Source organism: Sus scrofa, chromosome 13, assembly GCF_000003025.6.
Source record: "Sus scrofa isolate TJ Tabasco breed Duroc chromosome 13, Sscrofa11.1, whole genome shotgun sequence".
In the NCBI taxonomy this organism is placed as follows: domain Eukaryota; kingdom Metazoa; phylum Chordata; class Mammalia; order Artiodactyla; family Suidae; genus Sus; species Sus scrofa.
In genome coordinates this window covers 16762941-16884836 of record NC_010455.5, presented here as the reverse complement: position 1 = coordinate 16884836, position 121896 = coordinate 16762941, and the positions used below count along the sequence as shown (strand labels likewise).

Genomic DNA, 121896 nt, shown 5'->3' with positions numbered 1-121896 from the left:
TCTTGTAATGTATTATTGGATTCAGTTTGCTAGTGTTTCATTAATGATTTTTGTGTCTGTGTTCCTCAGTGATATTATCCTGTAATTTTCTTTCTTTTTTTTTTGTGGTACCTTTGTCTGATTTTGGTATTGGGGTGATGGTAGCTTCAGCGAATGAGTTTGGGAGTGTCCCTTCCTCTGCAATTTTTTGGAATAATTTCAGAAGGATAGGTGTTAAATCTTCTCTAAATGTGTGGTAGAATTTGCCTGTGAGGCCTGGAATTTTGGTTTTGCAAGTTTTTAAATCACAGTTTGCATTTCAGTACTTGTGATTGGTCCATTCATCTTTTCTATTTCTTCCTGGTTCTGTCTTTGAAGATCATACCTTTCTAAGAATTTTTCCATTTCTTCTAGTTTGTCTTTTTTTATCGGCATATGGTTGCTTATAGTAGTCTCTTATCATACTTTGGTATTTCTGTGGTGGCAATAGTAACTTTTATCATTCTTTTTTTTTTTTTTTTTTTTAATGGCCACACCAGAGGCATATTGAAGTTCCTGGGAAAGGAATCAAATTGAGCCACATATGCAGTTTATGCTGCAGCTGTGCCAGTGCCAAATCCTTTAACTCACTGCACCAGGCCAGGGTTTGAACACATACATCTGCAGAAACCTGAGTCTGTGGTCAGATTCTTAACCCACTGCACCACAGAATTCCCACTTTTTTTGTTTCTAATTTTATTGATTTGAACCCTCTCCCATTTTTTTCTTGATGAGTCTAGCTAAGGGTTTATCATTTTATCTATTGAGCTCAACTTTTCTAAGTACTAGCTTTAGTTTAATTTATCTTTTTTATTGTTTTCTTTGTCTCTATTTTATTTATTTCTGCTCTGATTTTTATGATTTCATTTCTTCTCCTAACTTTGGATTTTGTTTGTTCTTTTTCTAGTTGCTTTACATGTAAGGTTAGGTTGTTTATTTGATATTTTTCTTATGTCCTGAGGTAAGATTTTCTTGCTGTAAACTTACACCATATAACTGCTTTTGCTCTGTCTCATAGGTTTTAGAGCATCATGTTTTCATTTTCAAGGTATTTTTTGATTTACTCTTTGATTTCTTCAGTGATCCATGGTTATTTAGTAGCATTTGTTTATTCTCCATATGTTTATGTTTCTTGCAGTTTTTTATTTCTTGCAGTTGATTTCTAGTCTCAGTGTTATGGTCAGAAAAGATGCTGGATATGATTTCAGTTTTCTCAAACTTACCAAGGCTTGGTTGGTGGCCCTGCATGTGATCTATCCCAGAGAATGTCTCATGAGTACTTGAGAAGAATGTGTATTCTGCTGCTTTTGGATGGAATGTGCTATAAATATCAATTAAGTCCCATCCGTCTAATGTGTCATTTAAAGCCTGTGTTTCCTTATTACTTATCTGTCTGGATAATCTGTCCATTGATGTCAGTGGGTATTATATTCTCCCAATGTTTTTGTATTACTGTTGATTTATCCTTTTATGGATTTTAGCATTTGTGTCATATATTGAAATGCTCCTGTGTTGGGTGCATGTATATTTACATTGTTATATTTTCTTCTTGAATTGATCCTTTGATCATTATGTAGTGTCCTTCTTTGTACCTTGTAATTGTCTTTATTTTAAAGTTGATTTTGTCTGATATGAGTATGCCTGCTCTAGCTTTCTTTCAATTTCCATTTGCTGGAATATCTTCTTCCATCCCCTCACTTTCAGCCTGTATGTGTCCCTAGATCTGAAGTGGGTCTCTTATGGATACCACATAGATAGGTCTTGCTTTTGTATCCATTCAACCAGCTATGTCTTTTGGTTGGAGTATTTAATCCATTTACATTTAAGGTAATTATCAATAGGTATGTTCTTATTCCCATTTGTTAATAGTTTTGGATTTGTTTTTGTAGGTCTTTTTTCTTCCCTTTCTCTTTTGCTCTCTTCTTTGGTATTTTGATCACCTTTTTTAATGCTTGGTTTGGATTGCTTTTTCTTTTTCTGTGTTTGTGTCTATTGTAGATTTTTGGTTTGCAGTTACCATGACATTTTGAGATATAGCTATATCTATATATCTATATAGATATATGGTTGTTTTGAGTTGCTGATCTGGTAATTTCAAATGCCTTTCTAGTATCCTATATTTGTACTCTTCTTTCTCATGATGACTGTTTAGATATCATAGTGTGTGTGAATGATTTCCTACCTTCACTGTATGTTTGCCTTTATGGGTGAAATTTCGTATTCATAATTATTCTTATTTCTAGTTGTGGCCTTTTCTTTTCCATTTAGATAAGTTCCTTTAGTACTTTGGTGGTACTGAACTCTTTTCGTGTTTGCTTGTCTATAAAGCTTTTGATTTCTCTGTCCAGTCTGAATAGGAGCCTTGTTGGGTAGAGTATTCTTGGTTGTAGGTTTTTCCTTTTCATCACTTTAATATATCATCTTACTTTCTTCTGGATGCAGTTTCTGCTAAAAAATCAGCTGTTAATATTATGAGATTCCCTTGTAATTTATTTGTTGTTTTTCTCTTGTTACTTTTAATATTTTCTCTTCATATTTAATTTTGGTCAATTTGATTAGTATGTTTTGGCATTTTCCTCCTTGGGTTTATCCTGTATGGGACTCACCTTACTTCCTGACTTGGGGGAGTGTTTCCTTTCCCATGTTAGGGGAGTTTTCAACTGTCTTTAGATATTTTCTCTGGCCTTTTCAGAGATGAATTTTCTTATCCTGGGACTCACAATCTCAACTTAGTGTTAAATGACTGTTGCCCTGGAGTCTGTGAATAAATTTTGGTATTTCTAATGTTGTTGGGATAGAACCATACAACTCAACTGGCATGGCTTTTAAGGAGGTTATTTTTATATTATAGGGATTTGCTGGTCTGCCAGGCAAGAGCACACACATTTCTCCTAATTGGCATGCAAATTATAAGGATATGTTTGGGCTCCTCCACTGCCTGCAAGCTCTGGATGCCTGTTACAGTGGCAGCCACATAATCCAGCCTAGGTAGAATTTTCTGCATCACTTCTCATAACGTCAACAATCAAGGGTGAAGCATAGAGCCTGGAGATTACACATAAGAAGACTATGTGGCATTTGGGCCTGTTCCATTCCTCCTGGGCCTAACTAAACCACTGGAAAAATCTTGGTTCCTAATCCTGCATATTTATGCTGTAGCTTAGCATCCCCTTGCCTGTATTGGTCTGTGTTGCAAGATCATGGAAATGTGATCTCAATTGATACAGATTTAAACCAAATGCTCTACTTCTAGCTTCCCTTCACTCTCTCTGTGTGTGTGTGTGTGTGTGTGTGTGTGTGTGTGTCTAGTTATATGGTGGGGCTGGGTTATAGGTTGAAGGTGTGTGGTTATAAGGCTGGGGTTGGCTTAACTTGGATGTTGACCAGATGTTGCCAGCAGGTGTGGGTTCTCTAAAGCCAGAAAGTGAGTTGCAGATTTTAATTGGAATGCAGTGATCCAGCAGCACCACCATGCTCTGTACCTTGGGAAAGCATGGATTAAACACTAGAAATGCCAACCCTATAATAAGATCCAGACAGCAAAGTTGGGAATAAGGCAGAGTGAACAACCAAAGCTTGATGGTCAGAGCTGTGAAGAATGATTTCTAAATGAGATCAAATAAGTACCAATGTTACTGACTTGGTAGTGTGTGAATTTCACCTTTTGAAATCAGCAGATTAAGTAAACCAGTTATTTGGTTGCTAACGACTCAGGTTCCAAGTTGATAGGCGATGAACATTTATGAGAAAATGGCAGGATCAGAGCTTAAGCAAAGGAAACGCTGGAGAATCAGAAACCCTAGGATTTAATGGAGTGTTGATCTCTGGAGCAGAGGGTCCCTGCGTAGTGCTCCCAGGCAAGGACTGTGGGTGCAGTGGGTGGTAAGCAAGTATCCCATGGGAGTAGCAGGGAAGCAAATATACGCCCCAGGCACTGAGGTTCACCCAAATCATACGAAGTGCCCTACAAGACAAGGAACCAGAGGGACAGGCAGACCTGAACAAACCCATACACAGGAAAATGGGCATCTCAGGGGCCATCAGACTTCATGGAGAACTGAGAGCCAGAACTCTCTAATTCCCATCCCATTGTTCTCACTGCACAAGACCTAGAACAACCAGAAAGCTTGAAAATTAGTAGGAAAGGTTGTCCCAAGAATAAGGGGCTGAATTTCCCACAGCTCTGTAGGATAGGGGTTCAGGATCACAAATAAATAAATCTATAGAAAAGATGTGTGACATTATTTGCACACCCAAGTTTGTAACCTGATGTTGATACCAGTACAGTTTAATTAGAATATTATGTTTTACTGCATCCATAGATGCTTCTCAAAAATAAGATTCTAGATATCCTTCTGGTTGATTTAATTCTGAAAAAAAATTCCAGAATAGTGAACTAGTGAGTTTATCACAGTTACACACACAGGCACACCAATACACATATAAACACATATAGAAAACAGCTCTAAAAACATACATAAAGAATATATATATATAAACTAATAAATGCAGGTCTAATGTTCAAGCAAAGTTCTCAGTGTACATATCCATTTCAAACAAAGAGCTAATAAATATAGCTGGCATTAATAATACTTAGTGTTTTTTCACATATGTTTTTCCTTATTATCTCCTCTGAGTTTTTCCAGCTTTCTAATGTAGGCAGGATAGGGAGAGTCCAGATAGGGCAAAAGAGCAATAATGGAAGAAGAAGTGGTAGATGGAGGAGCTTGGGTGAGACCCAAGACTCCTAGTCCCACAGGGCTCCATATGTACCACCACAGCCACACCAGGCACACTGACAACCCAGCCTCTCAAGGATAAGGGTGGTCTCTTTACAGTTACAGGGAAATAGGGCTTAGCTCCCTCAAGAGTCTGTTTTATCCAAAGATTTTGGGAATATCATGTCTTTAGTATGACAACAATACAACTTCATTTGGAAGCAGATATAATAATGCTTATATGCACTCTGTTCTAACCACTTTGAAAACAGTAGCTCTGTTTTTATACTAATTCTTACTACTCTCCCAGGGAGGGTCTACCATTACCCCATTTTACATGGTAGGAAACCAAAGGAATAAAACGGTTAAAAGGCTTACATCAAGTCAGACAGTCAATGCAGAGTTAGGATTTGAACCAAGGAGGCCTGACTCCAGAGGTCCCAATTTTAAGGATTTTGTTATGGATATTCAGACAAAACATGATTTTGAGGCATTTTATCCTTTTTGATGACCCTCTGGCCCCAAGGCTACCATTATTCTGTTGTTTATACTGCAGACACGAGATGGGGAAGATTTGAGGACAATCTCAAAGTGTTTTGCTGCACAAGCCGCACGTGGAGTGCCTTTTCAGGATCAGGGATGTGTGTGCCTGTGTGTGTGTGTGTGTAGAGACAAGAGGGAGAGAGCACACATTTCACACCATGTGCAATTTTAGCTTAATTCAAATAGGAAGACTATTAGCAAGCTATTTTTAAATGCACTGAAGATCAAGAGGTGTATTAGAGTTAAATTACACTCTGTGAGGCTGATTGGCAGGCCATGTTGTGGGAAAGTTCACAATCTTGTCTTTATCTGCATACTTTGCAAAGTAGGCCCAAAAGCCATGGCCCCAAACTCAGTGTGTGGAGCTATAATTATTCAAGTGAAAAAAAAAACTAATTAGAAATGTGATAAGTAACAATTAGGCAGCCTATTTCGGGAGGAAAATGAACAAAATTGCAAATGCCAACTGTGGTGACTTTTGTGAAAAAGGATGGGCATGCTTGCATACAGGAAAAGTTCTCTGTCACCTTGGGAAGGGATTTCCCTCAGGACTGGACTATTAGTGTGTCATTTGCATAGAGAGCTTAAAACAAAACCCACCCCTGCCAACTAGAAACTCCCAGGCACCAGGAGTGCCTGCATCCAGAGCTGCTGATGGTGCAAGGATCAAGACCCTGCCAAGTGTGCTTAGAGACTTACTGCCAACCAGGAATGCTCCTGACTTTGCAGCAGCCAGAACTGAAAGAACCCAGGCAAAACATAGCCTGCAAGAGGGGTCAGAACATCTTGGCTCCTGTTCTGGCTGGAGCACTTGGGCTGGAGCCCAGAGTTCACATGCCTTTGAGAAATGACTTTTGCTTCCTGGGCTCCCTGATGGCCACTCCTCGCCCCTCCAGTGCAAACTGCACCTTCCCCATCTGCATTTCAGGCTAAGGAATTAGACCCCCAAGTATTCCAGGGTTCCACCTTGCCCTCCAACTCTGGCCTCACCTTGTGCTCAAGGTCAGAGTGAGGCTCTGAAGTCTGACTGCTTCATTTCAAATCCTGGCCTTAAGACTGCTCACTGTGGGGCTTTTACTAATACCCAGGGAACATTTGGCTCCCTGCCTCTTTTTCCTTGCTTCTAATACAGAAGTAAGACTATATCGTAGGTTGGTAGTGATGATTAAAACAAATTTTAAAAGATGGTAAAACAGAGAAGATGGTGTTTGGTGCTTCCCGTGCTTCAGAAATTTTAGTGATTCACAAGGATTTGCTTCTTTAGGGGAAGCACACTAACCTTGTCATTCATACTCCCAGCTCCTGCGGTTGCCAGAAATAAAGACTGTTATCTACTTAATGCAGTAAAAAAAAGTCAATTTGGCTATAATTAAAATCAGCTATATTTCAAGCAAAGGCTGAATGTGTTTATTTTTTTTCTAGTACGTGTTAAAATAAAAAAAAACAAACCCACTAAAATAATGTTTTTAAAGTTTGGCACGATCCGAGATCTGAATCCATCTGAAAGACTAAGCTCATTTCACACATTAGATAACACTATTCACTCGTCTTCCAGTTGTACTCTCAGCAAAAATTTAGACAGCATTTCTTATATGCATGGGAAGTCAGCTGGGCAACAAGGCTGAGATTATGCCTCATTTGTCCGCATCAGGCAACAGCCCCATGTGGGGTGGAGGTAGAAGAGAACAATGCTGGTGCCATGTGAATGGGGTAGGACACATTCATGGTGGTGCGGTACACCCAGGTCCCTCAGGAGACAACATTAATTAGAGAAAAGAACCAAGCAATCTTCCAAATTGTTATTCCAAATTCTGGGCTCCAGGACAATATGGCTTTGCAAGCAGAGTCTACCTCTGTGAGACCCTAGGCATCTTCTGGAGTCCTCTGAGCAGTTTTTCTCATCTGTAAAATGGGCATAGTACCTACCTCATAGAGCTAGTGGAGGAGTCAGTCGAATGACACAGCGGGTCAGCAAACGGAAGTTCTCCCAGATCATTGGTCTCTCACAGGGCAGGTTCTTTCCTGTTGTCCAGGCCTGCAGTTTTTGTGTCCACTTCCTCTGCTTTGATAATGTGCTCTAGGATGTACCTCAAAATCTGCCTCCTTAGAGAGCAGCCCTGGCACACTAAACCAACCTAATATTGGCCCATATGGACTGAAGGCTTTCCAAGTTCAAGATGCAGCTCCAAAAGCTTTGCATGCATTGCCGATCACAGCAGTTTCTGATGTAGGATGAAGCCTGTAAAATTCCATTGCACGCAGAATTAAACAGGCATGGAGAGGTTAAGTAATTTGCCCAGGTCACACAGGTGGTAAATGGAGGAGCTGTTAATTGATAAAATTAGTAACCTCTAAAATTGCCGAGCTGCTAATTAAGACGAGGACTATAACTAATGTCCCCAGAATAGGACCACATCATCTAGCTAAGAGGTTCTCAACCGAGAGCGATTTGGTCTCCCAGGGAACATTTGGCAATGTGGCATTTGGTGGCATTCTTGGTTGTCACAGCTGCGGGGTACATGCACCATTGGTGGAAATGTAAATTGGTGTAGCCACTATGGAAAACAGTATGGAGGGGCCTCAAAAAATTAAACATAGAACTGCCATATTACCCAGCATTTCTACCTCTGGGTATTTAGCCAAAGAAAATGAAAATATTAACTTGAAAACATATCTGTGCCCCATGTTCACTGCATCATTATTTACAGTAGCCAAGAAAAGAGTACAACTCAAGTGTCCATTGATGGATGAATGGATAAAAAGAAGTGGCATATATATAAAAAAAATTAACAAGGGAATATTTTTCAACCATAAAAAAATCTTGCCATTTGTATTTCACATGGACAGAACTTGCAGACATTGTGTTTAGTGAAATAAGTCAGACAGAAGAAGGCAAATACCATGTGATATCACTTTTATGTGGAATTTGAAAAAAGAACAAGAAGAAAATAAGGAGTACAGAGAACAGACTGGTGGTCACCACAGGCAGGAAGTAGGGAGTGGATGAAATGGGTGAAGGGGAAGAGAATATAGAGACTTCCAATTTGTAAAATAAATAAGTCATGGTATGCAATGTACAGCATTGCAACTAGAGTTAATAATATTGTATTGCATATTTGAAAGTTGCTGAGAAGGTGAATCTTAAGATTTCTCATCACAAGAGCAAAAATTTGTAACTATCAATGGTGATGGATGTTAACTAGACTTAACTTTCGTGATGATTTCACAATATATACACATATTGAATCATTATATTATACACCTGAAACTAATGTAATGTTGTGTGTCACCTATACCTCAAAGAAAAAGCCCCAACTGGCATGCTCTGGCTGAGTGGAAGGAAGAGGGAGGACACCTGGCAGGAGGAAAATGATACCAGCCCGCTACTGTGAGAAGAGGCAGGAAGAGAAGGAGTGGGCAGCCACCTGTGCCACGCCCTGTGAGAAGCTGTGTGTAGATGCCAGAGGCTCCCAGGAGAGCAGGTGGACATGGTGGTTGGGTATGTAGAGGAACAGTGTGTGGGGACCTGGGATAAAGGGCAAGCCACCAGCAGCTTCTCCCACATCTCACAGTTTGCTTTTTAAAAACAGGGACCTGACACTCAGTTGAAGAAGACAATGTATGTGGAAAAGTTGGAGAGGATTTGTCCTGTGGCTTTTTTCTGCACAAATGCAAAATAACCAAATGAGGCTAATGGTCTTCTATGAATAGGAACAGGAGTCAGGAAGCTGACCTGAGTATTTTTGCTTTATTTATATAAAAGACAAACAATGCATAGAATGAAAATAAGTGCTTGAGACATTTGATATAAAAAGAGTATATAGGATTCACATTCCTATTTTAATACATGAGTATGAAGTGTTCATAAAAGAATAAAACTTTCCCTTTAAGTATAGTAGTGAAAAAGTCAGTATTTTTAGGAAGTACAGAATGTTATTCCTTGGTCTTTTTCTTGAATAAGGAAAAAAAAATAACATAAAGCAAGCCACAGTATCATTTGACACTAGATTCCAGTTTATGCTGATGATGACCCAGAAGTGCTAAGCTCTTCTGAATCTTGGAAGATCCCATTAACAAACTAGTATTCTGGAAATTCACCACTAGAGGTCAGTGAGCAATAGCTATTGGGATGGCATCAACAGCCCTAAAGTGCACAGCATTTCTGGGCACTTCCATGACATTGTGGTCAAGCTGTCTTAACTGTTCTCTCAGCCCACCTCTACCGAAGCAGCGTTCCAAAAAGTTCCACCTAATCCCAAGTTTCAGCATGTCTGCTAAAACCCCAATGAGATGAGACCTTCCAAAACCCAAGCAGAGCTGATCTGATCACTGCCAGTCACGCTTCAATATTCCTATTTGGCTGATAATAAGCTTTAAAACATTTCTTTAAAAGATACTGTTATTTGCAGCATTAACACTTGTTTGTGGATTAACAAGTTTCCTATGGAGTATTAAAGCTCAGTCTTTGTTCTTGTCCTTATGGACACAGAATTCCTAATTGCAAATGGGACTCCTGTGTCCCTCATTCAAATTCGGCAAAGCTTGGAAGGGCAGGTGTGCTGGAGAAACCAGTAACCATGACCAAAGCTTCTTGGAGTAAAGGGCTTGCCTCCCAAATGCAGACAGGAAGGCTGTTAATATACAAGCAAGAGAGAATTGGTTTAAAGGGAACTGCCCAAAGGAGGTCTCCACTGGTCCCCCAAAAGCCAACTTCAAATCTTAACCCCAGGAAGGGAACTGAAGTCCTTTTACATAGCCAGAGAATGACTGCACGAATGTCCACTTCTCACAGGGGACCTTGGTTAGGGGGCAGGTTTAATTCTCAGACTGGGGTGGGGGTGGGCAAACGTTCACAGGGGGAAGAGAGCAGCTTTCTAAGGGTGTCCACACCTTCATCTGTGAAGGATGTGGGCCAGAGAGAACTGGAAACCCCCTGCTATCTACTCTTACTTGGGGATCCAGATTTTGTTGTTGTTGTTGTTGCAAAATCTCCAAATATTTAAAAAGTGGCTTGGTTTTGTTAAATGCTATCTTGGCCAAGCAAAACACACATTCACAGTGCCTGAGGAAACACTCCCAACTGTGGCAGTGCTGTGCTGCTCAAATACCACTTGGCCAGAATGCATTTGAGCCCCCCAGAGCCCAGAAGGATGGAACATACTGGTGTTTGCATAGAAAACTGGAGACTGAAACCAAGGGAAGAACAACTAAAATAAAGAATCCAGAGGGCAGATCTGTTCCCTTTTAGGAAAGAGAACACTAACAGGGATAGGAAGAGTATTTTTTTTTTCTCTAAAGGAACAATTTCTCATTAGTAGATGTGGCAATTTCACAGTTGGGGGAAATGCGTCCTGATTTTCCTGCAGCTTTGAAGGTAGAAGATGGGGTTTACAAGGTTTAAGCAGTTAGATCGGGCAAAGTTATTGAGCTAATGAGGAAGGTGGTTCATAAACCAGAGGTGGGGGCAAAGCTCGAGTGAAAAGTCCAGGAGAGATGATGGCACACAGGGTCCCCAGGGTCAGGTCTCCAAACAGTGCAACTCCAATTAGCTCCGCGGCCAGAAAGGGACCCAGCGCAGGGGATTATTAATTTGCAAAAGCAAGTGCATCGTGGCCATAGCAGGCTCTGAGACATGAAGCCCCTCTCCAAAGACAAAGCCTCCCTCCCCAGTGCTCAAAGGACCAGCACACACATGATTGCCAAGTGCTGAGGCGGTCACAGAGCCCTTCCTTCTGCGTTCAGGGCTGAGCCTGCCCATCAAACCCATTTCCTGGGTATCTGTGACCTTTTTCCCCTCACCTCTTTCCAAAGTATGGCTGTATAGATAGATATAGATATATATAGATTATATATAAAACATAGCTATTCCATATTTATATACAGGCATTAATAAAGTGCAAATGTTATTGGCTATTGTAAAGATCAATCTCATTTCCTGAGGAAGTGCTAACACAGCTTATCCTATGACAATGTCAAAGGCTTAAGATGCTTCCTGTCACCCCTTCCCACCCACCCTGCTCACAGCAGGGGAACGACCCCTGGGGTTCCAGGAAGCATCCTTCAGGGGCAGCTTCCTGCTGCCTCTGTTCTTTGGCCACAGGGGCGGCCTCCATGGACTCAGCCCAGCCTGGCCGCCTGGCAGAGCTATTTGGTAGTGTTCAGGGAGCCATGTTCAGGAATCTTCTCTTCCGAGCTGCTCCTCCCCGAGAGTCTGTCCAGATGCTCCAGCTCGCTGAAGCGCTCTGCCACGCACTGCGCAGTGAGCCGGGCCTCGGGGTCATGGTCCCAGCACTCGGCCAGTGTCTCACACACTGTCTGGATGCCCTGCAGGGGAAGATGGTCCATAGGCACCTGAGAGTGAGTGGTGGTTCCAGGGGGCAAGGTAGCTTCCCCAACCCCCACCGGGTCCCCAGCACCGCCTGTCCCCACTGCAAGACACCAATGCTTGGGGCCATCTGATCATAAGACATGGGGAAACAGAGGCACACGTAAGGTCCCCAGTAGGCCTCTGGGGCACAGCAAGCATCCCCAGTCCTGAAAATTCTGTGAGGTGGCTTCTAATGTCATTTCATATCTTTCTATTTGGAGGGGAACATTTTTAGGATTTATTGTTGAAAGAAGTTTTAGGATAATATCAAAATTGAGTAGAAATTTATTAGAGTTTCCACATCTGCCCTTTCACCACTCAGACAACCTCCCCTGCCATCAACACCTTGCATCTGTCGGGTAGGTTTGCTAAAATGGGTGAACCAACACAAAAACATCACTACGTCAGCGAAAGGCCATGCTCATGGACAGGAAGTGGGTTTTGACAAATATATGTACCATTTCAGTACCCACAGAAGTTTACTGCCCTAAACATTTTCTTCCTTTTCTGCTGAGGCCCTGGCAACCCCTAATCTTTTTTTTTTAATTAAAGTTTTATTGGAATAGAGTTGACTTACAATGCTGTGTTAGTCTCGGGTGCACAGCAAAGTGAGTCAGTTGTACATATACACATATCCATTCTTTATAAGATTCTTTTCCCATATAGGTTATTGCAGAAGCTTGGGTTGATTTCTCTGGCTGTACAGGAGGTCTTCATTAGTTCTCTACTGCAAATGGTGTTACTTTGTTCTTTTATACAGCTGAACAATACTCCATGTATATATGTACCACACCTTCTTTATCCAATCACATTGTCAGTGGATATTTATGTGCCTTCCATGTCTTGGCTATTGCAAGTAGCACCGCAGTGAACACTGGGGTGCATGTATCTTTTCAAATTATGATTTTCTCCAGATAAATGCCCAGATGTGGGATTGCTGGATCATATGATACTCCCATATTTAGTTTTTTTAAGGAACCTTACTATTTTCCATAGTGGCTGTACCAATTTACATTCCTCCCAACAGTGTAGGAGCGTTCTCCTTTTTTTTTTTTTCCACACTCTCCAGCATTTATTGTTTGTAGATTTTTGATGATGGCCATTCTGACCAAAATGTGAGGTGATACCTCATTGTAGGTTTGATTTGCATTTCTCTATTAGTAATGCTGAGCATCTTTTTGTGTGGCTTTTGGTCATCCATATGTTTTCTTTGAAGAAATGTATATTTATATTTTCTGCCCATTTTTGATTGGATTGTTTTTTTGATATTGAGCTACATGAGGTGTTTGTATATTTTGAGATTAATCCCTTGTTGGTTGCTTCCTTTGCAAATATTTTCTCCATTCTCTGGGTTGTCTTTTTGTTTTGTTTATGTCTTCCTCTGCTGTGAAAAAGCTTTTAAGTTTAATTAGGTCCCATTTGTTTATTTTTGTTTTTATTTTTTTTATTTATTTTTTGTTTTTTATTTTTTTCCATTATTCATAGGTATCGATGTGACTCCACACACCACAGCAACTCCCCCCCCCCCCCCCCCCCCCCCCCGGCCATCCTCAATTGTTTATGTTTTTCACTTTTTCGTTTTATTTTCATTATTCTAGGAGATGGATCCAAAAAGAGATTACTGCAATTTATGTTCAAGAGTGTTCTGCCTTTGTTTTTCTCTAAGAGTTTTAGAGTATTTGGCCTTATGTTTAAGTCTTTAATCCATTTTGAGTGTTAGAGAATGTTTTAATTTCATTCTTTTATATGTAGCTATCTAGTTTTCCCAGCATCACTTATTGAAGAGACAATCTTTTCACCACTGTTCTTACCTCCTCTGTCATAGAATAGTTGACCAAGGGACATGGGTTTATTTCTGAGTTTTCTATCCTGTTTCACTGATCTGTATTTCTAGTTTTGTGTCATTACTATACTGTTTTGATGACTGTAGCTTTGTAGTATAATGTGAAGTCAGGGAGTCTGATTCCTCCAGCTCCATTTTTTTTTTTTTTTTCAAGAATGCTTTGGCTATTTGGGGTTTTTTGTTTTTCCATACAAATTTAAAAATATTTTGTTCTAGTTCTATAAAGAATGCCATTGGTAATTTGATAGGGGCTGAAGTGAATCTGCAGATTGCTTTAAGTAGTATAATTATCTTGACAATATTGATTCTTCCAATCCAAGAACAATTGTGTGTGTGTGTGTGTGTGTTTATTTTAGGGCCACATGTGCAGCATATGGAAGATCCCAGGCTATGGGTTGACTCGGAGCTGTAGCTGCTGGCCTACACCACAGCAACGCAGGACCCAATCTATGTCTGCAGCCTACACAAAAGCTCACTGCAGCACTGGATACTTAACCTACTGAGTGAGGCCAGGGATCAAATCCGTACACTCATGGTTACTAGTTGGGTACATTACAACTGAGCCACAATGGGAATTCCTTGTATATTTTTCCATTTGTCTGTATCATCCTTGTTTTGTTTTTTGTTTTTTTTTTTTTAACCAGCATCTTATAGTTTTCAGAGTATAGGTCTTTTGCCTCCTTAAATAGGTTTATTCCTAGGTAATTCATTTTTGATGTGACGGTAAATGGGATTGTTTCCTAATTCCTCTTTCTGAACTTTCATTGTTAGTGTATAGGAATGCAAGAGATTTCTGTCTATAAATTTTGTTCCTACATCTTTATTGAATTAATTGATGAGCTCTAATAGTTTTCTGGTAGCATATTTATGATTTTCTATTTATAATATCATGTCATCTGCAGGCAGTGACAGTTTTACTTCTTCTTTTCCAATTGGAACTCCTTTTCTTTTTTGTCTTTTTGTCTTTTTAGGGCTGCACCCACAGCATATGGAGGTTCCCAGGCTAGGGGTCTAATCGGAGCTGTAGCTGCTGGCCTACTTCATAGCCACAGCAACACTGGATTCTTAACCCACTGGGCGAGGCCAGGGATCGAACCTGCAACCTCATGGTTCCTAGTCAGATTTGTTTTCACTGTGCCACAGCAGGAACTCCTGGAACTCCTTTTATTTATTTTTCTTTGTCATGGCTAGGACTTCCAAAACCATGTTGAATACAAGTGTGAGGGTGGACATCCTTGTCTTATTCCTGATCTTACTGGAAATGCTCTTAAGATTTTCACATTGAGAATGATGTTAGCTATGGGTTTGTCACATTTGGCCTTTACTTTATTAAAGTAGGTTCCCTCTAGGTCCACTTTCTGGAAGGTTTTTTTATTAAATGGGTGTTGGATTTTGTCAAAAACTTTTTTTTTTTTGCATTTGCTGAAATGATGTTACTTGATTCTATTTCATTTATTTCTGCTCGTCTTTATGATTTCTTTTCTTCTCCTAACTTTGCATTTTTTTTGTTTTTCTCTAGTTGCTTAGGTAGATGGTTTAGATTGTTTATTTGAAAATTTTCTTATTTCCTGAGGTAAGACTATATTGCTATAAACTTCCCTCTTAGAACTGTCTTTGCTGTGTCTCATAGGTTTTATATCTTCGTATTTTTATTATCATTTTTCTCTAGGTATTTTTTTATTTCCTCTTTGATTTCTTCAGTGATTCATTGGTTGTTTAGTAACATATTGTTTAGCTTCCATTTTTTTTTTTTTTTTGTAGATTCTTTTTCTTGTGGTTGATTTCTAGTCTTATAGAGCTGTGGTTTAAAAAAAAAAAACTTGATTGCAATTTTCTCACATTGAACCAGGCCTAGATTTTTGTCCAAAGATGTGATCTATCCTGGAGAATGTTCCATGTGAACTTGAGAAGAATGTGTATTCTGTTGCTTTTTGATGGAATGTTCTATAAATATCAACTAAGTCCATCTAGTCTCATATGTCATTATAAAGCCTGTGTTTCCTTACTGCTTTTCTGTCTGGATGATATTCCATTGATCTAAGTGGAGTGATAATGTTCCCTGCTATTATTATGTTACTGTTGATTGCACTTCATATGGATATTAGCATTTGCCTTATATACTGAGATTCTCCTATGTTGGGAGCATATACACTTACAGTTCTTATATCTTTATCTTGGATTTATCCCTTGATCATCAGGTACTGTCCTTCTTTGTCTCTTATTATCACCTTTATTTTAAAGTCTATTTTTGTCGGATGTGAATATTGCTACTGCAGCTTTCTTTTGATTTTTTATTTGCATGAAATGCCTTTTTCCATCCCCTCACTTTCATTCTAGAAAATGTGTCCCTAGATTTGAAGTGGGTCTCTTGTAGATATCACAGAGACATATCTTGATTTTATATTAAATCAACCAACCTGTGTCTTTTTGTTGGAGTATTTAATCCATTTACATGTAATTATTGATATGTATGTATTTATTGCCATTTCTTAACTGTTTTGGATTTCTTTTTGTAGGGTTTTTTTCATATACAAGATTGTTTTAAGTTGCTGGTCTCTTAGTCTCAAAAGTATTTTTTATATTCTACATTTGTACTCTCCTCCTTCTCATGGTTGATGGTTTTGATACCATATTTGTGTGTGGGTGATTTCCTATTTTTACTGTATGTTTGCCTTTTCTGGTGACATTTTCCATTTTTGATTTTCTTATTTCTGGTTGTGGCCTTTTTTGTTGTTGTTGTTCCACCTAGACTAGTTCCTTTAGCATTTGGTGTAAAGCTGGTTAAGTGGTGCTGAATTCTCTTAGCTTTTGATTGTCTTTTTTATAAGGCTTTTGATTTCCCTATCAAATCTGAAAGAGGGCCATGCTGGATAAAGCATTTTTGGTTGTAGGCTTTTCCCTTTTATCACTTTAAATATATTAGGCCACATCCTTCTGGCTTACAGAGTTTCTGCTGAAAAATAAGCTAATAACCTTATGGTTTTTCCTTTATATAAATACTTATTTCTTATTTTTCCCTTGTTGCTTTTAAGATCTTCCCCTTTGTCTTTAATTATGGTCAGTTTATTATGTGTCTTGGCGTGTTCCTCCATGGGTTTATCCACTGTTGGAGTCTCTGTGCTTCCTGGACTTGAGGGATTATTTCCTTTGCCATATTAGGGAGGTTTTGGGCTAGTGCTTCTTCATATATTTTCCATGCCCTTTCTCTCTTCTTCTACAACTCCTGTATTGCAAATGTTGGTATATTTAGTGCTGTCCCAAGGGTCTCTTAGACTGTTCTCATTTCTTTCTTTTTTCTTTATTGTGTTACACAGCAGTGATTTCCAATACTCTGTCTTCCAGCTCACTTATTCATTCTTCTGTCTCAGTTATCTGCTATTGATTACTTCCAATGTATTTTTCATTCATTATTGTTCTTTTTTTTTTTTTTATTCTATTTCTTTGCTAGACATTTCTTGTATCTCTTGGTCCTTGCCTCCATTCTTTTTCTGAGATCTTGGATCATCCTTAATATCATTACTCTGAATTCTTTTTCAATTAGATTGTCTGTCTTCATTTAGTTGTTTTTATTGGTTTTTTATCTTGTTCTTTAGTCTGCAACATATTTCTCTCCTGTCTTATTTTGCTAACGTTCTTTGATTGTGGTTCCTTTTTGCTGGCTGTAGAATCGTAGTTCCTATTGCTTCTGGTGTCTGTAGCCTGGTGGGTGAGGTTGGCTTAGGGGCTTTTGCAGGGTTCTTGGTGGGAAGGACAGGTGCCTGCCCACTGGTGGCAAGCTGGGTCTTGTCCCGCTAGAGGGCAGGGCTACATCAAGAGGTTCGTTTAGAGGTGGGTGTGAACTCAGTATGACTTCAAAGTAGCCTGTCTGCTGATAGCTAGGACTCTATTCCTAGCCTTTTGATTGTTGGACCGGAGGCATTCTAGCACTGGAGCCTGCAGGCTGTTGAGTGGGGCCAAGTCTTGATGCTAAAAGAAAGCTCACATCAACCAAGTCCCTTGGGTCTCCACACCTGTGTTCTTGCCCCCCAGTGCATCACAGCTGATTCTCCCTCCCCAGGAGACTCTTTAAGACCCACAAGTAGGTCTAGCCTAGGCAATTTGTGCTGGGTCTCAGTGCACATGGAACCTTGTGTGCATCCTACAAGAATGGAGTCTATTTTCTCCAATCCTGTGGAGCTCCTGCCCCACTGGCTTTCAAACCCAAATGCGCTGGGGGTTCCTCTTCCTGATGCCAGACATTTTGACTGTCTTAGAGGGCTATATTCATGTGCCCATGTCCCTGTGTAGCCAGCACAGGTTTAATAATTTTTGGTGTGAGGGCTATTTTTTAGTATGGGTGCTTGTCACCTTTTTCCTCAGTGTATGCTGGCCATTATCCTCTTGATAGGAGGTGCTCTTGATGTTGTAGTGACCAAACCCTGTATTGGATATTGAACGGGGCCTCCTCTTTGCTCCGTGGCTGTCATTGCCATGTCAGGGGTAGAGTCTGCTTCCTTATTGTTGGAGTAGAAGCTCTCAGATATGTTTCTGAGCTGTGCTTCTGATCTGTCATGTCAAGGAGACAGAACTGGAGCACTTCCACTGGGAGAAGAGCCACTGTGTATTCTTCTGCTGGAGTTGTTCACCTATGAGTGTGTTCTGTTGTGTCACCTTTCACTCGTGTAGGCCCACAAAGTACATTGTTGTTGGCGCAGCTCTTAGGCCCATGAGTATGTCAGTAATTGGCCTTGCTGTCTCTTTTACCCAGCTGCCACTGCAGATTCATTGAAGTCAGGTCCCAGTACTGCAATAGTTTTGCACCTGGACCCTCTGTGGGAGTTACAGAGGTAGCTTGGACCCTTCCCTGGCCCAACCCCCATGTGTATGCACCCACAAAGCCCACAGCTGCTAAAGCCAGATGTATCCCAGCTTCAGGAGCATTCATTGTCTGTTCAGATAATCCACAGGTGTTGAATTTACCAAGCCAGTAACAGAAGTGTAATCCTCAATTCATGCAGCTTACTAAATTGCCTGGCCTCTGGGGCTCAGCTGTGATTTCAGCCTCACCTCTGAGCATGCACAACCCACTGGCATCTGCTGCTGAGGCAGCCAGAGCTCACAAGCCTTCCCAAGCAGGAGGGGTCTGGGCAGTGGCCGATGGTCACATTGGCCTGCCTAGGTGAGGGCCTCTCCTAAAAGCCCAAGGAGGCAGGGGCAGGCACATGGGGAAAGGGCTGCAATTGCAGTCCCACCCCTTGCATGCCACTCAACAATGGTCCTTGCTTCCATGGTGGCCCTAACATCCTCTACAAACACTCCTGGCTGCAGTGCTCCATACTCCCACCCCCTCAGGCCGTCTCTATGCAGCTAACAGTGATCCTCTCTCTGAGTCTCTTCTCTAAACCCCACATTCCAGCACCCAGTCCCTGCTCATATCAATGGGCACATGTCTCAGGCCGGCATGCAGGGCAGTGGCACAGACCCTCTGTATAGCTCTCACGCTGTCCTGCCGACCACAGATTGGCTTCTGTGCTCTCCCCCAAGCCTCCTCGAAGCTCCCTTTCTGTCCCAGCTGGTCTTCCCATGGTGGGGACCTCCCAGGGTATGAGAGCCTCCTCTCTGCTTCAGCTCTTTCCAGTGCTGCAGGTCCCATCTCTTCCTCCTTTTTTTCTTTCATCCTACCCAGTAATATAGAGGTCCCTCTTGTCCTTCTGGTGTCTGAAGTCTTCTGCCAGCATTCAGTAGGCATTCTGTGAGGGCTGTTCTACATGCAGAGGTGTTCCTGATGCATTTGTGGGAAGAGGTGAGCTTCAAGTTCTTCTAATCTGCCATCTTGATTCCAACCCCAACCACTGACCCTTTTACTGTCTTTGTGGTTTGGCCTTTTCCAGAGTCTCAGAGTCGGAATCATATATACATTCCTACTTGAACAGGGCTAACTATCCTAGTCTGAGTGAAGTCCAGGCATTGACTGGTTGCATTTTGTAAAGTCTACACATTGCGAGGTGATTTGGTCTCAGCTTCCAGCCCTCTGCTAGTCCCTCCTCTCCAGTATCAGCCTGGACCACGGAGAACAGCTGTCTTTGTAGGACCTGCTGGACTACAGTCTGTTTCAGTGGGTTCAAGCTAACTCCATAAAGGTCCCATTCCAAAGGCCTATCCAGAAAATGCTACCACAATGGTGACAAGGGACTTCTCTCACAGCCCTCATTTTCAGTTTGCATTGCAAATATTTCTGTTACTTTAAGTCATTCTTGGACATAAAGCAGGCGCAATTAAATAGATAGCCTGATGGAAACAGAGGTTGCTCCTGCCTATCAGAGGTCCAACTCTGTCACTGGTGCCTCCCACCCAGGTATCCCAGGTGGGACAGGTAAATCCCAACCCTGACCTGAGAATGGCACTTCCCTGTTTGCAGCCTAAACCAACAACCTTCCCAACACACCTCAGAACCTGTCCCTCCCCTTCCTGCCCTGTGAGTTCATGATGTTGAATTAATTGTATAATTCACCTAATTGACAGTATTGATGGATGGCCCTGTTAAGAGTGGAGTGTTACTGTTGGTACACAAGTAACATTTATTTTATTCTGACACTGTAATTACAGGCAGTAAATTAAATTAAATATTAAGCATTAACTTGAAATCAATAGGGCAACAAATCTCATTAAGAGAAAAAATGTATTATGCAAATGCTTTCCAGAATTTTATCATTATGAATAATGGCTTCATTACAAGAACTGTACAGCAGAGGAGGCCACAGTTTAAAAGAAACAACAGGAGGTCCTTCTGATTTTGGAGTTAACCTGAAACAGTCCTGCATTTTCAGAGTCAAAGAGGCTTTCCTGACATCCCTGGAGAAGCCTTGGGCCACCACCACCTGGCCCACAGAGCCTGGTCTGTGCTCTCCCCCGACTTTTATCCGGCTCTGTCCACTGAAGTGGCTCTCAGCCAGGCTTCCTGCTCCATCTTTCTTTTCCACTGCACTGGCTTTTGTTTCTTGACTGAATTTGCCTGGCCTTAGGAAAACCATGACTAGGCCCAGCCTTTCCTAGATAAGGGAATTCATCCAAAGACAGCCATAAAAGGTTTACCTCAAGAGAAAGGGCAGTTTTGTCACTGAGATAGGGGCATGAGGTCCCCCTCCATCATTCATGGCTCTTTCCTACGGTGCCAGACAGTGCCCCACTCTTACAACCTATACTTCTTTTTCTCTGACCATTGCCCTCATAAAAATGTCCCAAATCAAGGAATTTGGGTAGGTGTCCCTGTAAGTCAGAACTACTGTCCTGATATAGATGGAGAGGCTTACTTACCATATCCTTTTTTTTTTTTTTTTTTTTTCTTTTTAGGGCTGTACCTTCAGCATATGGAAGTTCCTAGGCTAGAGGGAGAATTGTAGCTGCAGCTGCAGCCTACGCCACAGTCACAGCAATGCCAGATCTTTATCCCACTGAGTGAGGCCAGGGATGGAACCTGTGTCCTCATGGATACTAGTTGGTTTCATTACCACTATGCCACAATTGGAGCTCCCCTAGCAATTCTTGAAAAGAGACCAAAAGAAGCCATTGGGAGGTTCTGGACAGATTTCCTCTGTGTTCCCTTGCCCTTTCCTCTCTTCTGCTTTCCCTTATTCGGGCCTCCTCTCTCCCAATACGTGTGCATGCAGCCTGGGTGCCCGGCAGCCCCTCACGCTCTAGCTGGCTGACAAATGCCCCCTCCTTTTCGCTTGGCTAAATATTTCCTTCCAGAGCTGAAGATTCCCAGAAGAAAATGTCTGGAACACAGAAGGGCACAAAATGTAACCTCCCTGTGGAAAGGATGAGGGGCAGAAGCTGAAAACAAAATGCTTTACCTCAGAGCCAAGAGGGTGTGGGCAGTGTGACAAGGGCCCTCCATCACCATTACGACTGAGCCCTCTCTGAAGGATGACTGGAACATTTAAGCACAAAGTCATCGCACTGTTTATAAACAGAACCTTACAGAGTCACAAGAGAAGGGGCCCCGCCCTCCTGGATGCCCAGGAGGGGAACTCTCTCCTACCTAAGAATTTCCTTGGGATGAACTTCACTTTCCTCTCGTAACAGTCACTCCTTACCTGGTGGTTGAGCCAGGAGCTAGGAATTTCTGGCCGTCCTCGGTCTCTCAACACGTTGTCCTTCATGCTTTCAACACAGGGATGCTCCCGCACCTTGGAACCAAAGGGTGGCTCATAGTCCTTCACCTCTGCGGGAGAGAGGAGGGAGACAGAGGGCCCTTGAGAAGGGTGTGCAACTCCAGGAACAGGGTATGCGGACATGTCTGCTGGGCTGCGTGGGGCACTAAGTGGCAGGATACGTGTGTGATTACGTGGGGAGTGATTTTTAATTATGGAGGATTGAAATAGAGGGGTGGGTATGGAAGGAGCTTGAGAAGTATCCAACACTGACTGCCGAGTGCCCACTCTATGCCAGGCCCTGTGCTGACAGCTGGGTACAGAATGGAGAACAAGACCAACCAGGTCACTGGCTCAGATCCTAGTGCAGGCATTTCATGGGACGATCCTGGCTCAAGGGGGCAAAACTGGTTTCCTGGGAGGTGGACAAATCTTACATGTAATAGCAGTGTGTGGCCCTACAAAGACCTAAAGAGATTTTCCATGTGGAACTAATTTCATGGTGAAATTAGCCATAAAAAGGAATGCTCTGATACATGCTACAACACAGATTATGCTGCTTGAAATAAGAAAGACATAAAAGGACTATGTCTTTTCCTGGAGTGCTTTGGTGGTGGCTCTCTTAGTGGGAGGTAGGGTTGGACTTGGAGGGGCGGCTCCAGGGTCTGGTGCCACCTAAGGCTTTGGTGGTCAGTGCCTAGATGGGGACTGGACCTGGAGCTGGAGCCCTGAGAAAGCTGGGCTCCACCTGTAGCAGTGGCAGCCTCTGCCACAACAGGGGGGCAGTACTGGAGCAGGAAGGCCGAAGCAGCAGCCCAGCGCAGGCTACGGGTGTGTCAGGATGACCTTGGCAGCCTGGCCAGAGCACTGGGCGTTTTCTCTCTGCTGCCTCAGCTCTGGGATGGGCAGCAGGCATGTCTGTGCATGCTTCCTTCAAGAGTGGAGTCTCAGTTTCTTACAGCCCTCTGGTAAGCCCCACCTGGCCCAGGGGCTCATCTTCCCAGTGCCAGACCCCAGGGCTGGGGTGCTTGATATGTGGCTCAAACCCTGAGCTTGTAACATTCCCTCCTCTTCCAGTCACGTAGTAGGGGTGTGGGTCCGGATGAGATCACTTCTTACCTCCTCCTGGCTGTTTATTACCCTGGTTGCAGAAGAGATATTCTGCTCCTCTTCAGGTCATTCTCAGAGACAGCTGCTCTGTATGTAGGTAGCTTTGGTGCATTTGTGGAGGGAGGTAAGCTCAGGGTCTTCCTACTCCACCACCTTGATACCCCCTTGGGTCCTAAGGTCAGTTTCCTTATAGAAGCTTCCTTGAATAATCCCTGAGCCATTCTTTATTAGACGTCCTGGGCAGAGCTCTAGTTTGGGGTGTATCTTTTTTTTTTTTTTTTTAATTTTGCTTTTTAGGGCCGCACATGCGGCATATGGAGGATCCCAGGCTCGGGGTCCAATCAGAGCTACAGCTGCCGGCCTACACCACAGCCACAGCAACACAGGATCAGAGCCGTGTCTGCAACTTACACCACAGCTCACAGCAATGCCAGATCCTTAACCCACTGAGCAAGGCCAGGGATCAAACCCGCAACCTCACGGTTCCTGGATGGATTCGTTTCTGCTGCGCCATGACAGGAACTCTGGGGTGTATCATTTTTAAATACTTGCTTATCTGTCTCACCCCACTAGCCTGTGAGCTTTCGCAGGCAGGTTCAGAGCTCCTTTCTCATTCCTGTTTTCCTAGCACCCAAGGCAAGGCCATCCCACCCCACAGGCTCTCAATAAATGCCTGGCTGAGTAAATGAATGAATTCATCTTAGATCTTCTCCAAAGTGGCAAATGCATAAATTCTGGGTATTAGAATAGCTATTAATTTAAGTGGGTGGGACAATACACATGCCAGTGCATCACAGGACAATTTAGAAAATAAAAACACTCCAGTACTGAAACATGTCTGAGCTGAAAGGAAAGAGTGGGCTGGCTTCAACATTTTTCTCCAAAACAAGCTGGACCTTTGGCCTTTAGCTTCAAAATAACCCTGTTTAATGAGTGAAACTTTCAATAAGTTGCCCTTCCAGGCTGAGAATTGAAGCATTTAAGGCAAAATGACATTTTGAAAAGAGATGGCTTGTTCTTGTTTATTTGATCTTCCCCCATTCCCAGAACCCTACTTGCATATTTATCTTCTTCAGCCTCACCCAACTAGAAGAGCTGGCAGGATATTTTCTTTCTGTCATAGCTGAGATGAAGTGCGCCCCACCCCCACTTTGAGACAAGCACAAGCCACCATCCTTCTGTGTGCTGCTTTTGTCTTCAAGTGCCTATGGCGCTTAATCTATACTGCTCTTGGGGTGAGATCTGAACTCATTTGCATAATAGTTACCTCTTGCTTCTTTCTTCTATTCCTTTATCTTTTCCTGGACTATAAAGGCCTAACGCCCAAGGCAGAGGCTGCGTTTTGTGTCTTTCAATTCCCTGAGGAAATTGTGCCTTATATATATAGCAGGCTTTCAGTAAATATGGGCTGGGTTGCATTCAAGCAAGAGCAGAGAACTGAGAATTAGAGCTGGTTCCCAGTAAGGGTTTAGGCTGATCTAATTCATCACTTCTATAAAATGAATATATGGGATCAAAAAATATGATAAAATGAACTTATTTGCAAAGCAGAAATAGACTTACAGACATAGAGAACAATCTTAGGGTTACCAAAGGGGAAAGGCGGGGGAGGGGTAAATTAGGAGTTTGGGATTAACATACACACACAACTAAATATAAAATAGATAAACAACAAGGACCTACAGTATAGCCCAGGGAACTCTACTCAATATCTTGTAATAACCTACAATGGAAAAGAATCTAAAAAAGATATATCTCTCTGTACATGTACAACTGAATCACTTTGCTGTTCACCTGAAACTAACACAACACTGTAAAGCAACTACAATAAAACATTTTTAAGTTTCTTTACAATAAATAAATAAAATGGGCTGAAATGAATGACCTCCATGTTCCCCTCCAGAGTTATTCTGTAATTCAATCTAAGCAAATAACGATGCTGTCTTAGTACTAAGCTCTGAGATATGTGTTTGTATAATACAATGTAATAGAATGGAATGACATGATTTGCATATGACATAAACTGCTCCTTAGACAATGCATCAGCACACTGACTCTCCAACTGTTTTGGCTGCCCTGGCAGGTGTGGTTGGTAGCCTGCCTAGACCCCCTTTACCAAGCCAAGAGTGCCAGCCCTCAGCTGCCGCAGTTGTTGTCACATAAGGACTCACTTTCTCCCTTCTACGGAGAACTGCCCTTGGCTGATGGGAGCTTCCTGGCTTGGAGATTTCCAGAACATGACAGCCTCATCCCCAGGGGCAGCCTATAGCCAATGACAAATTAATTGGGGAGCTTTAACAGTCTAACTGTCTTGCTTCTACAGGGGATGACTGGTGCAGTTCATGCTCCAGAGCTCCCCACAGGATCAGGCTGAGGCCAGGGCTCTCCTGAAACCACGGATTTGCGAGCTTCTTCCTGGGACCTTAACTTCCATAGGTCATTGCACAAAAATCATGGTCAAGCTCTAATTCTAGGAAAGCTGGCCTGTAACAGCTTCCAAGGAAGAGCTTTCTCTTTTTCTGCTGTGTTTATCTAAATGCAACATCCAATGCACAAAGCCACCCTGAGGAAACTTTGACATGGCCTCTTCTGGAGAAACTGGAAGTATTTGACCATCGACAATTCCTACAGGGAGCTCCCACTGTGGCACAGTGGAAATGAATCTGACTAGGAACCGGGAGGTTGTGGGTTCGATCCCTAGCCTCACTCAGTGGGTTAAGGATCTGGTGTTGCCATGAGCTGTGGTGTAGGTCGCAGACGTGGCTCGGATCCTGTGTTGCTGTGGCTGTGGCGTAGGCCAGCAGCTGTAGCTCTAATTGGACCCCTAGCCTGGGAACCTCCATATGCCAAGGGTGTGGCCCTAGAAAGGAAAAAAAAAGAAGACGAAGAAGAAGCAATTTCTACAGCATAGCCCATACGGTGCTCCGAAGCTGGGGGCAGGTGACCACAGTGAGGGCTACAAAGTGCCAGGATCAGAATTCTTCCCAACTGTTGATCTCATGGATGAGATTTTTTTTTTTTTTAAACAAAGAAAAGGTCTCCAGAGGAGAGATGATAACCCAGAGCCATTTTATTTCAAGTCCTAATCTTCAAAGTCATATAAACCATAGTGTTTAAATTTTTAAGTTCTGTGTGGACCAAAACAGGTTTCCAGGGGGCACGGAGGAGATGGGAAGGATGACGCTGGGCAGCTGGTCTCGGAATGTTTTCTGCTTAAAGAAAAAGGAACCAGTGCTCCTGTGAAAAAGCAAAGGCAGCAATCCTTTCCCAGAAGGAAGAGGATTTTAACTGGATTGCATCTTACTTTCCCTAAAACCAGGAAGCAGTGGGACTCCCCAGTATCCCCAAGGGCTGTGAGGCCTACTTCCCTCCCTGAGCTGTGGAGACTTCGGAGGACAGAAGGGGCGGCGACGGGGGCAGGAGGCCTCTGCCACCCAGATGGGCTCTGATGGCCCTTCTTGGGATGGAACCCCATGCACTGAAGCCCAGACTCTGCTGGGAAAACAAGCAGAGCTGGTGACTGGCAAAAAGTTGGTGCCCTGGACCTCTGCAGCTCCAACTTTCTCCCCCTGCTTTCAGGCATCTAGAAGCCGAGATGCTTAATCCACTTTGGCAAAATTGCTAGGTCCAAACTTAGTAGCTTCCATGTTGGTGCTTAAAATACTTCTGTTTTAGAAAATGTACACAGCTAAAACTATGAAATCACTAAATAAGTGGACATACAGAAAAGAAACTCTCTTTTCCCCTCCTAACCCCTAGTTTCTTTTTTTCTTTTAGGCCATGCCCACGGCATGTGGAAGTTCCCAGGCCAAGGACTGAATCTCTGCCATGGCAGCAACCTGAACTGCTGCAGTGACAACCTGGGATCCTTAACTAACTGTGCCACAAGGGAACTCCTTTACCCCTAGTTTCTTTCACAAAAGTGGTTTAGGTTGAAAGATGAGATTAAAGGTGATTTAAATTTGCCTCTTATTGTTTAAAAAGGAGTCCTTCTCAATTTTTTTTTTTTAAAAGACTGTTTTGCCTCAACTTCACTGGGGACTGAGGGTTTGGTAAAATATTATAGAAATGAATTACAAGAAAAATGAATCACACTTGGGTGTTAATTGCAATTAAAGTTACTAACCCCCTACTACTCTCAGTTCCTGTGCTCATCACATTGCAAATCTGAAACAAACAGTTTGAGGACTAGCACCTTCCACAAGTGACACCTGGAGCAGCCCTGCTCTACATGTTTTGTAAGGATTATGAGTTGTATCTCAGAAGAAATGAATGCAAGTTGTTAAACTTATTTTAAAGGTTTCAAATGAGTCAGACAGAGAACAGAGAAGATTCTTCAGAGATGGGATCCAACACCTCACTTTACAGCTAAGAAAACTGAGGCCACAGAGTGTTCTGGATTCCGGGAAGAGCATTCAGAATTCATACTGTATTACTGTTACTCTGATGAAACAGCTTTGCCTTTTTTGGAAGCTTTCATGCACTCTTTCTCTACTAAGCCTTTCAGTGAGTTCTCTCTCCTCCAAGCAGGACAAAGCTGGGGCAGCCCCAGATGGGAACGTGCCTGTCACAGATGTGATGAATGTGTCCCTCCCTGCCTTGGTGAGACCTCCCCACCATCTGACCTCAAGAAGGGGACCCTTATGGGGCCTGTCAAATGGTTATGGTTTGTGATTTCTAAACATGCTAGGCAAAAAACCACCAAAGAGCAGCCCTCTCCTCTGCTGCCATTATTTACTGCCTTTAAACCCAAACTTATGTACTTTCTGGGTTAAGATAAGTAGTGGGGACTGGTGGTGATGGAGGTGGGGAAAAATGAGACTGCTGCCCTTTCCTTTTGGTGTGCCTTTGATCAAATAACGTGAAGAACTGCAGAGAAAGCAAGTTAAAAGGTGAGTGGGGTAAGTTCAGAGAGTGCTATCTTTTAAAATAAATACAGTCTTTTAAAAGTTTTGGAAATGCCTCCCAGTGGGGCGGGGAGGCAAAGAGCTTAGAGAGTAAGGTTGAGTTGAGCACTTTAAAAAAGTACTAACAATATGCATCATAAGTAGGGGTATTATTAGTTGTGTTTGCCCCGGTGCTGTCATAAACCACAGATGAGGACTTGGAAAAGAGATGTCAACACTTTGTGCCTCAGTTTCCACATCTATAAAATGAAGCACAAGTGCCTGCCATCATCACTCAACACAGTCTTCCTCTGTATCTGAGGGAGGTTGGTTCCAGGGCCAGAAGCAGACACCAGTATCCATGGATGCACAAGCCCCATAACTGGGCCTTCTGTATATGCAAGTTTCACACCCACTATTCATGCATCCACGGACTGTAAATACAGTACACATCCACAAGTAGCCATATCTGTGAATATATAACCTCGGATGCAGGCTGACATTATACTACTTACTGTGCACACATGCTGGCCTGCCTCCAAGGGGGTCAGGCTGGCAACTGGGGTGCACCTTCCCAATGTGCCCCAAGGTTAGCCCTCAACCAGCGGCAGATGAGGTTGGAAGAATAACTCCAGCCTCCTTGAGCCAGGGTTGTGGTCCTGTGGTGCATGTGGGATCCCCAGCCAAATCGGCTGTCCTCATGGTGACCTGCCTGACAGCACACAGCTCATCAGCTCCCTCCTTTCCTGACTCACTACCTGTTCCTCCTCTCCCAGGCTTTTCCTCCCTCTCTTCCTACAGACCCCTCATCAGGTTCCGGGTCCAGGAGCCCGACCCACTGCCCATGGCAGGATCATCTGCCACACCAGGGTCCCTCTCCCCTGCTGCCTGCCTGCCTGCCAGGTGCTCGAGGGAGACTTTGACATCTCCTCGAGGGCCTCACACAACTTCTTTTCTAGGAAGCTTCTAGAGCTCACTGCTCTTCTTTGCACCCCTAGCCTGGCCTCCCTGCCGCCCCAGCCCAGGCCAGCAGCATCTCTTCTCATCTGACAGGAGGCTCTCAGGGGGAAGTCCGCAGTCTCCAGCTCCGGAGCTCACAGGGCTGGCTGGGTGGGAGGGGGCGCTCCTCCCCTGAAAGTCAGCATCTGGTCCACAGCTGCTGTTTTGATGGAGGTTCCAACATCACAGAGCCGTGGAGCTACTGGCAGTTTTCCCCAAAGCACAACCCTGACTTTTTTATCTGCCCTCCTCCCAAATTATCCTGCCTGGAAATGCAGGACAACACAGGCTGCAGTCCCAGGCTCTCTCTTCTCCTCTCCCACCCCGCTTTCTTTCCTCGTTTCCTTTGGATTCTTCTGCAGGTTTTGTCTGCCTCACAGGCTGCTGCCAACGGATAATAGCTCAGGAGCCCTCCTTGGGGCTGTTTCCCTCTTGTGAAAATACTTGCTCAGCTGGCTGCTGCATGTCTGCTGCTTGTCAAAGGCCAACAGGGCCAGGGCTTTGAAAGTTGGTCGGCCTGTGGGCCCGTTTGGCTGCAGCAACGTGAATACTATGCCCGCTCTGCTCCCAGAGGGGGCCCTGGAAGGACCACCTTCCTCCGCCTCCCACACGCCACACTCCACACAAACACTTGCACGGACACCAAACAAACATAAAGCCAGGACAGAGATTTCTTTGTGAGAGAGAACCAGTCTCCAGATTTGTCCTTGGAGGAAAGGCAGTTTCGTGACTTTTCTCCTTCTTTATAAAACAGTAACATTCCTGTCACCTCTTTCCACCTTGCTCCCTTCTCAAACAACCAGAAAAACCTTACTTTCTTGTTTTTCTTTTGTATATTTTCAGACAACTCAAGTATGTGAAATAACACCTATCAATACCTATCCCCTAATTCTGCTTTGTTTTTCTTTCCACAATCATCACACCCACCCCCACTCCTAAGTTATTATTTTACATCTATCTGTGCATTACTTGTCTTTCTAGAATATTAGATCTTCACTAGATACCCTGTCCCTTGAGGAAAGAAACTGTTTTTTTTCACTGCTATATCCTCAGCATGCCTGAATGATGCCTGCCACGAAGGAGGTACTCAATAAATATTGATGGAGTAAATGAATGAATGAATACGTTACCTTCAGAGAAACAAGGATAAGGAAGTTATCTCCAACTTTAAGGCAGTGAGGCTACAACATGCTACAGAATTTAATAGCCTTGGGATTCAGTTAACTGAGACTCACCCAGAGGAGAGAGGAAATCACCTGTGGGGAACTTTGAGAAGTGAAACCATAAAAAGTCTACAAACTATACATGCTGGAAAAGGTGTGGAGAGAAGGGCACCCTCCTACATGGTTGGTGAGAATGGAAATTGGCCTAGCCACTATGGAAAAAACACTATGGAGCTTCCTTAAAAAACTAAAAATAGAACTACCATATGATCCAGTGATCCTACTCATGGGTGTATATTCAAAGAAAACACGAATTTGAAAAAATACACGCACCCCAATATTCACTGAAGCCCTATTTACAATAGCCAAGGCATGGAAGCAACCTAAATGTCCACAACAGGAATGGATTAAGAAGATGTGGTACATAAACACAATGGAATATTATTCAGGCATCAAAAAGAATGAAATAATGCCATTTGCACCAACATGGATAAACCTAAAGATGATAATACTGAGTGAAGTCAGCCAAATATCATATGCTATCTCTTATGTGTGGAATCTAAAATATGACACAAACGAACTTATCTAAAATAGAAACAGACTAACAGACATAGAAAACAAACGTGTGGTTACCAAAGGGGAAAGTGGTGGTGGTAGGGAATAAACTAGGAATTTGCTATTAACATTATAAACCCTACTATATATAAAATACATAACCAAAAAGGACCTACAGTATAGCACAGGGAAATCTACTCAATACTCAATATTCTGTAATAACTATATGGGAAAAGAATCTGAAAAGGAATGGATATATGTAAATCTGTAACTGAATCACTTTGCTGTACATCAGAAACTAACACAATGTTATAAGTCAATTATACTCCGGTATAAAATATAAATTACTTTTAATGCTATTTAGGGCCACACTTGTGGCATATGGAAGTTCCCAGCCTAGGTGTCAAATCAGAGACACAGCTGCCAGCCTATGCCACAGCCACAGCAATGCCAAATCCTTAACCCACTGAGTGAGGCCAGGGATCGAACCCACATCCTCATGATACTAGTTGGATTGTTTCCACTGTGCTACAAAGGGATCACCCTAAATTAATTTTTTCTGAAAGTAAGAAAAAAAACAAGTCTGTTTCACCAGTAGCCAGCAAGATTCATTTTTGCTTTTTTGCTTTTTAGGGCTGTACCTCCAGTGTATGGATGTTCCCAGGCTAGGGGTTGAATCAGAGCTGCAGCTGCCAGCCTACACCACAGCCACAGCAAAACCAGATCCGAGCTATGTCTGCTATACCACAGCTCATGGCAATGCCGGATCCTCCCTCAACCCACTGAGTGAGGCCAGGGATTAAACCCACATCTTCATGGATACTAGTCAGATTTGTTTCTGCGTGCCCAACAGGAACTCCGACAGCAAGATTCTTGACGGAAAAACCTGTCCCTCCTACCTGTTGTAGGAAGGAACACATCCTAACTCCAGTCTTTAAAGTACCTTCCAAGAGACTCTTTAAACATAACAGTCTGAAATTCAGACTAAGCTACAAATCTGCCTTTAAGGTTTTTGAGGCTCACACACACAAAACTCAAAACAGAAAAACAATACTTTTAAAAGAAGGTAAAAGAAAGGGCTTGATATTTGAGTTCACACACCTAATCAAGCGAAGGGCAGTCTGTTGGACCAAAGTGAAGCTACACAACTAACTTTGACTTTTGCAGCCTGAGCGGAGATGGGAGAAACAGTACTGTGGGCTTACGATCAGACAAAATGAGAACTGGGATGGCCTCTTGCCGGTTCCCCAAAGCCATCTGTTCTTCTCCTAAAGGTTCGGAAAGGTTTTTTGAGACTAGTTGAACAAATGAGACCTGTTCCTTCCTTGGCCAAACTTGTTTATACTGCATCCCGTTTTAGTCCTCGTAAAAGCCGGTGAACTCAGCTCCTCCCTATTAGCTCGGATTCTTCCACACTCAGCAAATATCAACAGGAAAGGGCTTCAGTCATTGATAACCGTGGATGCAGGGAGTTCACATTGGGCCTTAAGCTGGCGGCAGAGATGGGGGGAGACAGACACGGTCTCTGGCTCATGTTTACACAATGAAGGGCTTGAAAGGCTAAGAGAGAGATAGAAATCTAGGTAAATCTCTTCTGACAGTGATAACAGCATCGTCTCTTAAACAACTCCTACGGGTCTGGTCTAAGTACTCATTCTGGAACTGTCAAAACTTTCATGCAGAAAATGATTCTCAGTGACTGAAACTTGGTAAAACAAATTTCACCATGCAAGGAAAAACTAAGTTACTTTTGGAAGAGCTGTGGGGGAAGACATTTCAGGCAGGAAACCAGAAAATAACAGAGTCAGCCAGACAGCAAGTGCTGTCCTTGTGCAGGGACCCAGGGAAACAGGGGATGGGACAGCAAAGCTGCCATCAGGAGGGGGTGACCCGGACCCCCCTGGAGGGTCCGCTAAGAAAGTTCTCGACAGGAGGAATTATCAGAGCTGGCAATGGTGCCAACCAGACTCGCTTGGAGCAAAATGCTGGGGAGGTTGGCCCAGTGACCAAAGCTGTTGTAACCTGAACAACTAAATAATATTGATGATATTAAATACCCACAGAATAAAAAAATACCCACAAGTCCATACTGACATAAATACAGAGGTAAGTGAATAAATAGCAGGGACTGGTGAGAGGAAGGACAGATATTTCTTAAGTAGAATATCACGAGTAAATGAAGAAGGGAAATGTTATAGTAATATCTGTCACTGGCAATAACTATTGATAGATCCTAAAATGAGCAGGTAAAATTATGATTAAAAAAAAACAGGGTTAGGGAGTTCCCGTTGTGGCGCAGTGGTTAATGAATTCAACTAGGAACCATGAGGTTGTGGGTTCGATCCCTGCCCTTGCTCAGTGGGTTAAAGATCCGTCGTTGCCATGAGCTGTGATATAGGTCGCAGACTCGGCTTGTATTCTGCGTTGCTGTGGCTCTGGCGTAGGCCGGCAGCTACAGCTCCGATTAGACTCCTAGCCTGGGAACTTCCATATGCATGCCGCGGAAGCAGCCCAAGAAATGGCAAAAAGACCAAAAAACAAAACAAAAAAAAACAAAAAACAGGGTTAGTATCCTGACTAAACAGGTATTTTGTCAAAGTACCTGCCCACAAGGTATGTATTAATTACAAATGGAAAAGGTAGTGTCTTCACAGGGAGAAGGTGTCACATGGAGACACCTTCACTGTGTGCTAAAATTGGACGAAAACTGACATCTCCTTCCCCATGTGACACCCTGAGAAGGGCACAAGGACATTTCTGTGTTGTTCTTGCCTAAAATAATGCACGGTCCCAATCTAATCATGAGAAGACATCAGAGAAACCCAACATGAGAGACCATCTATGACATAACTGGTCTGAATTCTTCTCAAGTGTCAAGGTCACAAAAGAAACACAGCCTGAGTCACTGCCACACACCGAAGGAGATGACTGAGGTGGCCGGCACGCTAAGGTCCCGTGGAATCCTGGAGTGGATCCTGTTCCCCATGGGTCGGGGCTTGAGAATCCGAGCAAGTCCTATAGGTCAATTAAGGGACTGATGTCCATTTCCTGCCTTCCACGGCTGTCCTTGGTTTAGGCAAGATGTTACTATGAGAGGAAGCTGGGTAAAGGGCATATAGGAACTCCCTGTACTACCCATGCAATGCTTCTGTGAGTCAGAAATCATTACAAAACAAAAGGTTAAAAAGAACACTGGAGTTAGCTTGGCTTGACTTAGCATCCAGCCAGGAACCGGCTGGGATACATACATTCCTAAGACGAGAACTAAGACCCATGGAAACCATTGAGAGGAGAGTCAGAACAAGATAAAGTGATGTAGACATCAGCTATTCTCAGCTCCAGGAAGATCAGGGGACAATACTCAAACAGTGACATCGCCCCCATGCCTCCGAAGAACACTGCATTCCTCAGGAGCCCCCTCTTCACTACATTTCTCAAAATCTAAACAAATGTATCAAACCAGTCTGCTTGTTTCTCCCTCCAAGGAAAGTTATATCCATAAAAGTAAATTTTGAGTCAAAGCCATTTCCTGGACCTTATAATTCTGAAAAAAACCTTGAAATACAAAAAGAAACAAAACTCAGATGCTTTTCTGAAAAGTGGAATTGATCTGAGAAACAGAAATAATTCTTATAAATATTACTAGTGTTCATCTCTTGCCAAAGATATAAATATCTGAGGAGAGATGGGTCAAGAGAAAAGTAATTATACTTCAAGAAAGGAGAGGCAACACTCTATGCTCCAAACCTGGCTTTCATTCTGGAAGGGCTGTGTCCTACCAGATCTCAATTGGCTCTCACTGCAGATTAACTCTTTTGTCTCCCTGGAATTGTGCTGAAGCAAAGGGCATGACATCATTTTGGAGGGCGTGTCAGGTACCAGGGTGCCATGGCGGTGGTCCATGCCTACCTCCCACCGCGTTGCAGCGAGACGTCATCTCCCAGAGCACCAGAGCCATGGAGTAGACATCCGTCTGCTTGAAGGACTCAACATTCTCCAAATTCATCCTGGACTCTAGGACTTCAGGAGCCATGTATCTTGCAGTTCCCACCTAAAGCAAAAGCAGACATTGAAGCCCATCACTGCATGCCAACTGCATGTCTCTTTTCAACATATAGCTGCTGTTTGTCCCCTACTTGGGTAGTTGGTCTTTAAAAGCACAGTGCTTTTACAAATAATGAGACCTGCACAGAAAAGCACAGTTTTTGTAAGTATTTTTTTTAAAGTAGGTGTTCTCTCCCTGAAAACCTGTTAAAGAATATCAAGAAAAAAAATGCCAAAATAAGGAAATACCAATCCCCAGAGCTGCTTTGTCTAGCCCCCTGACACATGTCATCCTATTATGTATATAATAACATCCCTGCAGAGAACCTGAGATGACGATGGTGATACTTTTGATATTTACTTTTGTTTTTGTAAATTAAATACATTTTCATTCTTGAAGCTTCAAGGTAGATGGTGAAAATAATAACTGCCATTAATTTTTTGCCACTTGAGTTCAATCTTCTTTGTGTACCCCATGGCATATTCTGATGTCCCCAGGATGTCGTATAATTTCATAAAATCTCTGCTAAATTGAATTGTATGAAAGTATTTCCATTAAAAGTCCAAACGTGGATCATTTTATAATTTTGATGGGTATGTCATGGGTATGCCATGTCGTTTTATTTGAATGATGACTGATATTCTGAAAATTCTGCAATACATAGGAAAAAAGAAAAAAACATATTTCTAGGGGAAAAAAAAAATTACTTGAATGTTTCATAATGCAGCATGTACAGACTGACTAAATAGCAATGAAGCCCTGCCTTGCCAAAGATCCAGGGAATATCTATCAGTTGATAATAGTATCCCAAATAATGTTTTTTATTGCAATGCATTAGAAAAAAAAATTCTTTTAATCAGTCATTGCATGACTCCTTACCCTGTGGCCAGTTAATCTGTTTCAACATGTTTACGTCAATACTGAATGTGCAGTCATGGACCCTGAGGGCTGCCTGAGCAGAGCCTAGAGGTTTCAAAAGCACATCTCTCCACTTGGCTAGAAGGGCAATATGCTCGCAAGACACCACTCTAATCCACAGCTGGTCCGGCATGTGAAACACAGGGCCAACTTTCATAAAGGATGATGGTAATTTTCGTCTGTTCCTAATAGCTCCTTAGCCAGAAAGGTTTTGGTTTTAATTTGAGATGTTTCAAAAGGGGAACTGTTCCTTCACCCCTCACTCACTCCACAAATACTCATTGATCACTTTCCCTGTTCAAGGCATTGTGCTGGGTGGGACCAAATGGATATGGATTTGGACTTCAAGGAAACTGCCTTCTAGAATGATAAAAAAGAAACCCATATAAGGACCAAGAGTACAGAGCAGAAAGGGCTGAGTACAATCCTAAGACCGGAGAAAAAAACAGATAAAGATACAGTACTAGCAGGGTTGGAAGCAAAAAAAAAAAAAAATGTCCAAATGGGAGAGACATGAGGATTGACTCAAGGAGAAAAAGCCCATCCTGAACTGGGAAGGATCTAGGAACAGGAAGAGAAAAGCTGTTGGTCGACAAAGGCTCCCTGGCAGGAGCATGGGACATGGCCAGGGTTAACTGCTCGCTTGGCTGGATCCCTGGACAAGTGTCTGAGCTCAGGGCTGATGGAGATAGCGGGGGCGGGGGGGGGAAGGACCAAGGGGAGGGAACTGAGCCACCCTACCTGCCCACTGTTGGCCAAGTCATCCACTGACAGAGTGGGGTCCAGCCGCAGGGAGAGGCCGAAGTCACAGAGGCAGCAGGTGAGGTCACCTTTGACCAGGATGTTGGAGCTCTTGAGGTCCCTGTGCACGATGGGCATCTTGGGCCGGCCGCACAGGGTGTGGTCGCTGTGCAGGTGTGCAATGCCACGGGCCAGCGAGCCGCCCAGCCTGCGGAGGTCCTCCCAGCTGATGACGTGGCGCGTCAGATACTCCTGCAGGTTGCCCTTGGCGTGGAAGGCAGTGATCAGCCAGTACTGCTTGCCCAGCTCTGTCTTGCGTTCCTCAGCTGTCAGGAACTGCAGGATGTTCTCGTGCTTGAGGTTGATGTCCGAGAAGATGTCCTTCTCTGTCTTCCAGGAGGCATACTCCTCATAGGGGAAGATCTTGACAGCCACGGTCTCGAACTGCTCAGATGTGTTCTGCCTCAGCTTGGCCTTATAGACCTCGGCAAAGCGCCCTTTGCCCACCAGGGTGTCCAGCTCGATGGGCAGCAGTTCCGTGTTGTGGTTGATGTTGTTGGCACAGGTGGAGCTGATGTCGGAGCGGTCATCCTCCAGGATGATGGCCAGGTGCTCACTGAACTCCATCAGCTTCCGCGGCTTCCCTGAGTCCCAGGATGGGCTCAGCTTCTGCTGCCGGTGGACACGGTAGCAGTAGAAGGTGATGATGACGGCGATGGCGATGCCTAGTGGTGGCAGGAGGCTGACACCTGTCACTTGGAAGATGACTAACAGCAAGTCGGGGTTGTTGGTGGCATACTCTGCAGTGGAAACACAGGAGAGAAGGAGTTGGTTCAGTGGGTGCACAGTGGAGGGAAGTGGGTCCACACCTTGGGCAGCATAGGTTTTACCATCTGCATAGCTTTTATGGATAACATATGGTAACTTGTATTCCTAGGATGGATGCTAGAGTGCCCTTGTCCAGTCTCCTCTGCCTCTGTGTCATCTAGTCAATGCCTCTTACTCTTCCCTCAAAACCCAACATCAACCAGAGAATTGTGCATGAGCAGGTCACATACCGTGGGACCTCCTTCCCTCACCTGACCTTTAAAAATGCTTTGCTGGCACTGCTCATAATTGCCAGGACATGGGAACAAACTGGATGACCACCAGCAGAGGAATGGATAAAGAAGATGTGGGAGATATATACGTGTGGGTGTGTATATATATAATCTATATAATTATGTAGTATATATATGTTATATTATTATAATAGTATTACATTATTATATATTATATATATAATGGATTATTTATCACCCATAAAGAAGAATGAAATAATGCTGTCTACAACAACATGGATCGACCTAGAGATTATCAAACTAAGTGAAGAAGTCAGAAAGCAAAATATCGTATGATATCAGTTATGGAATCTAAAATATGAGGCTGACAGCTATAGCTCCAATTGGACACCCAGCCTGGGAACTTCCATGTGCTGGGGGTGCGGCCCTAAAAAAAAAAAAATATATATATATATATATATATATATGATACAAATGAACCTATTTATGAAACAGAAACAGTCTGACATTGAGAACAGGCTTGTGGTTGCCAAGAGGGAAGGCAGTGTGGGAGGAAAGGAGTGGGAGTTTGGGATTAGCAGATGCAAAGTATTACATACAGACTGGATAAGCAACAAGGTTCTACTATGTAGTACAGAGAACTATATCCAATATCCTCTGATAAACTATAATGGAAAAGAATATGAAAAAGAATATATATATATATATATATATATATATATAACTGAGTCACATTGCATAAACTTAGTATAACTGAGTCACATTCCTGTAAAGCGGAAATTAACACAACATTGTAAATCTATTATACCTCAATAAAAACACTTTGCTGAAAACCCTCCAGAAGTTTGTGGTTTTGGGGGGCATGAGCCACCCATTTTCCTTGCACAGTCCTTCCTCTGCTCCAAAAAGCAAACAAAAAACAAAAAACCACAAACTCAGCCTAAGTGTCATTCCCTAAAGGAAATCTAGGAAAACCTGGGAAAATGTTCCATTTTATACATTTTCATAGCACGCCACCTTTTCCTATGTAATGAGTGAGCACAATTTGATTTAAATAACTACAACTCTACTTTTTGGATTCCTATCTCTTTCCCTACTTCCCCATCACTGGCCGGCTGAGAGCACCACACTGGCAGGGACCATGTATTTCTCCTCTAGGACCATAACCAGTGCCTACAAGTATTCAGGCATTGAGGAAATGGACAAAGCATTTACTGAGTGCTAACTAAGCACCAAACACTGCACGAGGCTTTGGGAATATAGAAAGAATGACGACTCCTGCCTCCCAAATGCTCACATACATGCTACCTGGTGAAAATAAAGACACATGGTCCTGCCGTTGTCTCTGCTCTTTTCCAAACTCCAACATGGCCTGTTCTGATCAATATCCAGGCTACCATGAAACATCAGCTCTGAGCCTGTTGGTTGGGGGAGTGGAGTCTGTAGCAAGGGTAAGGTCTCTTTGGAAGTTGGTTGCCTGACTAACATTATCCACCCAGTGTTTCACTTTTCAGCATCACGTGATTCGTAGCTTCACAGAACAGAATCCTTAGTGGCAACAATGGACTCATTAGTGAAAGAAGTTAAAGAAGAGCAGCCAGTTTCCTGCCTTCCACCACTGAAGCAGGCCCTGTGGGTGCTGGAGGGGAGCCCGCAGCACCAGCTACATCACTCCAGGGTCGTGTTCCTCTAACTCTGATTCGAGAGCTGGTCTTGATTGGCTCTGGTTGGCTTTCTTCTGGGAAGGAAGAATGGGGATGGAGGTGGGCGGGGAGAGGTAGCTCAGGTAGTTCAGGGAGAGCTTTCTGCTCACCTGTCTCCACTGGACATGGAGGCCGAATTGTATTGTTTTATGTCATTCATTTTCTCTCAGAGGTGCCCATTAAGGAGAATTCCTCAGAAACGAGATTCTTTCATTAAACACAGCTTTCCTGAGGCCCTACTAGAGGATGGCACAGCCCTCAAAGCGGGGGTGACCCAGCAGAGGAGTCAGGATGTGTCTACACCTGCCTGGGGACATCCAGCAGTCTGGGCTGGGAGCAAATGCATGCGCTCATGTACGGTGGAGTGTGGGAAAGACGGAGAAATGGGATGGTGCCGTGGCGAGGACTGTCATTGAGCTGGCCAGTGAAGGACAGGAAGCAGCCAGTGACAGCAGAGGGAATGTTATGTGAGGAAGTAAGAATAACGAATCTGCCTGAGGATGAGCAAGAGAACCATACTGAACACTGGGCACACAGGAATCGAAGGAGGAGTTTAGGTAGATGGTTTGGACCCAGACAGAGGTGTGTGAGGAAAAAAAGGTGATGACATAGAATGGAGATCACCTCTCAAAGGGAACCCATTACCTAAACGGTATTTGGTGTCATCACTTAACGAAGCACAGTGAGAAACAAAGCTGGTAACACGTCAACTGGGAGTGTCTGGGTTCAATACTATCACTACCTATTCTAAATAAGTTCTAAGGGTAAGTGGCACCTTCCACAGACCATATATTCTAAATGAAAACCTTAGGTCTTATGTCTATTTGATGCTTGAAAAGTAACCCCTGAACATCAGAATTTCAGCAACCAATTATTTTGGAGAAAGATATATTAGTGTTTTAAAAAGATATGGAGGAGTTCCCATCCTGGCCCAGTGGAAAAGAATCTGACTAGGATCCATGAGGACACAGGTTCAATCCCTGGCTTCACTCAGTAGCTTAAGGATCCGGGGTTGCCATGCGCTGTGGTGTAAGTCGCAGACGCTGCTCGGATCCCACGTTGCTGTGGCTGTGGCATAGGCTGGTGGCTACAGCTCCAATTCGACCCCTAACCTGGGAACTTCCATGTGCCATGGGTGAGGCCCTAGAAAGCAAAAAAAAAAATAATAATAATAAAGAAAAAAAAAAAAAAGAAAGAAACCATTTGGTGACTGAATCTTGAAAGCCTAAATCCTCAGTCACACCGACAGGATTGAATAGGACCAAGGATGAGTGGGACCAGAAGCTGAAATGAGATGGGACAAAGCAACTACAGGAAAGATGGGAACTGAAGAAAAACAGAAGTTCTCGTGAGAAGTGGGGGTGGTCCCTGATGCAGGGAGGTGGGGAGGGAGTGGGGTGGGGGGGAGAGTTCCAAGGATTCACCAAGAGCCAGCAGAGGAGCCCTTATCCTGCGGGTCTGTGTGGCTCTTCCACGCCACCAAGCTCTCTCCCTAGCAGTGAGCCCAAAGTTTCCTTTAATAATTTTGAAAATTTCCAACCAAATGCGTCCCATGTAGAGAAGCCAAATTGAGGTGCAAATGAGCTATTTGCAAATGTCAGAATCTTAATATTTTTTAAGGACAAATGTCAAAGATAAATGTGAGTACGCCACAAAAAAATACAGACTGGCAGAAAACCTCAGGGGGAAATTCCATGGCATAGGTTCCTCTTGAGTGACTGAAAAGTAAACAAGTTGCCTAATCACACACACACACACACACACGCACGCACGCACGCACGCACGCACACCACATACACACGCACACCACAATGAAAAGAGGTCGCTCCCAGGGTCTTTCAAGTCCTCAGGCCCAAATTCAATACTAGTTGCTAAAAGAAACTTGAAACTGAACCTCTATAATTCATTAATTTTTTAAAAAAAATTACATAGTAAAAAAGATATTAAGGTCAACAGTAAAACTGCCTATGTATGTTGGTTCGTGCATCCTAATAAAAACCAAGTCAACATAGCTGAATTTGAAAGATAGGCTTTTACTTTAGTATTTAAATTAATTCTGCAATTTCTCTCCTCAATGAAAGAGTTTAGGGACAATTTTACCAAGATACTAATTTATCCAAGCAACAGAAAGGGATCTAGATGCTCTTTTTCCATCCACCTCGGTGCAGTGGTGAATACCACAGGACAACCACAGAGATGCCTGAAGCTGGCAGTGACTCTAACCACAGAGATTTTCACAAGCCAACATGTTCATCTAAAGCAACAGGATATATATGCAGCTGGCCGAGATCCACAGAAGGAAACTGTGCTCGAGAGAGATATGCTTGGGGGAAGGGAGAATTTCCTGTCTCAAGTCATTACATGAACTGTAATATTTAAAAGCACAGCTTCATTTATTGAGAACCTGCTAAATGCCAAGCACTGTGTTTCACATGGATTATTTCAAACCCTTGCAGCCACACTGCTTGATCTGTATCATCACCCCTGTTTCACAGAAGTGTAGAGTGGGGTCATGGTCATGGCGGGGGCAGGGGTGGGGGCTGGCATGGCAGTTAGTGGCGAGCTGGAAGGGTGGTTTAACTTAAGAAGGATGCTTATAGAAGCTCCCAGGATCTTCAGCCAACAGAGGGCTCACCAGGAACATTTTAAAAAAGGACAAGATGACAGACCTGAAGGAAAGAGAAAGTCAATAGTTGAAATTGATGGAATAGAAAACAATGATACAAGAAGAAGAAATCAACAACACCCCAAATGAGGTGTATAATGACCTATACAAGATGCAAACCTCAGGGAAATGGATATGGAGCAAAAGGCAGAGGCCCCCAAGGAGGCACAATCACAGGCATAATAGCTAAGATTCAGAGGATCTGAAAAACTTTTTGCCAATAAGTTTGAAAACTTAAGCGATATTGGTCAAAGTCCTAAAAGTTTTTATGTGTAACTCACTAAAACCAATCCAAGAAAAACCTGAATAATGCTATGCATATTAAAGAAATTAAGTAGTTCAAAATCCTCGTACAATATAACCCTAATTTTTCATTCCCTCTAAAGCCTTTTACCGTCAAATTTCTCTTCTTGGTATTCATGACTGAACATACATGTCAGAATTTGATTGTTGTAGAACTGTCCACCCCCCAAAAACATCCAACAATAAAAATGCCAGTAGAATCCTTACAAAAATGTTCAATCAGAATCCAAATAAGTGGGAACCATCAGATAAATCCAGAATGTGCCTCTACGAAATCAGTGGCCCACCTGTTTCAAGTCAAAGTCACAGAAAAAACAAGAAACAATGAAGAGGCAAAATAACCAAATGCCATGCGTGGTCCTTGACTGGATCCCAAATGTGCACAGCAGCAGCCTGAGAGTGATGGGGAAGTTTGAATATGGACTGTAACACACGCTCACACACAAATGAGAAGGTGGTAAACTGTTAACACGTGATAAGCAGAGAGAGGGGAAAGGGGCATAGAGGGACTCATTGTTCCATTCTTTCAACTTTTCTGCAAGTTTAAATTTTTTCCAGTAAAAATTGGGAAAAAAGTAGCCAAAAACATTTGAGCAACAATGTTCCCCTCAAAGCCCCTAAACATGCCAGTCCCAGCTGAGGCTGAGAGCTACCAAATTTTCAAGAAACAGGTCGCTTCAATTTTCACAAACTCTACCAGTGACTAGGAAAACATAGCACAGCTCCTTCATTCTTTGAAAACAGGACAACCCAAGAAGATAAGAAGAATGTAAGAAAAGTAAAAAACAATCCACTCATATACCATGATTTTAAAAATGAATTCTGGGAAGTTCCCTGATGGCCTAGTGGGTTAAGGATCCAGTGTTGTTACTGCTGTGGCGCAGTTCTCCGTCCCTGGCCTGGGAACTTATGTCTGCCATGGGTGCAGCCAAAAAACATGAATAATAAATAAAAATGATTTCAAAATGAATTCTAAATCCCAAATTCAGCAGTGGATATAAATTAAAAAACAAATACACAAGGAAAACAAAACTGATCACATTAATAATTTGACTATATGATCAATTCAGCAGATTCAGAGAAAGTGTATAATAAAGCTTCCATAGGAATATGTACCAACAATCTTCAGCAAACCTTGTTCAAATCAGGAAACTTTTTTTTTTTTTTTTTGCTTTTTAGGACTGCACCTGCAGCATATGGAGGTTCCCAGGCCAGGGGTTGAATCGGAGCTATAGCTGCCTGCCTACACCACAGCCACAGCAATGCGGGATCCAAGCTGTATCTGTGACCTACACCATAGCTCACCACAACACTGGATCCTTAACCCACTGAGTAAGGCCAGGAATGGAACCCATGTCCTCATAGATGCTATTTGGGTTTGTTACTGCAGAGCCACAATGGAACTCCTGAATTGGGAAACTTTAAATGTATTCCTTTGAAAATCAGTTCAGAGAGATCTCTAGTGGCACAGCAAGTTAGGGATCCAGTATTGTCACTGCAGCAGCTTGAGTTGCTGCTGCGGCTTGGGTTCAATCCCTGGGCTGGGCACTTTAGCATGCCGCAATGTGGCGCAAAAAAAAAAAAAAAAAAGAAAAGAAAGAAAAAGAAAAGAAAAGAAAGAAAGAAAGACTAGAGAACAGTTCAGGCACTAATGCTAACTACAGCTATTTCTATGTACCATGAATTGCAGATCCCAACCAGCATAGTAATCTGGTAGAATGTGTGGTACCAGATAAAAAAAAAAAAAAAAAACAAAAAAAAACAAAAAAAACATGTATGCATCCATAGTCTCATGTCACCTGGTCCTTTATACCTGATCTATGTTCCCTCATCTTTAAATGTCATTGCACCAAAAGAAGAAAAAAAAAAATGTCATTGCACCAGCTTATCTACTATACAAACAGGTCCACTGATAGGCGGTGGCTTTTCTGATGATTTAATCTATATGTAAGGGATGGTTTAGTATTAGAAAGACAAGAAATTCTCAATATTAAAAGCACACTTACTTTCAGTCAAAACCCCTATACTTTCCAGAGAGACTAACACAAAATACATTTAAAAAAAAAACCCAACCAACCAACCAAACAACCAAAAAAACAGCTTATTTGAGGATTTTTATCCCAAGTCTTTGCGATAGCCTGGAATCCTCTCTCTGTACAACACTGTGTTTGCTTCCTAGGGTTTAAGGTCACTTACTCTCTTGAAATGATTTAGCAGGATATTGCACAACAGTGGCTATATTTCACATCCTGAAGTCCCTGCAGCTCTTGGAAGGGGGCTGCTCCTGAGCTCCCTAAGACTACAATCTAAGTAATGTACTTTCATGTTATTACTTCTTTAACCTCTAAATGAAGACACCACGTTGAGCTGAGAACCCATTTCATAATTTTTCTCAATGTACACAGAGAAGCTGCCTTTTTTTGAGAATTTGAATGAAAAAAATACTTCTAGATTCAAATGGGTAATATTTCATCAGGCAACAAAGTCTGAAGAATAATCAAAGTACATTCTGCGAGTCAAAAATTGAGAAACACCATTCTGAATATTTAGAAGTGTGTAAGTTGGTTTTTAAAACCTGGGGCTCTGATCTTAGACCCAGCTTTGCTATTTCCTGTGTGACTGGGGGGTCTCAGCTTCCTACCTGTATCATGACGACAACCCAGAACCATACCCCCTGGGTTGCAAGGCTTAAAAAAGACAGTGTTTGTCAAGTACTTAGGTGTTACACCTTTAAGATAGAAAGTGTTCAATAAATGTAAGTTGCTATGATTTTATGATAGACTTTTTCTTTTAAAATGGTTTAATTAATAACGTTTCATCGATTTCCCACCAGGAAAAAAAAATCTCAACCAAGTAAAGAAGCATTTAAAGTATCTCTAGGTATGTGGTCTGATTGCAGTGGGCTTTGCTTTTTTTTGTAGCATGTTGTGTGATAATGCTGATTTTAGAGAAACCTTTTCCCTCATGACTCTGAGAGGTGCAGGATGAGTTTATCACAACCTTGTCAAAGATGAATTTAACACAGCATATACTGAAGAGTCTGAAGTGAAAACACAGAAAGAGAGAAGAGAACCCTCTTACACTATTGGTGGGAATGTAAATTGGTGCAGCCATTATGGAGGCCAGCATGGACGTTCCTCAGAAAACTAAAAATACAACCATAGGATCCAGCCCCACTCCTGGGCATATATCCTGCGAAAACCACAACTAGAAAAGATACATGCACCCCAATGTTCACTGCATCACTATTTTCAATAGCTAAGATGTGGAAGCAACCTAAATGTCCATCAGCAGAGAAATGGACAAAAATGTGGTACATGTATAAGTGCACTGCTACTGAGCCATAAAAAGAATGAAATAATGCCATTTGCGGCAACATGGATGGACCTAGAAATGATCTCACTAAATGAAGTCAGAAAAAGACAAATATCATGTTACCACTTAGAAGTGGAATCTGAAAAAAATGATACAAATGAACTTATTTACAAAACAGAAACAGACTCACAGACAGAAAACCATTTATGGTTACCAAAGGGGGAAGGCGATAGGGAAGGGATAAATTAGGAGTTGGGGATTAACAGGCAGACTCTACTATGTAACAGATAAACAATAAGAGCATAATGTTCTACAGTATGGCACAGGGAACTATACTCACTATTTTGTAATAACCGATAAGGGAAAGGAAACTGAAAAAATACATATCTAGTGTTTCATATACATATTCAGTTATATATCTGAATCACTTTGCTGTGTCTGACCCTAACACAAGACTGTAAATCAACTATACTTAATTTAAAAAAAAAAAAAAAAAAAAAAGAGTAGAAGGCTATGGAGGGAATCAGTCTGGCTACACTGAGAGAAGGGAGACAGGTGCTTTTTGGCTGTTTGGTTTGGATTCCATTTTCCCAGAGACATAACTCAGTTTTACCACATGTCTAGTGAAGCTGGACCTGGTTATAATAAAGACAATGATGAAAGTGAACAAAAGTTACTGATATCCTCTAAACATTCACTGTCTATGTTCCAAGTATATTCTTTCAACATACAAAGAAAGAGTTACTGAGTCATAGCCCCGGCCAGGCACAGACATGCTGGGATCCCTGTGGGAAAGACAGAGGACCTTAAGGAGCAAAGCAAATTGCCTCTTTATTCTGTCACACCCCACATCCTATCAGCTTTCCTCTGTCCTTGCCCCATCTCCGTCTCACATGCACACACCCCAATCCATCATACTACATATATACTTTCTAACTCGAGAGTTACTATGTATAAACCTTCTATCTTCAGAGTTGCAATATTTTGCATATTTTCTGCATCTTTAAAAATATCCGTGGCATGGCACAACAAGAATCTCTTGGCAACCTGCTATGCCAAGTGTGTCCCCAGATCAGCAACATCAGCAAGCATCCCCTGGGAACGTACTGGACATGCAGAGTCTCAGCCCTCTTTTACACAGCTGCATCAGAATCTGCATTTGGCCAAGTTCTCTAGGTGATTCATTTACAAAGGAAGTCTGAGAAGCATGGCTTCAGCAAACATAGACCAAGTCCCTTAGGATTCTGCCAGAGTCATTTCCCTCTTACAGTGAAAATTCGTGGTGGGCTTGTTTGCAAAGCCCTCATACAATCGTATTCAGTGCTAGCCAATGAGAAGACGGTCCAAGAGAACATTCTAGCCAATTAACTGCAGGAGGAGTGCAGAATGAGATATAATTCCCCATCCATCATCTCTAGAAAAAGCAAACAATTAAATTCAGGCAAACAATAAAAAATCATTTTAATTCAACAACAGAAGGACAGTGGCTCACTGGGCATGCAGGGCTTAATTTAACTTCCAGCATATGGACAGCACTGTGTGACATTCTAGACAGACTTCCTTTGAGACTATTTTTCCCTAAATAATGGAAGGATTCTTCTTTCCAGTCCATTTGATTATTTTATTCTAAATGCACCTACTTCAAAACTAAGCTATTCACATCCCATTCCAGTCTCCTTTACATTAGTTCCCCCCTGCCCCCAATGAAAGGGCCTGACGAGTAGCCTAACCCAGTATGCCAACCTCTTCTGGAATATTCCTGAGAGGCACAGGGAACTCCTGGCAGAAATGCCCTAACAGAAGGACTCTGCTCCTCTCTAAGTCACCCCATACTCTAATCCCAAAAGAGAGAGTTGCAGACCTATTAGGATAAAGTCTAAACATTGGGATGTTTTGAAACATATTCCTGGAGTTCCCCGGTGGCTCAGCAGGTTAAGGATCTGGCATTGCCACTGCTGCGGCGTGTGGGATGGTTCTATTCCTGGCCTGGGAAATTCCATATGCTCTGGGTGTGGCCAAACTGTATACATACATAAATAAATAAAACATATTCATTACAAGAAGTCAAATATGGCCCTCCTGTAAGTCCAAAGCAAAAGACCACATGAAGATTCTCTTCCATGGGATGGGAGCTCTCAAACTGCTGTGGGCATTTAAGCCGTTTCCCTAAATCATCTCTTTTTCAGGTTGAATATCTCTGTTTTCTTCCATCACCCCGAGAAAGACCTATTTATCAGACTCTGAAGCCTGACATATTTATCAGACCCTAAAATCTGCCTTCCCAGCCCAGAGCAGGCACCCATAACAGGCCGGGTCCCTTTTCTAAGTATAAAGTAATCTGTTCTCTGAAATTGTTCTGGCTTTGCCAGCTTCTCTGTGATGTTTCTCCAGACCCAGCTCTGACACTTGGAAGGTAATCAGTGTAGACCAGTGGGGCTCAGCACTCTTCCCAATGAGAGCAGATTCGGGGTCATTCCCATGTTTCCTTGTGATTCTCTCCATCAGGTCCCCCCACTTTCAGAATGACCTTAGCTCACCTCTGAACCCCCTGGGTCTTTATCACATGAGCAGATGCCAAGCAGGCTTCCTGATAAGCTGCTCCGCTGCCATCAGTCATGTCAACTGAGAGGCCTGGCTTGCTGGCTGTCACTTCAGGCAGTTAGACCTGAACCCTCCCATTGCCGTCAGACACTCCTTCCCCTGTGCTGACCGTACTTCCCACATGAGGAGAGAGCCTACAATGTGCCAGGCTTTGCCCAGGACACAAGACCTGTCTAAGGAATGTCTGTTCTCCATGGGCAGAGCCTGGGCCTGACCTGTGCTCCCGGGAGCAGGAGTCTTTCATTCCCTGCTCCATGTTCTGGGTTTCTGATCGCTAACGGAGCCTGGGCCTTGTTATGATCTCCCAGCTGCCCCGATTCTTTCATTCTTTTCCTGGCTGCCTGTCTGGATCCCATCTTCCACCCTGTCTAGGGACCCTTCATGGTTTCAGGAAACCTGAAGGCAGAGAGAGCACACTTAAGTTATTCTAATATCTTCTCCAAGGTGGACTAGACTACTTAGAAAAAGCACATCCATTATGCATGTTATCAATACCTGTCAGGTCACCAAAACACCTCCTGTCTTCTCTCTGGCTCCACCTGAACCACACACACTCTGGTTGGTTTTCTGGCACCCAAATTCTGTCATCCCATCTCCCAGTCACACAGCCAGATGGCAAACACGTCTGTCCTGAATGTAGAACGTCACCAGCTCTAAGACCTCAGATGCCTAGTGAGGGAGACCCCTGGCCTCCTTCTCAAGCCACTGCCTGCAAAGTGTGGAAGGCACAGTGATTTGCCTCTTAAGGAATCCTATTATTCCCCAGAGAGTGGGGGGGGGGAAATGCAGGTGTGTGTGTGCTTGTTTTTCTCCTCCTCTAACCTGGAGAGCTGAATTTGGCTACTTCCTGTGGTGGTTGCTATTCTTTAATTGTTGCCATCCTGTTTCAGGCTATATGAGGAACACGATGAAAAATAGAAAAAGATTTGGCAGAACAAACTGTCTTGAATCCAGTGGTTTCTAACACTGGCTGCATATTAGAAGAGCTTGATGAGGGTTTTGTTTTTTTTTTTTTAATCTGGACACCAGGCCCCAGACCAATTAAATCTGAAACTGCAGGACTAAGACCTAGCTAATGAGTCATTTTTAAACCTTCTCAGGTGTTTCCAATGTGTAGCCAAGATTGAGAACAACTATTGCAGCCCGACAGGAGACTAGGATGGGATCTGGAAAAGAGAAGGCAAGGAAGGAATTTTAATCACTACTTTTAGGATTCATTTCCAGCATCGATGCTGGAAACAGCAGTATGAGCTTCATATATACATACACACACACACATATATACATAGATACACACATATATATTTAAATAGAGATGCAAATTTGATTTCTTTAAAAGTTAATAATGTGTGAAATCTAAAATATGGCAGATAAACTTATCTATAAAACAGAAATAGACTCACAGAAATAGAGAACAGACTTGTGGTTGCCAAGGGAGAGGACTGGGTGGGAGAGGGAAGGACTAGGAGTTTAGGGTTAGAAGAGGCAAACTAGCATATATCGGATGCATAAACAACAAGGTCCTACTGTAGAGCACAGGGAACTCTATTCAGTATCCTGCGATAAACCATAATGGAAAAGAACATGAGAAATAATTTCATATTATATATATATATATATATTCTGAGTCACTGTGTTGTACACCTGAAACTAACACATTGTGAATGTAAATCAACTATACTTCAATAAATTAGTTTTGAAGGCATAATTATTGCTGGAAACATTGCTATTTTAGCTGCATGCAAGAGTTATCTGAGGATCAGAAAAGGTTTTCCAGAAGCAAGTGAGCCAGACGTCCAACTGGAGGTAAATACAAGCCTTGGAGTTCAGGACGGGCGGAAACAAGGGTCAGTTTCCCAGAGGTTAGTTAGCTCCCAGGTGTTTTTCCACTGGTGGGACACTGAGGTACTTGTCAAGTAGCAAACAGTCTCCTGGACCCTTTTTGCTGTCACCCATCTGTGTGTTGTTTACAGAACACAAGGAGGCAGCTGTGAGATGAGAGATGGCTGACCACAGCCTGGCAGCAACGCCAGCCTCACTGGTCCAACTGTTTTATTGGCTACTCACATCCAGGGGATGGGATTCGAAACAGACTGTGTCCTTAATGGATCCCACACTACTGCGATTCACGTCAGAGTGAGGTTCAAGGGTAGAAATATTCACAGCCGGCAACCACATCTGGCCTCAGAACATCTTTGTTTACTTTGTTGCTTAGGGAAAATAAAAATCCACAAAAACCAGTTGCTTTGCCTGAAGACACTAGAAATGCATGCTAAGCTTCACTCGGCTGAGTCAGAGCCCTCCAGCATGTATGATCTTTATTATTTCCTTGGCCAGACACGGGCCAAGTTCCCAGATGCAGAGGATGCTTCTAACCTAACTCATTCTCCACCCAAGGCTCCTTCAGTCCTGAGTCATCCCCTCAAATAACTGATTTCTATTCCCCAGAATGAGATGGGTGACTTTTAATCCGCAATTTTCTTCCTCTTCTAACAACTTTTCTCCTCCGTATTGCCACACTTTTTTTTTTTCTTTTGCAATGAGACCAGAAAGTAAATCTGGCATGTTTCTTTAGAAACAAAAAGGCACAAGTGGTGAGCCAGCTATTTTGAGCTGTGAGAGCACAGTTCAAAGGCCACACACCAACAGCACCATCATTCTGCTGATTTCTTACACGCAAGAACCCAGAGCTTCCCTTACGAAGGCAGCTGCCGGAGGCTGGAGCAAAACACACAAAATGAGATTTGAGAGAAAGAGGCCAGCACATCCAAGCCCTCCCCATCTCAGAAACCCAGCTGAGTCCATAAAACACCCCAGGCACGTGATCCACACCGGGAGTACGCCTGCTGGATGGCGGGAAGCAACGTTATTAAGGTCACAACAGGTCCAGAGGGAACCAGCTGGCTGAGATGTTCTGCTAGCGAGTTAAACAGAGACAGGAAACCGCGTGTCTGATACTGTAAAAAAAAAAAAAAAAAAAAAAAAAAAAATCATTTGTCTTCCTGCCAGCTTTAGGCTTGCAAACCAAAGAGGCTGTTTTCATTTAAAAGAAACTCGACAACAATGAGGGAGGAAAGAAAGAAACTTTGTGGCTGCTTGAGTCCCAGACTCAGTGCTCCCAGCCTCCCAGGTGGGGAGCATGCGCCTGCGCTACTGTGGCCCTGCAGGCAGACTCAGGGTCTCAAGGAGCATGTTCTGGGTGATGGGCACTTTCTACTTAACCATGTAGGGTGAACTTTGAGACAGAGTGGTTTCTAGAGTCCTGGTTTCTAATTAGAAATAACTGACATATTTACTGCTCATTCCATCCTGTAAAAAAAGAAAAATCTCATGCAACCCAGAGATGGGCATGTAGTGGAGGGAGCCAAAAGAAATTCAAGCAGGAGCTAGAATCCAGACAAATGGAAGGTCCATAAAGGAACACTGGCAAGCAGGGGTGATGTCAGTGTACAAAATGCATGCTCACATGCTTGCTAGAAGCATAACTCACGCTTTTCTGGTAGTTAGCGTTGCAGGAAGAAATGCAACAACACAACGTGGTCATCTACATCAGGGGTTGAAGCCTTGTTTGCAAATAAAATTTTATTGGAACACTGTCTCGTCCCCTTGTTTACAGATCCAGCAGCAGCTGCAGTGAGGCTCTGTGGCTTGCAAAGCCAAAGATATTTTTGTAACTGGTCCTTTAGCAAAGAAGTCTGCAGACCCCTGCTAGATATGCCTCCGAGTGTCCTTAAGATCAGAAGCAAGTATGTCCTCCTGAGGGGAGAAAACGTTCCAGGGCAGAGAACTGACTGAAGTTTCTCCCAGCTCCCTCAGCAAGGTGATGGTACAATGCAGAGAAGAGTTTCCTCAACGGTGCACTTTCCAGTGAGTATGTCCCTCGGATTCACAGGTACCAAGAGAATGGATGGTACCTACACACCAGTCAGCTGAAGGAATTTACTGCAAAGTACCTCCCTCATCTGACAAAACCCAAAGAGGAGGCATTTGAATCTACCAGAACAACAGTAACTATTTTCAGCTGAAATTTACTGCATATTGCTCTGTGCCTGGAACTAAGTTCCCTACATGAATAAACTCATTTATCCTCACAAAAATTGCACTCAGGTGACTGTGAGCCATGGAGCAGAGCAGTCCTCCTGGGTTCCCTTACCTGCTGCCCTCCACCCAGGTGCCCCTTTCCAGTATGATCTTTGGCTTGGTCAGGTCACACGTGTCTCCTCTGGGCAGTTTCATTTCCTGGGGTTAGACTCCAGCCCCACTCTGGGGCCCTGGAAGGGGTCCCCCCTCGGCAGTTCCAGAGGTGGAATTAGATGCAGGCTCTGCCTCTAAAGCAGTGATTGCCTTGCTTTTTAAACATGGCCCCACCCGAACCACAAGTGACACCAATTCATCAGCATTGCGTGGGTGTGGCCTGGGGCTCACTCAGCACCTCAGACCCACCCCTAGGTGTTTCCAGTGAGTGAATGGGTTCGAGAATCACGAGACCTGTGGGCTTTTACAAGGATAGATGGACACAAAGGCAAGTCTGAATGCCCTCCCCACTCTCCAAGGGCCCAGTGCAGGGAGAATGCCAAGACTGATCTGCTGAGGTTGGGGGTAAGGAACTGCTGTTTTCACCTCTGGAGGGGAGAGGAGAAAACAGAGCTGCAGAGATGTTAAGAAACTCAGACCAGGTCATTGAGCTGTCCAGGAGTTTTCTCTTGCTCTTAAAAGTTCTGAAATAATAAAACGCTTTTTCAATGACAGCTGGTCCTGAGTCTGAGTTCACCTACATCAAGATGCTTTCAGTTCTTTCTAAGGTCCGGGATCATTCACTCTTGGTAGAGAACTGAGGCTGGAGAATTCATGTAACTCCTCCCAACGCACAGAGTGACTAAGTGGGAGAGCTGCAGAGACTTGGGTTCTCCAGTCACCGCTCCCTGTTCTGCCTCAACTTTATGCTGCACTGTCTTCCCACTGAACAAAGAATTGACAAAAAGATGAGTCATCCACAAAAGAAAAAAAAAATCCTATTCAAAGTGAGCATATCTACCCCTGTTTTTCAGGGGGGGAAGACTGAGGTGAATTGGTTCACCCAAGGACAAACAGCTTATCAACGCCTTGGTTGGGATTTGAACCCAGAAAGTCTCACTGGGGAGACCATGATCTTCTCAAAAGATGAGCATCCCGCTGGCTGTCATTTATAAACATCATTCCCCACAATCCCATGAACAGTAGGGCCTTTGGTTGTGCGGCTTGCCTAGGACCTCCTAAATGGTGAGTCTCAGCACAGTTTGCGACAGGTCCTGTTTCTGCAGACTTGCATGGGCCTAAGACTGTTAACAAGCACTCTACCCCCCCCACCCCGCACACACCTGAATGTGGAGAGGTGATGGTATTCCCTGAAATAGAGACAAATTCTCCAACTCTCCTGTGGACAAAAGGTGGAGAACCAACTGTGATCTTAGGAAATTCATGCCACTCTCTAGAAAACCTGGTTTTTTGTCAGTAAAATGAACTGTTGGGGTGAGCCAACTGCATGGGTTTCATTTCAGCACGAAAAAGTTACAGCTCCAACAAGACAAAGACAACAAGTGTTGGCAAGAATGTGGAGAAAAGGGAACCTTTTATGCTGCTGGGGGGAATGTCAACTGGTGTGGCCACTATGGAGAACAGTCTGGGGGTTCCTCAAAAAACAAAAAATAGAACTACCATAGGACCCAGCAATCCACTCCTGGGTATTTATCTGAAGAAATGAAAGCAGGCTCTCCACGAGATATCTGCCCTCCTGTATTCCCTGCAGCATCGCTCATGGCTGGAAAGACACAACAGCAACCTCAGTGTCCATCAAGGGATGAATGGATAAAGACATGGTATGTTTATACAAATAACCAGCTGAGGAGTTCCCATCGTGGCTCAGCAGAAATGAATCTGACTAGCATCCATGAGGACGCAGCTTCCATCCCTGGCTTTGTTCAGTGGGTTAAGAATCCAGCGTTGCTGTGGCTGTGGCATAGGCTGGCAGCTATAGCTCTGATTCGACCCCTACCCTGGAAACCTCCATAGGCCGTGGGTGCGGCCTTAAAAAGACTAAATAAATAAATAAATAAATAGCTGAGTAACAGTGGGCAAGTCCCCTAATTTCTGTGCTTATTTTCCACCATCATCACCTGGGGACAGTAATCTAATTATTACGCTAGGCCTTAAGAGATGTATGTTCAGTGTATTTTCTGTATGTTTCTCAGGTACAGAACATAAAGACGCTCCGATAAGGTGAACAGGACCACAAGCATATAAGCCATCATTAAATGCCGACCTTGGGGAGCCTGCAAGAGGTGAAGATAGGAGGCCCACCCTCCCCCAAACCATCTGCCAAGCCTTCACCATCACTGACAGCATAGCGTGCAGACCAGCAACATGGGTAGAGAGAAGATGATGCAGAGCTGGCATTTCCCTTTGGGGGGGCAGCCTAGGCCTAGTGCCTGTAGAGGCAAAGGAACACAGTGGGATCTTGTTGTCTGAGACTGGGCTGTCCCACGTGTCCATCCTTCAGAGGACTGAGGTCATGGCCTTGGTTAAGTAATAGGAAGATCACCAATACCGGAAGAAAGCAACCACATTTCTAAAACGAGAATTAAAAATCCCAAATGATGACTGCAAAAAGGAATAAGGGAATTTACTGGGAGTCAAAAAAACGTTCTATATCTTGCTTGTGGTAGTAGCTACACTGCTGTATACATTAGTCACAATTCAGTGGACCAGATAGTACCTTTAAAGGGAGGAGTTTATGTAAATTACACATCAATGAATCTGACTTAAAAAAAAAAATCTCTGGAGTTCCCATCGTGGCGCAGTGGCTAACGAATCCGACTAGGAACCATGAGGTTGCGGGTTCGATGCCTGGCCTTGCTCAGTGGGTTAAGGATCCGGCGTTGCCGTGAGCTGTGGTGTAGGTTGCAGACGCGGCTCAGATCCCAGGTTGCTGTGGTCCTGGTGTAGGCCGATGGCTACAGCTCTGATTAGACCCCTAGCCTGGGAACTTCCATATGCCATGGGAGCGGCCCTAGAAATGGCCAAAAAAAAAAAAAAAAAAAAAAAATCTCCGTGACATGCTTTACCAAGTTAGGATGTCCATGCACAGTTCTCTGGATGAATCACAGAGAAGACGATCACGGACCAAGAGGAAGACCTTGTTTACACTATATCGAATTTGTAGCATTTGAATTTAATATGTGCCTATATCATCTGTTAGAGTGTGAGAAAGAAGGAACTAAAGACCGAAGGAAAGAAGGAGGGAAAGGCCTCACAGTTTTATTTCATACAGAGCCCATAATGAATGCTACAACCAGTCATGTGATCCTGGACAAAGAGTTCAGGTTCTCTGAGCTTGGTTTTGTCATCCATGAGATGTGGAAACTAGCAGTGCCTACCTCGGGGGCGGCTATGAGATTAAATGAGACCATGCCATCCAAAGGCCTTAGTACCATGCAGGGCAACACCACCTTTGCGCTGAATGTCAGCTATTATTCATAGTAGAGAATTCATACATTTTAAGAGAAAATCCTGTGGCTCAACTTTTCCCCCCTCACATATTTAAGAAAAATGGAAGATGTAAGTAGTTATTATCCAGTGTTTGCAGATCAGAACTCTAGCAACAAGAACAGAGTACTTGTACTGATAAAAATGCAGCACAGAGCACTCCAAAGAGCTTTTGCCTTCACCATCTTATTTGATTGGAGCGGAGAAATAAACATTGCTACAAGAATTTTCATTCCTTGTATAAAGAGATGGGGGCATTAAAAGAAGTAGATCCAAAAGTGTTGCTCCTAATACCTAACATTATAGGTGGGGGAAATATCCCATCCCAGAGAAGACAGACACTTAAAAAGCACACACTCCCTGGAGCATTTTAGAAGACTGAAATCACCCAACATCCGAGTCATCAGCTGTGCTGGATTTCTTGAGTCCAATGAGAAACTGCTGCCTTTATGCTGACTATCTCAGCTTATAAGGAAACAAGTAGCCTAATAATGATTAAGAAGGAAAACATGACTTTGGGCCCATGATTATCATGTGAGTTGAAATACACTGAAAACAGAAGTCATAAATACTTAAGAGCTTACAGTTATATACAAGTGTGTGTATGCATGTGTGTGTTTGTGTGTGTATATATACAAGCCATTTGTCAGCTTCTGTCCCCTTTGAATGAAATAAATTCTTCCAGTGTGGATAAGCCAATATGCAAAAAGGAGAGAATTTCCTTAGATGGTAGAAAATATGTCCAGATATTCCACTATTAGGGATTAATTCCTTTGGCTTAGCCTGAACCTTCTTTTTAAAGGTGAACTACTTGGGAAAAATTAACATGATAAACCAGGATATCTGGGTTATCATGCTTTAGTGTGATTTAATCTAATTACAGCTTCCCACCTAACTCAAAATACATAAGGAGAATGAGAGAAATGCAATGTTTTAGGATGAAAAAAATAGGAAAAGGAGAGATTTTGGAAAGTATTGCTCTGTCAGATGTATAGACTTGCCTTTGTACATTGAGAAGTGTTGGCATATGGGGAATTGAACAGGAAGGGAGAGAAACTGGCAGTAGCTAAAGGACATACAGAGAGAAAGAGGTAGGTTTCCAGTGGTGGCCAGCACCATACACAGAGCATGAGACACATCACTTTCCATACTTGAAACATACACAGTAGCAGCTATGGTGTGTTGACCCTGCATTTGTGTTCCAAAAAGCATTTTTTTATTGAATCAGATGTGTTTGGGACTAAAATTACCCCCCCACTCTGAATTTACATTCCTAAAACCAGAGAACATTATTTTCACTATCAGCTTAGAAAAATTAAAAGGCTTATAATCTCCAGCGTTGGAGAAAGTACATGGAAATTCATATGTTCATACATCTTTTGGGGAGGAGAATAATTTAATAGTGGTTATCTGAATTTAAAATGTGTATGATATCTGATATAAAATTTCATTTCTAGAACTCTATCTTGCAGAAATATTAGCACAAATGTATCAGATATTTTATAAAGATTTTCAATGTAGCATTAAGTGGAAAACTGGAGACCCTGAAAATAATCTACTAAGAGGGGACTGGTTAAGTCCCTCATAGAAGATATGCCATATTATGCAATTCTGGACAACAATTAAAAAGATACAATATATCTGTATGGATTATCTTTAGAAGAGGAGTAAAAGTGGTTGGGTGAAAAAAATCACCAATAATATTTATAGTATGATCAACTATTTGCACTGAAAATGGATGAGTGGGTGGAATGAATGGATGAACTGATGGAGAGATGGATGAGTGGATGGATAGAATAGATGGAAAGATAAATAGGTGGATGGACAGATAGATGGATGGAAGGATGGACATATGGATGGGCAGATGGAGAGATGGAAAGGTAGATAGATGGCATGTGGACAGATGGGTGGGTGGATAGACAAACGGACAGGTAGGTGGATGGATGAATGGATGGACAGATAGACAGAAAGATGGACAAACAGATGAATAGATGAACAGAAAGATGGACCAATGGATGGATGGATGGATGGATGGATGGATGGATGGATAGACAGATGGAGGAGGGAGGGAATAGGGAAAGAGATGAGGAGGGGGATGATATGAATGAATGACAGACACAAGCGTGCATCCCAGAGACCATCCATATTGATTATTTTTGGGTTGGAAGTGAGGGAATGAGGTTAATGTACTTGCATTGTAAAATCTTTACATACTGTTGGATTATTAGCATTTGTGTGTGTGTGTGTCTTTTTAAGGGGCACACCAACAGCATATGGAAATTCCTAGGCTAGAGCTGGAATCAGTGCTGTAGCCACAGCAATGCCAGATCCAAGCCGCATCTGTGGCCTACACCACAGCTCACAGCAACCCCGGATCCTTAACCCACTGAGCAAGGCCAGGGATCGAACCTGCGGCACATCATGGATGCTGGTCTGATTAGTTTCTGCTGAGCCACAACAGGAACTTCTGTTTGCATTTTTGATAAGGAACATATACTACTTTTGTCATTCTAATCATTGAATAGTTTTTATGTTGAAGGAATGGTGTGCGGTTTTCTTTCAAGCTGAGCAAATGCTGAACTCCCAAGATGGAAGCTGACATCTAACCTGGTCCCTCTTGTTCCCTAGGGTAATCCTCAGCTCATTGTTCCCTCTGCACTTCAGCTCTTCTCTCAAATGGGACCAATGATAAGTACCCTTTAGACAAATCCTAGGACATGTACATAAAACCAGTTGAGTTAATACAAAGCACACCCTCCTCCTGTATCAGGCAGCCTCCTCCCATCCCTGAGAACTAAGTAGTTCTCAAACCTTAGTTGCATCGGAATCATCCAGAAGGCTTGTTAAAACACTGCCTGCTGGGCCCATACCCTGAGTTTCTGATTCAACGGTCTGGAGCAGGGTCCCAGAACCTGCATGTCTAACAAGTTCTCAGGTGATGCTGCCCCTGCCATTCCAGGCATTCCATTTTGAGAACCACTTCTCTGGGTGACAAAAACTGTTTCTCAGCGACCAATAATGTTGGTCTTGTGAGCCAGATTTGATAGAGACCAGAGCCAATGCTGCTGCCACACCCTGAGCCCCTCCGTCCACCAGGTGAAGGGCCTGGCCCACAGTTAAGCTCACCCTCCGGCACCAGCTACAGACAGACAGACGTGCTCTGAGCTGCAGACCACAGCAGGTGCTGGGCCCAGAATCTATGGAGAAAAGCCTCACCTTCTGAGAAGATGATGTGGTCGTTGCACTCGTCTGAGCTGCAGGAGCACATAAAGAACGTCTCTCCAGACCCTTTCCTCTCCTTCATAATACATTTTGAAGAAGCGGCGTCATCGAGAACAAATCCGTGGTAGGCGATCTTGGGGTCGTGACAAACTGTCTCAATTGTGATGTTCTCGTCATTCTTCCTCCTGGGGTGCAGAGAGGGAAAAGAGTGAGAATGGTCCTGCCGAGAAGCTGTCTGGACCAGATTTCCTCCAAGAAGCTGGTTCCAATTGCCACCTTTTCTCCATCACTTACAGGCTGTCCTGGCATCTGCTCTGCTTTTCCCTGCACTGGAGTTTTTTCTTTGCTTATCTCAGAATCCACTTAGGATCCTAACACGAAGCCTATCCTTGGAGACTATCTTATGGGAGCACTTTACATGTGGATATTGGTTTTGTTTTATTTTCTTGGCCTCACCTGCAGCATGTGGAACTTCCTAGGCCAGGGATGGAACTCACGCCACAGCAGCGACCCAAGCCACAGCAGTGACAACACGGAGTCCTTAACCACTAGGCCACCAGGGATATCTACACACTGATTCTCATTTAAATCATGAAAGGGAGGGTGTGGGAAAGCAGGAGACAGCTAGGTCCTCAGGGTGACTATCAACCTTCCATGCTCAATGCACTGCCAGGCAACACTAGGCTTGCTGGACAGAATCTGGCTAAAATGTTTTCGGGAAAAGTAGTTACAATTCTTTTCTGCTTGCTGGGCCCAGGGCATGGTGGCTGAGGGCACATCCAAGCCAGCAGCTGAGAAAACGGAAGCAACTTTCTAGATGAAGAATTTCAGTTTGCCAGAATGACAGAAAGGACAGAAGAGGGAAAAAACACAGATCTGTGGGAAAGAACTGCAAGGTGTTCTTCCTTTATGGTTCAGTGAAACAGCTGATGCCGCCGTATACTGCTGACTCTACAGCCAGCGTCCCAGCCACGCTGCAGACTCGGAGTCCCACTTGGCAGAGGGCTGGGTGTCTCCCACGCGGCCTGAGCCACTGAAGATGTGGGCGGTACCCACTGACAAAAGAACCTCGGTAATGAGATTAATCTGGGTTCTGAAATATCTCTATCCTTGCAAAGGACCTAGGCATGTCACGGGGGATTGGCTGCACAAGTTGTATTAGTGAAACGAATGAATGAATCAGCCAATGAATGAGAAGTGCATGGAAGCTGATGCCAGGAGAGCAGAACCAGGGACAGCAGAGTCCTTTATTCCCTGACTTGCTTTTTTTTTTTGTCTTTTTAGGGCCATACTTGTGGCATAAGGAGGTTCCCAGGCTAAGGGTCCAATCAGAGATGTAGCCACTGGCCTACACCAGAGCTACAGCAATGCCAGATCCTTAACTCACTGAGTGAAGCCAGGGATCGAACCCACATCCTCATGGATGCTAGTCGGGTTCATTAACTGCAGAGCCATGAAGGGAACTCCCTGACTTGGTATTTTTAAGACCGCCTCCCACCTGAGGGTGTGGGTCCTGGACACAGACTCTGAGCCGTGAGATCTCTGTGCAGAGGTTTGGGGAGATGCCTCTGTGGCGACTCAAGGGAGTAGGGCTGCACAGAGCTAAGAGAGGGGTTGCGAAGAGACCTCAGCCAACCTCTGGGCAGTTGGGGGGCTGGGAGCACTCATCTGAGCTGTCCCAAGTTGAGGCAAAGTGGCCAGACGTGTGGGCCCCTGCACCAACCAGTCCTAGATGCTAGCTGCCAGTGCAGAGGCGCCAAGCCTGCCCTACTCCAGGGTGGGTGGAAGGGAGCTCCCTGGAGGGATTTGGGGTGGTTCCAGCAGCCCAGAGTGAGTGCTTCAATGCTACAGGGGGCAGGGGCATGGGAGGGCATCCCCACACCTCCTTCTTTCCTCATCTGCACCCCAGTTCCACTCCTCAGGAAGATGTGTCTTTGCCAAGACAGGTAAAAACACCACTCACTGTATTGACTCTTTGGGGCTGAGACTCAGAGGGGACAGAGAGGGTCTTCCCCAGCGTGCTCACATCTTCTGAGATGGCAAAGCCTCAATTCCAGGGATGCGTGACTCACACTGCATCACTGGGACTTGTGCTGAGGTCAGGGCAACCACCTTAATGACAAAAGCCTGTTTGGGGGAGCAGAGGTAAGTTCTCACCCCCAGGGGACATTTAAGTAAGGATGGTCAGCAGAGAACAGAAGTGAAGGAGCCTGGGGTCACCTCGGCTGGGATCTGAAGCTTTCCTGCACTAAACCTGACAGGTGGTCAGCAGCCTCTCCTGGTCTGACTCTTCCAAAGAAGGGAGCCTGTCCCACATTCAGGAAACTATGATTGAGAAAATTTTTAAACTGAGTCTGTCTGTTTTTCCCCTTGTAAATTCTATGGGTCTCTCTCTGGCCTCTAGAGTTCTGCAGAACAAGTTGATTATAGCTTCCGTCTGAGAGTCCTTCAGATCTCTCTCAACAGAGCCCAGGTCCTCATGTCTAATTGCCTCCACCAGCCCTCAGCACACTTCTGAACCTCTGGATCACACTGGTCCCTGTCCTCTGAACACAATCTCTCACAAAATCCCCTTTTCAAAAGCATTGCTCAGAGCTGGACATGAGTGCAGCTGACAGGTACAGCAAGCTGTCACAGCAGGTCTTTGCTGTCATGTCCTTTGGTTCTTCTGAACCTAATTCATGTCCAGGTATGTAGGGAAATGTGCAAGGCTTTCATATCTATCATCAAGGCTGAATATACATGGTCTGGAGAAAGTCTCAAAAGACCTCTTTCCAAGAAGGAGGGGAGATATGCGAGTTTACATCCTCATTTGCAAATGTTCAGGAGATACAGAGGTGACTTTGAAAAAAAGAGCTGATGAATTGAAACCATCAGAAGTCTTCAAAAATGTTACATTTCATTAATGAAGGGGTATTCTTTATAAAATAAGGACTCACTCTGTTGTCCTTTCACCTCTGGCTCATACTCCCAATTCATAATGATGAGTTAATCAAATGATTCATGAGCACCCACTCTGTGTGTGTGTGTGTGTGTGTGTGTGTGGTGTGAGAGAGAGAGAGAGAGAGAGAGGAGAGAGAGAGAGAGAGAGAGAGAGAGAGATGGAGATGGGGTGGCAGGGAGATAGGAAGAGAAGAGGAAATCTGCTCCAAGAAAAAGATATGCTTCTGCTCCCAGAGAAAGATGCAGTGTTTGACCCAGCAGTGACATGATGCCTTGGCCAAGCCTTCTGACTAAGGAATGGCTTGTCCTCTGGTGCTGTGCGTCCTTTCCCCCTTTTGACAAGTTCTTCCTTTTTACAACAGCCCACTTTTCCTCTCCACAAAACAGGACTGAGTTTGCCTCCGAAGAACAAAGCTCTTGACATCACTACAGGGTCCTCAGGGGTGTCAACTAAATGATAAGCAAGTGACAAACCCCTGATACAAGGAAGGGTTTCCAGATTTATTATAAATAGCAAAGGGGTGTGTATGTGTGTATGTATTTGAAAAATTATAGAGTATCTCTAGAAATGACACTGAATAACTGAAAGAGAGATAGTCTAAAGGGAAGGGAGTGGGACAGGATACTGGGCTCCAGGCAGGAAACACATGACTACATGAGTGATAGAAAGGTTTAAAAAGGCAGCCTTGGAGTTTTCTGGTGGCTCAGAGGTTAAGAACTTAGCATTATCACTGATGAGACTGGAGTCCCTGCTGCGGTGCGGGTTCAATCCATGGCCTGGGAACTTCTGCATGCCATGAGCATGGCTAACAAAAATTAAAATTAAAATTATAATAAAAAAAGGCAGCCTTACCAGACAGCCACGCAGACCTCCTGTGGCTTCTCACAGATGGCTGTGATGCTGCAGTTGCTCAGGCAGGACTTCTGGTTGTCACAGGTGGATGATCGCACATCACAGAATTTACACAGTTGTGGAAGCTTGACGGCACCATTGCTGTCAGTGACCATCATGTCGCTATTAACTAGGAGTGAAAAGAAGATGCAGGGCATGGTTATCTAACTGCTAGGTATGAATGTGATTTCAAAAGAACCTGATACCATAAGAATGGATATGAGAAAGGCAATATGATGCTTCTACATCAGATTAGAATTTGTAATGAGGGGAGTTCCTGTCATGGTTCAGCACATAATGAACCCAAATAGCATCCACGAGGATGCAGTTTGATCCCTGGCCCTGTTCAGTGGGTTAAGAATCCGGCATTGCTGTGGCTGTGGCGTAGGCTGGCAGCTGTAGCTCTGATTGGACCCCTAGCCTGGGAACCTCCATATGTCGCGGGTGCAGAGCTAAAAAAAGAAGAATTCGTAATGAAAGCTACTGTAGAAGAGAAGTGGTAGGGATGGGAACTTGTTGCCATTATCAGTAGTTATCATAAGGCATTCCTTCTACAGAAAGCTCCACATTCAATTCAGAGATACAAATTGGCTCAGCCCTCTGCCTGGTACCCTAAGGCAAATTATAGTTTAGCTTCTGGACACAAAAACAGACCAGGGCAGGACAACCCCAAATAGAGAGAGGGCCTGGGGGCCAGAGGACAGTTACCACCTGATAGGCAGAGCGTGGTCACCAGGAGCAGAGGTGTGACAGGTGGAAGGGGGTTCTCCAGCTTGGAGGGGGCCCTGGGGGCAGGGGTGGGACTCTGCCATCACCATCCTGACTACATCCAATAGAGTGATCAGGGCCTGGCTTTGACTTCTCTCTGGTGCCTTGAGTCAACTCAGTTGATGAAGCATATCTCCTATTCACAGAGAAAGAGGTGAGGCCTAGAGTCCCACAGCTGCGTGCCAGTGAGTGCCACCTCTAGGGTATGCCCCTGCTACCCTCTGATCTCATCTTTCCCACCACCACCACCTACCCTCTTACTCTCTACTCACTACCTTTTAGGACACACAGGTCTTTCCTAGAAGAAGCCAAGCTCCTTCCTTCCTCAGACCTTCCCTTTGTCTGGCTTCTTTCACCTTCCTGAACTCTGGTTAAATGTCACCTCTTCATCCTAAAGCAGGCTGAAAGTAACCAACATAGGGCTTTGTTTTATCTTCTGCACAACCTCCAACACTCACTGACTCATGATCTATCCACCAAAATGTGAACTCCATGCAACCTTCTCTGCCTTGCTGCCACACTGCTTCTCGAGGGTCCATCACATAGGAGATATCCAAACACATGTACCCAGTCAATGGTGACTAGCTAACACATAAAGGAATGAACACAAGATGAATGTATCTGGCCTTTACACTAGGTGGGAAGGGACAGAGAGCTTCCTCCCTGACATCAGGGGGAGTGTGGTGATACATGCAATATTTATTTACATCATCAGTTGCCTACTGAAGACAGACGGTCCTGGACAACTAACATCTGCATGCTGAAAGGCACAAAAAGAAGGTATGATACCCCTTCTCTCTCCGTTTCCTCAATGAGATCCCTTTCCATTGGCAGTGGTAGTAACAAAAGGCATGAGTTTGTGGAGAGTGAGACGAGGCTATCATCAGCAAACATGAAAACTCATGACATGTCAATGCTAGACTAGGGAAGATTAGGCACCTGGACAGCAGGGGGCACTAGACCAGACAGGCCATGGAGAAGGGGGAAGATGCTTCTCCCAGGCATCACCAGTGGAGAGGCCTGAGCAAATCCCCCTTGGCCTCTCCTGAGTTAAGGACACTCCCACCTAAAGTAGGACACACAGCTTCAGTGCCCTCCCACGGCCGCTCCCTGCCCACAAATTCTAGTTTCTGTCATCGATACTTTGCCAAGCAAACCTCTTTGTCGGCTTGGGAATAGCACCTGTTTCCTGGGCTTCTAAAAATATAAACCTATATAAATTTAAGATTTGCTTTCTTGTGGTACATTAAATATAGAAACAAAAAATAAACCCATTCATCCCTCTCAGGCCTCAAGTTCATTTCAGGAAGTGTATTTTTAGGTAACAAACTATTTTGAAATTCTCAATGTCTCCCAGACCAAGAGCTCTAACTAAGCTTAGCTAAAAATACAGGCCAAGATGTTCTCTGAATCTTGTGTTCAATTTGGGACTAACACAACAATGAAGAGATATTTCTTCTACAATGGTCAGATTTGGATCCATTTGCGTAGCAGCTAATTTAACCCTTCAGGCTTCCCTTTAAGACATGGACAAGGTGAAATAAAGCCAGGCCATGTTCTGTTTATTTGATTTTTTTTTTTTCTTGAATGGAATAGTTTCAGACAAACTTGTATTTGCTAGTTAAAAAGCTTTGGTGTTTTTCAGACAGATTCATAGACATGGAGAACAGACTTGTGGTTGCCAAGGGGGAGGGAGTGGGATGGATTGGGAGTTTGGAGCTAATAGATGCAAACTATTACATGTAGAATGGATAAGCAATGAGGTCCTACTGTACAGCACAGGGAACTATATAAGGTCTTTTGGGGTAGACCATGATGGAAGATAATAAAGAAAGGGTGTGTGTGTGTATACATATATATATATGTATATATATTATATATATATGTGTGTGTGTGTGTGTATATATATGGCTGCATCACTTTGCTGTACCAGAAATTGGCACAACATTGTAAATCAACTATACTTTAATAAAAATAAAATTAACAAAAGAAAGCTTTGTTGCTTTTAAATTTTTTAAGTTTATTTTATTGATGTGTAGTCGATTTATAATGTGTTAGTTTCAGATGTACAGCAAAGTGATTCAGTTAAACATATATATACATACAGACACACACACACACACACATATACACACATTCTTTTTCATATTCCCTTCCATAGCTTTGTTGTTTTAAAATATAAAATCAGGAGTTCTCTGGTGGCCTAGCAGTGAAGGACCTGGCATTGTCATTGCTGTGGCGGGGGATTGATCCCTGGCCTGGGAACTTCCACATGCCACAGGCAAGGCCAAAAAAAATAAACAATTAAAAAAAAAAAAATATCAACCAAGCCTCCATGACTTGGAATTCAGCCCTCCAGCATTTTAGGATTTTAGCCTCTATTAGTGGTTATCAACTTGGGGGGCATGTTGGAATCCATCACCTCAGGAGCTTTAAAAAAATTACGAACAGCCCCACACCGAGACATGCTGACTTAATTATTCTGGAGGGTGGCCTGGGCACCAGGATTTTTAGAAGCTAGCCAGATAATTCTCCTGTGCCACCAAGGTTGAGATCCTGACCTGGAATTAGCTGGAAACAATATAACTGGCACAAAGCAAATCAGCCAAAACATACCCTCTCCAGCCCAACACACAAACATATATATACAACATATGACAGTGGCCGGGGAGCCCCTCATTGAAGCTGGAAAATGTTTCCTTGTGAAAAACATGCACCTAAAGCCATGTGACTAGCTAGCACTTTGACACCTGTGATGGAAAGGAGTCCTTCCCTGGGCTGGCAAATTCTTTTCTAACAAAAGTGAAGAAGTGTGTGTGACAAAAGTGGCAGAGAAAGAAGTGAAGGGAGGGGGAAAAACAAAAAAGACAGGACTGTTCTAGAAGCTGCAGAGGCTGCCACAGATGTGCTGACAAGCCTAAGTGCTTTAGAGCTCATGCCTGCAAAACACAATCCATGGGGGAGAGACCAAAAAAAAAAAAAAAAAAAAGGGAGGGGGGAGCAAAGGGAGGAGGAGAGAAAGAAAGAGACAGAAAGAGAGAAGGTAGGAAAGAAGGAAGGGAGAAAAGGGGGCTAGTAGGCTGCAGGACTCAGGGGAGACCATACCTCCCCACCCCACCCTCTGGAGGCTGGCAGATGCGCAGCCAGGCTGCCCAACAGGGAGGCAAAAATAGAAATTTCACCACTAAATTCTGGGGAAAGGCAAAAGGACAACTTTACTCCACACTTGGAGACACAGGCATGTAGAAGGAGGGAAAGGCGTACCAGGGACATGTATATATTAAGCACCTACTGTGTGCTAGTCAAGGTGCCTGAGTTATCACTGAAAGCCTTCTAAGTACCCAGCCAGTGAGGAGGCTTCATTTTTCCCTTTGTTCCAGTAAAAACTAGCACTGCTAAGGTGAGCGGAGTTTTTAACCTTGATTAGCCTTTTTTTTTTTTTTTAATGGAAAAGGTCAACAGTCTTGACATAGCATGTGTTCATCGCCACGTTCCCACCCCCACCAGCCAGCCAACCTCAGGAGTCTCCCCACCATGATGATTTTAAGCCAGTGCTGTGTTTTGCAGTCAGGTGCGTTGGTGGGACAGAGAGCTAGGTCTAAGGGCACAGTTCTCTTCACCTTTGGGGGTGGGGGTGGTCAACTGACTTTGATAAAACCTTTATGATCTCCTGCTAGGGTGAGAGGGCACAGAGCAATGCCTACAAACTTCTGCTCATTGTGTCAGAGGGCTGGTTCTCAGATTGCCTGAAGGCCTACAGCCCCAGGTGAAGCATCCTAGGCCCACCCCGGATTGAAGTGGACGTGCTACACAGTTCAAGGCCAATCTGGAGTTCCCTAGTGGCCTAGTAGTTAAGGATCCAGCACTGTCACTGCCATGGCACGGGTTCAGTCCCTGGCTCAGGAACTTCCACATTCCATGAGCATGCAGATCAGAGTGGGGTGCAGGGCCAGTGGGGCTGGGGTTGGGGGTGGTTGTTCATTCCATGTACAACTGCCTCTGTGCATTCCAGTCCATAGGAAAATGAGTTTCTCTCCTGACCTCAGCCAACATCTTATGTTTATTACATAATGCTTGTGAAGCCAAAGGAATGTAAGAGTTGATGTGTGCCCGTGAATAGCCAGAGACAAAGACAGTCCTCTAAACAACAGCACAACCAAAGCCACATAATTAACCCTATAGCGAGCCCTAACCAAAGTTAAAATTCCTTTCAAGGCAGATTAGAAAATACCTCTTTGCAGTCATATTAAAGTGTATTTTCCTGCCTAGGGACCCTCTGTGAGCAGCTGACCACCTGCAAGGAATTTTCTACCCATACAAGGTGAACAAGCTATTTATAATGTTCTCAGAATGAGAAAACTTCTCACCTCGAAAGCCGCCCAGGAAAGGAAGTGAAGGAGGACAGCCTTCCGCACATGATGGCATCACATGGCACATTACATCTCATTTCTCTTCAAACAGACCCATGAGTAAGAGCAAGACCTTCAGTCTGGATCACACTGCCTTCCTCATTTTAGGGCACACTTTCTCCAAACTCACTGCCTAGAGACAGAGGTTCTAGGTCTTGAGAAAATGAACTAAGTAAATGCCGAGCTATGTATATTTCTGGAACAGTACTGCCATCTTGAAAGGTCAAAGATGAGCAGCCTGAGAAATAGCTATATTATTCCAGACAAATATTAAGGATTTTGCATACAACTTATTAGTCCATAACTTTGGAGTGGTGTTGACTGTCAGCTGAACTCTTAGGTCAAATCTCAAAGTTGCAGAAATAATCCCCAGCACTTGGCCAGAAATGCATTTACCTATCTTTGAATTCAGGAATCTATTTACTGGCCTTTTGTGGCATGTTTTGGAATTAATTTATCCCACTAACACTTGTGGGTGTCTTGCTTAGTGCTATGTCTTTCACAGCAGGATCATTAAAATGATATAACCAAGTGCAGCATCTCAAAGAATAATCCATGGCAAGTGGTGAACAGAAATCACTCTGACTCAGAGCAGTACTCCTCTGATATTAGCAAGCACAGGAGGCCCTTGGGAATATGTTTAACCCCCAGGGCTATGTGTATTGAGTGTTCTGGCTCAGGCATCTGTGGGACTGGTAACTCTGGAATTTCTAGGGCAGGCCAGCAGGTGGATATTCGGGCAGGAACCGATGCTGCAGTTTTCAGGCTGAGTTCCTTCTCCAGGAAAACTCAGTTCTTGCTTGCTGAAGCCCATTCCCATTATTAAGGGTAATCTACTTTTCTGAAAGCCAAATGGCTGAAGCTGTCAATCATCTAAAAAGTACCTTCATGGCAACACCCAGATTTGATGATAGGGCACAGGAGCCTGGCCAGGCACTAACAGCGACCTGCCCAGGGAAGACAGTGACTGTTCTTATACAATGCTAATACTGCCCATCTACACTTTGAACAGGAAGTCTATGGAGAACCCAGTTTATGGCTGCCAGTTATTTCCCTTTTCCACTTGTTCTAGTACTAGCAAAATCAAGCACCTATTTCTCCTCATCTTTTTTTCCAGGCCTGGTTTCATCTTACAGTTCTTTCCATCTGCTCTTAAGCCTGGCCTCTTAAAGGATCGTGGACCCAGAGGCGCTGCTCACCATATGGGCCCATAATTGAAAGACTCATTCTCTGCAAGAAGATTTTTAATTGCAGCTGGCATTGCAGAGTCAAACACAGAGGCACTGCCTGGCAGCCAGCTGCCATGGTCTGTGATGCTGTCCACAGACACCCACGACCCCTGAGACCAGATGGGAAGGGTCTGCTGGCCTGTCACACTGACCCTACCGCCCAGGACAAAGCAGCAGATCAAATAACCCCAGAGGGCTCTTCACAACTCTTCATGAAAGAAAGATCCCAAGGGAGGCAAACACTTTGGCCAGTTACTATAAACAAACAAATCAACAATAAATGTCACATGATTAAGGCAAAGATGGTTTAGGAAGAGTTACCTTCTCTGAACATCTATTGCATACTTGGAACTTCTAACTCAATGTAATACTTTCTTTATTACTTTAAAAATTGTATTTTAACCCTCATCCTTCAGTAATTACAGATGAATTGAAAGCAAGAGAGGAAGGGCTTTCTTCCAACGACAGTTCCCTGAAATCTCTGGGCACCAGGACCAGTACTGGAGAAACCACCATTAAGGTAACTGGGAGAGTTCCTGTCGTGGCGCAGTGGTTAATGAATCCGACTAGGAACCATGAGGTTGCGGGTTCGGTCCCTGCCCTTGCTCAGTGGGTTAATGATCCAGCGTTGTGGTGAGCTGTGGTGTAGGCTGCAGACGTGGCTTGGATCCTGCGTTGCTGTGGCTCTGGCTTAGGCTGGGGGCTACAGCTCCGATTGGACCCCTAGCCTGGGAACCTCCATATGCCACGGGAGCGGCCCAAAGAAATAGCAAAACGACAAAAAAAAAAAAAAAAAAAAAAAAGGTAACTGGGAGGCCAGAGTGTGCACAGGAAAGAAGCAGAAACATAGGCCTGAAGGCATCACTTTCTTTCATGCAAATGTTTTTGTAATAATAATAATCTTTAAAAACCTTCCAAGCATGACCTAAGTGATACTCTCAAATCTCTTTGAAATGGCAGGGAAATCATTCTGAGTAGTCAAAAACCTAGTAAGAAAAGATACAGGATAGACCTAGAGATGATCATATAAGTGAAGTGAACCAGACAAAGACAAATACCACATGATGTCACATATATGTGGAATCTAAAAAAAAAAAAAAAAAAAAAAAGATATAAATGAACTGATTTACAAAACAGAAATAGACCACAAACATAGAAAACAGACTTATGGTTACTAAAGGGGAAAGTGGGGGAGGGATAAATTAGGAGGTTGGGATTAATATATACACACTACTGTATATAAAGTAGATAACCAACAAGGATCAACTGTATAGCATAGGGAACTATACTCAATATCTTGTGATAACCTTTAATGGATGAGAATGTAAAAACAAGAATATATATATATATGTATAACTGAATCACTTTGCTGTACACATGAAACTAACACAACATTATAAATGAACTATACGTCAATAAAAATTTTTTAAAAAGAAAAGATATGTATTTTTCCATGTTGAAACGGTTCACATGGTCAACAGCCAGGTATTTATCAAGTCTCTGTAATACTCTCCACACAGTAAGAGAGTTAAGCAAACATTAGGTGTGTCCCCACAGTCCCGTGGCTTACATCTAGACTGAGAAATAAGATTATCGAATGCAACATAATTGCTTTCATATATGCCTGAGGGTCAGAAAAAAGACGGAGAGCTAATATGAGAATACTCACGTTTGGAGTTTCCACCATGGCACAGTGGGTTAGGAATCCAACTGCAGCAGCTCAGGTCACTGCAGAGACACAAGTGGGATTCCCAGCCTGGTGCAGTGGGTTCAAGGATCCAATGTTTCTGCAGCTGCAGTGTTGGTTGCAGCTGCAGCTCGGATTCAATCCCCTGGCCCAGGAACTTCCATCTGCCATAGGTGCGGCCATAAAATGAAAAAAAAAAAAAGAGAGAGAGAGAGAGAATACGCAGGTTCACAGAGCAGTTTGTCCTTGAAGGAAGCGTGGTTTTGAGAGCCACAGAAGGACAGAAAGGCACTTAGGGTTGCAACTCAGACCAGGAGAGGCTGAGTATTAAGGGAGATCCAAAGAGTTTAAGGGTCAGATCTCTGAAGACAGAATTATTCAACAAAAACATTCACCCTCCATTTTACAGATGGAAAGGTGGAGAGGTACAAGGATGTCCGAGGTGTGTACGGTCTGAAGCATGGCTTGGTCAAAACTAGATTTACAACAGGCAAGGAGGAGTTAAGGAGCCATAAAAAATGTCGCAGCAGAAGCTCCACAGGCAAGAAGAGAATCTAACACTGTCCACCTAATCTCATACTAGGAATGTTATATTCTGGAAATGAACTAAAGACACTCAATGCCTGATTTAAAAACTTAAAAGTCAAGGGCTGGGGAAATAAGCCGCTAAATCTGGACAGATGTAGACCCTCTTAAAACTCCAGCTTAAATCCACTGCTATGTAGGTAACTGAATGAAGTGAAAAGGAGCGTGCATGTGTATGTGTGTGTGTGTGTGTGTGTGTGTGAGAGAGAGAGAGAGAGAGAGAAAGAGATTCGTCATCCTCTTTGACTTGTTCAATTGAGGGAACTCAGCTTTGAGGTTTTCTTTTTCTTTTGGCCTTTTCGGCTCATGGGTTTAATAGTTCACTATGGATGGTTTTAAGAAAACCATATAAACATAAATTTGAGTCACCAAACAAGTAAATTAGGGAATTAAGGGATGTTTCAAAGGGATTAATTCAATAGAGTACTTTAAATTGAAAAGCTGACTGTTCCTTTAAACTAGGATTTTTAAATTTTGATTTACAAGGACATTTTAAAGGAGTTATATATAGTATAATAAACGAGCTGCAGTTGAATGGAAAAGTAATTGGCTTTTTCCAGTGACAAACATAAAATAACTGAGCTGGAGTTTTAAACTGCATCTTCCCTATTGAAGACTCCTCAGCCCCAATAACCCCAAATAACTCCCAAATATGCACACTCTGTTTTCTTGCTTAGTCCTGAATTTCTTGGATCCCTAAGAAATGAAGGGCAGTTTTAAGTTCTCAACACTTGCTGAATGCGCTCTTTTTTTTTTTTTTTTTTTTTGATATATGTCCCAGAATCAGGCCACATATCAGGTGACAAAACCCAAACATTTAAAATGACTCTTGCAGATGGAAATATCTACATTGTTGCCAGAGGCAGTTTGTCAGAACACTAGTACTTCTGCTTTATTCCAAGAGCTGAAAAACTTTTAGCTCTTTCAACCCCCTTCCTCTACTTTTAACAGGGATCTCATGGATAAAACATCCTTCTGAGAGCTGGGCAGAGGTGAGCAGTCTGCAACACATACTACCATCCACACTTGCTAATTTTAGTTTATCACTGAGAAAGCTGATTTTAACAGTGCATTTATCTGGCAAATCTGAACTACAGAGTCTTAGAAATGAGCCAGAAACGAAGAGCATGCAGGGCTGGAACTGAAGAAAAGAGGAAACAAGTTGAAAAAAATGAAGCCACGTCAATGCACATGGGAGAGTCTATCAAGTGAAGAGAAGATTGTGGCTCTATTTCATAGACTGTCAAAATCATAGCTATCCTGCTAGGAAGGGCTTTAAAGTTGGCCCTTTACATAAAGTAATAATAACAGAAAATAATTCTCCCTCAGTTGATATGACTTGGCTGATGGACTATAGCAATAAAGAAAATAACCCAGAGATGAGTGAAACTAAAAGATGACTGGGAGTTCCCTGGTGGCCCAGTGGTTAAGGATCTGGAATTGTCACTGCTGTGGCTTGGGTTTGATTCCTGGCCTGGGAACTTTCACGTGCCTTGGGCATACCCAAAGGGGGGCTAAAAGACGTGATAAACTCTCATAGAGACAGTCAAAACAGCACTGGTAAATAGTCTGATAGAGGCAAGATAAATGACACACAATTCATGGAGCAGTAGCACATCCCAATTCAGCTAAAATCATTTGTTACCAGAAAAATTAGCCAGCATAAACAAACATGCATTATTTATCTGCTGGGGAAGAGCCTTAAAATTAACTCTTTATGGAAAGGTTGGACAGGAAGGGGCATGATTCTTTTTTCAAGATGTTTACAATGTTTTAGAGAAAAAAGAAAAACACGCACAAGAATGATTTTTATCAAAACGACTTTGGAAATGGTCTACATGAAAATGTTATTCATTTAGGATTCAAACAATAAAAAGTGCTGAGGCCACCAAATGAAAATGCCAGAACTAACACAAGACCCGGTAAGAAGGGATTTTTTAAAAGGTAGCAACTATTAGAGAATCAAAAAAATAAAATAAAATAAAATCAGCACCTAGGATGAGCCCTTGCTTGGACTAAGCAGGGAATTTGGTCTGAATATCAACTTCCTGTGAGATCTGGTTTTTCATTTATAAATTGCTAGGGAGGCTTTTCCCCGCCTCTCTTCCAAAATGGGCTGTGGGGTCCTGGTGCATGGCCGGTGCCAGAAAGGGTTTCCAATGACAGTTTTATGAAGTATGTGAAAATATCAGTCAAGGCAGATGATTCCCATATTTGTGATCTGGAAAAGAACTAGAAATACCACTGCACTCAGGGGAGATATTCCTTTAAATGGTGAGTCCAAGACACTTGGTTCCTGCCAACCAAGTAACCTGGGGCTGGACCAGGGTGTCGGGGTGGTGAGCGCGTACGGCCCACAGATGCATTCTGTGTGGCTTAAACTCTTTTCTTCTTCAAGTGGGAACCAAGTTTTAAAATTAGGAGATTTTTACGTGACAATATAGATTTCCAATTCCACTTAAGGAAATAAAAAGACAGAGCAACAGTGGGCAACATTATCCCATGATACCTCTTACAGCAGGAGATGGAGGGCGGTGGTCCCTTGAGGTGGGGCAAGTACCCTTACGTCTGCTTCATCCTGCACTCCTCCCGCCCCCGCCTGGCCCCTGTGGACCTCTGGGTGTTTACCATCAATGAATATTTAACATGTCCATCCAATTCTCTCTTCCATTATTAGAGGTTTCGTTGGAATGTAAAAATTCATGATTAACTCTAACATGGATATCTTCCAATATGCATTTGAGTCTCTAATGTGGATACCCCTTTCAGTTCAAGGGAAAGGAAAACTTTCTACTTTAGAAATCAGATCTTCATGGGATAATAGCAATTTTTATTTCCAGTATCACCATTTATTATTTGGTCCCATGCTAAGTGCTATAATGATTATTTCATTTATTTATCATGACCACCATGTAATTTGGTCATTACCATTTTACAGATGTGAGGATTAAGAGCCAAAGAAGTGAGATAATGTCAATGAGAGATGGCTAATGAGAGCCACAGCCACAGGTCAAATGTAAGCCCTCATCCTTCCTGATGTGAACAATAAAATACAGATTCCCACCGTGGAGGTTTAAGAGCAGAGAGGTATTCATTCCAGATGTGTGTGACCAGCTGGAGTTAAGGGGACCTGGTAGGGATGGGGAAATAATAAGTTTCATAGAAAAGAGCTTTGGTTCTCTATAATTACTTCACTTGTTTTATTTTAGGATTCATATATAATAAGGGCACCTTGGTCAAGTCCAAGAGTTTTCAAGTCAAAGACTTGAGTGTGAGTTCAGGTTTGGGGGCCAACCACTTCACTTCTCGGAACCTCTGTTTCTTGATCTATGACATGGCACCTTCTAGGGCCAAGATGAAGAGAAAACAGGCTTGAAGTACATGTAAAAACTGTCTAGATGTAAAAAGTGCCACACAAGCACTCCCTGGTGAGAAAAGGAACAGGGCAGGCAGTGGTCTCTCTCACAAAATTACAGCCAAGGCATAACAAAGACAAGATAATTAAGAGTTTGGTAGATCTATTTCTACTGATCAATAGAATGCAGCAGTTTGATGACTTCCAAGGGAACTTTTAGGACACCTGAGTGAATAGACAAACTGAAATATAGTAACTTTTGTTACCACAATGCTCCAGCACTTTCAAAGAGATAGAGTGGAATTGGTCATTGTTACAATAAAGTTCCCAGGGGTGCTTAAGATCTTTAAATAATCCTTCTAGAACCAAATAATCTGGTTTTAAAATATTGTTCATAACGAGCTTAGGTCTGGCAAATAGGCCAAGTAACCCAAGGATCAAGTTCAGTTCTCAATTCCTCTGCTGAGTCTTGCATAACATTCAACAGGCGAGAGCGGGTCTGCTTTGGCTTTGAGGCACCTGGTGTGTAACTTGGCAACATGCTGATAAAATTAGTGAGTTTCGACACTCAGACACCAGGAGGCAAGGAGGTGCCTTAAGATTCTGGAATTCTGACATGGTGAAATAAGGTTATGTTTGGCTTGCTTTCTCAGGGAAACATAACCAGGACACTTTGATTCATAGCTGATGAGAAAACTGGAGAAAAACACCAGCAATGATTTTACTAGATTTTTAAGTGTCTAGTTTAGAAGGTTTCCATGCCATTCAGATACATGGAAAGGAATATTCCTTAATCTCTTCTCCTTGAGGCCATTTGCTCATGAAAAAACAACTGATGGACCATTGCTATCTGAGTTCTCCTGGAGAATTCACCATGCTGGGAGTGGAGGAAGCTCTGCAAAGACGGGGAGTGGGCTCCAGGCTCCCGGGCAATTACTCAGCCCCTCCTCTAGCCAGTAAATACTGGGCTGGACAGGATGATCTTCAATGTCCCTGTGACTGTGGAAAATATTCACAATTCCACCCCCCTGCCTCAGTGAATGAATTAAACATATCCCGGCATTGACCTGGCAGCTCTAGTTGAATAGCATGAGCTGTGACATTTCAGTTTTTAAGAAAAATGGTTTCAGGACGATCATTGTGCTTTGTTTTCTCTGCCAATGCAGAAATCCACTCTGTGCCACTTCTCAGCATGCTGATGAAGAACCACATCCCCCCTTCATACACACAGACTTGAACCTGATCACTGCAGCTGACCAGTCTTGCGAGAACAAAGCTACCCAGTGTCATTTGTGTATCACGAGGCTGGAAGGAAGGAAAAATCTGTCAGGTGACAGAAGATCACTTTCCATTCACCCCTGGCAAGACATTTCCTCTAACTTTATGGGGGATGTGGAGAAAATTCTCATTTAGAGCAGAGATTTTACTGTAACAGTTTCAAACAACAAGCTTCAGCATTAGAGACATCTACGTTTACTCCAAATCCATTCTCTGGGCTCAGCTTGAAAGAGAAGTAATAATGACAGGTATGGTTATACAAAAGTAACATTTTGTTTGCTCAGCACCTTGATTATGTGAGACAAATGGTTACAAAAGATTAGGAGGATTGTTCCCATTTTATAGAAGAGGGAAGTATTTGAGTAACTTGTAGAATTTGGAAGCTTCATGAGGGCAGGAGTGTTCTGTCTTGTTCAGGACAAGACAGCCTCAGCCCAGGGATAGCCACAACTTAGGGACTCAATAAATATTGGCTGAATTAAAAACCAAAATTCAAAATCAAGCTCCTACCCCGATGCCTCTAATTTAAGACTGATTGCCCCCAAAATGCAAATTAAGGAAAAGAAATATAGTCAATTTTAAGGAATTGAAAGCAGAACGCACCCCTAGTGTAGTCTCTGCATTATGTTAATCCACTTCTAGAGAAACTTAGGGACACTTCTAAACAAACTTAGTTTGGCAGTTAAGTAACTACCCTTAACTCATCGGCATAAGAGAATGAAAAAGCATGTTCAGGTTCACTTGAGCTTTTAAGATAACACCACAGACTTTGAAACCTCCCCCTTCATGTTGTTCAAGCAGAGGAAGTGAAACAAAAAAGGAACAGGTTTCAAGCATTGTGAAGGCTTCAAGAAAGGACCACAAAGGGTAGGAAATTGGAAACGAAATCTGAGAATCTGCCCTTCAACTGGGCAGTTTTACTTGTTTTCTCACAGTACAGTTGATGAGAAGAGAGACAGACCTCTGTCCTTCCTGTGCATCACTCGTGGTTGTCATGACCTTACTGTTAACTTGCAGGAAACAGCATGAAGGGCTCTGGGGAGGTCAGTCGCTGAGATCTGTGTGATCCTATCTTCCAATGAGTGAGAAGATAACTGCCCTCTGCCCTCCCCTCCGGCCCCTAACAGCCCCGCCCTTGGTGAGAAGTGAAAAGCATTTGCATGAGATTGTTAACAGGCTGCAGTCAAGCCAAGATAGATGCCAGCATTCATTTTATTTTATTTTACTTTATCTTTATTTTCTCTCACTTTACTATTTTATTTATTTTATTTATTTTGCCACGCCTGCAGCATGCAGAAGTTCCCAGGCCAGGGATCAAACCTGTGCCACAACAGTAACAATACCAGGTTCTTAATTCGCTAGACCACCGAGGAACTAGCCAGCAGTCATTTTCATACAGAAAAATGACAACCACAAAGTCCTGGAAGCATGTCTCTTGCTCGGTACTGAAATCCAGTGGGCTGCTCTATCTTTTGATTTAAATTAACCAAAGTTAAATAAATAAAATCACACCTCCAGTTTCAAGCAGCACTAGCCATTTTCCAGGGTTTAATAGTCGCATGTGGTCAGGACAGATTTAGAACATTTTTCATCACAGTGGCAAGTTCTAGTGGACAACACGGATCTAAAGAAATCCAGAAAGACCTGGGTTCCTTAGCTCCGACGGAGCTCGGAAATCAAAGGCTCCAAGGGACATGGGAGGAGAAGCAGGGCAGAACCAGGAAAGACGTCCTACAAGGACAGACATGCCGACTGGCTAGGATGTCCTTGGACATGAAGCCCCACCCCGACTTTGGAAGCAATGTGTTTTGTATTAAATGACTGGCCGACTGTAGTCTTACGGCTGAGGAAGGGACAGAAGACAATTAGAGACAAGGGCCAGAGTTGTAAAGTAAACCCACGAGCCATGAATGGCAGCCACAAAAGGTCCCAGAAGTGCAAAAAGTGGACAAAACTAGGCTTGCAACAAGCTGGAACCTGAGGGCTCAAGTCAGCTGGCGCCACCTCTCAAAATGCAAATCCTTCTGCCTAAAACAACATGCTGTGCAAAAAGCAAGGCCCATCTGACTCCTGAGGTATCAAGTGGTTCTTATTAAAGCCCATTTCAATGGCTGAAACAAAATGCAGAGTGAGGAACGCAGATCAAGTGTCCAGTCAAAGCCCACATAAGCCTACGGCAAGGAAATGAACATTTCAGGAAAAATATTGGCTTTTTTTTTTTTGCAAGATTCTGTGAAGGGTGTTAAGTCCAAGCATGCCAAATAAGGGTGAGTTTCCAGAAGAACATAGCAGAGAGGTGACCAATGGGGGTAGAATTTATTCACAGGGGAAAATCCCAGTGCCCCCAGGGAAGCCACTTCCCCTGGACTCCTTTGATGAAAGCTGAACCCAATTAAAAGCATTCCTCCAGGGCAAGTTTTTTCCCTGAGACTTCTACCCACCTCTTTAACTTCTCCTCACTCGGTTTTCCAGGAGGACCTTGAATGGTTTATAGCCCCTACATCGACAGGTTTTTCTCCTGCAAGACAATACTATTTATATAGCCCTTTTAAGATGAAAACTAAAAACACAGATGATAAAAGAGGCCTGGCTGGATCCTCCTACATTATAATTAGAGTGTATTACTAAAGAGTAGTTCCATAGGAGTTCCCGCTATGATGCAATGGGATTGGCGGAGTCTCTGCAGCACCTGCAGCAGGTTCGATCCTGGCCCAGCACAGTGCGTTAAAGGGTTCAGTGTTGCTGCAGCTGCAGGATAGGTCGCAAGGGCGGCTCAGATCTGATCCCTGGCCCAGGGAACTCCATATGCCTAGTCAGCACCAAAAAATGGTGGGGGAAGAGTATTTCCATAAACATTAGGGTATCATGTATCCAGAACAGACACAGCCAAAGTCCAGGAATGGAAAAATGCGAATAATTCAATCTGTCCCACTGTGATTATGGGGCTAAGAAATGACCTGATTGTCCTCATTGGAAGACTTGAAGAGAATGGGGACTTTGAGGATATAACTCTTCTGTCCATCATGGTAGCCAGTAACCACACATGGCCATTGACATTTAAGTTAATTGAAATAAAATAATATTTATAATTCAATTCCTTAGCTGCAGCTGCCACATTTCAAGCCATATGTGACTAATGGTTACCATCTCGGTCACCAGAGATACAAGAGATGGTCAGCACTACAGAAAGTTCTACTGAACTGTGCTGCCGGCTGAGATGGCTACGCAATTTGTCCCCACATCATCACAAGGATTATGAAATAAAAAGCTCCCTAAACACCATGTTTCTGGGCTATTGGCATCCTTACATCGGGCTATTGGCATCCTTAGATCTGGGTATTGGCATCCGACCCTAGTGAATTCATTGCAGAGGAATTCCTTGCATATACGAATATGTTGTCCAGCCCAACCTCCTGAATCTCAAGCCCATTAAAATGGCATTAGATATAATAAGAATATTCCACTGAGCCTCTATTCAATTGAAACTTTAAATTCTTTAGATTTCTAAAAGTATGAAGCACATATTTGAGTTACTTGTAGGGTGCATCTGTCAGGAAAATATCTATGAGTAAGACCTGCATGGAGTGAGGTCTAGACAAAAACTAAGGGTAGGTGGGAATATCTAAGGTTTTAGGACTCTTAAGAGCTTCCTTTTATATCTTTTGAGGTGCAATGAAGGAATTACTGTTTTAAAAAAACATGAAGTGTTTAGGGGAGGGAGGAGTGGAAGTTTGGGTTTAGCAAATGCAAACTATTACATATAGGATGGATAACTGACAAGGTCCGACTGTGTAGCACAGGGAACTATATTGAATATCCTGTGATCAACTCTAATGGAGAAGAATATGAAAAAGAATACATTTATATGTATAACTGAGTCACCTTGCTGTACAGCAGAAACTAATACAACATTGTAAATCAACTATACTTAAAATTTTTTAAATATATTTAAGAAAAAAATCAAAAAGTGCTGATGGTAGAACCTTAGCCCCACTGAGATCAGAAGTAAGGGTCCAGGAGCCAGCTAGATGCACATTTTGACGGGCTCCCCTGGCTTCTACTAACTGCAGAAATATGATGGGAAAAGAAGAAAGGGATTCACTGCCTGAAGAGCACACACCCCTGGCCTCGCAAAGGTTTTAGGATGTCAAGCCCCTACCTAGGATTTGCCAGTAACTTGAGAATCAAGCCTAAACCACACAGCCAGGCACAGCAAGGAAGGCCCTCAGAATCTGTTTACTTTCTTCCACCTAACAACCCCTTATCAGAAACCCTTTGACATGTTAATTACTTCTGCCTTCCTGGTCCCCAGTGTTCCTACCTTCCCCCAGGACTTCCCAGTGCAAGGTCAAGGGATCACCACCAGGCTGGCCTCTCCAGGCCCCAGACAGAGTTCGGTGCCTCCCAGCAGCTGTGAAGGGGACTGTGACCGGAGAAGGACTCAAGAATTGCTTCTGCAAGGATGCCTGGTGTTCTTGCCATGAGTAGAGACCCAATGCAGCCAGCAGGCTGATGTGCATTTTAGCTGTGGTCAGGGGGCTAGAGAATGGCCTCTGTGTGGTCAGTGGCATACCTGGAAGGCAGGCATCCTCCCAGCTCCCCCAAACGCCTTGAAACAAGTGCAGAAGCCTGACCCTGGTTAATGAGTGGACAGCAGTGCCATGAGGTAGTAGCCATACTTTCAGACTCAGGTCAACTGTTGCCTCCATTGGAAAGTTACCAACGTCCAATCGACCCACAGCACTCTGCCTTCTTTGGCCTTGACTTTTAACCATGTTTATCACGAGGAAGCTTTTTAGATTGGCCTGTATTGACCCCAATTTGCAGGTGAGTTTCCAGAGGCAAAGAGATTTTGATTCCCCTACAGTTCTGTAACTAAACCTCACTCTTATCTGTTATATCGATTTATAGTCAGAAGATGTGAGGTTCTGAACCTGAAAACTGGCACTTCTTTGCTGGGGGCATCCAGTCAGTCCCTCAGTCAAATTCTCCATTTGTAACCTATCGGGATTAGGCTATGTGTTTCTCCTCCTGGGTCCCGCATGAGAATCATCTGGGGATCTTCTCAAACAGCATCGATGTCAGGGCCCTACCCCAGGGCAAAGGAATCAGGACTTTTAGGGGTTTGGCTCAGGCACTGGGATTGTTTTAACAGCTCTCCAGGAGTTCCCTGGAGGCTCAGTGGGTTAAGTATCTACCACTGTCATTTAGGTGGCTTGGGTTGCTGCTGTGGCATGGGTTTGATTCCTGGTGCAGGGACTTCTGCATGCCAAGGATGCAGCAAGGAAGGAAGGAAGAAAGACAGACAGACAGACTCTCTAGATGATTCTAACTGGTAGCCAGAATTAAAAAAAAAAAAAAAAATTCAGGAAAGATTTATTCTATATGGAGGGGCAAACTTAGGGATTAGAGACTGAGGCATGGTGGTACCAGACAGCAGTGGACAGGCCTACTAACCTATTGGCCTGCTCTTGGGAAAATCACAGGCTGAGTTATAACTGAACCTTATTGTAAACATACACAGGTAGGGTCAAGTCCAACCCAGGTAATCTTCTTATGTGACTCATAAGAAATTGTTTTGGGATGAGGCAAGGATCATAAACACAATGACCCCAAGGCATTTACTTGCTATTGTACAAATTCTTCCTGGAAGATCATTTTTAGATTAATTTTTAAGTACAGATTTTACAAGTTCCTATCATTTAAAGGGTGGAAATCCTCTGCCAATCACCACGGGGACAATAAGTTTAGAGGAAGTTCTGTTTGAAAGATCTGAGGAGCAGGCTTCCTGAGAAAGCTGAATTTCTCAAGGGTTTTGACCCTAGGAGGCAAAATGAATAGTGAGTTCAAGGAGACGAACGTGAGAAAGTGTATCTCCCTTCAGATAAACCAGCAAAGAAGTTAATAAGATACACAATCCCTTAGATCAGAGTTAACAGTGATAGATAAGCTTTTCCTTTAGCTAAGTAGATAAAACATGCAAAAAAAGTTAAGTCTGAAGTCAATATGTTCCTGCAGTGTCATTTCTCTTTCTAGTCTCTGTGATATATTTTTTTTCTTTTTTACTTCATTAAACAAACATACACTGAGCACCATCTATATGCCACATCTGAAATGTTCAAAATGTGAGTATTTTCCTTAGTAAAATTACATTTGCCTTACCAGGATCAGTATGTAAAAATGACATTTTTTTAAAGGATTACATACAAGGTATTATTCCAGAGGATTTAGTATAAAATCCCTTTGAAAAAAGAAAATGCATTAAAAGGTAATGCTGAAATTTATCACAGGATAAATGTATTACAGTTTGAAGATAATCTCTCCAATTATAATAGACACTCACGAATGCAGTCATTACTTAAAGAACAGTTGTTCTAGGAAAGGTTCATTAAGGAGGAAGGATCAGAATGATCCACGGTCTTGATGCAAGAAAAGTCATCCTGATGGATCTGGTGGCAGAGAGAAAGTGGTCCATGTGACAGATGGGAGGCTGCCTTAATACACTTCCTTAACCAAATTAAACAAAACCAAAGCGCAACTCAACTTCTCTTTTCATGTTGTGTAAAGTAATGTTTACATAGACCAAGCTGCAGGAAGCAGGAACAGAGACTCACTTTGTGTGCTGGTGGCCAGAGTGCAGTTTCTGCTCTTTGGGGTCATTCTTTACCAAATCTTTGAAAACGTCACACTCACATGCTTGGTCTTGGCTACTGCTCAACGTGTAACTGCTTTAATAGCAAAGCAACTTGACTAAATATTAGATGTCTATGTCTACGTCTACGTCTATGTCGTGTTCTGCCAGCCCAAAGAGTTCTGTTCTTCCCTTGCTCTTTCTTGGACAACCATCTTTAAGGAGGTCTGCAGAAGGAAATCCCAGACAGCCCTTGACCTGTGGACCTGTCTGGTGAAGCAGTGGCCTTGCTACACAGAGATGCCCTTATCTTTGACCCTGTCAGGCACCTTGAAGCTCTGGGAAAGAGCAATCTGACAGGACTGGGGTGATGGCCACAGGCTTTTATAAATGGCAACATCTGTCTACTGACAATGGTGACACAACCCTCAGAAAGGCAGACCGCAGGGTGTTAAAAAGAGAAACGGTCCCCACAAGAGATGCAGAAAAAGAAAAATGACTCACGACATAGTCTGAACTCCAGTTAGACTGGTGGACAAAACCCGCAAAGAAATGTCTGGCAGAAGGGAAAATTCTCCATCCTAAGTGTGGCTTCTTGGGTTCGAGGCAAAGAACGAGGCTGGAGATGCCACCCCTCCATCCTCTCCTCTACAGTTCAGTTACAAAAATATAAAAACATGATGGGACTGGAGTTCTGATCTTATATTTACTTAGAAATTAAGCAGTGAGGGGATACAATGACTTAAAATGGTAAAATGGTGAAAAGACAAATGCGTGACACTTTATGATGCCCCCAGGCGGTTTCATCCTTCTGAGCCTCTGTTTCTACATCCGTCAAATGGGATAACTAGATCCCATTTATCTGACATGTATCCCTGTTGCCAAGGTTACATGTGACGAGCAAGTGAAAGTGTTTTACAGATAACAAAGCACTCTGTGAATATAAGGGATTCTTAAAAGTCTATTATAACCAGACATGGTCAATATGGTTCCTTCAAAGTTATCAGACTAGATTTTTTTTCCACTGGTGCTCTTTCCCCATCAGTCTCAATGACAGTAAAGCTATTCAAATCACTTCTCTTTTCTGTTTCCTTGGCTCTAGCCTTTTATCTGCAGGTAAGCAAATGACTATTTTTACAATGACTGCTATGCTTTTATTTTTCATTTAACAGCTAGTTTAACAATGAAAGATGTTATAACCTAGATGGGGAAAGAATCTGAAAAAGAATGGATATATGCAGCTGTACAACTGAATCACTCTACTGTGCACCTGAAACTAATACAACATTGTAACGCAACTATACTCCAATAGAAATTAAAAAAATAGTATTATCTTGAAGATTGAAAACAAAAATAAATAGAAATAATTGCTTAGAGAAAAAAAATAAACAAAAGGCAATGAAAGATACTGTATATATTCCCAAAAGATATGCACCAATAAAGGGGTTTGTGGTCAGAAATGGTGAGTGAAATTGGGACTTTCCACTGCAGCTGTGATCTCTCTCTGCTGATAAAAGGTACACAGGCCCACAGTGACCTGACATTGCTTTCAACCAACGCAATCCTCAACTACCCACCATCATCCCTCGGTTCTCTTATACCTTCACTACACTTCAGCTAAGGGAGCAATGAGGGCCATGGGTATTAACTGGGAAAGATGATTTAAGTAACTCAGCATCAATCAGAATTTGCCAACATTTTTCAGGAGCTTCCTCCCCAAACTCTCCTGAACACAAATGATTTTAGCATATAGGTCATCCACAAAACAGTACATTGGATCAGAGGTCAGGCGTTGTTTGAGGCTTCTTTTCCCATAACTTAAAAGATAAACATATAAATAAAGACATACAGAGAAGAATAAAACTGCTTTGATGAAAAGAACATGGGGCACACAGATGCCTATCACCCAGTCCATTGCTTTTATATAAAAGTACCTTGAGAAGCAAAGCCAGTAGGCTTAGAATAGAGAGAGTTCAAGTTCACTGGAGCGCCAACAGTTACTCAAGACATAAACACTGAACTGTTAAGAAACTAGATTCCCTCCTGGGCCCTGAAGACATGATAAGCATCTTATTAATAAACTGGTAACAGGAAACACTCTGAGTTTGACAAACTGCTTTGCAAAGCACTGAACAAATGTAAGTGATGCTGTAATTGCCACAAACATCCTCACCCACAACATCATCAAAATCTTGGAAGATTCATGTTTTCAGCAGTTTCGAGAGCTCAACAGTGCCTCAAATTAAAAGTGTTCTAACACCATAAATCTCCTAGAAGAGAACATAGGCAAAACATTCTCTGACATAAATCACACAAATGTTTCTTAGGTCAGTTTCCCAAGGCAACAGAAATAAAAACAAAAATAAACAAATGAGACCTAATCAAACTTACAAGCTTTTGCAGAGCAAAGGAAATCATAAAAAAAAAGAAAAGACAAGGAATGGGAGAAAACAGTTGCAAGCGATGCAACCAATAAGGGATTAATCTTCAGAATACACAAACAACTCATATAACTCAACAACCAAAAAAACAAACCACCCAGTTGAAAAATAGGCAGCAGATCTAAACATGCATTTCTCCAAAGAAGACATACAGATGACCAATAGGCACATGAAAAGATGCTCAACATCACTAATTATTAGAGGAATGCAAATCAAACTACAATGAGGTACCACCTCATACCAGTCAGAATGGCCATCATTAATAAGTCTACAAATAACAAATGCTGGAGAGGGTGTGGAGAAAAGGAACCTTCCTACACTGTTCGTGGGAATGTAAATTGGTACAACCACTATAGAAAACAGTATGGAGATGACTCAGAAAACTAATATAGAATTACCGTATGATACAATAATCCTACTCCAGGACAAAAAATATAATTCAAAAAGATACACGCACCCGTATGCTCATAGCAGCACTTTTCACAAGAGCCAAGACTTGGAAACAACCTAAATGTCCATCAACGGATGAACGGATTAAGAAGATATGGTAAGTATATACAATGGAACACTACTCAGCCACAAAAAGAACAAAATAATGCCATTCATAGCAACATGTATGCAACTAGACTTTACCATACTAAGTGAAGTAAGTCAGAAAGATAAGGGCAAATACCATATGATGTCACTTACATGTGGAATCTAAAATATGTCACAAATGAAACTATCTACAAAACAGAAACAGAACCACAGACATAGAAAATAAACTTATGATTGTCAAGTGGGAGGAGGAGGGAATGGGATGGACTGGTAGTTTGGGGTTAGTAGATGTAAACTATCACATTTCAAATGGATAAAAAATAAGGTCCTACTGCAGAGCACAGGGAACCATATCCAATCTCCTGGGATAGACCATGATGGAAAAGAATTTTAAAAAAAGAAAAGAATGTACTTATATGATTGAGTCACTTTGCTGTACAGCAGAAATAGGCACATGTAAATCAACTATAATTTTTTAAAAAGTACTCTATTTCAACCATTTCTAGTAAGTAACACAGAATAGTAAGAAATTTATTTGTTCACCTCCTTTCTCCTCATTGATAGAGCAGGGAGACCATTGCTAGTCCATGTCTAAGTCACTTTATGAAGTCTGAGGCCACTCCAGAATTTCCATAGAGGAGGGTTCCTGGGTGGTGACTTAGTTGAAAAAGAGGCAGGAGTTGTGTTTGGAAGCTGGGCTGGCCCGAGAAGTACATCAGTGCTGCTGCCTGGATGGTACACTGATGCTGGCTGAGGGGACCATGGTGATGGAGGGGGCTGAAGACCTTCCAGGCCTTCCTTGGAGACCCATCCCTGCTAAGCCCCCATCTAAGAAAGCCCTCATACTGAGTCTCCTGAGCATGTGCCATTTTAACTGGGCTTTCTAAAAAAGTGCAACCAAGAGTTCCCTTTGCACATGGGATGTTTTCCACAGGCAGGTAAAAGCATGTCTTCTGGTGCTGTCCATTACACCAATACCCCTCCATTTAATTGCGGCCCCCTCTCCAACCATCCCAACACAGGAAACAACCTGAGTTATTAAAATCATCAGTCTTGGAGTTCCCGTCGTGGCTCAGTGGTAATGAACCCAACTAGTAACCATGAGGTTGTGGGTTCAATCCCTGGCCTCACTCACTGGGTTAAGGATCCAGCACTGCTGTGAGCTGTAGTGTAGGTCACAGACGCGGCTCATATCCCATGTTGCTGTGGCTGTGGTGTAGGCTGGCAGCTTCGACCCCTAGCCTGGAAATCTCCATGTGCCATGGGTGCGGCCCTCAAAGGACAAGATTAAAAAAAAAAAAAAAAAAAATTAGTCTTTGTGCAGAACTGGCAAAAGAGCTGTCCTAAGTCAGGTGGTATGATTTACTTTAGGACTTTTCTGGCCTCTACAGTCATAACACACTGGGCTCTCTAGAAAAGATTCAGGCAAGAAGATAAATGAATCAAAGGCAGCCTGTGATGGGTGGAAAAACAAGAGCCCTTCACACCCACACACTGCATCTCCCCCAAATTCACAGAAACTAAAGGCTGAACTCAGAGGAAACCTCTACTGTAAAGAGCAACTTACATAAATCAGATGGTTCAAGATTTCCCACAGGCCCATGGTTCTCTCTCAAACAAGACTACAGTTGCTATAAATAACAAAGCTGTTGATGACACACTTGGGGGAAAGGTAGGCAGTCTAGCCAAAAAAAAAAAAAAAAAAATCTTGTCACCCCACACTGGATTTCTAAGCAGTGTCCCCAGACTTTAGAAGTAATAAATTCCAAACAGTGACAATCTTTTAGTGAAAATGCATGATGATACCAGGTAGGAAGCAGACAGCCAGTTCTCTCTCAAAGAGTTTTCCTTCCCATAAGGGAATTAAGACATACACACATCCAGCCACAAAGAGCTTCCTGCCATGCCTCCAGAATGGGGCTGGAGGAGGGGCTGGCACCACCCAGACTTGTCGTCATCAAGTTGGTGTGTCCTAGGAGCCAGGGAAGCAGCCCTGATCTCAAAGAGGAAGCCACAGCTATGCAATCATTCCCATGGAAGGCTTTCCAAGCAGGAGCCACCTGTGCAACCTAACATCTGAGGGGGAGAGTCAGCTGACAGTGATACATTATGTATTGAAGAGACAGGAATAAGGGATATCCATGGGCAGAAACCAACAAGGAGGTCCTTACAGATGACTGAAAAGAAGAGTTCAGACTTGAATTGTGGTAGCATAATATAAGAGCAAAAATGAAACCAAATGGTCATGTACTTCCTGTAACCAGGTTCCTGCTGTAAATAGTCTGATCAAGAGACTCTAGGAGTTGCCACTGTAGTGCAGTGGGTTAAGGACCCGTCTGCAGAAGCTTGGGTCACTGCAGAGACATGGGTTTGATCCACGGCCTGGTGCAGTAGGTTAAAGGATCCAGTGTTGTCACAGCTGTGGTGTAGGTTGTAGCTGCAGCTCAGATTCAATCCCTGACCACATGTGCAGCCATTAAAAAAAGAGAGACAGAGAGAGAGCAGACAGAGGCTCTAGATATTAAGATATTTATGTTATTCCAATAAAAAAGTTGAAATCTGATGGATGGAACAGGAAGCAACGTTGAGACACAGGTTGTAATGGAAAGCTTTTTCTGTTTTCTTCTTGGCTTCTTTGTTTTTGCCAAGTAAGATATCAAAAGAAAAAAAGTCAGATAATAAAATTATGTGGAAAAATCAGAAAGTAGTCGTGAGAACTGTCTGTGGTAACTGACAGGGACCCATAATTCTTGAAGACAAAAGTAAGTGAGGTGCAAAAATTGCCTTTTGTTGAGTAAAAGACAGAAGCTCATCAATGAGAAAGCCAGCAGTGGTGCTGTTGGAGCAGTCATAAGAAAATGTTGAGAAATGCAAGAAACATTGAGTGAGTCCCAACTGAGCATGGGCCAAATAAATTTCTTAAGACAGAAGAAGAAACACTTTTTTTGTTTTGTTTTGTTCTGTTTTAATGTTGAAAAGTAGAAAAGTAGAACCAATTCCTGAAACACCTGATATTAATTCATGAATTGATTGGGGACAGACTTTGTACACAAGAGGCTGCCACATATTTTAAGAAATGCCAAAGTATAATAGCTCCAGACTTAATTAAGGCCTCCAGATGTCAAGGTGGCCTGTGATTAAATGCCTCAGGAGTAAACATGATGAATGCTATGAGTTCAGCAGAAAAATGCATCCCTGGGATCTATGCATGGTACAAACAGTGGAGGAAGCAGTTATGAAGGATACTTTGGGGAAACAGATGGGTTAAAACCCACTTATTAATTGACTCATCCTCAGCAATTTTCTCTCCTGCTCACCTTAGAGTAGTACTTACACCCAGTTCAAACAGGCCCTGTACAAGGAGTCAAAACACCCCCATAAAATGGGCAGCTACATGCTTGAATCCTTCTCTTCCTTGGTGACAAAAACAAATCTGATCTGATGCACTGAAATCTCTGTACATCACTTGGCTCCTCCGTGGAGATGTTTCCATGCTATTACAACAGACCTTCTCCAACCTCAGGGTGTATAAGAATCTCTAGGAGATCTTTTTAAAATGCAGATTTGATGCAGCAGATCTGGGGAGAGGCTGACCTTCTACATTTCCAGTAAATCCTCAGAGATGCTGAGGTCACTGGACCACCCCTTGAGAAGCAAATTATTGGAGCATCTTTAGTTACTGTTACCAGGGGATGGTTTAAAGGCATCATTTTTGAGCTCAGGATTTGGGCCTTTTGGCACATTCTAAGTCATGAAAGGTAGATGTGAAAAGAGGAATGAGGCTCCTGGAGAGGGAGAAAGTAGAACAAGCAGGACTGCAGTGGGAAGGAAGGGAAAACAGAAAACAACAGAGGAAAAGGCAGGCTGGCCTGCCACTCAGTAGAGTAAATAAGAGGTGAGAAGAGAGGCAAAATATTACACAGTTAATTATAAGACAAATTATAAGAATAAAAGTACAAGTGCCCAATGTGGGTTGAGATTGCTAGAAATGATTTTATAACCATGAACTTCAAGGGATTCCAGAATAGTGAATACAAAACGTTCCTATGGGGTGGTTGGGGATTTTTTTTTTTTCTTTTTACATATTTTCCAGTAACCCCACTCTTGGGCATATATCCAGACAAAACCTTCCTTAAAAAAGACACATGCACTCGTGTGTTCATTGCAGCACTATTCACAATAGCCAAGACATGGAAACAACCCAAATGTCCATTGACAGATGATTGGATTAGGAAGATGTGGTATATATACATGACGGAATACTACTCAGCGATAAAAAAGAACGAAATAATGCCATCTGCAGCAACATGCATGGAACTAGAGACTCTCATACTGAGTGAAGTAAGTCTGAAGGCAAATTTTGTCATATGATCTTTGGTTTTTTTTCCTCAATACTATGAGTTTTAGAAATAAAACATATATGTGAGCTATAGTAACAAGACAGTCATTCAAAGAAATATTTAGAAGAGTCCTCCACTGTTGACTACACAGAAATGCAATTATGGGACTCAGAGTTACTCCCCTGCTTGGAAGAGCAGTCTGGAAACTGCCAATCTGGAGTGAATTCTGTCTTTTCTGAGAATATTTTAAGAAAAGTGGTGGAGAAATTTTTGAAAGGCAAAGCTATACTAATTACATTCAGACAAGTTTCCTTTTTCTTCCTCCACAGAACACAGAAGTGGCTGTAGGGCTTTCTTTTCCCAGCCATAGCAAGCATCTAGTAATTCCCTACCTTAGGAAAACCCTTCATAGACATTCTCACCAACTCAGAGGAAGGGGAGGGCACAAACACCGTAATTAACCAGAGAGAAATGGTATTCCCACCAAAACCACGGAAACCTTTCTTCAGCAAGAAGTAGAAAGCGGGAGCTACAGTAAACAGGCTCTCTACTGAGAGTGTCTGCTCCCTGCCTGCACTGGGAACTTTGCAAAATAACTAGGGCTTCTGCTTCTTTTTTAAATAGTAGCTATTTCCAACACATTCAACTGGATGTTTGTGGTAGTGGTTGGTTCTGACCTGTTATGATTTTCGATAGTTTTCTATTTGGATTAGTTAAGAATTATGTTTTCTAAGTCAACTCCAATGACGTCCTTTACTAACATCCAGAATGAAACTTTTCCAAACAGAAAAAGCTGAAAATCTCACCTAGTGCAATTTTTGTCATTAAACATAGAAGAAAAACCAGACAAGACCCAGGAAGACCAAAGGGGGAAACCAGGTCCCCCAGACACCATGACTGCCAGGGTGACAGAGTCTTATAGTTGCCATCTGTCTCTAAAGCAGTCTTAATCTCAAACTGAGAGTCAGAGCTGGGGTAGATCATTCAAGATCAAGGTTTGGTGATAATTACATATTTGCAACTTCTTTTCTACTTGGCATGAGGCTACTAAACTCAGAAAATGATGAAGAGGTTAGAAAAAGTTTTGGTTTGGTGATGTAACAATGCAGACTTCAGTGTCTCTATTTATGTGGGGTTGGGGGGGGTGTAAAATTTATTTTCTAAGCCAACAAGAAAATCCTACCATTAGACCTGGGGTCAGATCTTATGAAAAGTGAAACATAAATTTCAGAGTCACTCTTTAAGAAAAAGAATATAAAAAATTTAAGAATAGAAATTTGGGTATGAAAGCAAATATTTAGAAGTTAGAATGGCATCTTACAAATCGCAAAGTTTAAGATGCTGCAAATACTACAAATACAAAAGTTAAAAGAAAACTTATTAGTTAACTGCCTAATATACCTCTGAAATATCGTTGCCACATGTTTGGGCTGCATTCTTTTTGATGATCTCTCCCAGTGATATTTTACAATATTCTCTACAGAGAAAAATTTCACCTAATTCAATCTTCTTTCCAGAACTGCTGATCAGGACATGTCATTTATTCTTGAAAAACCTATAAATTTTTTTTTGTCCCACTTCATAACCCATTATAAGTAAAGTCATATAGATGTTTTGGGTTGCCTTTACATTTGGGAAAACTTCTATCAAGTTTCTTTTTTTAGGAGTTCCCGTCGTGGCACAATGGTTAGTGAATCTGACTAGGAACCATGAGGTTGCAGGTTCGATCCCTGGCCTTGCTCAGTGGGTTAAGGATCCGGCGTTGCCCTGAGCTGTGGTATGCCCTAGCTTGGATCCCATGTTGCCGTGGCTGTGGCTTAGGCTGGTGGCTACAGCCCCAATTAGACCCCTAGCCTGGGAACCTCCATATGCTGCAGAAGCAGCCCTAGAAAAGGCAAAAAGACCAAAAAGATAAAATAAAGTTTCTTTTTTTAGGTGAGCTGTAATATTCAGGGTGCTAGAGGACGTCTTAAAGATTCTTTACCTTGATGACATTGTTGACCACATTGCCAGGGCCTCCCAGAGCCAGGAGACAGGTCTACATCAGGGAGAAGCCTTGAGGGTTAAATTCCATCCACTGAATGGTAAATCCACCTTGGCACACCATGTATAATCCCTACCTATATATGCATCTTTTCTTTTTTTTTTCCTGATTTTTAGGGGAACATCCTCGGCATATGGAGGTTCCCAGGCTAGGGGTTAAATTAGAGTTGTAGCCACTGGTCTACACCACAGCCACAGCAATGCCAGATCCGAGTCTCATCTGCGACCTACACCACAGCTCATGGCAATGCCAGATCCTTAACCCACTGATCGAGGCCAGGGATGGAACCTTTATCCTCATGGATGCTAGTCAGATTCATTTCTGCTGAGCCATGACCGGAACTCCCCTGTATGCACCTTTGAATTCCCCCAATCCTTCCAAATGAAGTGTCTGTTTTGTCAGAAAACCTAAACTCCTTTATGTCATAACTATGCCATGATTCAGCCACGGCTCTACTACCTGATGTACATGTTTCATTTCCCATATTATTTCTCTTATTCTTTAGAGTTGTCTAACACCCATGCTATAGTGGAGAAGGGGTTTATATCAACTGAGGTGGCCTGTTCCAGGACAGAATAGCAATTAGGGTCTAGGTCCCCAAGCCAGACTATCTGGGTTCCAACCCCAACATAAACATTTGCTAAGTGGGTGGCCTTAGTTAATTTCTCTGGTCTTCAGAGAACCTACAATGAGCATTTTAAAGTCTGCCTCATCGAGTTTGGGGAGGTAAAATAATACCTGTGAAGTGCTCAGTGTGGTCCATGCAGCAGCAATAAGTAGCTACATGCATTATTATACATCCCCTGGAATCTCTGGAGTGAAGCTTTCTCAAGGTAGGAAAGCCATCCACAGGGGCAGGAGCCAATGGCATTTCCTTCTGCAGGGAAGTTCTGCAGGTTTAGGACAACCCACAGTCACCCACAAGGCAGCAGAGTGAGTTTCCTGCTACGGCCAATGGATCCTCCATTAACAACTTAGGCAGATAAGTTTACAGCTTTAGCAGATTAAGTTCCATCATGGCAAATGTTGAAAACGTGCCCCGATTCCATATTTCCCTTCAAAGGCATTTATTTGTGTTTGTTCTGTCAAACCCCAGCCTCCTAAAATGCAGTTTTTACAATCCTATACCTTGTAGAGTATCATAAGGGCTTTTTCACTTCTTTACACTGTTCTGACTTTCCTGTTTCTTTAAAAAGGCTTGAGAAGGTTATGGATCAACTCAAATAAAATATTTACAATGGGAGAAGAAAACATCCAGATAAGCTGCACTTTGCCTCGTGTTCCCAATACACAGAGGAAATGCAGCTAAGGCCCTGGGAAATCTTGACGAAACTGGAGAAGTGAAACACTGGAGAGAACACGTCAAATGAATGGAGCTAAAGTTTCGTGCAGGAAAAGACAAGCCACGAAAAACTGAATTTCCCCAAAGAAAAACAACTCTCTGATTACAGCCGAACACTTAGCTTTTTCATTAATGAGCAATCTCTCCACTCCAGGGAAAATATGATACAATCGACAAAAATGAATTTTATACCCCAATACCAAAGGTGTGTTGTTGGTACAGATTCACTCCTGGCACTGAAGCCTGGGGTAGGAGGATAAACAGGGGCCCATATGCCACAGATTAGAATATTGAAAGTTATAAATCATGACAACAAGTGTTCGATAAGATAAGTTTTATGCTTCTACCTTGATTGACAAATATACCTTCATAACATCTTGGAAGACCAAGTTCAACTTTCGAACTATATAGAGTCCAGAATTCGAACTGGAGGACCATCATCCCAGGCCTAGCTGATCACCTACCTTCCTCTTTCCAATACCTGCTCCATCCGGCATCAAGCGGAGCCTTGTGACATGTGTAAAACACCCAAATCTTTTTTTTTTTTTTTCCTTTTGGTTTTTAGAGCTGCACCTGGAGCATATGGAAGTTCCCAGGCTAGGGGTCGAATCGGAGGCATAGCCGCTGACCTACACCACAGCCGCGACATCACTGGACCCTTATCCCACTGAGTGAGGCCAGGGATCGAACCCACATCCTCAAGGGTTCAATAACCTGCTGAGCCACAATGTGAACGCCCCAAGTCTTAGCACTCACACGGCCATACACCCCACACATACACAGCTGCCCCTTCCCCACGCCTCAGGCCCATAGACCGGTGGTTGCGAAGGCCCCAAGAAAATGGGTGCAATGGTCAATGCAGGCTGAAAAAGATTTTCCCCAGCGATCTGAACAGTGAATTTGGGGCCCCCAGACACCTGAAGCATGACCTAAAAGAGGGGAAACTTTGGATTCAGAGGCCCAGAGTTACCTTACCCCAAAGACAGGGGCTTGACCAGAGAAGAATAAAATCAGTGCCCCCCAAACCCAGGGCAGGGGTTCCTTTAGCCCATATACTAAGCCTATATTTTAATGGAGCTAAAAAACTGAGGACAGGGAGAATATCTCATCAACCCAAAAGGAAAAAAATAAATACAATAAAGAGCTCCAGGTCTTGAGAGTGGGCAGCCTTTCCCAGATATAATCTCATCCATCACAGGGACTTGCCCTCCTCTAAATCCATTCTAATGATCTAGAGCTTCAGCCCCGTGAACAAAATACAGTCACCAGTGAACTCTTAAGAGGCTACGCAGGAGATCCTAAGCTGACCACAGGCGAGGAGGCAGTGGCTCCATGGTGAGCACCAAGACCTCAAACGCTGACTGTGGCAGGTAAAAGGCAGAAGAGTGTTAACCACCTCCAGGTTTTCCAGTGAGTTGGACCTCAAAAGTCAAATCATGCCCCTTTGTGACAGTGGGTCAACTCTACTCTCTCTCCAGCAGCCGTGTGAGGTCTATACACAGATGCTGGTCCTATATGCCTGGAAGCTAGGGGTTGACGGTACACATCTTTGACAATGGTGCATGTCCAAAAGCCATAAATGGTCAAAGGCAGGGGTCACCAGCAACGATTCCCACCACCAAAATGCAACAATCAGGCGAGGAATAGCAGAGTTAACTTGAGGAAGAAAAAAAATCTTTATCTTCTCTTGATTTTCCTGTAGTACCACAACAATCAGGTGACAATCAGGAAAGAGGCAGATCATGTGAGCAAAACAAATCATGATCTAAGGAGCATTGAGTGGCTATCAGATGGTAAGTTTCCCCTTTCTTTTTTTGCTTTTTAGCATATGGAGTTTCCCAGGTTAGGGGTCTAATCGGAGCTACAACTGCCAGCCCGTGCCACAGCCACAGCAACGCAGGATCTGAGCTGCGTCTGTGACCTACACCACTGGTCATGGCAATGCTGGATCCTCAACCCACTGAGCAAAGCCAGGGATCAGACCCGCAACCCCATGGCTCTGAGTTGGATTTGTTCTGCTGCGCCACAATGGGAACTCCAAGTTTCTCTTTTCTTGACTATGACATCCCTTGACCTACGAGCTAACTTCTGTCCCAATACACATACACCAGGGAAAAGGGCTGAGCAAAATGCAAGCAGGGCCAGGTTAGAAAACACACATACCCCTGAATTGACCTTGCGCAGCCTCTATCTTCCTCATTTATAAAACAAAGATAATGAAACTTATCCTGTAGGTTTCTTCCACAGATTAAATTAGATAATGTCAGGTGGCCAGCTCAGAGTGGACTCTCAAAAGATAGTCCTCCCTGCTTCTGATCTGTCCCTGAGATGAGCCAATTTCCAAACCCCCTGGCACATCCAGCAAAAAAAGGAGAATTACTGTTATCCAGCCTTAGTTAGAAGCAACAAGTTCACAGGGAGCAAAATATGACAGGGAAAAGAAGTGTGAAATAAATGGTTAGCATTTTTGCTGCTAAGGCCTTTTGGCCAAGTCATTTCCACTGAAAATCATGACTTTATCTGCTGCAATTGTACATAACAGACCTGGAAGGCAGAAGCCAACGAGGTGACAGAGTTATGCTTTTCTGTGGAAATTGGCTAAATCATGCCATGCTGTAGCCAGGAAGTACATTTCCTCCACACCCTATTTTCAACTGTTTTGGTGGTTTGCATCAGGCCTAAATAATATCCACACTGCTCTTCCGCAGACAGCCGCTGCCCCAGGGCTGCACTTCCCTTAGACCGACTCTGCTTCACTGCTTATAAACCAAAACAGAAGACCCTGATGAAAAAAGAAACTTCAAAGCTAAACTTAGATTTCTGCATTTCATTTTTAATAAAGTCTCTTCTCCATAACCTTCTAGAAAAAAAAAAATGAGAGGATTCAGTACATACTAAAATGGCTTTGGTGAAACTTTTAAAAAGTTTTGCAATGGCTTCAAATGCCCTATACAAATTCAAAACGTATAGCTAAAAGGGTTGGTTGCAAACTTCTAGTAGCTTTCCATCAGGTGTGTCAGAAGCTGAAGCATCTTTTTCCATAGCTCATCCGAATAAACAAACCAATGACACAGTCTAAAACAGCCAACCTGCCTATTGAGATCAGAGTCAAAACTCTTCTCACTAAAAGCAAAGATTTTACGGTTCAGACCCAACACCCAATAAACAGTGGCTGCCTGGTTGTTAAAATGTTCCACGGGGTTGCACGACCTCCAAGAGGATGAAGTGGGGGCTCAGCCCAGTATCTCCTGGACCCTAAGTGATGTGCCAGGCGCTACAAGAGACCCTAGAGACTGAGAAATGAGTAAGACAAACCCACTGCCTTTGAGAGAATTAAAAGCCTAGTGGGCAAAAGAGTCACATAAAAATATAATTCTGCCTCATTACCAGTGAAAAGAGAGCCCTATCCCAGAGTTCTCTGGCAGCTAGCAGGTTAAGGATCCAGCATTGTCACTGCTGTGGCTTGGGTTGCTGCTGTGGTGCAGGTTCAGTCCCTGGCCTGGGATCTTCCACATGCTGTGGGCATGGCCAAAAAGAGAGAGAGAGAGAGAAAGAGAAAGAGAGAGGCCTGTCTCTTGAAGAGAAACTTTTGGTACACCTGGGACATAGAAAGCAGGTTTCCTTAAGATGACACTTGAGGCAAATCTTATAAGATGAGTGCAAATTATCCAGGAGGCAGGTGTTCCAGAAGGACAGCAGCTTGAACAAAGGCACAGCTGCCTACCCTGCTCCCAGCCAATGCACGCAGGATGTAGGATGCTGAGTTTGGAATGGAAAGGAGGCACCTTGGTGGGATGTGAAGCTGCAAGTAGCAGATAGGAACAGGTCACTGAAGGCTTTGGTAGGCCTGCTGAAGGACTTAGTAATAATATGAAAATTAGTATTTGTTGAGCAATTACCACATTGCAGGCACTATGTTATGCACTTTAAAGCATTTTTTGATTTAATCCTCCCCATAACTCTACCATCCTCTTTTTACAATGAGGGCATTGAGGGTTAAAAAAGTAACAGACTACACAGCCAGTAAGTGGGAGATGGGTCTGGACCCAGGATGGCCTGACTGCAAAGAGGGTATCCTATAGTCTTCTACCTCCAGCCTCCCTTAAAGGAAAGACTGGATGTACATATTGGGTCCATCATGCTGGCTGCAGAGAACTGAGGTGGCCCAACTTGGGGCATGAAACAAGGCAAGTATAGAAAGGAAGAGATCAATGAAAACACATTCAGAGGACTGTGGAGGGACTGGAAGGAAACATTCAACACCCAGCAGAGAGGTTTTGACAAAAGGGTCTAATATTCAATAATGCTTCTAAGTACCCAGGGTTAAAATAAGCATCCTTTTCTGGCCCTCAACATGTCCATATGTTAGACTCACCAGGGGCAAGGACTGGGTCTGTCATTCATTCAAGATAATGTTTCTGGGTCTGAGTCTCCTGCCTGGCACAAAGTGATGCACTACAAATACTATTGAGAGGGAAGAATGAAGAATAGCCTCTTTCTGCAATGGCACCACTGAAGGGTCATTCTGGTTTCTTTTCTTATTTTTAGTCTTACCTGAAGTATGAGGAAGTTCCTAGGTCAGAGATCGAACCCATGCCACAGCAGTGACCTGAGCCACAGCAGTGACAATGCCTGATCCTTAACCAATAGGCCACCAGGGAACTCCCCAAGGTGTCATTCTGAATTGGAAAATGGGATTAAAATTTAAAAAAGAAAAATTTTAAAGTTGTGTTAATAACTGAAATGGAGACCAAGTAGCATGCATGCTGGCTCCATAGACAGCAATGAGGATGCATCACTTTAAGGCAGGGTTCCACCTTGAAAAAAAGGCAAGGAATCCAAAATGTGATGAGTATCTTATATACACCAAAACTGCTTAAAAATAAGATGTTAGCAATGGAAGTGGCCTAGAGGTGAAAATGCGCTTTCTGGGAATAAAAACAAATAGACCATAGACCAAAGATCAAATTCTGGACCTAGTGGTTTCCTGTCTGTGACTCTAACAAAATCAGCAGTGATTTGGAGAAAGAATTTTATCCATATGACACTTTTACCAACACTGAGTTCTCAACAAGAATCTCTTGTTAGGTGTTTGAAAAGTAAAAGTCATATTTTCATATATGAAGCGTTTTCAAACATTTAAAGTTTTCCCTCCAAGAATAATTATTAAATTTGGAGCATATAGGAAGAGTGAATCTACTAAGTCAAAAATAAAAACTAAAAAACATTTAAGTATATATCTTAGTGAAGTTTGCTCTTATGCTGAAATCTTCTGCTCACTTGTCAATATACTGAACATAAGATGGATTTTTTTTAAGTAACTTGAGATGAGGCTGTAAACATTTTCATTTCCTTTTATCTTATCATGCATTAACATATTTTGAAAAAAATGTCTTTACAGTTTACCGATTATGTTAGGAAAATCTGAAACTATTTACTTCCCTGGAAAATGCAATGCAAGTGGAATTACGTTTCTTGTCTTCATTAGAGCTACCTTTGACCTTCAATTATCTTCAAAAATATAATTTCAAATGAATACTAATTCAAAACGATTCCTTAGCTCAACCATTTTGAGGCTTTAATTCCACAGAAATATGACGTCTGCAGGGTTTGTAACACTGTTGAAAAGCCCAAATAAAGCACCAGTAGACTTTTAAGCTAATTATTTAAAAGTGTGTATAGAGATGAACTAAAACTGACTCATGAACTACTGAGCCTGGAATCTGCAAATCATAAATCTTATCCTTGTAAACAAAACCTAACAAAATCAGGGCCTGCTAATTTCCTTCTTTCGTAATCTGAAACAAAAGTTTTAATGACTTTCAATGTACATAGAAAATTAAGGGTGCCCATTAAAATATTTATTGGCAAACTATAACTCAGTTTTTAAGAGTCTCATGTACAATCAGAGAGAACTGAACACTCTGGTACTGCAATGTAAGAAAACATCCAAGAATAAAGCAGCGGGATTTTATTAAACTGTAGAACACAAATTTGCATTAGGATTTTTTGTTTATAATAGTGCTTCTTCCTCATTCCATCAGAAACTCCCATCCTCACGCCACCCTCGATATAAGACAATTTTTAAAAGTTCTCAATCCACTTCAAGTACTCTGAACTGTCCCATGGAGAACATGGTGCAAATTTCTTCTAAACAAAACTAAAGGGAAGTCTGCCTCTGGTCCTTGGTAAACAAAGTGTGTGCCTTAGAGCCACAGGGGCTGTCAGATCTTCTACAAGTTATTCCAAATCTATACAGTGCATCTCCAGGTCACCAAAGGGCAAAAGAGAGACATTAGGTATTAAAGATGAAAGGAACGGAAAATGATCCAAGTCTAACCACATCATTTCACAGATGCAGAGACTGAGGCCCAGAAAGGTCCAAAGACTCAGTTACCAGACCCTAGATGCAGCTCCTCAGTTCTGTAGATCAGAGGTACAAAATTTCTAACGTTTAAGGTCTCAGAGGTTTGGTACTTTCCATAATAAATCAGTAAGAACGCAATTCTTGCATTTTTTCTCTCCTCAAAACTCTCTAGAGATCAAGATCAGGTGGGTAGGGGATTTAGGATTTTAACCCTTCCTTTCCACCAAACGTAATGAACCTCTAAACCTGGAAGGCGGGGTTGTTCGGTTCAGGCAACATCTCCAGCACCTAGCACGCAGCACCAAGCACCAGTACCTAGCAGGCACTCGGTAAATACTCTGTCTTCCACCTGACAACCCCCACTCCCTGCCCCATCCACTCCAAGCCAGCAGTGGAGCCAGAAAACTTTCTTTTGCCAACGCTCCTTTTCTTGAAACTTTTTTTCAGTAACTCCAGGCCAAGAAGCCAGCCGACGTAGGGGCATGTGGCCTTTGCCAGGAGCTGAGGATGGGGTGTCCTGCCCTTTAGGGGCTGCTAAGCGATCCTGGGCCGGGAACCAGGTGTGCCCGCTGCTCAGAGGCCGCCCGGGCCGCGTCCTGACTCTGCCGATCACCAACTTCTCAAACTTCCCTTTCCGGGGGTGGGGGCGGCCAGGACTGCCGGCACGGCGCCCTTCCTTCCCGCACAAAGGGGGCCGGGTGCGCCCCGCGCCCCCCGCCACGGCCACTCTCCGGGTTTTTGGAAAAGAAAAACGCACACGTCCCCGCGCGGGGCGCCGGGCCGCGGGGATCGGGGACACGTCCCGGCTTCCGCCCGCGCTCGCAGCCCGGGCCACTGTCAAGCGCAACCCGGTGGGGACCCGGGGACCCCAGCGCCGAGACCGGGTAGGGGCCACTCACCCGACTTGGGAACGTGCGGCGGGATCGTGCTGGCGATGCGCGTCCACAGGACGACGTGCAGCGGCCACAGGCCCCCGAGCAGCCCCCGGCCCATGGCAGCCCCCGCCGCTCGGCATAGACCGGCCCGAGCGCGCCCGCTGCGCCTCCACCCGCGCCCTCCGGACCCGCGCCGGGCGCCGGCAGCGGTGCGGCCAGATGTGGCGCCGCCCGGCGCGCGCAGGGGTAGCAGCGGGCGAGGCGCAGGGGCCCGGGCGGCCGAGGGGGTGCGCGGGAGGCCGGCCCGGCCGGCGGGTGCGCGCGCGGGGTGTCGTCGGGCCGGGCGCGCGAGTGACTCACGACTTCTCCCTGGCGCTGCGGGGGAAACAGGAAACTCCTCGCCAACAGCTGGGCAGGACCTCTCGCCGCCCCGGAGCCTGCTCCCCCGGCCCGGCTCCCGGCCCTCGCCCTCCCTCGCAGCTGCCAATCACGTCCCCGGGACTGCCCCTCCGGGGCTCTGGCAGACTTTGAGCTACCCCTCGCTGCTGTTGCCGGTTCCTCGCTCGAGGACCTACTGTGGAGCGACCTAGTGCAAGGGTTACAGAAAGTCACTGAACGCAGAAAGCATGAACCCTTTCCAAAGCACCCCTGCGAAGCATTCTCCCCTCCCCACTACCCTTTTTGAGTTTGTTCTTCAGTGCTTTAGAACGGAGTTTTCAAACTCCCAGGGGCAACCCAGCAGTGGGTGCTGAAACCTGAGTTGTGAGCACGTTTTTGGTTTTCAAATAGAAGAGTATTGTCTCCTTAAACTTTTGTTTCAATTATGTATGCCTACACTGTCACATTGTGATACATGTTTGTTACTGAAGGAGAAAGTCCAAAACTTTGTCTCCAAGTTTAATGTACTTATGGACTCCCTGAAAGTCTCGTTAAAATGCGGATTCTGCCTCAGTTCCTCTAAGAGACAGCATTTTGATAAGCTCTTGGATGATATCTCCCATTTTGAACCGCCTTTTTTTCCTGGGGGTGACTCAGTGTGTAATTGTACATGGTAAGACATCACAGAGTGGTAACAGTGGAAAATGTTACCTTCATTGTGTGTCAGGTATGGCAGAAAGTGTGAAAATAGTGGCCTGGGACTCAGCTAAGTGCCAGGTCTTGCCTTCTAATGCTCTGTGACAGGAGAGAACCCTGAGTCTGTCCCCTGAAAAGGGGGACATTGGTGGTAGCAGAACAGGACCAACTTTAAACTTTCCCTACTTGCTAGGTTGACCAGGTTTGCCCCAAACCATTCTGATGTACATCTGTTCCAAAACTAAATTATTAATAGAACCCTTTTCTTGTTCCCATGTGTCTCAGTTGGATAATGACTTATATGCTCACCCTACTTTCAGCCTTCCAAGTACAGCGTTCCCATCAGGAGACCTTTCACAATAAACTCCTTTATCTGAGAGAAAACTTGTTTGCAGAGGCAGGTGGCCAGGCTTACGTAGAATAAAGGCAACTAACTCTCCCTGGAAACCCAACCCCTGAAATCTTCCCTATCAATCTACGTTCTTCTGCTTGATCCTGGAGCCTTAAGTCTTGTCACCATTGTTCCACCCAGCCCTGCAGCTGCCTCTGAATGTGTCTTTTAGGAAAAGACTACTTCCTAGCTCTTTAATTTAGGAGCAGGAAGTGTGGTGAAATCACCAGGGCTGGACATCTTCCTTCCCACCAGCAGCCTCGCCAAAGCCACTCAAACCATGGAGGAAAGTTGAGTTCAAAATCAGCTTCTCCCTGTTTCCTCCACAGCTACCACCCCTGCCACCCACCATCATCCCTTGAGCAGGGGTCTCCCAAGCACTTGTCCCCAGTTAGGGCCATTCTGGGCCTTTTCACTCAATTTCTCAAATCAGAGCAAAAAGTTGGATTTTCAAAAAGCAAACCTGATTATACCAACCCTTCTATTAAAATCACTCAATGGCTTCCTGCTGCTCTAGAGACAGGGAGAAACCAGATCCTTTAAGGTGATTTTGAGTCCCCTCCTGTCTTCCCTTGGGCTTCTCCTCTCCTGCTGAGAGCACCTCCAGGCTCCTAGAACGAGCCTCTGTTCCTCAGGCCCCAGCTTCACCCCTTCCCCCAGGCACATTTCCCCTCCTCTGTCTTTCCTTGCCTCTCCACCCAGCCAACTCCTGGTCTTACTGGGGTGAATTGTGACTTCCTTGATGGGTGAGCTCTCCCTGACCTCCCCTCCCAGCAGACATTTTATTATAGATTCCCTTGGCACCATCGGCCTGCCCACTACAGCTGTAGTTTTGTAATAATCTGTGCCATTCTTTCCTCTCCCTTCTCTTTGGACTCAAGTCCAGATTTCTTGAGGACAGGAGTGATATCTTAGCTTCCACTCACTACTGTATCCCCAGGACCTAGATATTTAATAGGTATTTGTTGGATAAATGAACAAAGGAGGCCCTCAAGATTCATAAAAAAAAAAATGGAATTAATTTCCTCAATAACTCAATAAATTAATCATTCTAATGATTTTATAACTCAGGGAAAGGCATTCTAATACCTAACAAATTGAGATATAAACTGACTAGAGGATGATGTCATACTACTTCCTTTTCTTAAAAATGGAGAAGTAGGTGGTTTTGTTTTTTGGGTTTTTTTTTTTTTTTCTTTTCTTCTAAATTCACCCCAAGTTCCTCTGGAGAGTATACATACACTTCCTTATTCCCCAAAATACATGGAGGCAAATAAATGCTCAATTGACTCCAAAGGCCTTCTTTTTTATATTTGTTGCAAAGAACAAATGTTTTACATTGTTATCAGCCAGATTTGAGGTATCTGATTCTGTGGTGGAATATTTAACTGGTGGTCTCTGTCTTCATATATGACTAAAGTTGGGTTTAATTTTGTTTGCCTTTAACATTTCTGATTTAATCCTCATCTCCTGTGAAGTTAAGTCTGAATTCATTGCCAAGTGCAAACTTGTCTCTCAGAAACTATCACAGTGAAATCAGAGCCATGTAAACACTTGTATATTGCAATTGGACAATCTTAAAAATGTGTCAGTATGACCTTCCTTTTGGGAGCCTCACTGAAAGAGCACTCTGATACTCTCAATCAAGATGTGATCTTCACACAAAGTTGTGTATTTAACTTAATACAAATTTCTGTGTATTCACATAGGTGGTTAAGATACAGATGGAAAATGCAGGCCATTTGCTGATGGAAATAAAAAAAAATAAAAGCATGACTCAGGGCTCGAAAAACAAAGAGAGTACTTTTTAAGTCCTGACCAAGTTGAAAAAACAATAAAAACCAACTTGAACGAAAGTTAAACTGCTTGAATATCTTCGCTTGTCCAGCTTTACAAACTCTGACACACACGCAGAAAAACAACTGGACTGGATCAAAATGTGGTTAATGTCAGCCCTGCATTTCCCAGTTGTGATGAGGCAAGAACTTGTGTCTCCCCTGAACTTTTGGACACGCAGCTGTTGAGGTTACTGGCAATTAAATCTGTGAACAGGGAGATTCCTCTTCATGTAAATCACCGTTCTGCATTCTCAGTTCTTATCTCTGGACCAATTTTCCTTCCATCGTGAGGCAGACCAATAGCACTGAGACAATAGTGAACTTGTGAGAGACCCCCCAGCCTCTCAGGTCATCCTGGATGCTAGCTCCTCCAGGAAACACTTTGTGATGCCTCCAGTTATTTGAGCTCTCCTCCCCCTGGGAGAACCCCCAGGAGCATTTAGTTTATTTAATCTATTTTTTAATGTTTGTCCTATGTGGTATCATTATTCATTTATTTGGAGAAGTTCTATCCCCTAATTGTTAAGTCCTCAAAAGCACAGATTATCTTTTCAACTTGGAATCCTATTCTGTGCCCTGCTCTACCCAATGTCTGTTTCTTGTCTTCACCAGAGGGAAAGATGAAAAGGACACTTTCTCTAATCCATTTCCTTGTTTGCAGTTCTTCACAGATGTTAAGACACACTGTGACTCTAACAGACATTTACAGAAAGCATGAACAGCTTCTTTTGGGTACCTTTTTTAAATTACAAAAGTGATATATGTTCATTTTAGGTAGAAAAACCCTGAAATATAGATAAGCCAAGGGCAGAAAATAAAAAGAATCCTTCATCCTACCTACCACCCAGTGAGAAGTCCTGAAGTTTTTGGAGAACATTCTCACAATGTTACTTCACGCTCCACCTCGTGGGTGAAGAAACTGAGGTTTAAAGAGATTCACTATCTGGCAAAAGTCACAGAGCTAGTAAGGACCAGAGCCTGGGTGTGAATGAGGCCTGACTAGCTCCAGAGTCTATACTCTAGGATAAGCTGATCAGCCTGGTCACCCTTGTATTTTAGGATGTCTCTGGAATGATGAGAGCCACCCTTTGCTTCCTTCTCTCTTATTCATTAATCAGCCACTGCTGTTCTTTGTCCATAGGGAAGTCCTTTTGCTTGGCTCACATCTTGTATACACCTGGCACAATTCATGGGCACTGCCACTGAATAACTACTTTGTCTAGTGCCTTGGAGACTAGCCTGTCACCTCCTTCCTGTGGCTTCCATCTTGCTGTTGTATCGCCATGGTATTCACTGAATTGTACCCCCCCAAAATTCATGGGTTAAAGCCCTACCCTACCTTAAGACTATATTTGAAGATAGGAGCTTTAAAGAGGTAATTAAGGTTAAATGAGGCCCGAGGTGGGGCCCTGGCCCAATGTGATGGATGACTTTATAAGAAGAGGAAGGTACTCCAGAGATGCTGATGTGAATTCACAGGGGGAAAAAACATGGGAACTCACAGCAAGAAGGCAGCCCTCTTCAAGCCAAGGAGACAGGCCTCAGGAGCAACCAAACCTGCTGGCACCTTGATCTTGCCCTTCCAGCCTCTAGAACTGTGAGATGAAATTTCTGTTGTTTAAGCTCCTAAATCTGCAGTATTTGCCCCTGGCAGCCCTGGCAAACTAATTCACTCCGGTCCCTGCATGTTGATCCAGCTATTCCTTCCAAGATCATTACAGGTTTGTTTTCTTTCACTCACTGGTCAGTGCTGGTGTTTGCCAAGTTTTTGCTTCCTTTCTCTCACGCCGCCTGGGGAGCATATCTGTTTCTATGATGATTTCCAAATCTACTTATCAAGCTCTGGTTTCTCACCTAAGCTATAATTATTCCAGCTGCCTCCTCTACTCTCTTCATAGATGGTCCCCTGGACCTACATGCTCATTAGTCTAAAATTGGACTCCAAGTGTCTGCTCCTTGGTACATTCCCCATATCAAGAAAAGGTTCTATTTCCAATGGGTAAGCCAGAAACTTAAAAATCAGCTGAGAGTTTGCCTCTATTTCACCCTCTAGAACTAATTAAGCATTATGATCTATCTACTTACTTCCTAAATATTTCTTGAGTCTGTTCTGTTCTCATCTCCAACATGGACATATTTTGGTTCTATCTTTTGTTATTTCATATAGTATTATGTCTGTTGCCTGATCTTCCTGCCTCTCTAGTCTTGCTCCTTCTGCTACCAAATAGTAGTAGTCCTTCACTACTACCAAAATGCTCCCCTCCAAAAATCTTTAAAAAATCACAATCACATTTAAGATTATCAACTGGCTTCCAACTGCCTTCATGAAAGAATCCAATATCCATCCATTTATTCACTCAACCAGCATTTGATTCTCTACTGTGACCCACATACTGTGTTAAGTGCTAAAGCTATAAGGGCTCAGAACATGTAATTCTATCCTTAATTGAAGGACATTAGGCTGTCCTTATGATATAACATGAAAACAGAGATAGGTATACAAATAATATTAATAAATCTGATAATATAATTGTCACCATGGTGATGGGATTGGGATACCACGGGAGCAGGCACTGGAGGCCCTTTATCCAGCCTGTGAGCAAGAGAAGGCCCAGGGGAAGAAATGCCTTAGGGGGTGAATTTTGAAGGATGGTCTGGTGAAAACATAAGGAAGGTCAGACACACAGGTCAGCAGTGTAAAGACAAGATATGTTTTTTCATACCTTTAGCTGTCTGTGCCTGATTCATATTTTTGCCCAAAATATATGGATTCACCTGAGAATGAGAGAAGGATTCAATGAATAAACTCCATAATATATCATATTCAAGAAATGAGACTCTGCCAATTGTGAATCTGGGGGGATAGGTGGTGCCCTCAATGCCTGATGACAAAATGAGGCTAAAAAACTTGTCTAACACCGGCAGAAACCTGCTATTAAAATGCTGAACAATGCTTCCCCAAAGTTAAAATGGTACAAAGGAGGATAGATTTCACCTCAGGATAGAGGATCTATGTCTTTGACAATTATATTAATCGAGTTCACTGCAGTAAAATCTCCTTTTTTTTTTTTTTTAATCTTTTTAGGGCAGCACCTGCGGCATATGGAAGTTCCCAGGCTAGGGGTGGAATCAGAGCTGTAGCTGCCGGCCTGCACCACAGCCACAGCAACATGGGATCCAAGCTATGTCTGCAAACTACACCGTAGCCACACTCACAGCATCACCAGATCCCCAACCCATGAGCGAGGCCAGGGATCAAACCTGCATCCTCATGAATACTTGTTGGGTTCATAACGGCAGAGCCACAATGGGAACTCCCTACAATGTTCATTTCTAATTCTTAAGTTCTTAAAATAAAACAAGTTTAAATCTTATCTAACAGTAAGGTTGTCTTCGGTATCCACAGGGGGTTGGTTCCAGGAACGCCCCCACTCTTTAAATACCAAAATCCTCAGATGCTCAAGTTCCTTATATAAAATGGTGTAATATTTACATACATCCCACACATATCCTCCCATGTTCTTTAAATCATCTCTAGATTACTTATAATACATAATACAAGGTAAATGTTATGTAAATAGTTGTAAATTCTATGTAAATAGTTGCTGACAGCTCAGAAAAATTCAGGTTTTGTTTTTTAGAAATTTCAGTAATTTTTTTCCCTAAGTCTTTTTCATTTGTGGTTGGTTGAAATCCAAAGATTTGAAACTTGTGTATACAGAGGGCTGACTGTACTTGCTTCTTAAGAAATGCTGGACAACTTCACTCTCATTTTGACATAAGTTTCAAGCTTCAAAATCATTCAATTGAATAGTTATTAACTAAATTATGACTTGAAAGTTAGAAACTTAATCACACATAAACTACTCCTTTAATTACAGCAAACTCTTCTAATTGTTCGTTTCACAAAACTATCAAATCACTTAATAGAACAGGTACAAGGACTTAAATAATACACATCTTAAGGTGGATTTATTTACTTGTCAGAGAAATAATTATCATAACTATTTTAAGAGCTACGTTTAATTTGTACTTCAAACCTTGGTTTTATACAACTTAAAGCATGTAATATGTACATGTGCTAATTAGATTCAGTGACTACTTGAGATTTTCTGGTAAAAATTTTGTACCCTAGTTAAAGATAAATATTTGGAGTGTAATGATAGCATTTAGAAAGCTCTTATCGAAAGACTGTACCCCTAAGCAGCGTCTGCCATTACTGAAAGCATCTTTATCTTTGATTAACTCTAGAAAGTTTGTCAACTGATATAAAGGAGATCAGAAATGAATTTTCATGGGTTAAATAACTGGTGCTCAGGACGTGTGGATTGGCTTAAAGGAAGGGATCACTAGGCCTAACCCAGTATCCTGTGTTCAGCCACTATGGGGAGATTCTGATACTTGATCTCAGATTAACTGAATTCTACTGCTACAAAATTGTCGCATTTTCCTGGAGTGATCATTTCCCACCAAATACTTTCAGAATGTATGAAAGGACTGAGAGCAGAGCTTTCACCTTCCCACCCTTGCACACAGAGGAAGCCAATGCTGCTTTGCTAATAGGTATTTGTACACGTAGCAGAAATAAGTCTGCTGTTAAGTGTTAACTTAGTAGGAGGAGGTGGGGAGACCTGGAGAGTTCTCACTCATTTCTAACTTCTCTCATCTACCAAAGGTACTGAATATTTGTCAATGACAAATTGGTCCATTCACAGCCATTCAATAAACACAGAAACTTTAGATTAATGGCTAAGAACCACTGCAAAGAATATTTGGTAACAAAACACTTAGCCTGAGTGTATCAGGGGTGAAGAATTCACAGTGGGATATGTATTCTTGCATAATCATTTGCACAAGTCTTAGAGGTTATTAATTATTAACCTGCTGAATCACTGGGAAAGCATGGGCCACTTGCACTGCAGGCATTTCAAAGGGCTGCCTCCTTCCTGAAGTTGATAGTTGACTCATTGGTTCTTTGGAACTGCCAAGGTAAATGCTTATTTCCAGGTCATAATAATATAAAACCATCTGCTCTGTGTCATGTCGTCATTCTTTACCTAGAGGCTATCAGAAGGCTACTAGTTCTATACAATTTCAGAGGAAGTCATTCAGAGAGGCTGCCTTTGAAATGTATCCTTATCATTTTGCCTCCACACACAGAACAAACTCCTGAAATACAATTAAAACATTGAGCTCTTTTCGCAACACTTAATAATTTATTTGATGGATTTTATAGACACGCTTTATTACACCCAGCTTTTTTCCATCTCAGCCATCTGCTCCAATGAAACATACTTGGTTCTTTTAGTGGGAACACCCATGTTCCCCAGAACCTTTTTCTCTAACTAGAGAAAATGAGATCCTGGTTTTACCACAGAAGTTTTATAAGTTTGCAAAGTAGGTCTTTTACATAATTATTTTTTTATATCCCCTCTAGCCAGGAATGAGACCCCCATCCATCCTGATCTGTGGTGTCAGTGGAGACTATGTGGGGAGGCAGGACATCTCCTTCCATCCGGCAGTAACATGATGTCCCTGCCCCTCTTCCTGGGATCCTATCAGAGGAGAGCTAGCGGAGATTCAGGACGTTCTGTATTGCTCAGGACAATAAGGCTACCTTCACTACCAAGTCAGTGGATACCACATGTGGAGCCAGAACTCCCACTTGCACCCAGCAAATAATGAGAGCCCTCTACCTGTGCTCAGGTGTCAACAGAGGTCAATGGGAAGCCTAGACTTGGCCCTCCATCTATCGATAACAATAGAGCAACAGAACCACCACGTGATCCAGCAATTCCACTCCTGGGTAGATAGCCAAGGAAAGAAGAAAGCAAACTAATCTGCAAAGACACATGCACCCCAATGTTCACAGCAGCACCATTAACAATGGCCAAGATATGGAAGCAACAAATGAATGTGTTAAGAAGAGGGGGTGTGTATATATACAATGTACTGTTAGCCATAAAAAGAATGAAATTTTGCCATTTACAACAACATGAATGGACCTACAGGGTATTAAACTTAAGTTTGAGAAAGACAAATACTGTATAACATGGCTTATGTGTGGAATCTAATAGATGAAAAAAATTAACAAATATAACAAAGAAACAGACTTACAGATATAGATAACAAACTAGTGGTTACCAGTGAGAGGAAAGGGGGGAGGGGCAAGATGGAGGGAAGGGTATAAAACTACTATGTATAAAATAAATAAGCTGCAAAGATATATTGTATAGCACAGGGCACATAGCCAATATTTCATAACAATTTTAAATGGGCTATAATCTATACAAATATTGGATCATGATGCTGTATTCCTGAAACTAATATATTTATTATAAATCAAGTATAGTTCAATAGAAAATGAAACCTCATGCATATATATCTGAGAGCATTCATTCTCATTTACTCTACAAAGTGAAGCCAATTGAATTATAAATTAGCCTGAGTTCTGTTCCCAGCTACACTACTTACTAGCTCTGTGACTTTGGGGAACTGACAAATTCTCTGAATGTCACTTTTTAAATTTCAAAAATAAGGAAAAATATTTCTTCTGCATAAATAGGGATAATGAATCAATGAATATCAAAGTGCCCTAGGAAAGATATGCTCATATAGTTTAAGATTTATTTATTGTAGTATTATTACAACAGGGACTGATTTGGTGGCATTCTGATCTACGATATTTCTGGAGATCAAATAATATTCCAGGTGTGGGCATGATACTCTTAAATATAACATGTCTTAAATACTGTATCTATGTGTCCTGCTCTTGAGTCTCAGGGAGCAGAGCATGTACCAACCCAAAGAGCACAGTGAGAATAACACTGCCTGATTTTCAACGGTAGATGGTAAAAGATCATTCAGCTTCCACCTGGTTTTGCCAGAGCACTTCTGTTAGAATTCTGAGTTGCCTTGTAAAGAATCTGACCATACTAAGGTTCCTACAAGGATGAGGCCTTTTGGAGGAATCACTTGGAGAGGTTCTGATGCTAAATCTAGAGAGATCAGTGATCCCCAGCCAACTGCATCATCTAGGTTCAGGCATCAGATATGCAAGGGAAGAAGTCTTTAGGAATTTCCAGGCCTCATCCACTCAGGTCAACCTCCAGCCTCTTGAGTATTCTCAGCTGAGGTTCCAGGCAGGTGCACAGACAAGCCACATTGGCTCTTCTCTGTTTAAATTCTTGATCCACAAAGTTCATAAGTGAAATAACATAGTCATCGACTTATCGCTAAATTATCGAATGGCACAGTATACAGTAATATATAATCAGAACAGTTTCTTAATCAGTTTTCCCCAAAACCTGCATAATCTCCATTTTCTTTTTTTCTTTCTTTCTTTCTTTTTTTTTTTTGTCTGAGCCCAGGACATATAGAAGTTCCTGGGGCAGGGATCAAGCTCACACCACAATGCCAGATCCTTAACTGACTGAATCACAAAAGAACTCCAATAATCCCCATTTTCATAGACGGAAACTGAGAGTAAGAGAACTTAAGTAAGTTTTAGATCTTCCTTTGATCATGGCAGCTCTAGAACTGGAAACCGTCTGCTTAAGACAGATTTTTTTGTTCTTTATTCAGGCCAACCTCTGAGGGCATATGTGTGCCCAGACTGCTGAGTCCAAAAGACGAAGGGGCAGAAGGAGAAACATGTATTCTTGCTTTGCCACTTGTTTGTTTCTGATCTGTCTTCAGGGTGATCATTTCAGGAGCCCAGTCCCTCACATTTGTTATTATCTGCCTCAGACATCTTAATTAAATGCTTCAGAGGCCAGTACCATACAATCAAAACTCAAAGCACTTTTCTCTCAGGGAAAAAAAAAATGCAAACGAAAATTTCTGTCCATGGTTTCGATTCCAGGTATTGATTTCTGCTCCTGTTTGTAACCTATTTTCTCTCTGAGAATGTAAGTCCCCCAACAAGATAAGAATAAATAAAAGCAAGTTGGTGTCATTTAGTGAAAGGTAGGGGTGTGGGGAGGTGGATCAGACACCTGATAAGGCCTTGGATTGATGGTTCAATAGGAGAAGGGTTAAGAGACCTTGAGCTAAAACTTGTTTGAACTTGAAAAATACTTTCTGGTTTTGTTTGTTTGTTTGTTTGTTTTGGCCATGCACACAGCATGCAAAAATTCTGGGGCCAGGGATGGAACATGGGCCATAGCACTGACCCAAGCCACAGCAGTGACGCCAGGTACTTAGCCCACTGTGCCACCAGGGAACTCCCAGAAATCCTTTTTTGAAACCCCCATTGAAGATCTTTTCTCTTCCATAGTCACATTTGCTCTATACATGCTCTTACAATAAGAATAAAAAAGAGAAAAGTTGAGAGGGCAAGAAAGAAAAGGGATGGTATTAATAGTGAATGTTTTATATGCAAAAAGAATTCATCCCCTCAGTTTTATTAGACAAAGATTCCAAGGTATGGAGGGCCCACAAGATATTTCCAAGATGGGAGAGAAGCATGGACGCAGTGTCTGAGGACAATTCTCTGTCCTCCATCCACGCTTGCACTCGAAGAGTTGTCCTTATTTATTTTTACATTGTGCATATTTATTTTTACTCAATGCTTTGGTATGGCTGATTCTTGTTTTACATAAAATTAGGCTATTTTGGTTCTGTAAGGCTGTATTTAGGGTAAGAATGGTCAATAGCATTTTAGAGGGAGTGAGACGGGGACCAAAAGGAATACTCTTTGTTTAAAGGATGAAACATCAACACCATTGAAGCAACTATGACTGAGCACCTAAGTAATCTATAGAAGGCTTACTGGGAGATCTACATGTTTTCCTTTAATCTTCACAATTCTGTGAAGGTACTTTCCTTACTCCATAAATAATATATGAGGAATTGACTTTTGAAAAAGTTACCTTGGAAATGGCAAAGTTCTGGATTGAACACCCTTTCATTTTATCCTAAAGCCTATGTTCATTCCACTGTGCTGGATTTTCCCATGGTATCTAGTTCTATGATAGAATATATTTTAATATTTCTCTGTTTATTTAAGAGTGTATTCAAGAAATAATGTAGTAGGCACATAAAGCTCAAATATAAGTGGATATTATTACAACAGATTTAAGACGTATTTAAGCTTAAGAAAAACAAAAAGCAGAGTTAAACACAAATATTTTCTAAATAATCACATTAGTGATAATATAAAATAGTTTAGGCAAAAAATATGAAGTAGGATGCAGTGAAGTTGGAGTTTGAGTCTGCATTACATCAGGCTGCTATAGTGAGGCTCATGCAAGACTCTCTGTTCCTCTCCCACCCCTTGTCCTCCACCTGCCTTTTGTCTATAGAAAAACTTTAGTCAAAGAGTAAGTTTAATTAGAGAAGTGAGAAAATGGAAAACGAAGGAAAATAGTCAAACAAAACCAAACAATCATAGTTTAGTTATTAAGCAAAGTCATGGACCTTTAGTTCCTCCTCAAGGACTATAGGTCTTATTCTGAGCCTTATCCCTTAAACTATCTTGTAGAGACAGAAACCCCCACCAGGTGAAGAAGTTAACTGCTTAATGTCCGGACTGTAGCCATGACATAAACTGAAGCTATTCTAAGAACTGGCCTCAAAGAAATGGGAAAAAAACTGACCAGGCAACCGAAAATTAACTCAAAACAATTCAGATGATGCTGGTCAGACCACTGCAAGACCAATTTCAAGGTGACTGTCAGAACTGACCCTGCCGTTTCTGCTTATGGCCCCTTCCCTTCACCTATACCCCTGTGAAACTGCCCTTTAAAAGCTCTTGCCCACTAGTTGCCAGTGGGAGGGGAGTCTGCCTTTAAACATGAGTCCCCACCCCCCACCCTGGTTAACAGAGCAGGAAATAAAGCAAACTTTCCACCAACCTTGCCTCTTTAATGGCTTCTGAGCAGGGAGCAGATGGACCTACTTAAGAGGGTGGGAGGTTTACCCCTGACCGGCTGCGCTCTTGCAAGATAAGGCTCCTAGTTTTTCAAGTAGAGCTGTGGCTGCGACAGCGCCAGGATGGCCGAGATGAGCCCACTGCTACTTGCTACCAGCCAGAGGGGAGTCTAGGGGACGTATCCCAAAGCTGCCAAAACCATTTGTTTGGGCACCCTCCCTGCTTCTTTTCTGCTCAGCACTGGCTGCCAATTTCCGCTTTCTCTCAGGGAAATGGAAAGATGCATCTGGACGAGCTGATGAGGCCCAAGACGCAGTAAGTTCTCCTCTGTGCACCTGCAGCCCTCTTTTGAACACAAAGTGTTGTTTGGCATTTGTGCTAAATGGCTGTGACATGTGTCTGCTGTCAGTGACCATGTGTGAGTAGGAGGTGCTGTTTGGTCATTTTGCCACATTAACAACTCATGTGTCTGCCTTGAGGACTGTGTGTGTTGGTGAGTGCTGGGGACTCCATATAGGTCAACCTCTTGGAGAATTTGTGACAGTTTTGTCTTCTGATGTGCGTGTATTACTTTTGCATGATTGGTATTCTTGTTGCCTTTTGTAAACAGGAAATTCATGTTCAATTCATTAGAAAGATTTGAGCTATGAAACTATGACCAAAGAAAAATATGATTTTTTAAAAACAATGTATGGCAACAGTATTTTCTAGACTCAGAAAAAAATTGCTTAAGATGAAACTCTTGAAATTCCAAAACTGGTTATTTTTTCGTATGTATTTAGAGAAACCTACCTTGATTAAATACTGTTTTCGGAATTCTGACCAAGAAAGAACAAAAATATGCCTAGGAGAAATCTTGAAGTTAACTCTTTTTTGTTTATTTTAGTTTTTATTAAATTCTAGTTGATTTACAATGTATATGTTTATTTCTGCTGTACAGCAGAGTGACTTAGTTAAACACACATTTACATTCTTTTTAAAAATATTGCTTTCCATTATGGTTTATTCCAGGAGATTGGATATAGTTCCCTATACGATACAGTTGGACTTCTTTGTTTACCCATTCTAAATATAATAGTTTACATCCACTACTTCAAACTCCCAGTCCATCCCATTCCCTCTGCCCTCCCACTTGGTAATCACAAGTCTGTTCTGTCTGGAGTGTTTCTGATTTGTAGATAGGTTCATTTGCGCCATATTTTCAGATTCCACATATAAATGATACCATATGTTATTTGTCTTTCTCTGTGTGACTTACTTCACTTGGTATGATAATGTCTATTTACATCCTTGTTGCTGCAAATGGCATTATTTCATCTTTTTATGGCTTTATGGCTGTATAATATTCCACTGCATATATATACCACAGCTTCTTAATCTGTTCATCTGTCCATGGATATTTAGGTTGCTTCCAAGTCTTGGCTATTGTGAATTAGTGCTGCAAAGAATGTTGGGATGCATGTATGCTTTGAATCATTGTTTTGTCTGGATATATGCCAAGGAATGGGATTGCCGGATCATATGGTAGTTCTGTATTTAGTTACCTAAGAAACCTCCATACTGTTTTCCATAGTTATTGCACTAACTTACATTCCCACCAACAATGTAGGATGGTTCCCTTTTCTCCATACCCTCTCCATCATTTGCTAATTTGTTGACATTTTAATGATGGCCAATCTGACCAGTGTGAGGTGGAACCTCATTGCAGTTTCGATTTGCATTTCTGAAATAATTAGTGATGTTGAGCATCTTTTTATGTGACTATTGGCCATCCATATGTTTTCTTTGTGGAAATGTCTATTTGGGTTTTCTGCTCATTTTTCAATTGGTTATTTGTTGGATTGTTTGGGGATTTTTGGTTATTGAGTTGTATGAGTATTTGTATATTTTGGAGTTTAAGCCTTTGTCTGTCACATTGTTTTCAACTATTTTCTCCCATTCCGTAGATTGTCTTTTCACTTTTTCCTTTGTTGTATAAAAGCTTTAAGTCCCATTTGTTTATTTTTTCTTTTTATTTCTATTGCCTTGTGAAACTGACCTAAGAAAACATTGGTACAATTTATTTCAGAGAATATTTTCTCCATGCCTCTTTCAGTTTTAGGGTATCATGTCTTCATTTAAGTCTTTAAGCCACTTTGTGGTTTTTTTCTTTCTTTTTTCTTTTTCTTTTTTTTTTTGCGCATGGTGTGAGGGTGTGTTTTAACTTCATTGATTTACATGCAGTTGTCCAATTTTCCCAGCACCGCTTGCTAAAGAGAATGTTTTTTTCCCATTTTATATTCTTGCCTTCTTTGTCAAAGATTAATTTGCCATAGGTGTATGGATTTATTGCTGGGGTCTCTCTATTCTATTCCATTAGTCCATAGGTCTGTTTTTGTACCAGTACCACACTGTCTTTTGCTATAAATTTGTAATACTGTCTGAAGTCTTGGAGAGTTATACCTCCTGATTTTTTTCCACTCAGGTTTGCTTTGGTAGTTCTGGGTCTTTGATGGTTCCATACAAATTTTTGAATTATTTGTTCTAGTTCTGTGAAAAATGTCATGGGTAATATGATAGCGATCATATTAACTGTAGATTTCTTCAGGTAGAATGGCCATGTTAACAATATTAATTCTTCTGATCCAAGAGCATGGGAAATCTTTCCATTTCTTTGCATCCTCTTTAATTTCCTTTATTAATGTTTTAGAGTTCTGAGCATATAAATCTTCCATCTCCTTGGTCATATTTATTCCTAGGAATTTTATTTTTTGTTGCATTTTAAGAAGTTTCTGCCTTTTTATATCTTCTTTTTGCTATTTCAGTGTTAAAGAAATGCAACCAATGTCTGAATGCTAATAATGTATCCTTATACTTTGCTGAATTCACTTATCAGATCCAGTAATTTTTGTGTGAAGGCCTTAGGGTTTTCTATATATAGTAGCGTGTCATCTGTATTACCTCTTTGCTTCCAGTTTGGATAACTTTATTTATTTATTTATTTTTTTGATTTACGTGGCTAGGACTTCCAATACTATGTTGAATAAGAGTGGTGAGAGTGGGAATCCTTGTCCCAGATTTTAGCAGGAAGGCTTTCAGCTTTTCTCCACTGAGTGCTGTATTAGCTGTGGGGTTGTCATAAATGGCTTTCATTATGTTGAGATATATTCCCGCTCTACCCACTTTGGTAAGAGTTTTTATCATGAATGGATGTTGAATTTTGTAAAATGCTTTTTCTGCATCTATTGAGGTGATCATGTGGTTTTTGTCTTTTATTTTTTTAATTTGGTGTATTACATTGAATGGTTGAACCATCCTTGTGGACTTGGGATGACTCCCTCTTGGTCATGATTTGAGATCTTTTTTACGTGTTGTTGCATTTGGTTTGCTAAAATTTTGTTTGAGAATTTTTGTGACTATATTCATAAAAGATACTGGCCTGTATTTTCCTTTTTTGGTAGTATCTTTGGTTTTGGTATCAGGGTGATAGTCACTTCATAGAATGTCTTTGGGAATGTTCCTTCTTCTTCAATATTTTGGAAAAGTTTGAGAAAGATTGGTATAAATTCTTCTTTGCGTGTTTGATGGAATTCACCTGTGAAGTCAGTTCCTAGACTTTATTTATAGGAAGTTTTTTTTAAATTATTAGTACATGTTCAATTTCCTTTCTAGTGATGGGTCTGTTCAAATTATCTATTTCTTCTTGATTCAGTTTTCATAGGCTATGTGTTTCTGGAAAGTTATCCATTTCCTCTAGATTGTCAAATCTGTTGGTATATAATTGTTCATAGTATTCTTGTATTTCTTTTTGTATTTCAACAGTATTTGTTGAGATTTCTCCTTCTTTATTTCTTATTTTGTTTATTTGGCTTCTCTCTTTTTTCCTCTTGGTGAGCCTGGCCAGAGGCTTTCCAATTTTGTTTACCCTTTCAAGGAATCAACTCTTGGTTTTATTGATTTTTTCCTATTGTTTTTTAATCTCTCTTTTATTTATTTCCTCTCTGATCTTTATTATTTCCTTCCTTCTTCTGACTTTTGTTACTTTTCTAATTCTTTTAAGTAGTTGGTTAGGTTGTTTATTTGAGATTTTTCTTGTTTTTTTCTTAGGAAGGCCCATATTACTATGAACTTTGCTCTAAGAACTGCTTTTGATGCATCCCACAGATTTGGTGTTTTCATTGTCAATTGTCTCGAGGTATTTTTTAATTTCCTTTTTGATTACCTCATTGACGCAATGATTTTTTTAGTAGCATGTTAGTCTCCATGTAGTCATTTTTTCTTATTTCTTTACCTATGGTTGATTTCTAGTTTCTGGCCATGGTGGTCAGAGAAGATGCTTGAAATAATTTCTATACTCTTAAATTTGTTGAGGTTGAGGTTAGTTTTGTCCCCTAGTACGTGCCCAATCCTAGAGAGTGTTCCATGTGTACTTTAAAAGAATACATAGTCTGGGTTTTTTTAATGTAATGTCTTGAAAATATCAATTAAGTCTATTTTTCTATTGTCTAATTTAAGATCTCTGTTGCCTTATTGGTTTTCTGTCTAGAAGATCTGTCCATTGAAGTTAACTCTTATCATGTCCTTAAAATACAAACACAGCCCACTTTGCCTGAGACTTCACCCTTGAATTAATTAGTATAATTTCAGGCCAAAACCAAAGTGGGTATGGGTTTATTAAACATGCACCTTGTACCACATTAAAGGGAAATTGTGCTATGAGAAAAATGTAACTTTTTAGAGGTTATGAAATAGGTTCTTATGTTTGCCAACCAAAAGCTGCTGGTATAACAGTTCAATTACTAATTTCTTGGTTTTGTTAAGGTTTTTAATGACTAAAAATTGTAATAGGTAAAAATGATAATTTCAGTGCATAAAGCAAGTAGACTATGTGTTGTTGGTGTGAGAACATATACAGAATGGAGATGTATTTGTTGAGGGAAAAAAAATTATGATGATAATTTTGTCCTATAGTTGGTTGTTTCTGAATGGGAAAAAAATGGAACAAATTTATATAAATACAAAAAATTATAGAAGGTTTGTAAAAAAGGAACTTGGAACTTTGAAAAAAGAATTTTGTATGTTGTCAGGATTGATCAAGATTAGATTGAATTTAATTAAGTACATGAAATTTGCTATTAATAGCAAACTGGTATGAAACTTGAGTTTGGTTTTATTTCTCCCTGTTAGGAGAACAGAGTTTTCTTAGAATGTTGAGCTGCTTTTGATAACAGATTATAAGTTGCTTTAAGGCATCTCAGAGAACAATATTGATAAGAAATTTAAAGAATTCTTATAGGAAGCTATTGTTTTATGTCTAACCATACTTTGACCCCAATATTCAGGATGGAAAAAAATTGTCTAGTGAAATTTTCACAGAGTATGACCACTTATGATGTGTATTACTGCTGGCTTTAAGTTTACTGCTAAAAGTACATTACAGTGCTTGTGTGACAATTGGGTATAAGTGACAAAATATATGGCCTATAAAGTCTTTCCCTGTTAATACCTCTGAGCCTGTTCATCATATCTGATTAGTTTTCCCCCAACTTGGAGAATTAGGCAAAAAAGAGGCCCAGCACCAAGGGTCATAAAGGACTCAGAGCAGGCAACTGAGCCATTCTAACAATGTTGGAAAATATATTGATTGCCACTGATTTCTATGGAAAAATTTGCAATCAAAATGGAAACCTGATGGAAGGAATTTTCACATATTGATGTACGGCAAAGTCATTTTAACTTATATATTATTGAAATTGAACTTTAGGCTAGTCTAAACAGCTTGTTTATGGCCTATTAAACACATGTTGTACATCTGCTTTAACCATTAAGGAAAAAATACATTCAGAGAATAGCACAAAGTTGCATTTTGATTATTATCCTCATTGTAATATGTCTACTAATTTTCAAATGTTTTTCCATGTGCTATGACAAAATAAAGAGAGAGGCAATGTTTTCATAATACAAAATATTGATGCTAAGCTTGGAGGTCAAGTTTATTTCAAACTCTATGTCTATTCTCCAAATTAGCCAGCACTATGCTCCATTTCAGTGGGAAGTAGCCAGAGTGGTCGTTGCCCCATTCCCTCAAAGAGTTGGGTAAAACCTAAACAAAGATGGAAACTAAAACCAAGTTCTTCTGCCAAGTTCAGATTAACCTCTATCCAAAACTTTATTCCCTTTCTTGTTCTGTACTTATCCCTCCTCAAAGAAAAAGGAGCATCACAGAAAAGGGGAAATTAAAATGGACCAGAACTCTATGGTCCTTCCCCCTTTTATCTGTGAGAAAACTTTAGTCAAAAAATGAGTTTAGGGAGTTCCTGATGTGGCGCAGCAGAAGTGAACCTGACTAGTTTCCATGAGGATGCGGGTTCAATCTCCGGCCTTGCTCAATGGGTTGGGGATCTGGTGTTGCCATGAGCTGTGGTGTAGGTTGCATACTTGGTTCAGATCCCCTTTGCTATGACTGTGGTCTAGGTTTGCAGCTAGAGCTCTGATTGGACCCCTAGCCTAGGAACTTTCATATGCCATGGGTACAGCCCTGAAAAAAAAATAAAATAAAAAATAAGTTTAATCAGAGAAGTAAGAAAATACAGGAGCAGAGAAAAACAGACAAAATAATAATAGTCAGTAAGCAAAGTCAAAGACCTTTAATTCCTCCTCACGGGTTATAGATAGTATTCTGAACAGAATCCTGTGAGCTCCTTGGTAGATACTGAAACCTCCACCAGGTGGAAGAAGTTAACTATACGATGACCAGACTGTAGCAATGATAATGACACAAGCTGTCACAGTTCTGAGAACTAGCCTCAAAGAAATGAAAACAAACCAACCCTCTAACTGTACTTAAAATAATCCAAATGGTACTGATCAGACCACCACATGAGCAATTTCAAGGTGACTATCAGAGTAGTGTTTCTGCACATAGCCCTCTCCCTCTGCTTATAAAATCTCTTACCCACTGATTGTCTGGGGTATGTGTGGGGAGTTAGCCTTTAGATACTAGTTTGCCCTCCCCTCTGGTTGCCAGCCTATGCAATAAAGCAGCCTTTCCTTTCCACTAACCTTGCCTCTTTAATGGCTTGAGCTGTGAGCAGCCACAGCCACACTGTACATTCAGTAAAAATATTGTTTTATTTTTTAATTTTTTTTTTTATTTTAAGGGTTGCATTCGCAGCATATGGAGGTTCCTAGCCTAGGGGTCAAATTGGAGCTACACCTGCTGGCCTACACCACAGCCATAGCAATGCAGGATTTGAGCCACATCTGTGACCTATACCACAGCTCATGGCAACACTGGATCCTTAACCCACGGAATGATACCAGGGATCGAACCTGCAACTTCATGGTTCCTAGTCAGATTCATTTCTGCTTCACCATGATGGGAACTCCAGTAACAATATTGCTGATTGGCTCTTGGCTTTTAAGGACTTTAAAGAATGTTTCCAGATTTACTGATACTTAACACAAGTGAGGTGTAATTTTAAAGTGATTTCAATGATAATAGGGTTAGATATGAAGAAAAAGTATTACCCCTTTCAATGTATCTGTTTCATTTAGTAGGAACATTAATTTCTTGTATTCAAAGTGTTTTTCTCCGATGAGAGTACCATTCATCTGTCTGTCTATCCATCCATCCATCTATCCATCTGTCTATCCATCCATCCAATCACTCATCCGATAGAGTTTATTAGATATGTGAAATGTCACAGAAATAATATAATTAACGCATGTTCCCTGTGTTATAAGAGCTCATATCTGCTTGGGGACACAGTCATGCAAACATTTATTAATGACATACGTATTTATGAGTGAAGTCCTATAGGATCAATTCAGGATTGAATTGCTCTCCAATTCTTCAGATCTCTGAGAAAAATTTCACCATGCAGAGAATGCTATTGTAGATAACAAGCTGGCACTAAATCCAGTCCACATGCAGAACAGCTGAAAGCCTGCTACCTACATCTGAGAAATCGTGGGAATCCAGTTTGGGGTGAAGGTGGAACATGGATGGCTCCTCACAGTGTGAAAGCTTTGGCATAATTATGACTCAGAGCTTATGCTGTTTTAATACTACCTTCTTTATTAGATAAAATTATTCTCAGTAATAATCCTCATAATATCCCACTCACCAATCCTTACTCGCACACCATTGCTAATTAGAATATTCCAACCAACTTTATTCAAAATAACCGAAAACTGGAAATAATTCAAATGCCCCAAATAAGGAAATGGATAAATAAATTTTGATGTAATAAAAAATCCTCATAAAAATAATGGCCAGAAAAGAAACACAGAGGAAAGGATGAATACTTTTTAAATTACATTAATGTATTCTTTGAACAAAGGGGAGGGTATAAGCCATTATATTGTTCACTTGTAGTAAGGAATAACAGCATTACAATTGGCTTTTGAGGCTTAATTTCTGCCAATTTATTGATAACCTCATTAAAATTAATCTTAGACAAAAAATAAAATAAAATTAATCAACACATTCCTGAAAAAAAGAATCTAGGGTTTTAAATATCAGTTTCACTCACAGCTGACCAGAGAACATGTTTGATTAATTTTAATTTCAGAAAGTTTCTTTC

At 42.5% G+C, this 121896-nt stretch overlaps 1 protein-coding gene across 1 annotated transcript; it reads right to left on the bottom strand.

Moving 5' to 3' along the window:
• TGFBR2 (transforming growth factor beta receptor 2) lies at positions 9009 to 100467 on the bottom strand. Its single transcript, XM_021071493.1, has 7 exons — positions 100177 to 100467; positions 62226 to 62394; positions 58424 to 58614; positions 36039 to 36838; positions 34244 to 34385; positions 21565 to 21692; positions 9009 to 11603 (listed from the first exon to the last, which is right to left on the bottom strand). The coding sequence occupies exons 1-7, from the start codon at positions 100268 to 100270 to the stop codon at positions 11424 to 11426; spliced, it is 1704 nt and encodes a 567-aa protein (XP_020927152.1). The 5' UTR covers positions 100271 to 100467; the 3' UTR covers positions 9009 to 11423.

Bases quoted from the DNA above. Each gene is read 5' to 3' on its own strand.
- TGFBR2 (XM_021071493.1), bottom strand. From the start codon at position 100,270: ATGGGCCGGGGGCTGCTCGGGGGCCTGTGGCCGCTGCACGTCGTCCTG. The intron at 21,693-34,243 runs GTAGGCATGGAC...TCTCTCCCGCAG, and splicing joins TCGCTGCAACGCGGTGGGAG to AGGTGAAGGACTATGAGCCA. The intron at 11,604-21,564 runs GTAAGGAGTGAC...CTTCCCCTGCAG, and splicing joins GCTCCTGGCTCAACCACCAG to GGCATCCAGACAGTGTGTGA.